Source organism: Pisolithus orientalis (genome assembly GCF_024613125.1).
Source record: "Pisolithus orientalis strain OTSU chromosome Unknown F5J12scaffold_20, whole genome shotgun sequence".
Taxonomy (NCBI): Eukaryota; Fungi; Basidiomycota; class Agaricomycetes; order Boletales; family Pisolithaceae; genus Pisolithus; species Pisolithus orientalis.
The window spans coordinates 320,638-454,097 of record NW_026260801.1 but is presented as its reverse complement, the minus strand read 5'-3'; the positions used below and the strand labels follow the sequence as shown (position 1 = coordinate 454,097).

At 46.4% G+C, this 133,460-nt stretch overlaps 18 protein-coding genes across 18 annotated transcripts; 8 read left to right on the top strand and 10 right to left on the bottom strand.

The window, feature by feature from the left end:
- Positions 1 to 13,509: 13,509 nt before the first annotated feature.
- Positions 13,510 to 13,734, bottom strand: F5J12DRAFT_722857 (uncharacterized protein; the record flags this gene model as incomplete). The annotated part of the gene is made up of 1 exon (XM_051741405.1): positions 13,510 to 13,734. A coding segment is annotated over one exon (225 nt), but the record flags the coding sequence as incomplete, so codon positions are not given.
- A 1,961-nt stretch (positions 13,735 to 15,695) lies between these two features.
- F5J12DRAFT_722873 (uncharacterized protein) lies at positions 15,696 to 16,186 on the bottom strand (the record flags this gene model as incomplete). Its single annotated transcript, XM_051741406.1, has 2 exons — positions 15,696 to 15,870; positions 15,894 to 16,186. Coding segments are annotated over 2 exons (468 nt in total), but the record flags the coding sequence as incomplete, so codon positions are not given.
- A 19,914-nt stretch (positions 16,187 to 36,100) lies between these two features.
- F5J12DRAFT_840168 (uncharacterized protein) lies at positions 36,101 to 39,634 on the bottom strand. Its single transcript, XM_051746098.1, has 10 exons — positions 39,559 to 39,634; positions 39,289 to 39,494; positions 38,870 to 39,211; positions 38,510 to 38,815; positions 38,236 to 38,444; positions 37,880 to 38,181; positions 37,481 to 37,829; positions 37,064 to 37,426; positions 36,339 to 37,012; positions 36,101 to 36,285 (listed from the first exon to the last, which is right to left on the bottom strand). The coding sequence occupies exons 3-10, from the start codon at positions 39,171 to 39,173 to the stop codon at positions 36,255 to 36,257; spliced, it is 2,538 nt and encodes an 845-aa protein (XP_051598752.1). The 5' UTR covers positions 39,174 to 39,211; positions 39,289 to 39,494; positions 39,559 to 39,634; the 3' UTR covers positions 36,101 to 36,254.
- Positions 39,635 to 41,259: 1,625 nt separating this feature from the next.
- On the bottom strand, positions 41,260 to 42,330 carry F5J12DRAFT_894036 (Rtf2 RING-finger-domain-containing protein; the record flags this gene model as incomplete). The annotated part of the gene is made up of 4 exons (XM_051747707.1): positions 41,260 to 41,268; positions 41,320 to 41,961; positions 42,022 to 42,156; positions 42,208 to 42,330. 4 exons carry the CDS (start codon positions 42,328 to 42,330, stop codon positions 41,260 to 41,262), a joined length of 909 nt encoding a protein of 302 aa, XP_051598751.1.
- Positions 42,331 to 42,746: 416 nt separating this feature from the next.
- On the top strand, positions 42,747 to 44,731 carry F5J12DRAFT_894035 (phosphatidylserine decarboxylase-domain-containing protein; the record flags this gene model as incomplete). Its single annotated transcript, XM_051747706.1, has 6 exons — positions 42,747 to 43,008; positions 43,061 to 43,236; positions 43,292 to 43,525; positions 43,590 to 44,172; positions 44,225 to 44,385; positions 44,441 to 44,731. 6 exons carry the CDS (start codon positions 42,747 to 42,749, stop codon positions 44,729 to 44,731), a joined length of 1,707 nt encoding a protein of 568 aa, XP_051598750.1.
- Positions 44,732 to 46,183: 1,452 nt separating this feature from the next.
- F5J12DRAFT_722896 (glycoside hydrolase family 27 protein) lies at positions 46,184 to 48,301 on the top strand (the record flags this gene model as incomplete). The annotated part of the gene is made up of 17 exons (XM_051741408.1): positions 46,184 to 46,246; positions 46,313 to 46,391; positions 46,446 to 46,506; positions 46,566 to 46,578; positions 46,638 to 46,699; positions 46,748 to 46,792; positions 46,845 to 46,900; positions 46,950 to 47,038; positions 47,092 to 47,136; positions 47,191 to 47,206; positions 47,259 to 47,295; positions 47,348 to 47,416; positions 47,524 to 47,611; positions 47,669 to 47,782; positions 47,839 to 47,904; positions 47,978 to 48,064; positions 48,122 to 48,301. Coding segments are annotated over 17 exons (1,170 nt in total), but the record flags the coding sequence as incomplete, so codon positions are not given.
- Positions 48,302 to 49,903: 1,602 nt separating this feature from the next.
- On the bottom strand, positions 49,904 to 50,644 carry F5J12DRAFT_783788 (uncharacterized protein; the record flags this gene model as incomplete). The annotated part of the gene is made up of 4 exons (XM_051742915.1): positions 49,904 to 50,091; positions 50,127 to 50,252; positions 50,288 to 50,458; positions 50,527 to 50,644. The coding sequence occupies 4 exons, from the start codon at positions 50,642 to 50,644 to the stop codon at positions 49,904 to 49,906; spliced, it is 603 nt and encodes a 200-aa protein (XP_051598748.1).
- A 617-nt stretch (positions 50,645 to 51,261) lies between these two features.
- On the top strand, positions 51,262 to 51,414 carry F5J12DRAFT_686720 (uncharacterized protein; the record flags this gene model as incomplete). The annotated part of the gene is made up of 1 exon (XM_051740322.1): positions 51,262 to 51,414. A coding segment is annotated over one exon (153 nt), but the record flags the coding sequence as incomplete, so codon positions are not given.
- Positions 51,415 to 61,331: 9,917 nt separating this feature from the next.
- F5J12DRAFT_783787 (uncharacterized protein) lies at positions 61,332 to 62,407 on the top strand (the record flags this gene model as incomplete). The annotated part of the gene is made up of 5 exons (XM_051742914.1): positions 61,332 to 61,431; positions 61,471 to 61,603; positions 61,688 to 62,003; positions 62,190 to 62,241; positions 62,295 to 62,407. The coding sequence occupies 5 exons, from the start codon at positions 61,332 to 61,334 to the stop codon at positions 62,405 to 62,407; spliced, it is 714 nt and encodes a 237-aa protein (XP_051598746.1).
- Positions 62,408 to 72,601: 10,194 nt separating this feature from the next.
- Positions 72,602 to 73,510, bottom strand: F5J12DRAFT_783785 (uncharacterized protein; the record flags this gene model as incomplete). Its single annotated transcript, XM_051742913.1, has 2 exons — positions 72,602 to 73,292; positions 73,323 to 73,510. 2 exons carry the CDS (start codon positions 73,508 to 73,510, stop codon positions 72,602 to 72,604), a joined length of 879 nt encoding a protein of 292 aa, XP_051598745.1.
- An 11,950-nt stretch (positions 73,511 to 85,460) lies between these two features.
- Positions 85,461 to 85,850, top strand: F5J12DRAFT_722821 (uncharacterized protein; the record flags this gene model as incomplete). Its single annotated transcript, XM_051741400.1, has 1 exon — positions 85,461 to 85,850. One exon carries the CDS (start codon positions 85,461 to 85,463, stop codon positions 85,848 to 85,850), a length of 390 nt encoding a protein of 129 aa, XP_051598744.1.
- Positions 85,851 to 86,927: 1,077 nt separating this feature from the next.
- On the top strand, positions 86,928 to 89,325 carry F5J12DRAFT_921680 (glycoside hydrolase family 27 protein; the record flags this gene model as incomplete). The annotated part of the gene is made up of 19 exons (XM_051749297.1): positions 86,928 to 86,940; positions 87,004 to 87,020; positions 87,082 to 87,144; positions 87,210 to 87,288; positions 87,343 to 87,403; positions 87,463 to 87,475; positions 87,535 to 87,596; positions 87,645 to 87,689; positions 87,742 to 87,797; positions 87,847 to 87,935; positions 87,989 to 88,037; positions 88,158 to 88,194; positions 88,246 to 88,300; positions 88,364 to 88,371; positions 88,422 to 88,509; positions 88,567 to 88,680; positions 88,737 to 88,814; positions 88,876 to 88,962; positions 89,020 to 89,325. The coding sequence occupies 19 exons, from the start codon at positions 86,928 to 86,930 to the stop codon at positions 89,197 to 89,199; spliced, it is 1,194 nt and encodes a 397-aa protein (XP_051598743.1). The 3' UTR covers positions 89,200 to 89,325.
- A 2,951-nt stretch (positions 89,326 to 92,276) lies between these two features.
- On the top strand, positions 92,277 to 92,429 carry F5J12DRAFT_682482 (uncharacterized protein; the record flags this gene model as incomplete). The annotated part of the gene is made up of 1 exon (XM_051740271.1): positions 92,277 to 92,429. A coding segment is annotated over one exon (153 nt), but the record flags the coding sequence as incomplete, so codon positions are not given.
- Positions 92,430 to 95,920: 3,491 nt separating this feature from the next.
- On the bottom strand, positions 95,921 to 98,460 carry F5J12DRAFT_783783 (uncharacterized protein; the record flags this gene model as incomplete). The annotated part of the gene is made up of 8 exons (XM_051742912.1): positions 95,921 to 96,064; positions 96,129 to 96,515; positions 96,587 to 96,605; positions 96,717 to 96,831; positions 96,938 to 97,422; positions 97,534 to 97,827; positions 97,866 to 98,133; positions 98,202 to 98,460. The coding sequence occupies 8 exons, from the start codon at positions 98,458 to 98,460 to the stop codon at positions 95,921 to 95,923; spliced, it is 1,971 nt and encodes a 656-aa protein (XP_051598741.1).
- Positions 98,461 to 98,790: 330 nt separating this feature from the next.
- Positions 98,791 to 101,870, top strand: F5J12DRAFT_783782 (uncharacterized protein; the record flags this gene model as incomplete). The annotated part of the gene is made up of 14 exons (XM_051742911.1): positions 98,791 to 98,823; positions 98,932 to 98,979; positions 99,026 to 99,436; positions 99,558 to 99,667; positions 99,734 to 99,866; positions 99,933 to 100,078; positions 100,125 to 100,213; positions 100,278 to 100,493; positions 100,571 to 100,762; positions 100,815 to 100,930; positions 100,955 to 101,176; positions 101,254 to 101,412; positions 101,452 to 101,523; positions 101,688 to 101,870. 14 exons carry the CDS (start codon positions 98,791 to 98,793, stop codon positions 101,868 to 101,870), a joined length of 2,130 nt encoding a protein of 709 aa, XP_051598740.1.
- Positions 101,871 to 102,060: 190 nt separating this feature from the next.
- Positions 102,061 to 102,565, bottom strand: F5J12DRAFT_783781 (uncharacterized protein; the record flags this gene model as incomplete). Its single annotated transcript, XM_051742910.1, has 2 exons — positions 102,061 to 102,261; positions 102,311 to 102,565. 2 exons carry the CDS (start codon positions 102,563 to 102,565, stop codon positions 102,061 to 102,063), a joined length of 456 nt encoding a protein of 151 aa, XP_051598739.1.
- Positions 102,566 to 123,661: 21,096 nt separating this feature from the next.
- Positions 123,662 to 124,512, bottom strand: F5J12DRAFT_840118 (uncharacterized protein). Its single transcript, XM_051746097.1, has 5 exons — positions 124,420 to 124,512; positions 124,397 to 124,399; positions 123,992 to 124,116; positions 123,818 to 123,939; positions 123,662 to 123,756 (listed from the first exon to the last, which is right to left on the bottom strand). The coding sequence occupies exons 3-5, from the start codon at positions 124,037 to 124,039 to the stop codon at positions 123,687 to 123,689; spliced, it is 240 nt and encodes a 79-aa protein (XP_051598738.1). The 5' UTR covers positions 124,040 to 124,116; positions 124,397 to 124,399; positions 124,420 to 124,512; the 3' UTR covers positions 123,662 to 123,686.
- A 409-nt stretch (positions 124,513 to 124,921) lies between these two features.
- F5J12DRAFT_770462 (uncharacterized protein) lies at positions 124,922 to 125,984 on the bottom strand (the record flags this gene model as incomplete). The annotated part of the gene is made up of 6 exons (XM_051742240.1): positions 125,820 to 125,984; positions 125,734 to 125,766; positions 125,512 to 125,684; positions 125,366 to 125,448; positions 125,106 to 125,309; positions 124,922 to 125,055 (listed from the first exon to the last, which is right to left on the bottom strand). The coding sequence occupies exons 1-6, from the start codon at positions 125,910 to 125,912 to the stop codon at positions 124,922 to 124,924; spliced, it is 720 nt and encodes a 239-aa protein (XP_051598737.1). The 5' UTR covers positions 125,913 to 125,984.
- Between the last annotated feature and the right edge of the window lie 7,476 nt (positions 125,985 to 133,460).

Genomic DNA, 133,460 nt, shown 5'->3' with positions numbered 1-133,460 from the left:
CCGGGCAACACATCAGAGCGGCGAACGTCACGGACGGATCACGATGGGTGAGTCTCGACAGGTACCGGAAGTACCTGGACAACGGGTGATCCGAATCCTCCCTGTAACATCCGCACCCCTAGCACGACCACCGTGACGAGAGCTGCGACCAAGCACGTGACACACGTGACCGCGAATAGTCGAAAAAGGAAGGGGGCGTCAAGAGGGCGTAACATCACCCCCCCTCTAAGGTCCTCAGACCCTTGAGGACGGGCCGGGCTCGGAGTTGACGGGACGCGTGGATAAGGGTCGGCGAGTAGTATAGACGCGGGAGCGCGTCCGAGAGGCGATGGGCGCCGGTGGCGATGGAGTCGGCGGTTCTTCGAGGGCCGGAGTAAAGCGGGAGCCACGTCCGTTGCGACAGGACCAATGTCCCAGGTAACGGCACTGGTAGCACGCATGTTGGTATAAGGGGTGCCCGGGCGGTACAGGGGACTGTCCTCCCAGGTAAAAGCGAAGTTGATCCCCAGGGACGGGGACGAAGGGAGTCGCAGGGAGAGGGTCGGAGGCGTGGACGGCGTTGAAGTAGTTTTTGTGTATTCCGGCCCATGACGCATCCTGTAGTAGAACCTCCCAAGCGGAGTTGTGAGTCCCTGTCCCCAGACGGGCACCTACTTCTTTAAACAACTCCCCAGAGTCGACGAAACCTAACTCGACCGCACGCCACTCCTTCTCCTTCTCCTGATCCGTGATATCTTCTTTTAGAACAGGCTTCTTGACTACAGACTCCTTCGGGATAATCCGATCCAGAACCCGGGAAGCGGGCGGGGCGAGGAAATCGGCGATCTGCTGTTGGCGAAGGTGATGATACGCTCCACCAGTGATGGCTTCGGTCATTTCCGCGGAGGCTTCTTCCAACATGCCGATCATTATTACTTCCGACAGGGGCGCAACCCCTGTCAACTTCCGAGTGCGGATCTTCGACACGAGTCCGTTGATCACGTCTGACGCTCTGTAGATTTCAGACAGCAACCGAAAATATTCAACCTGTTCTGGTGTGCACCCGTCAATGTGGTCCCCGTCGTTGAAGACGTCAAGTGCCCGAACAATGTCCACGTATTCACTTGCTGGGATTGGTAATCTTTGCTTGTCATCCCGGGCAAGGGTGGTGGCTGCGAGCATGTCGAGCGCTGAACGGTCGCTTCGGTTGGTGTAGGTCGTGAAGGCGGAGCGAACGTCGGCAGGTTCGGGAGCATTGGGGCGGACGGGGGCGGCGGTTGAACTATCGGTGTCATCGTTAATTCGCGCCTTCTCCTTTCCCTTGCGGCTGCTGCTCTCTCTGGGGAGGGCTCTCGCCTTTGAGACTGGGACACGCTTGATCGTGACGCCCTCGAGTGGACGCGGCTGACGAGTTCTGGTTCTAGGGGCCTGTACCGAACCGGGCTGGGACACGGGCGAGGAGTACCCCGATACATAAAAGCCGGTTGGGGACGTTGGAGGTGAGGTCGGGGCATATACAGAGATGGGTGGGATGAGACACTCGTCATCGGAGAGGCGAAAGGATTGGTCGGGGATGGGGAGGTCGGTGTAGTCATTTTCAGTGTTTACCGAGCGAGGAGAGTCCATTTATGAGCGAAGATGTCGGGCGAGTTTGTACTGCTCCAAGACGTCTTCTGCGTGCTCTTTTAAGTTTTCTTCGGGTTCCCACGTATTTGACGAATGGGGGAACCCTTTCCATTTCACGAGATATTTCCTTTTTCCTCGTCGTCCTTCGGTTTTGTGATTCAGTACTGACTCGACTTCCCATTCAATTTCATCATCCACCATCTCCGGTAATGGTGCTGCGGGCGCAGCTCCATATGTCTCGTTTTCGACAAACAGGAACAGCCTCGATCCATGGAACACAGGGTGTACCTTCCACGTTGGTGGGAGGTCCAATCGGAAAGCGACAGGTGACACAACATGAGTCACCTTGAAAGGTCCGAGACGTCGGGGCGCAATTTTATCGCACTGGTTTTTGATGCGTAGCTTGCTGGTATCCAAAAGAACCAGATCTCCGACCTTCGGAGGGACGTAGGTTCCTTTGTTTCGCTTCTTCATCAGTTCCTGTGCGTGTTTATGAGCCAGGATAGCGACATCTCTTGCTGCGGCTAGTCGCTCCAATCTTTCCTCTACAGCAGGTACCGGTGTGATCCGAGTTTCAGGGTAGGGGGAGGGATCGTATCCAAGCAATAGCGAGAACGGAGTCATTTGATGGACGGAGTGTATTCGGGAGTTATGTGCAAATTCTGCGGACGGCAACTTGCTGCTCCACGAGTTGGGGAACTCCGAGCAGTACATTCGCAGGTATCCCTCCACTTCCTGGTTGACCCTTTCACTTTCTCCATTGGTTTGGGGATGATACCCAGTAGATAGTTTCGTCTTGACTCCTATCGCTTTGTAGAGTTCCTTTGTAAAGGATGAAGCGAACTGGGGTCCTCGGTCCGAAATGACCGATTCAGGAACTCCAAACCGGGCGTATATAAACCAGTGGAACAGCTTGGCTAGGCCGACGGAGTCAATCGTTTTATGGCACGGTACGAACAGGGCGGCTTTGGACAGCCCCTGATCGACAACCGTGAGAACAGAGTCGAATTGTTCCTCTCCCGATACCGGGAGGTCCGTAATGAAATCCATAGAAATCTGCTGGAACGGTAGAACCGTTCTTGCAGACTCATGCGGGGTAATCGGGGGCCGAGGAGGATGTGTTGCTACCTTGCTTCCTTGACACGTGGGGCATCCTGCGACGTATGCTTTAATTTCCTTTCCCATACCTTCCCACCATACTTCCTTTCTCATCTTTGTGAACATTGCTTTTTGTCCGGGGTGTCCGGCTGACTCGTTATCATGATAAGTCTTCATGCAGTGTCGTCGATGATCCGGCGGAATGTACAAGCGAGTCGTTCCGTAGCGTGGTGTGCCATCCTCTGCGAGGGTAACGTTATCCTTTACTTCGGGTCCTTCTTTTCTTTTTGCGGCGTCTTCCTTTATCCGTTCGTACAAGTCGGTCGAAATAGCGTACACCCCTGGTCCTCCTTTGACTTTTTCCTCAGATGGGCGGGAATAGGGCTTGGAGTTCGTTCGACTTTTCTGTACGCGGGCCGGAAGACGTCCTATCCGGGCTATCCTATTAACTTTTACTTGTTTGTTTATTTTTGTTAACGAAAAAGAGGGTGAAACGAGGCGAATTTGAGTCTCCACCCCCTCCGAAAGCCAAAGGTCCGGCGGAAGGACCGTGGCGACGGGGGCGGGTTCCTCAGCTTCGCTGCGACGAGAGAGAGTGTCGGCGGGAACCTGCAGGCGGCCGGCCTGCCAAGAAAAACGAATCGGGTATGACTGGACAGTTGCTGCCCAACGGGCCTGGCGGGCAGTGAGTTGCTGGGGCTCCCGATAGTATTCAAGGTTTTTGTGGTCGGTGAAGACCACAGTCGGTTCGACAGGTGACAGCAAATAGGGGCGGAAGGCCTTGAGCGCACGAATGACTGCTAACATTTCCAAGTCATAAACTTGGTACCGCTGTTCTGCTCCTACCAGGGACTGTGAGAGGTAAGAACACGGGTGCCACTCGCCATCACTTCCTTTCTGTGCCAGGACGGCTCCCGTACCGAGCTTGGAGGCGTCCGTAAACAAAGCGAAGGGCTTTGCGAAATCGGGGATAGTGAGGACCGGGGCGGAGCATAACAAACTTTTGAGCTTGGTGAAGGCTGCATCACGCTCCTGAGTCCACGTATAGGGAACCCCTTTCTTCGTAAGATCGTGCAGGGGTCTGGTGACACTTGAAAAGGAAGGAATGAATTTTCGGTAGAAGTTGCAGAACCCCAAGAACCGACGAAGTCCGGTGAGGTTATCCGGGGCTTCCCAAGTGCTGATGGCGTCAGTCTTCGTGGGGGAAGTCTCCATTCTTCCTTTTCCAATGATCATCCCCAAGAACTCGATTTCTTCGGCTTCGAAAACGCATTTGCTGATTTTCAACCGAAGTCCTTCTCTCTGGCAAATGATCAAGAACTCCCGTATCCGAGTCCGGAGTTCTTCTTTTGTTTTCGCGTGGATAGCGACGTCGTCCATGTAGCCGACCTGCTTTCCACGTTGCGATTCGAAGGTGCGGTCCATATACCGCTGGAAGGAGGGAGGGGAATTGCACTGTCCGAAGAACATTACAGTTGGTTCGAACAAACCACGAGGGGTAATGAAGGCCCCTTTCCACTCATCTCCTTCTCTTACTCGAAGGTTGGTAAAACCCCAACGGATGTCGAACTTGGCGTAGTACTTTGATTCTACCAATTCGTCAAAAAGTGACTGAGCGTTGGGTAACGGGTGCACGTCTTGGATTGTAAAGGAATTGAGATAGCGGTAGTCTTGGATTAGCCGCTTTTTCCCATCTTTTTTTGCGACAAAGAAAACCGGTGCGGCCTGAGGAGATGTAGACGGCCTAATCTTCTTGCACTTGAGGTTTTCTTCAAGGAATTCGTCTAACACCTTTAGTTCATCAGGAGACATGGGATATACCGCTGCTTTCTTTGGTTTAAAACCGTCCTCGAGGCGGATCTCATGGTCCAACCCCGGTCGATGGTGTGGGAGCGGGATATCTTCTTCTGAGAATACTTGGGCGAATTCCTGATATTCTTCCGGAAGAAGAACTTTTTCCTTTTTGTCGATTAAAGCGGCTTCCAGTTCCGTAGACAGAGTGGTTTTGTTGACACTACTTGTCCGCGGGTTCTCACGAACGGAACCGTCTTTGTTAAACTTGACGACGCAGCCTTCATACCATCGAAGCTGACTCCTAATATGAATGTCAGTTTCCCTGGTTGGTACGTACCCGTCATCCCAACATGTGATCACGTTTTCTACCCAATCGACTCGCGGTTTGTATTCCCGGAGGAAGGGCATCCCCAAAAGGATGTGTTCCTTCCCGACCAGCGGGCCTACGTAACATTTGATTCGTATTAGGCGATCCTTGATGACGACCCGTATCGAGACTTTTCTTGTTACCCATTCTTCGTCCTTCCCGGTGAAGGAAGTAGTCTTGAACCGGGTCTTCACTCGATAGGTCGGTATCTTCAGTTTTTGTACGAGTCGCTCCGAGATGAGCGACACTTCTGCACCCGAGTCGATGCAAGCCATTACTCCTGCGTCAAAATCCGGCAACCATACCCTTCGTAGAGGAGATCCAACACGCATTCGGGATTCATCATCTATGGTAGTAGTACAAATAGCGGATAAGACAGAAGCGGGACCTACTGTAGGAGTATCGGTGGTCCCATTTAAAAATCCTTCGGGTCGAGTCCGTGTGCCTTTATTTCCTCGCCGCTTGCTCAGCGATCTCCCGTATAGGCCTCCTTCTTTCCGTCGTTTGAAAGAACGATCCTTATACCTGGGAGTGGCTTAGACTTCCCTGCTTGGCAATCACGCTTGTAGTGGCCCTTCTTTCCACATTCGAAGCATGTGATGTCATCGTTTGATCGGCGTACGTTTCGCCTTCTTTTGTCAACGTCCATCGCATCGGGATCTCGGCTATTTCCCTGGAAATGAATATACTTCCGTTCATACTTGGACTCCTTTCCTTCGAGAATGTGCCTGGTGGCGATAGCCGTTCTCGCTTCTCCCGCGCACTGGATCCACTCGATAACCGTGGAAGGGGCGCGTCCAGAATTGAGAACCCAATCTCGATATTCCTTATTGAGTCCTTTGCCGAAGAAAATCCCGGCTTCACGTGATTCTTCTTTCAACTGGGCCTTGTTAACAAGTCCGGTGAACTCCGCTATATAGGCTTCGAGTTCTCGTTTGCCTTGCGTGATGTCGGAGAGACGAAGTATAGCGAGCGCGGTTTGGTCACCAGACTCGAACGTAGCTTTGAGTCGTTCGACGAACCTCTGGAAAGTGTCGGTGTACCAGATAGTCCCATCGAGAAGCTTGTTTTCGTTCTGGTAATTTTCGGCGAAAGTGACCGCAGCTCCCTTCGTCATATATGTCAGGGCAAACGAAATCTTGAGGGATTCCGTAGTATAGACATGTCTGTTCAGGTTAAGATAACCTTCGACCTGAGTTACCCAGGTCTGCAGCCCGTTGTGGCTGCCGTCATATTCACCGGGTCGCCCGACATTAAACTCCCTACCTCCATTGGGTGGGCGGACATCATACGAGTTATCTCCGTCTCCTTCTGGGGCTTTTCCCTTACTGGACCCACCAACGGGGACCTCTGGGGGAATCACCTTTCCGAAGTTCCGGGCATACCAGGCTCGTAGAGCCGAGTCCGTAGGCATTCCTGTTGGGAAGGGATCACTCGACTGTCCTTGACCAGCTATCTTGCGCCAGTCCTCGGCCAAAGAGTGCATCTGTCTTTCTAACCTTTCCCTCAGCTCCTCTTCGGAGTATACCTTTGGTGGCATCTCAGGGGCCGAGTCTCCGTGACCGATTGTCATGGACATTTCCGTAACGCGTGCTTCTTGTTCTTCTCTGAGGACTGATCCGAAAGAAGTCTCGGACTTCTGATCGTCTTCTTCTTCTGAACTAAGCGCGACTTCCGATTCCCTAAAACGGGACAGATAAGACAACCTAGGATTACTTGCTGTGGCTGACGGCCCAAGTCTTCCTAGAGGGATTGGTGGTAGAGGCAGGTTCCTACCAAGTCCTTGAGGTAAACGTGGAGGGACTGGTGGTCTCGACTTCTGTGGGTTTGACACTTTGACGAATAGTGACAACGAAAACTGAGGGAGGGTTTACTTCCCGAGGGAAACCTGTCAGTGATATTGGATTGAGCGCGAGTGTCTTTACACGTAGGGAAACACGAGCGCGAGGTGCGGGGGACTCTAGGGAGGCGATCTATTAAAGCCTAGTGGCTGCCTGTAGAGCGGTGGATTTGATTCAAGGTAGCGGGGTGCTTCTCAATTTTGTTACTGATTGGTTAGATCAAGTTGAGAGCGAAAGACAAGTCGTTTTTTTTACGCGTGGGGAGACCGACGAGTCTTGTACGGATTGTAGTTGGTTTGTTGAAGTTCAGTAACCAGGGACGAGTAGACTTTTTGCGAAGAGGTCGACGAGTCCCGAAAGCTGCGTTGAGTTTTTCGATTTTGTTATGCCCGAGCGCGGTGACTTCTTCAAATGGAATAGGCACAAAGCGCGCGAGGTGGGAGACACGGGCCGAACTTGTCGTAACCCCTATGGCTGAGTTATCGCGAGAATCCGACAGAGGTTCCTTCTGCTGGCGAGTCCCTAAGGTTGTTCGCGCGGAGAGAGAACAAGGATTGAAGCGAAGTAATTAGCTCAGTTGCAGACTATCGAAAAACTGAGGATACAGAGTAAAGTACGTGGGTTTAAATACCCCTAAGTACGAGTACCCTATCAGTCGTGACAGACGCGTCGCGACGTGTATCCGCAGTAGTAAACGAACTAATCGCTGAAATAGATACGAGTCATCCGGAGTCAAAGATGGGGGTAGACAAGGAAACGAAGGCTATACCGGCTGCGCGATCAACGCGCAGCAAGGAGCCAGACTCCGGAACTATAGTACAACACGTGAGTAATAAAAACGAGTCATTAACGAGTCAAGGGGAAATGGGAACACTACATCCAGGCAACACATCAGAGCGGCGAACGTCACGGACGGATCACGATGGGTGAGTCTCGACAGGTACCGGAAGTACCTGGACAACGGGTGATCCGAATCCTCCCTGTAACATCCGCACCCCTAGCACGACCACCGTGACGAGAGCTGCGACCAAGCACGTGACACACGTGACCGCGAATAGTCGAAAAAGGAAGGGGGCGTCAAGAGGGCGTAACAAGATTAAGCAGGATGCATGTGAAGGCTTCCTAGCCAGTGTTGGAATTTATCACTTTTACCTTAGTTGTGGTTCACCAAGCACAGCATTACATAATCCAAAAGCGGACACTTAGCAGTTTATTTTTTTTTTACTGCACCTCAGCTTCAACCAACTTGAAGTCTGAGGTGGGACTCCTTCCATTCATTATATTGGAACACTTACTTACCTACCTACAGTATATTCCTCTATAGGTAGTTAATTGTTTAGCTTCAACCAACTTGAAGTCTGAGTATATTCCTCTCTATAGTCTTGACAATCCTGCAGCTCATCATCCTCCAAAAGCCAGCATGGATAATTCTGCACACAGCAACATGCAGTTAGATGCAAAGGAAGAAATTGGCAGTTCTCTGAAGCTGTCTTCATTGGTTTTGGATAAGATGGCAACCACCGGGAGTGAGGAGTGAGTGGGATTTATGAAAAAGTCTCAGCAACTGTAAATGATGGCTGTGTAAAACAAGGAACACAGCAGGATACCATAGGAGTCATCAGCAAGTCACAGAATGTGGCAATTATTTTGTTGCATAGACTGGTATATACTGGGATTTGGCTGGATTGAGCAGCAAGGCTAGAAAATGGGGGGGATAGCTGATATCCACCAGCACTGGCCAGGGCAAGTGGTACTATGGATACTGGACAAGCAGCATACCATGTAATTTTGGTATACTGCATATGATACCACCACTATAGGATCATAACCTATACTTGATACAATCACAGAAGGGTGGCTAGTAATATTGTATGTATTTCTTAGAATTGGGTCACTGGGGAGTGTTCCAATTAATACAGGAGGCCCTGGGCATTATATAATAGCCAATACATTACAATACAATTTGCTGTTTTTGGTCTACATGGCAAAGAGAGCCTGTGGCACCAATGGAACATGCATCCAATGCCTCTAGGGACTCCAAGCCAGTTATGGATATTGTCATGCATATAGAATGCAAGTGAGCAATGGTTGCCACTGACTTCATTCATGCCATGCTGCAGAAGCTGGCCAGAAAAGGCTACAACAGTACCAGGATGGTAGTCAAGTTGGAGACTGAGGGAGGGAATGTCAAGAATGCATTCAGAATAATTACCAACACTAACAAGCATATCATACCAGTCAGCATTGGATTGTGGGTCCCAATGGAGAGGTGCTGACTGGTTTGCAATAATGGAAATATTGGTGTACACTGTTGGCCATTGTTGAAGGGCTGCCAACATTTTGGGATCATTCATTGCCAACCACTGAGTCAGATGCCACATGGCCTGGTTACCAGCATTGTACAAAGGAGGGTGCATGATTGAAACTGTGCCAGGAAAGAATTGCAAATGGTGTTTGGACCACATGCACCCATTCCTGAGTGGTTGGAGTCAAAAGGTCAGCAGATACAGCAGGCATGTGTGCTAGTGTCTAGAACAATATCCATAACTGTGAGGAGGTAAAGAACAAGGAAGGACCTCACAGCATGACCAAGTTGATGCTGGGCTGGGGAAAGCTCTAAGCAGCCCACTGGCAATTGATCATAAGCTGCAAAGTAATCAGGTGAGGTGCACCAGGAGCCATGGGATATACTATTTGTCAATATATTAGAAAGTGGTGGAATGGCTCCAACCATCTGGTCCTTGGTAGGGTTGTGAAGTGAGGACAGCAGGGTTTGTCACAACTCTTACCTGCATTGCTTGCAATATGGCACTGGGGAGATACCACAAAGCAATTGTATCCCCTTCACCCAGAATAATGGTGGGAGTATCCAAAAACCCACTCAGACATGGTGGGTGAACAGAAAGGATGTGGGACTCCTGGTCCATGTTGAAACTGGTCTCTCAAGGTGATAGGCTTTCCAACAGCTGGATTAACTCAATGCCACATGGAACTGCTGTAAATGTTAATGGGATGTAGGTACACTGCTACTGAAATGGCTCACTGGGATTATGATATGCCTGGGCCAGAGTTGCCAACATTTGATTGATTGCAATGCATGTCTGGACATCAAGTTCAAGGGGATGAGGTAGTGGGGCAGAGGTGCAAGAATGAGTCTCATGGAGAAAGTGGTGGTGCATGTACACTGCAAGCTGATCTGAAAGTAGATAGTCAGCAGGCAATGGGCTGGGAGTGGACATTTCTAATGGAATGAGATTGAGGAAACCAATACCACCAAGTGGCAACAAATGGGACAATGGTCAGAGAAGTGCAGAACAATGGCAGCACAGATCATACTGGTGGTGGTGATTGGGAGGCCAGTGTGAGTCAAAGTGTAGTTCAGTGGTGAAAACTGACCAAAACCAACACAAAAGACAAAAAGAGTGAGTGGTGGTGTGCCTATGTGGTACCTAGATGGTAGAACCTTTGATTTGGGTGGGTTTTTGTGAGCTACAACACTCAAAGATGAGTGCTGAGGGTTGGGGGTGCTCCTGACAAAGAGGGAGCAAGAATGCAATAGAAAGCAATAGGGTAGACTGCTGTCAGCCTACAGAAGGATGGATGGTGACTTAATTCAATGTCCTAAGCTGCACTGAGCTCAGGGAGGGCTTGGAGTGAAGTATATTGATGATAGACAAGGATAAGTGAAGTAGACAATAGTTAGACCCTTAATAAAGTCTCAACTATTGAAGCTGCTGAATGAATTACTGAGTGATGATAAAATGAAAGCAAGAGGGGCTCTCTGATGTCTTCTTCTTTTTTTTGCTATCTAAGTACAGTGATTTATATGCAGTACAGGGGTGTTGCCTATGGAAAACACAGTTCAAACACTTGGTAAGTGATTGGTAACTGATGAGTAAGGAATGTAAGTGATGGGCAATCATCTTGGAAAGCATTGGTAAGGATAAGTAAGCCAAAAGGTGAAGAATCAGTAAGCAAAGTCAAAAGATTGGTAAGTATTGGCAATAGGTGAGTCAAAGACAGTCAGAATGTCAAAGTATGAGTCAAGTAATGTCAGGAACTGGGAAAGTGCACTGGAATCACATTAGGGGGAGGCTGTGCATGTCACATCTTGAAGAGATTGCTTCTAGGCCAAGGTGGGATGACAGAGAGGCAGTGCTGATCTGATGCCAATATAGTACATCCAAAAGTGGACAGGGTGAGTCAGATGTCAACAGGGGTTGAGCTTTGGGGGTCTGTGGGGTGACAGGAGCATAGAGGATCACAACTTTCCCCCCAAACCATCCTCTCAGTGAAGCAAATAAAAACTTCATGAATGAGGCTCTGTTGGAAGAGAGGATGAAGGGGGAGTGTCTTCTGCTGTATCTTGCAACAAGGAGGCAAGATGTGCATCATACTTGTCATGGGTGTGATCAGGGAGAGTGGAGAACAGTAGATTATACTGTAGCTGTCACAATCTTGGAAGAATGACAGATGAGACTGGCATGAAGACATTGCAGGGAGCAGGGAGGAAGGATCCATATGTTTCTTGGACTGGAGAGACTGAAATGACCACATAAGACCTTTCCAAGTGAATGACAGACCTGAGGCAACCAAAGAATGTCCTCCTAGAGGTCATACTGACAAAAAGAACACATGCTGTCCAAGCTGGATGGGCTGAGAGGGTGTAGACAAGGGTGGGATGTACCAGGATGCTTCAGGACAGAAGCTGGTAGGAACTCCTGGTAGATATATGTAGCCATGGTCCCTGGCAAAGGGGAACAAGTGAAATGATTGATGTGGAGGTGGCCATATCAGAAGAATTAGTGAAATGAGCATCTTTTGGAGGGAGTGCTGTAGAAACATGTGCAGTGTGCAAATCCTTTCCAATTTTGGAAGGTAGGATCGCATGGCTGAGCACTACAAGTGAGTGTGGGAATGGTCTCAGTATCTGCAGAAACAGCAGAGATATGTTCAAAAACTGGAATGCCATACATGGGTGCTTAAGAATTTTAACCTGGCACTTAACCTTGCTCCCTTTCTTTTTCTTTGGCACTGATGACTCATTCTTGTGCAAGGGATGACTGCTGACATTTCTAGGCTGTCCTTCTTCACATGAGGGCTATGGTCTTCATCTCCATTCATCAGCTGTATCCATGTCCACCTCACCAAACACCTTTAGTGTGTGACACTGGGTGCAATCAGTGAGCCAATCCATCAGCAATTGGCAATAGGTGATCTGGCAACATTGGGCTCAATGCAGCATAGCTGGTGTGGGCAGCTATCATATCACTGGCTAATCTGGCAACAACAGGCTCAATTGGGCATAGCAACAGTCAGCAGCTATAATATCACTGGCCAATTGGCATCATAGGGAATGGCCCAGCTAGATCACAAATGAGAATGTTGTTGTATTGTGGGTTTAGGAATACAGTATGGAAGACTGTCACCATGTTCACTCATTCTGAATGGAGGTCTTAACAATTCCTGGCACCACTGGAAACATGTAGGTCTTGATTAATGACTGGCCTATGTTACTGGAGGCAGCAATGGATGGACACCTGTGGGAAAGGGTGGTAGATCTGCCATGCCATGTTTCCACCCCAGACCCCTACTAGAGGTGGTCATAGGATTGGCATTGGGCTGTGTATAATAGACTGCTACTGATGGTACTGATCCCATGCCATTACTGGTGCAAACAAAACCAATGACAGAGTGTGCATATGGTCTACAAATGGAGTATGCTCATTCCCACACCTTAGACACTGACTCCACCCATGCAACCTCTAATGCAAGTTTTGATCTGGTTATGGCTTCCAAGATGTCATCCTCTCCTGTGACTGCAAGATTAGCTTGGAAAGATATGAGAGCTCCTGATCGATATCCTTCAAGCCTTTGGTGCACATGGCATGCAGTGCAGCTTATTCTGCAGTGGGTGATGGGTGGGAATTGATCAAAAGTGGTAGGGAAATGCCACCATTCTGACTCAACAGGTCAGTGGCAAGCCAACAAAGTATTGCCACCATGTACAGCTACCCCTGTAAAGAATTCTGCCACTTTGGCAATTACTTCACAGAGTGGTCTCCTCTCATATCCCAATTCCACTCAGCCACAGTCCACTTGCCACCAGTCATGGGCCATTGCAGTTATGAGTTTAATGTAGCACTCCTTAATCCTTGTAACCTGGGGATTCAAAGTTTTGATGAATGCTATGATGTCATGGGGACTCTGTTCACAATCATTCAGATAGGTCAACAGCTGGTTGGCTGTAAGTGGCATGATCATGGTGATGGGATGGTGAGATGCTGCACACATCAGATGCTCCATTGTACCCTATACCAATTTCAATGATTGCACCACTACAGGGACAATGGCTTACCACTTCTGCCAGCAAATATTGATACCAAGTAGGCTGCTGGTATTTAGACCAATCTGGCATTTGCATTGCTGCTACAAGGTGATGAAATTGCTTACCCATGTATTGCATGGTCATGGAGAGCTCAGCCATGGTAAAATTTGATGACATGATGTACCAGCATGAGGCATGGGTGTAGACACTGTATATAAGCAGTAGCCAACTTTCCCATGGCATTGGGTCAAGGCATGCCACTGATGTTGTGGCTATGAATACCTGCCCAGCAGGTGACTTGGGTCAAGGATTGTGCAGATCAATAACATTGGCATCCATGTAGCATGATCTGCCAGTTCTTATACAGTGCCCCATTTCAGACATGCAATACTGGTGTTATGTCAGGGTGATATTTGGCAGATCTCAACCATTATGTGGGTGTTGATGAGTACTGGTCTCTACATTGAAATGGGCAATTACAGAAGACATGCTAATCTGCCATACATTTGGCATTTCCTTGCAGCATAACATGCCTGCCCAGCCTTCTCCTCTGCCAATGCTGCAGTCTTTTGGCCAGTCCAAAATTTTACCTTGCTTTCAAAAAAGTTTCTAGTCCACTCCTGCTCACATTTCAATAACTGGACCTCTTCCTGCAACCTATCATGCAGGGCTCTCATCCTGAGCCAATTCACCCTATAAACTAGAGAAAATGATTAGTACATCTCAGATGCTGCTGCAATGTGGCTGCTCCTCTCACATTCCAACATCCAATCATCAGTGGCAGTGTCTCTTGGTACATCCAAGCTCCAGATCCAAGGGAGCATATCATCTCTGTGACCTCTGGCATTTTGGTCTGATACTGCTGTGCTGATGGCAAGGTTGGAATCATTCAACTCTTTGTATCACTCAAGGATATTGGGCCTGGCACCTAACCTGCCAATCTGGATGTGGCACCAGTGGTATACAGTGGCATATTGTTTCATGGCTGCATCAGCATTGGCCACCCTTCCCCAGGCACATGTGGTCATTCAGTAATTACTTCCATGGAAAATATCTGTTTGAAAGATGACTGCCTTCTCTGCAAGCACAAGCTGCAGTTCATGAAGACAATCATTGGCCTGTCCTTGCCTCAGTTGCAGCTCCATTCCTGTCACATATCCCAGGCCAGCTTGGTCAAAATGATCCATGCCAACATTGGATGGCAGTGGTAATTGAATATTTCCCACCTTCCATGGCTGAGATGAATGGAACAGCTTGGCATCATCAAATCTGTCTCCAAACAGTCTTTCAGCAGTGTCTAAAATGCTGTGGATATGTGACTGAAGCCAATCTTGGCAATATGTGATGGTAAGAATTTGAGCTTCTGTTGTGTGGCTGGTGATGTGCCAGGATGCCACTGAAAGTTGGATTTGTGCTTCTTCTATCTTCAATGCCTTGGCAATCCAGGTTGCCATACCCTCCAACTGTCCTGGCTGGGGGATGGAGAGCAAATCTATCTCAATGGCCTTTGCAGAGGGAGCTTCATTACAGCTCAGTACAAATTCTGTGCAGGATAATGTCAAATACCTACCTTTTTGGAGCTGGACCTCTTATATATCCATGGCCTGGGGCCTTGACAATCTGTTTTGTAATGTCACTTCCACCTCTTCTGCCCATGATTGGCTGATTGCTGGTGGCACATTACCATTCAAATCAGCAAACCTCCTGGCAGCCATGGAATAAGACTCCTCAGCAACCTTGAGTTTCTGCTTCAATGCCAATACTATAGCCTGTTAGCAATGCAAAAGTGTCTGCTACAAGGGGAATAGACATATGCATTCTGACCATTTTAAGGAAATTACTATCATTCATTTGAAAGTCAAGTACCTCCTGCTGATGGGGAGTAGCCATGCCTCTAGCAGATGGGGAAATGATATTCAGGGAGGACCACAAGGTTTCCATGATCTCCCCATCCACTCAGCCAGCACCAACAATGAAATTTGGCACATAGCATGAAAAGCATTCTGTGCAGTGGCCATGAACATGCCACAACCAATGCCAAGGTAGATCTGGATGCCATCAGGCAACAATATATAGGGGTTAGCTTGTACCTGTCATGCTAGCCCTTTGCTATACTGGCAGTTAATATCATAGAAATGTATCACCTGCTGGCTGTGGACTGTTCCATGCCACACAGCATGAGCAAGTGCATAGTCCATGTTAACCTGCCCCAATGTGGATGTCAATATTGGCTTAGGATGTTAGAAGGCATTCATACTGTTTTCCCTTTTGGAAGTTGACCATGGAATGCAGCACAAAGCAGCCATGCTGCATGCAGGCATATCCCCCTATTCCAGTCGATGTGAGCTGTTGCCAGTTGGCATTTGCATGATTAACCACACAATGATTGCTACAATCAGAGATCTTGTATTGTGATCAGTCCATTGGGTAATACTTTCCTAGACATCACTGACCTCAACCACATTTTTAGTGCCACTCAAATATTCCTTGTATGGCTGAGAGGCTACCATATAGCCCTTCCCATCCATCAACCATGCTTCACTGCCACTGTCCTTTGGATGCATGTGCTCTGCCTTGAAATTCCCATCCATGACCAAGCTTCTTGACAGAGTCCAACTGGATTAAACAGTATATAAATTGCTATCTGCATTGATGTGATCACTCACTGTGAATAATCCATGCCTTCTTCAGGAATGTTGATGCTGGGTTGGGGACATGCCAGAGAGAATAACACTAATCCTCCTGGGCCAGCATCTTCTGCACCCTTGTGGGATCCCTGCCATTTCAGTAGTTTCAGGAGCTGCCACATCCTAGCAACTCTCAGCAGTTCCCTGTACCTATCCTATCACCCAGCTAAGACTTGCTTTGAGGCAAGACAACTTGACAAACAGGACCCACCAGAACCAGATGAGGAAAGGCATTTGAGGTGATCCACTGCAGTTTTCTGTAGAAGTTCATAGCTGAAGTGCTGCATTCCACATTGTCCCAAATGAAGTCATCAAGTACTTGGAAGGTAAAGGCATTTCTTGGGGCCTTTGTGGTAGCAGGAAACATTCCAGTGTGCATCAGCTGTATGGGTGAATCCTCTGCCCCAGGGCATCTACAATACCTCACATTGCAGTAGTGGATACCATTTCTGTGGACAACAATTAGACAGCTTCAGTCCCTTGGTGCCTTCAGGTTTGGAGGACATCTATCTTGATGCATATCCTCCCAATCATCTTCCTCCTCAGTTGTGACTTCTTCATCTGACCACCCACCAGCCAGGCATTGCTTGCCACCATGTCCAACATGGAGTACAAAGCTGGCCTGAATGGTGAATATAGGAATGACCCTCATGATCAAGATGCTTACCAGCTGCAGTGTTATGCTTGACCGAAGTCAAGACATAGGGAGAGCTCAAATGCAGACTATTGGTTTCTACTGAGCAACAGCTGCAGTAACCTTTGTAAATGACAAAGGATTTAATCAATGCCAGTAAGAGTGGTCTGGGTTAGGGACACTGAGGGTGAAGTTCTGAGAGAATGCTGCATATGATTGAGCAGCTCAAGTCTGGGTTTCCAGGACTTGAGCTGACAGACTAAATACTACACAAGAGACAGACCATGAGGCATCTGCATGTAATGAGATAACTACACCATCGGTTGAGCAATGGTGATACATGTCCCAAGCATGCAATGAGCAAGTAATGCTAGTGGTGGGAATAGTGAGCTGTTGGATCAGAGAGAAGATGACTCAAAAGGAAAGATAGTCCATCAGATCAAACATGAAGTAAATGTAAAGCAAATGAGGAAAACAGGGGTGAAATGTAACATTACCCCCTTTCTAAGCATTGAAGTCCCTGACTTCAACTACTCTCCATAAGGTTCTCCAGTCATGTTGCTAATGGTGGAGTCATCAAAATCAAAGTTGTTGTCATATAGGTCATCATCCTCACTTCCAATGTGGGTTTGATCATCCACTACCCCAGGAGTAACAATTCTTTCTTGTAGCAGACAGTGAGGGTGTAAGGAAGGACATTGTGCCTGGGTATGGCCAGGACAAGTTGTGTGACAGAGCAGACATTCATAGAGTCTGCAGTTGATGCAGACATGCCCTAGACAGTGACAGACATAACACACCTGGCAATAGCATGGATCAGAAGGGGTAAGGGGATGATCAGCATTAGTGAGTGCATTTAGCACAGGTGATGGGGGTAACTGTGCAAGGGTCTTGACAATATTTAAGGTATAGTCAAGTTCTGCTCTGGAGACACCAAAGGCAGTCTCAGGATCAACTTCAGAGGGAGAGTCATGGGACTCACAAGGTTGTGGATTAGGGCCTGACAAGCAGCAGGCATGAGGTCTACCTGCTCTTCTAAGGGAGCAAGATGAGTGGGAAGATGACAATGACAATGCTGGAGGAGAGGATGACATGGAAGAAACTGGAGGGGAGGTTGCAGTTGAGGGTCTTCTAGACCCAGGAGGGGGAGGAGTGACCAACATAGGGTACTGACATATGTTGTAGATGAGGTCTGCCCCACCAAGAACATCAAAGAGTCGAAGGAGAAAAGGAACCTGTTTGTATGCTATTTCATTTAAGATGGTGTGTGCAGGGGACAAGAGAGGATTCTGTTGATTGACATATCAGGATAACTCTTCAAGCTGAAGGGCTTGGATAGTAGCATGGTACACCAGGTTGAGAGGAGAGTTCTCATCAACCTCATGATAGACAGTGCCAATGGCGGCAGGATCAGCAATGAAGAGTCAGTAAGAAGCAATCATTTGATCACTAGCAGGTTGTTGTTGGTGGCAGGCAAAGGGGGTGTGACAACGAGAGGGTTCATGGGGGTAGGTGTAATGATGAGGAGGCATGTCAGTGAGGATCCTTCTGACAGTGTGAGTGGAGCAATGAGAGGGTTGTTTCTGAGGGGAAAAGTCTTTAGGGAAGCACTTTGTATACATGGAGAGTATATCATCTGCATGTTCTAGGTGTGTTTCTTTTTGCCATGAGTTTTTGGATGAAGGATACCCTTTCCACTTAATTAAAAAGGTGTGTCTGTGGCTGGACCTTTTATGACTGACTATTGCCTCAACTTCATACTCTTCTTCCTCATTGACCAGGTCAGGTGGTGGAGCTGGGAAGTTCAGTCTGTGGACATCATTTTCATGATAGGGTGACAAGAGGGAGGTGTGAAAGACATTATGAATCTTCCACCATGCAGGAATTGCAAGGCAGTAGGTGACTGGGGATAGGACCTCAGAGATGATGAAAGGTCCTTCTTGTTTTGGGGGTGATTTTTCTATTTTCATAAGAACATTTCAAATTCCATGCCTTGAGCCAAACCTTGTCTCCTTTTTGGAAAGGGGAGAAGGGTCAAGACAAGTGGTCTTTCATAGTTTTTCTGGCCAGGTCATGTGCTGCAAGGGCTTCTTCTCTAGCCTTTTGGAGTTCTTCAAGTCTGGATTTGGTGGTGGGAAGGTGGGTTTCTGCAATAAGAGATGGAAGGGGTTTCAGTTCATACCCATACATGAGGTAGAACAGTGATTGATGGGTGATGAAGTGAGGTTGGTGATTATGTGCAAACTCTGCCATAGGAAGGTTGTCCACCCATGAGGTGGGATCATTCTGGCAGAAGATTCAGAGATATGTTTCAACCTCCTGATTTACATGTTCCATCTCTCTGTCAGTCTGAGGGTGATATGCCATGGAGAGGGCAAGGGAGTATCCCAGGAGGGAAGCAAGGTCTTTAGCAAATGTGGAGGCAAACTGGGGGCCTCTATTGGATATGATTTTGTCATACAGCCCAAAATGGGAGTAGACTTTCTTGAAAAAGAGTGTTGCAATGTCAGCAGCAGAGGCAGTTTTTCTTGTAGGTGTTAAAATTACCCCCTTTGTAAGCCCATGGTCTACCACAACCAAAAGAGAGTCAAACCATTTGGAAAGGGGGAAATTGGTGACCAGATCACAAGAGATCTGTTGGAAGGGGTGGGTGGAGGTTGAGGGGATGGGTGTAAGGGGGGGTGCCATTGGGTGGGTGTTTACCTTGTTCTGCTGGCAAGTAGCACAGCTGTTGACATACCTTTGGACAAATGAGGCCAGTCCAGGCCACCAGAACTCAGAGGAGACAAGCTGTCAGGTTTTTAAGACACTGGGGTGTCAAGCAGAGGGGTGATCATGGTGGTTGGACATGATAGTTCAGTGCAGAGCAGAGTCATCTGGGATGTAAACCTGGTCTTTGTAAAGCAACTGTCATGATTGTGTGTTCATCCTAAGTCCTCACTCACTCTGCACCCCTTTCCACTGGTCATTCACTCACTCCACACCAACTCTGCATGCCCCCTGATGTTTACAAGTCATCTCTGCTCCAACTGCTGTCAGACTTGTACTGCTCTCCTACCAGACTGAACAGACTGTTCTCTGAGGGGTCATGTGACTACCTTTGGACTCCTCCCTGACAGCTCGCAGTCAGGTACCCCACAGCATGCACACCGCATGGTCCAGCACCTGGACTGTTTCCTTTTCTGGATGTTCTATGTTACCTGTTTGTATGTCCTCCGTCTACCCTTCATTCATTGTCTAGGAAGTTTTACATGAAAATTTCTGGGTCTCCATATGTCAGTTCCAATTCTGGTTACTGTACCTCCATAGTAGTATAAAAGCATGTATCATACTCTGCCATTCCTCAGTACAAATATCAACTTAGTTCCTACTCCCTCTGTCTCTGTCTTCTGCCTGTCGGAGTTACCTCCAACTGTCCATCTGTACTCCCTCTCTGAAATACGAGGGCTGAGATCATGCAAGGGGGTAGTGCATGAGCTAAACCCAATGCCCTCACTTTGCTCTGCCCTTACCTTTGGCAGACTTCATTCTTGCCAACACTCTGCCAGTTGGAGTCCTGCTCTTTCTGTCGGACTTGCTTCCAAACCTCTCCCCAGATCTTGTCCAGCATTGGAGTTGGTCAGAGTAGGCCTGGACTTGACAGTATATTTGTACTCACACTTGTATGATCTCATTTTCTGTCTTCCAAAAAACTTACACCATTATGAGAACTCAAGCTCAATCCCAGAGAGAGGTTGCTGAGAACCTTGCTGTTGCACTAGCTAATCCACATCGACTCCCTTCCATTGTTGAACAGTTCCAATCATTCTCTGCTCAATGCTGCTCTTGCACTGAAGGTGAAAGCGCTTTGCAAGCTGGTCACTCCAACCTCCATCCAACCACTTTCCATACTCCATCTCCTTGTAACTGAGATGATGGACCCAACCCTGATGACCCTGATGGTGATCCTGACAGTGGGGGCAGTGGTGACAGGGATATCCCTGAAGACCTGGCTGAGCCACCAGAGGATCCCCTCATAGCTCTTGCTAGGGCTGTCCATGCACTTGCATGGTCTGGTTTGTGCACTGGGGACTCCACTCTGAAAACCAAAGTCCATGAGCCTGACACTTTCGATGGCTCCAACCCTAAGAAACTCTGCGAGTTCCTCATACAATGTGAGCTGAACTTCCAAGACTGCCCCCATGCATTCCACTCTGACAGAGTGAAGGTTACCTTTGCTCAGTCTTATCTTAAGGGTGTGGCTCTGGCTTGGTTCAAGCCAGACCTACTAGACCCTGACAATTATGACTGCCTGCTCTGGATGGATGACTATCATGAGTTCTTACAAGAGCTCACAACTGATTTTGGTCTACATGATGCCATAGCAGATGCCATCCAACAACTTGAAAACCTCACTATGAAAGACAGTTCTTGAATTACCAAATATGTTGTAGAGTTCAATCACTGGGCTTCACAGGTCAAAGATTATGGTGTTGGTGCACTCTGCCACCACTTTTATAGCAGACTTCCAGACTGCATCAAGGATGAGATCACTCACATAGGAAAACCTTCTACCCTCACACAACTCCACAAACTTGCTCAGACCATTGATGTGCACCACTGGGAGCATAAAGCAGGGACCTTGCACACCACCAAGCCCACCACCAACAAGTCGCAGTCTTCTAGCTCCAACAACAAGTCTAAATCATTGTCCTCTGCTTCTGCTCTGAAGTCCAATGCCAAAGGCAAGGGCAAACAGAAGGATCTGCCCAGGTCTGACCTGTCCAAGTCCAATATTGCCCACCTTCTGGGCAAGGATGGCAAACTCACCTCTGCTGAATGGCAGTGCAGGATGAAAAACAACCTCTGCCTCTTCTGTGGCAAGGCTGGTCACTCTGCCAAGGACTGTCCCAAGTCTACCTCTTGTGCAGCTACAGCTGGAACTCTGCCTCCTCCACCTGTGGAGAAGGCAGAGCCAAAAAATTAGTCTGCTCCTCCAGGGAGCTTGCACAGCCTGGAGGAAGCATTGGTCCTGTTATGCTTCCATCAGGGGTCTTTCCTTTTTTGACTTCTTTCGGTCACGTGCATCACGTGCCTTGTTGTGTCCTTAATAACTGTCGCCATCCTAGGGGCTCAAATGCTCCAGGGAACATTCAGATCTCCCACTGTCAAGGTATTTCCAATACCTGTTGAGACTATGTTGCCACTGTGATCTGGTATTCCACCACCCTCTCTGATGGATGACTTGTTTCTTTCGTGTTCCAGTGACTCGTTTTTGACTCATCCATATTGCTCATATGTTGTACTATAGTTCCAGTGTCTGGCTCCTCGCTGTGCATTGATTGCACAGCCAGTATAGCCTTTGTTGCCTCCCTACCTCCATCTTTGACACCATATGACTCTTATTTATTTCACTGATCAGTTTGTTGATTACTGTGGATACACATCGTGACTGCTACAGTACTTGTACTTAGGGGTATATAAGATCTATGTACTTCATCCTGTATCTGCAGTTTTTCGATAGCTTGCAACTGAGCTTCATCCCTTTGCTTTAATCCTTGTCTTCTCTCCATGTGAACAACCTTAGGGACTCGCCAGTAGACAAGACCTCTGTCGGATCATTGCAATAACTCAGCCATAGGGGTTACGACAAGTTCGGCCCATAGTCTCCCCCTCACGTGCTTTGTGCCTATTCCATTTGAAGAAGTCACTGCACTCAGGCATAACAAAATCGAAAAACTCAATGCAGCCTTTGGGACTTGTTGACCTCTTTGCAAAAGTCTACTCATCCCTGGTTACTGAACTTCAACAAACCACTACCATTCAATAAAGGCTTGTCGGTCTCCCTATGCATAAAGACTAACTTGCCTTTGCTTCCTTGCTCCTCAACTTGCATAAACCACAATAACAAAATTGAGAAGCACCCCTCTACCCTAAATCAAGTCCACTGCTCTACAGGCAGCCACTAGGCTTTAATAGATTGCCTCCCTAGAGTCAGTGCTCATGTCTCCCTATGTGTAAAGCCACTCATGCAAAAACCCCCTTATGCTGACAGGTTTCTTTCGAGAAATAAATCCTCCCTCAGCCTTTGTTATCACTTCTCGTTAAAGTGTCTAACTCTCAGAAATTGAGACTGCCAATTCCTCCTAGACCAAATCCTCACAGGCTTGGAAGAAATCCTCCTTTACTGCCTATCCCCTTAGGAAGACTAGGCCCCTCGGTTACTGCCACAAATCCTCGGTTATCTTATCTATCCTGTTTTAGGGATTTGGAAGTTGCACTTAGTTCAGAAGAAGATGATCAGAAGTCTGAGACTTCTTTCGGATCAGTCCTCAAGGAAGAACAAGAAGCATGCAAATCACCCATTATGTCCATGACACTTGGTCACAGAGAGTCAGCTCCAGAGATGCCACCTAGGACTGTCATGGAGGAGGAGCTGAAACAGAGGTTGGAAGATCAATGGCTTGCTATGGCAGAAGAGCTTTGCAAGGCAATGCATGCCCAGAGTAGTGACCCTTTTCCAACAGGAATGCCTATGGGCTTGGCATTACATGAATGGTATGCCAGGAACTTCGGAAAGGTAATTCCCCCAGAGGGCCCCCTTGGAGGGTCCAGTAAGGGTAAGGCCCCCGCTGACCTGGATGATGCATACGATTGCTGCCCACCCAATGGAGGAAGGGAGTTTAATGTCAGGCATCCTGGAGAATATGATGGAAGCCACAATGGGCTTCAGACCTGGGTTACACAGGTCAAAGGGTACTTGAACCTAAACAAGCATGTATACAACATGGAATTGCTCAAGATCTCGTTCACACTCACATACATGACCAAAGGCACAGCAGTTTCATTCACTGAAAACTATCAAAATGAAAATAAGCTTCTTGACAGCACAATCTACTACATGGACACATTCCAGAGGTTCGTGGAATGTCTCAAAGCTACTTTCAAGTCAGGTGACCAGACCACTCTTGCAATCTTATGTCTTTCAGACATCTCTCAAGGCAAACGAGAACTAGAGGCATATATCACCAAGTTTATGGGGCTTGTAAATAAGGCTCAACTTAAAGAAGAGTCATGCAAAGCAGGGATCTTCTTTGGAAAAGGATTGAACAAGGAGTATTGCGATTGGGTTCTCAACTCCAGACACACCCCTTCCATGGTCATAGAGTGGATACAGTGTGTGGGAGGAGCTCAAACTGCAATCACTATGAAGCACATCCTAGAAGGGAAGGAATCTTGGTATGAATGCAAATTCATTCATTACCGTGGAGGTTCCCGAGATCCTGATGCAATGGACATCGACAAATGCAAACAGAACATTAGATGTTCTGGTTCAGAAATCAAATGCTGCAATTGTGGAGCAGAAGGTCACTACAAGCATGACTGTAAATCCAAAGCCAAAGCACTTCCCCAGATCTGCATAGTCCTCTCTGAGGATGGCACAAAAACTGCCTATATCGGAAATTGTGAGGCGACTGCAGAAGAACAGAAGATGTTTGGAGTGGATTTTTAAAGAGGACTGATGATCTTCCTGCTACAGTCAGTCCTGTTTCTATATTGTCTGCTAAATGTACTTCTATAGATGATGAATCCACGATGTGTATCTGTTTGTCATTGGGAAGAATCATTTTACCAGACTTCAACACAGGAGTAATGGTGTGTATTGACTCTGGAGCCAAAGTTTCGCTAATTTCGGAAAGAATTGTCCAGAAAATTGGGATACCAATGTATCAAGTCAAGAACAAATTCAAGACAACTTCTTTCACTGGAAAGGATGTCAAATGGGTCATGCGAAAAGTAACTATCTGGATAATCATCAAAAACCGGGTAATTCAAATCAAATGCTACATCGGTCTGCTGGTCGGAAAGGAACACATCCTCCTCAGAATGCCCTTCCTCAAGGAATTCAAACCATGTATGAATTGGGAAACAGGGTGGATTACATGTTGGGATGATGGGTACGTTCCTACCAGAGAAACTGATGCTTACATCAAGGAAATAGCACCTACTTACAAAGGCACTATGCTCGGGAAAACCAAGGCAGCCCCAGAGGTCAACCAAACTCTGGTGGAGGTCAATAAAACTACTCTTTCTACAGATTGGAAGCTGCCCTAGCAGCAGGAAAAGAGGAAGTCAAGCTCCCCAAAATGTACAAGGAATTCACTAGGGTATTCGCAGAAGATGATATCCCATTGCCCACTCATTGACCCAGATTGGATCACAAAATCTGGCTTCGTGATGACTTCAAACCCAAGAAAGCAACAGTGTACCCCATGTCTCCTGATGAACTGAAGGTACTAGATGAATTCCTTGACAAAAACTTGAAGTGCAAAAAGATTCGACCATTGACATCACCACAAGTGGCACCAGTGTTCTTTGTAGCCAAGAAGGATGGAAAGAAACGGTTAATTCAAGATTACTGTTATCTTAACTCATTTACAGTGCCAGACACACACCCATTGCCTAACACCCAAGCATTGTTTGATGAACTGGTTGAATCTAAATACTATGCTAAGTTTGATATTTGCTGGGGCTTCACTAACCTCCATGTAAAAGAAGGTGACAAATGGAAAGGGGCATTCATTACCCCTTGGGGGTTATTCGAACCAACGGTAATGTTCTTTGGGCAGTGTAATTCACCGCCCTCCTTCCAGTGGTATATGGACAAAACTTTCGAGTCACAAAGAGGAAAGCAGGTGGGGTACATGGATGATGTAGTGATCCATGGAAAGACCAGAGAAGAACTTTGGAGCCACAAATGTGAGTTTCTGAAGATCTGTGAAAAGGAAGAACTACACCTCAAGATAAGCAAGTGCGTCTTTGAGGCTGAAGAAGTCAAATTCCTCGGAATGATTATAGGAAAAGGGCATATGGAGACTTTGCCGACAAAGACTGATGCCATTAGTACTTGGGAAGCCCCAGACAACCTTATGGGACTTCGTTGATTCCTCGGATTCTGTAATTTCTATCACAAGTTCATTCCTTCCTTTTCAAGTGTCACACACCCCCTCCATGACCTCATGAAGAAAGGGGTGTCCTACCAGTGGACACCAGAATGTGATGCTGCGTTCCAGCAGTTAAAGTCTTTGTTATGCTCCTCCCCAGTCCTCACCATACCCAACATTTCGAAGCTGTTTGCCCTGTTTACAGATGCTTCGAAGCTCGGAACTGGTGCAGTCCTTGCCCAGAAAGGAGCTGACAACGAGTGGCATCCATGCTTGTACCTCTCTCAATCGCTGGTCAGGGCTGAACAGCGCTACCAGGTCTATGATCTGGAGATGCTTGCCATTATTCACACTCTTAAGGCCTTCCGCCCTTACCTCTTATCCCCCATCAAACTGACTGTGATCTTCACTGATCACAAGAACTTAGAGTATTACCACGAGCCTCAACAACTCACCCCTTGGCAGGCCCATTGGGCCGCTACTATCCAGTCTTACCCTGTCTGGTTCTCCTGGCAGGCTGGCCACCTACAAGTCCTGGCCAACACTCTCTCCCAGCAGGGAACACTCAAGGAGCCCACCCCAGTGGCCATGGTCCTTCCCCCAGACCTTTGGCTTTCAGAGGGGGTGGGTCCCCAAATTCGTCTTGTTTCTCCTTCATTTTCCATTACAAAACTACAAAAACAGCTAAAGGTTAATCGTTTATGTCGCATAGGACGTCTTCCAGCATGGTTAGTGCGTTCTAAGTCCAACTCCAAGCTGTATTCCTGCCCATCTGAGGATAAGTCAAAGGGGAATCAGCTACCTGATGCTTGCCCATCTGAGGAACCAGCCAAAGGAGCCAGAGGAGTATATGTGATATTTGTGGACCTGTACAAGCGTGTCAAGAATGACACGTCAAAGGACTTGACAGGTCCAGAACCAAAGGATAATATAACCATTTCCAAAGACAGAACAAAGTGATTCAGAACAACATGACTCTACATTCCCCCCGATCACTGATGACACTGCCTGTGGTCTTATCACAATCATGAGTCTGCAGGACATCCCGGTCAAAAAGTGATGTTTGCTAAAATGCGAAAGGAAGTCTGGTGGGAAGGATTAGGAAAGGACATCAAAGCCTACATCACTGGATGCCTGGTGTGCCAAACCACCAAGGTCATAACACATCTGCCAATGCCACCAGTTGTCCTGCACAAAGCACCAAAGGTTGCATTTCCGTTTCAGCAAATCTCTATGGACCTCATTACCGATCTCCCTGTATCGGGAGAACAAAAATATGACTCAATTCTCATGATTGTTGATCAGGGGCTGACAAAAGCCATCCTGTTCATTCCATGCCACAAGACAATAGACTCCATTGGGATCGCCCGACTGTTCCATCAGTTCATTTATTCCCATTTTGGGATCCTGGAATCAGTAATCTCAGATCGCAGACCCCAGTTCACCTCGTCCTTTACTAAGGAGCTCTACAAAGCGATAGGGGTCAAAACAAAACTCTCTACTGGGTACCACCCGCAAACCAACAGAGAGAGTGAAAGGGTAAATCAAGAAGTAGAGGGATACTTACAGTTGTATTGTGCAGAGTCACCAAACTCATGGGCCTCGAAACTCCTGTCTGCTGAGTTCGCACATAACTCCTGAATTCACTCTGTACATCAAATGACTCCCTTTTTGCTCCTCCTTGGTTACGATCCCTCGCCCTATCCAGAGGTTCGCCTTACCACTGTACCCTCGGTCGACAAAAGGTTAGAAAGGTTGGCATCAAACTGAGATGTTGCAATTCTTGCACACAAGAAAGCACAAGACCTGATGCGTTTATGCTCGAAAGGGTCTTATGTTGTGCCCAAGGTAGGAGATCAAGTTCTCCTGGATACCAGGCATCTTCGCATCAAGAACCAATGTGACAAGATTGCGCCTCGACACCTTGGGCCTTTCAAAGTGACTCAGGTTGTTTCACCTGTAGCCTTCCGATTGGAGTTACCACCAACGTGGAAGGTACATCCTGTGTTCCACACCTCTTGGATCTTCCCTTTTGTCAAAAATGAAACTTATGGAGCTGTGCCCACAGCACCCTTACTGGAGTTGGTAGATGATGACATTGAATGGGAGGTCGAATCAATCATAAATCACAAGGTTGATGGTCACAGGGGTAAGCAATGGTATCTGGTCAAGTGGAAAGGGTTCCCCCATTCATCCAATACATGGGAACCCAAAGAACATATAAAAGATCATGCTTCGGAAGCTCTTGACCAGTACAAGCTTGCTCGCCATCTCAAAAACTAAATGGACTCCCCTCACTCCATCAATACCGAAAATGACTACACTGACCTCCCCCTTGCCTCAGAATCCTTTTGCAACCCCATTTATGATGGGCTTGTTTCCCCCATCACTATCTATGCCCCAACCTTGCCTCCAACATCCCCCACCAGCTTTCATATCTCTGGATACTCATCACCACTGTCACAGCCCTGTTTGCTATCGCCCCCTGTCTCCAGAACTTGTGGACCACGTCTACTCCAGGGGCTCTCGGTCAGGTGCATCTTGGCCCCCAAGGCCAGAGTCTCCCTCAGTGGAGACAGTAACCAACCAGGAGAGGGTAAGGCACACACTGACAATGACCCCAATAGTGGACCCACTGAGAAAGGTCCTGCTGATGCTCCCCAATCTTCCAACCTACGCTCTGCCTTTTGTACCTACCCCAGGCACCCTGAACTTGCTGCTCTCAACCTCCTTGCAAGCACAGCCATTACCAGGGATGACCAGCTGTGACTACCAATCGCAGCAGGTGACTACCTGGACATTGTTCAGGCGCTTGACATCTTCAATGATGGGGACCACATTGATGGGTGCACACCAGAACAGGTTGAATATTTTAGGTTGTTGTCTCAAATCTACTGAGTGACAGACTTAATTAATGCAGCTGTCTCAAAAATACAAAAGAGAAGGCTTGGCATGCCATGAGCTAGGGTTTGTTGACTCCAGGGAACTGTTTAAAGAGGTTGGTGCTTGTCTGGGAACTGTGACTCATAACTCCACTTGGGAGGTTTTGCTGCAGGATGCTTCCTGGGCCAGAATGCATAAACAATACCACAACGCTATCTATGCCACTGACCCTCTCCCTGCATCTCCCTTTGTCCCCGTCCCTTCAGATCAACTTCGCTTCTACCTCGGAGGACAGACTGCTGTACCAGACGGACACCCCCTTTGTCCTCACACCTGCTACCAGTGTCATTACTTGGGACATTGGTCATGTCATAACAGATGTGGCTCCTGCTATACTCTGGCCCTCAAGGAACTGTTGTCTCCATCACCTTCGTCACCCATCGCCACTTGCATGCATTCCCACATGTATACTACTCACCGACCCCTTTCCACCTGTCCCACCAATGCAACTTCCAGTCCATCCTCAAGGGTCTGAGGACCTTAGAGGGGGGGTGATGTTACGTTTCTGTCAGGGGTCTTTCCTTTTTCAACTTCTTTCAGTCACATGCGTCATGTGCCTTGTCACATCCTTAATAACTGTTGCCATCCTAGGGGCTCAAATGCTCCAGGGAACATTCAGATCTCCTGCTGTCAAGGTATTTCCAATACCTGTTGAGACTACGTTGCCACTGTGATCTGGTATTCCACCACCCTCTCTGATGGATGACTTGTTTCTTTCATGTTCTGGTGACTTGTTTTTGACTCATCCATATTGCTCATATGTTGTACTATAGTTCCAGTGTCTGGCTCCTTGCTGTGCATTGATTGCACAGCCAGTATAGCCTTTGTTGCCTCCCTACCCCCATCTTTGACACCATATGACTCTTATTTATTTCACTGATCAGTTCATTGATTACTGCGGATACATGTTGTGACTGCTATGGTACTCGTACTTAGGGGTATATAAGCCTATGTACTTCATCCTGTATCTGCAGTTTTTCGATAGCTTGCAACTGAGCTTCATCCCTTTGCTTTAATCCTTGTCTTCTCTCTGTGTGAACAACTTTAGGGACTCACCAGTAGACAAGACCTCTGTCAGATCATTGCAATAACTCAGCCATAGGGGTTACGACAAGTTCGGCCCATAGTCTCCCCCTCATGTGCTTCGTGCCTATTCCATTTGAAGAAGTCACCGCACTCGGGCATAACAGGTCCCAACTGTGCACAACTGGACATCTGACTCAACACATCTGCTCTCTCTAGTCCCAATTCTCTACTTCCATCTGTAACTCTTCTTGATTACTCTGTTGATGCTGTTTCTGCATTGATCAACTCTGGTTCTTCTCATTGTTTTGCAGACCTGTCCATAATCAAAAAATATGCTATTCCTGTTTCCTCCATTTCTCTGCCAGTTCCACTCTGCTTGTTTGATGGTAGTACAAATGCTGTCATTTCCAAAGAAGTAGATCTTTCCCTCCACTTTCCTTCCAGTGATGTCAACTCCATTTTGTTTTATGTTACTCCATTGGATTCTTCATGTTCACTGGTATTAGGACACAACTGGCTCACCCACTTCAATCCATCAATTGACTGGGTACTGGGCAGTATATTGTTCAAACCATCATTACAGGGAATGCCAACACCCCAGGTGCCTTTGTCTCCTTCTGCTGTGACCTCCACTCTGGATCCAACACCCCCCACTCAGTCCACAGTTCCATCTGCACCTCCAACAGACTCACTGCACTCCACTCTGCTCATCTCACTCATTAATGCTGCTGCATATGTCAGAGCCTGTGCACTCCCTGGCTCTAGACAGTTTTGCTTACAGCTCTCTGCTGATGATGTGAAGCTTCATCCATCCTCTGCTTCTTCTCTGCCTCCTGACCTCTCCTCAGTCCCTCCTGAGTATCATGAGTTTGCTGACATCTTTAGTAAAGACAAGGCTACTGAACTTCCACCACACTGCTGGTTTGATCTCAAGATTGACCTCAAGGAAGGAGCTCCTCCACCCATTGGCACAATCTACTCTCTGTCTCCACCAGAGCTTGAAGCTCTCTGCACCTTCATTGATGAGCACCTTGGCTACAGTTTCATCAAGCAGTCCACCTCTGCTCACAGTGCCCCTGTCCTCTTCATAAAGAAAAAGGATGGTTCACTCTGCCTCTGTGTGGACTATCAAGGACTCAATAAAATCACAAAAAAAGATCACTATCCACTGCTGCTCATCTCTGACCTACTTGACTCCCCAAGCCATGCTAAAGTCTACACCAAGATCAACCTCCACCATGCCTATCATCTGGTCCACATCACAGATGGAGATGAATGGAAAATGGCTTTCCACACTCATTATGGTTCTTACAAGTGGTAGGTAATGCCATTCAGTCTGACTAATGTGCCTGTGGCTTTCCAGTGATTTGTCAATAGCATCTTTGCAGACATGCTTGATGTCTGCATTGTGGTATACCTTGATGACATCCTAATTTATTTGCAGGATGTGGAGTTGCACTGTGAACATGTAAAAGAGGTACTCCACTGCCTTTGAAAGCATGGTCTTTATGCCAAGCTGGAGAAGTGTGAGTTTCACTCTGACTCCATTGAGTACCTTGGTTATGTTCTTTCTCCCTCTGGTCTCACCATGTCTGCTGAGAAGGTTCAGGTGGTCTGCAACTGGCCTGAGCTTTGGAAGGTGCAAGACATCCAGTCTTTCCTTGGCTTTGCAAACTTCTACAGATGATTCATTAATAACTACTCTGACATCATCATTCCACTCACTCACCTCACATGAAAGGGTGCTCCTTGGAACTTTTCCAAGGAGTGTCACTCTGCCTTCCTCCACCTGAAGGATGCCTTCAGCTCCACTCCTGTCCTCACACACTGGGTTCCTGACATGCTGCTTACAGTTGAAACTGATGCCTCTGACTATGCCATTGCTGGCATTTTGTCGATCACCTGCTCTGACAGTGAACTCTGCCCAGTCACTTTCTACTCCTGCACCATGACCATGCCAGAACTCAACTATGATACCCATGACAAGGAGCTGTTGGCTATCTTCAAGGCCTTCCACCATTGGCGGCATTACCTAGAAGGTTCCACCTTACCTGTTGATGTGGTGATGGACCACAAAAACCTTGAATATTTCTCCACCTCTAAGGTCCTCACTCATCAACAGGTTCACTGGTCAGAGTACCTTTCACAGTTTAACCTTTCCATCTGCTTCTGACCTGGCTGCCTGGGAGCCAAACCCAACACACTTACACAATGATGGGATGTCTACCCAAAAGGGGGGATAGGGGCTACATGCAGGTAAATCCTCACAATCTCTGCCCTATGTTTACACAGGAGCAACTTGTGTCATCCCTCCATACCACTACCCTCATGGCACCCATGCTCTGCACCGCCATGGTCTTTGATGTTGAGTGCTTGCATTCCAACATCATCTCCACCCTACCATCTGACCCTGTCTCTGCCAGCCATCTTCCAACTCTGACTAAGCCTTGGTGGTCCCTGGACTCCAATGGCCTACTCCACCTTGACAGTTGCATCTTTGTCCCTGACATTGATGACCTCTGCCTTCGAGTGCTTCGGTTCAAGCATGACCATCCTCTAGCAGGCCATTTTGGGCAAAACCACACCCTAGAACTCATCTGCAGGGACTACATGTGGCCTAACCTCTGCTCTGATGTGAAAGAATATGTCAGGTCCTGCACTGCCTGTGGACAGAGAAAAACTCCATGTCACTGCCCTTATGGTCTACTGAAGCAACTCCCCATCCCAGAGAGACCTTGGAACTCCATCTCCATGGACTTCATCAAACACCTCCCCAACTCTGATGGCTACTCCACCATACTCATGGTAGTGGACCACCTCTCAAAGCAAGTGGTGTTCATCCCCACCCACAACTCCATCACCTCCACCGAACTCACTAAACTCTTCCTTACCCATGTCTTCTCCAAGCACAGAGTGCCAGCTAATGTCACCTCCAACAGAGGTCCCAAGTTTGTCTCACACTTCTTCTGCTCTCTAGGAAAGGCCCTTGATATGCATCTTCACTTCACTTCAGGTTACCACCCAGAAGGTGATGGCCAGACCAAGCAAACAAACCAGACCCTCAAGCAGTACCTTCGTGTCTACTGCAACTACCAACAAGACAACTGGGCTGAGCTGTTACCTCTAGCAGAGTTTGCTTACAACAATGCACCAAGTGCAACAACTGAAGTTTCTCCCTTCTTCACTAACAAAGGATACCACCCAAACCTGTCTGTGGTTCCTGACCAAGACTTCACCTCTCCAAGGGCTCATGACTATGTCATTGAGCTCTCTGCCCTTCATGACTTCCTCCACTCTAAAATGTCCACTGCTCAGCAGTGCTACTAGGGTCTAGCAGATGCTAGATGCATACCTCTGCCTGAGTTTAAGGTTGGAGAACAAGCCTACATCAAAGCCAAGTACTTCTGCTCCACTCGTCCTTCAGAAAAACTCTCTGAAAAGTACTTAGGTCTGTTCACTATCTTGGCTAGGCTAGGCATGCACTCTGTCACCCTTAAGCTCCCTGATTCTATGTGCTCAGTACATCTGGTCTTCCATGTCTCACAACTGGAAGCTGCAGTGGCTAACCCTTTCCCAAACCAACAACAACCTCTGCCTCCACCAGTGGATGTTGATGGTGACCTTGAGTATGAAGTATCAGAGATACTTGACTCTAAGGTGGACCACCATTGCCACCACTGTCAACTCTTGTACCTAGTCCACTGGGCTGGTTATGAGAACACCAATGAAGAAACCTCTTGGTTGCTTGCAACTGAGCTAGATCATACTTCTGATATAGTCTCTGCTTTCCACAAGCAATATCCACACAAACCTGGCCTGTATCAACCTCTGCCATAGTACTCCACCCATACAACCTTCCTCTGCAGGCCAACTCTGCCCCTTACCAAACTACCTGAAGTACTTTAGAGTTTTCTCCACTTGTCCATTTCACTTCTCAGAATCACAAACAAGGTCACAAGTCTATTTAGTAGTAGTACAAAATATACAAACAAAAAACAAAAGACAAAAAAAAAAAAAAAGAAATCTACTCTACTCTTCCATTGCTTGCTCTCTGCCACCCTCCTGTCCTTCTCCACCTTCCAGCTCTCTTCTGACTTCTTCCTCTTCCTCATTATCCCCCTCCACACCCTTGTCTGCTTCCTTGTCCCTGTCCTCCAGCACCTCCAACTGAGGCCTCTTCCATCCTCCTCCTGCATGCTCAAACTCAGCCATCTTGGCCTCACACATGTCCTCCCTCCTCCTCATCTCCACCTGTTCTGCCCACTCATGGTACAGCCCCCACTCATTGGCTGTCCACTCCACAGCCTCCGCCATCCACTCCACTGCTCTTGCCATCCTCTCAAAGGCTGTCACAGCCTTCTCATGTGCCTCTGTGTACCTCTCTGCAGCCTGCAGCAGCTGCTCCTGCTCCCACTCTGCCCACCAGGAAGAAGCCCCCACTCCTGAGGGTCCCTCATGCAGTGTCCCTGGCTCCTCCTCATCTACACTGCCTACCTCCCACTCATCATCCACTTCCTCCATCTCTGTTGCTCTCTCCTTCCCCTTCCCTTGCAACCTCTTCTTCTTCTCCCCTCAGGAACTTCCTGTCCCTGCTCTCTTCCACAAGGGCCCTGCCACCACATCCTCTGTCCAACTACACACCTTTTTCTTGTTTTGGCAGGGCACACAGGCCCTGGTCTTGCCTTGTCCCAGCTTGCACTGCCCTGCTGTCAGACTCACTACACAGTGAGTACAGGGGGGCCACCTGGTCGCAGTGACCACCACAGAGGTCCCAGGGACCCTCTGGGCAGTGTTGATGTCGTACACCATGCTGCATAGTCTAAGAAAGGTAAAGCTACAAGTCAGCTCCACCTGACTCATAGTACCCCACCACTCACCTTTGTGCAGCCTTGTCCCATCTGGCCTGGGCCCTCTCCTCAGAGGCCCTCTGCCTCTGCCTTTCTACCTCCTCCTCTGCTGCCTTCTTCCTTCAGGCCTCCTCCTCCTCCTCCACTCTCTTCCTCCACTCCACCTCCAACCTCTCCTCCTCTGCCTTCCACCCTTTGGCCTCCTTGCACTTGGCCTTGTGCTCTGCCTTGCACTCTCTCTCTCTCCACTTGGTCTCCTCTCATCAGTGCACCTTCTCCACAGACTTCTCCTGCTCAGTGTCAGTGGAGTTGTTGGTAAGGACAACCAGTTCATCATCTGCAACTTGGGAGTACTCTGCAGTCCAACCTGCTCCTACTCCACTCTAAGAGGAAGTAAGGGGTGTTGTGTGACTTTGACACCAAGTACTAGATACTTAGATTGATATAAAGTCAAAAAACTGACCACATGAGTCATCATTTTGAAATGGCTGCCATTTGATCAAACCTTACCCAAAGCCCTTGACCCCTGCACCAGTAGAGAGCCAAGGGTAAGGGCTTTGTTTCATACACTTATACAGTGGCTCAAAAATGTGTCCCAATGTTGGGTGATTTTGGAAAGATTTGAGATGTATGAGAGAGCCAATAGGAACTAGTTGAAACTCCTGCAGGATAACTTCTGAAGGATTTTGTGCTTCAACCTTGCCTGATTATGTAATGTGCATAATCTTGAGCCATAAAAATGGCTTGGATCCCACTCAGCTAACTCTGCTAGAGCAAATATCCATCTTCTTTTCTCAATCTGGCCTTTCTGCTCATTAAATCCCCTCTACAACTGGTCTGGTGAGCTCTACTGTGGTCATGGTCATCAAAGAGTTCCAGCTAGATAAGGAAAACCTCAAAGTAGGACATCCTTACTAGCTTTCTTCTACTGGCAGAAGGAGAATAGTCTCCAGTGTGACCTCTGGAAGCATTGAAAATCACCCAACATTGGGACACTTTTGAGCCACTGTAGGTTAGGGCCCAGGTTAGGGGGTATGGGGGATTATTGACTTTAGTGAAAAATGTCCAAATATATGGTTGTTTTTTTGAGCCACACTGTACTACATACATATTGCTGTGTCTCCCATGTTGTCAGAATTCCCTAGATGCATCCAGCATGGCAAATGCTATCTGCTCCTGTGCTAGACCCTGCCAGCTGGTATTGAATACCAAGTGCTCTTTATTCTGGACAAGTACATACATATGTCTAGAGGGATTTGTGATAAGCTGCACACAAAGCTACAGCAGCCCAACATTGTGTATTCTGGATATGCACATACATCTGGAGGGATCTGGGGTGAGCTGCACAGTAAACTACAAGTTGATGTGAATCTAAACAAGGGTGTCCAGATTGGACCACCCTGGTGACTCTGTGGTCTTGGGTTGCTCTGTCCAGCACTGTACAGAACAAAGTAGTTTGCTGATGCTCTTAGCTCTCAGGCTATCCTCCTTAACTCACCACTTTCCTATATCATCTTTCAAGTACTTTCAACAATACAATAAGGTTTGTGTTCAACCTTAAGAGTCCTTTCCCTATCTGCACAACAGGCCCCTGATACTCATCACTCACTTTGCCTGTGATTCATGTCCCCCCTAACTGTAGCTGATGTCATAGGCTGGACAGCACTGGACAGCAGCACCCAGGTTTGCTGATGAAGCACAGGATCCAGGCTTGTCTAGATAGAGCTTAACAACTAGAGGAAGTTATAAGCCCTCCTCACTTCAAGGCAGAGTGTCTAACATGGCCAGTGGGAATGGCAGACTGGTGGGGGGCCAAAGTCCTTGCTACCAGGGCATTCACTCACTTGTGGGGAAAGGCAGGCCACAGGGGGCCCCTAATTAGATTGTTAAAACCATGTTAGAATAGTGCAACATAGGGTAAATCTACCCTCAAGAACTTATGTAAATTTGAATTTTTTTTTTTTCAAAAAAAAGCACAGGATCCAGAAGAATCTTCAGTGTGATCACCTTAAGGGCCTTTGTATTTGGCAGTAGCTGTAAATGTACATTGACATATCTATACAGGTACAAAACAACAATGATATCCATATATACAGGTATAACAACTGGATAGGTATACACAACGTTGAGGCCAGCACAGTACAATTGATAAAAATGCAATCAAGCACACACTGCCAAATGTGGAGGGGATCTATGCAAGGATTGCTACAGGCTTCATTTGCGATTAAATAATGTTGGACTCACTGAAGAACATGCGTCTCTGCACCGAGAGCTCCCTTCCTGGAAGCCATCCACTCCTGGACCTTGCTCATCGCTGGGCGACGCTCAGGGTTTTCGCTCTTTAGTTCGGCAGCCACGTCGAGGAGGAAATCGCGGTCAGGAGAGGGTTTACAGATTGAACACAAGACCTCCAAAGTTCGTCCACAGCTCCACAGGTCGGCCTGGATTGGCTTGTACGCGTCGCCCCGTTCGACTTCTGGTGCGATGTACCCTGTGGTGCCAGCTATGCCACGGAACTTCTGTTTTTCACTCTGCAAGCGGATAGATGAGCTAAAATCGATGATGGAGAGATAACCACCCTCGAGAGGAATGATGATATTATCTGGTTTGAGATCCATGTGTGCAACGAGTTGTGCGTGCATGAATGCAACCCCCTCAACGAGTTGGCTGGCGGCGGACCAGAGGTGCTCATCAGGCCTGTCAAGAGACGTGAGGTGGCCACCAGCGACAGGCATAGAGATCATAGTCCCGTCCTGCACTGGCCAGAACTCGGCCCCAGAGATGGTGTGGTTCATGGGAGATTGAATACCGCCAAGGAATTGCAGAATTCGAACCTCCTGATGCCGTGCGGTTTCGACGAACTTCAGGTAGCCAACGCGGCCATCAGTCTTGCTTCTGACCACAGCAAGGTTCTCGTGCTGCAGTAGGTCAATCAGAGGCATGAAATACGAAGAAGCGAATGAACCAACCCCGAAGACGCGATAGTCAACCATGCATTTCATATTCAGCAGGTGTTCTTGAACATCATCCGCACCGAAAACGCCGAGCCCGTCCTCGTCCTCATCCACATCCACATGTTCCTCCTCACCTGCGTGATGTTCCGGGATGGCATCCATGCGACTGGCTCGTAGCTGCGCCACTGGATGATTCTTCGAGTGGAGTGAAAGGACCCCTTTGGCTGCATCTACAAGCTGTTTAAGGGTTCGTGCCCTGTTGTTGTCCAGGTCCTCAGCCAAATTGTTCAGCTCTCCTACAAGATTATACATTTCGCGGACGAATTCAATCGCCCCAGACTTGATGGTAAGATTAAAGTGGTTGCAATGGATAGAAACCTGCGTTCGTTCAGTATAATTACATCCATCACAAGGTGGCAGCGAAAGACCCACCGCATTCCCTTGACGATACGCCTCAGCATGCTCGGCGTTGTCTTGACCAGTCTGCATGACGATGTATCGTGAAGCGACCAAGTCTTTGTTGAGGTATACGGCAACTACGAAAAACTTGCGCTTAGCTGTCTCCTTCAAGAGTATCTTTCCTGCTCGCGCAGCGGCTATTGCTTGGAGTAACATTCGAAAACGGTCATCCTCTTGCTTCAACGAAATAACTTCCGAGACAAAGAACGGGTTGAGATGACGTGCAGATGTAGCCATGAGATCGCTCTTTGGCTTGTACTTGCGCAAGGCATCAGCGGCATCCCTGTTCCCAATAAAGATCGGGAAACCCCAGGGCATCTCTCTAAATTCCAGTGGATTAGTGAATGAAGTCGCCGTCAGCCGAGCACTTACGTCTCATACTTTATATCGGTGCCACCATCGGAGAAGAAGGGAGGCTGTATGAAGTACGCGGCGAAGTTGCCTGCCTTGATGGAAGAAGACCTCTGCGCACAGATTTTGCTTGCGTCTTCCCGAAAGCAACGTAGAATGTGATAAAAAGTTGCAAATTCTCGCTCGTTGCGAACCATCAACCCCCGAGCTTCGTCTGAAAAGGTCTTGAATATCCTGCCGAAAAGGTCACCGCCTTCGGGGTACTCTAGAGCTATTTCAAAATCCTTATTTTGCTGCTCGTTATTTGTCCGCAAGGCCTGCAGCTGCCGAACCCACCTTAGCCACTACAGATTGGCGAGAGAAGGATGATGACCTACATTATATATCCGATCAGAACCCAGCAACTGTTGGATCTCCACGATTTCCGGAAGATCAGCTCTCTCACTCTCTGTGTACCTTCCACCTCGTAAGTTATTGTGCACATCGTCCATCGTCCATTTGAGTGGCGTTGTTACAATTATTTTCAAACTCGAAAAGATCCTCGTGTGATTTCGTTCCAGTGCCGCGATGGCCTGACTGGACTCCTCTGGTAGGCAAGCGAAAAACGCGTCAGAGGTAGGGCAAACCACTGCATACACGGAACAACTGTACCAGCTTCGAGCAAGAGGGCCAGACACACATGGTCCCGGGTAACTGTTGATTCGCCAAAAGACAACTCGACTGTATCGCTGTCCTTGATGGGTTCCAAGTTTTCCAGATAATCTGCTCCCTCTGCCTCCAACACCGGGGGATTCAATCGATAAACAGTGAGCTTTGAAATGCGAATGTCTCGAAACAGGTCCTTGTGTTGTCGATCTCGAAGGTCCGATAAAAATATCTTGATTTTATCCTGCGCCAGAGCAGACACGGGCAAGATTTGGTTTTTGAAGTAGACTTGAAACTCCATTCTTGCAGTTGCTGCATATGAAGATAATGTGAGTCTCTAGCCATCGCGCAAAACTGAACGCGCACGATATGTGACAATGACAACCCATTCCCCATCGCTAATTTCGAGGAAAACATCGGACAACTTTTGTGTGGCATCCAAATGCTTTTTCCCTTTGAATCTCCACTTTCCAAGTTCATCCGCACGATTGGCACCCGATGGGACGAGGAGGGGGAAGAGGCTGATATTCTTCGCATCTACATCCTTGAAGGTGACCGAATTACTGTCCTTCAAGACTTCTTTAAGGTCTCCCACATCCGCCGATCTAGGAATCTTGATCTTGAACACTTCTTCTTCACCGCGAATCCAGCAGAGCAGTACGAGGTCCATGGTGTGGCGGGAACCTTGCGAGTCTCTGGCTATGACATCTTGCGAGGGAGTAAGATAACGTGAGTCTCTCAGGAATGAATAACCAGGAAAAGCCCGGATCGCGGCTGCTACGTACCCACTATGATATGGATGTGGCGTTTTGGTGGTGGTGCCGTGAACACCTCTGATATCTCATCCGAAGGGTCCAAGAGTTCCCCGTGCTCCGAGAGGGTGACAACATTGAGAGTCTCTTTATAGGGTCTTCGCAAGGGATTCTTGAGCTTGAACAGTCGGAGAGCTGAAGCTGGCACTTCAAGCTTCTCGGATTCCTTTATAAGATCTCTGAGCGTATAGACGGTTTCAGTCCGTGAAATCGTGATAATGAAGGTGGCAGTGACGGGAGTACCTCGTATCCAGCAGCAGAGGCTGAAATCGTCGGACATGGTCGATGGAAGTAGAGAACAAGACAGGACGCCACGGTGACCAAAATGATGCTTATGTAATACATTCAACGGAACAGCAGGCAACGGCCCGGTGGCATCTGTCGTGAAATTTGAATTAAGCCCAGAATTTGCCGCTGACGAAAAATTGCAGTGATGATGTATGCTCTCATGTTCACGTTCAGAGAACTTCATTGTCTGCTGCGTTGATACCGTCCTGAGCCAGCCATCTGGTCTGGAACAATGGTATTGCTTACGGGTAACCATTCCAGTCGCACCTGGTTTGTCATCTCGACTTGATCTTGACTGCTAGACACTACTAGCCTCGCACACAGACTAGTATGCATCTGCTGAAGACTGAATAGCGTTGTGTTTTGCAAGTGATTCTAATGTAGTAATGACGCACAGGACTTTTCTGGAGTCACGAACTTAGTATATGAATCAGTACGGAGTCCTCACCTAGGCTCGGGCCCCGTACCTCCGCAACGTTCGATGTGTTTGTAGGGGCCTGCTTGTTTCTGCCTTTTCGGATGTCTGTAATCTATCACTAATGCCCCCCTGCACAATTTTATGGCTTTGCATTTACGCACCTTGCACAACTGTTCCACGCGAGTACGTGAGCTCTTGTCATACCCCGTAGATGACTCATATAAGTACCAAAAACCCTCCGGGTGCCTCTGAGCTCAACCAGCCCAAAGAAGTGCATGTGCAAACATTTAAGACGCTTCGACGGGAAGACTGAAGATGGGTATTCAATAGGCCAGTCGTACCAGTTGGTTGCAAATTTCGGCAAGCTGTGTAATGCGAGAGTCGCTGTCGGATCGTTATGTGCGCTTTAGTCTCCATCGCACTGGACTAAAGACTCGACAGAAAACAATCACTCCCTCTTGACTATGAGCGAGCTTCGTCCTCGTACGGGACCCAAGGGCCATGATATAAATGTACTTCGGCTACTGCGGAAGCCCATCACAGGTACTCGTCTCCCAAGCCGTCTTTGGTTGAGTACCTGAGAAGCCAAAAAAAAACATCGCCGGCTGGTTTTTCGTGTGAATCCACGTCGGGGAGGACAACAGCACTCTTGTAGGCGCAGACAAACTCCTAGACTCGAAATATAAATCTCGAGGCTGTTCTTCAAGACCGCCAGGGCCAACAAGCAACGTGAGTCTTGACACATCGTCATCGTGTTTCTGTTGGAATTTTCTTCTCGCTCGTGCCTGCTTTTGCTTCGTCCATCCTTCGGGGCACCATCTCGATACACACAGTGCGTGGGAACAGTGCGCAAGCAACCTTTCCATACTTCGTACCGGAGAAAGTATCCATTTTCCTAAGCTTCTAATGACCATGTTCACCTATCAAGAGTTGGAAGCGGATTTCACCTGTCACTGTCAAACAAACAATGTGTCCCTTTGACAGAACAGCACAAGGTTTTGACAAGTTCCATTTTTCGGAGTAGGCCAAGAAAAATGTGCATGCATCATCCCTGGAGCGCGGGAATCTCAGTGGACATCTGTGAGACTCTAACCTTTTGCAATGGTGTACCAGAAACGCAGCCTTCAGAAGAAAGGATAGCAAGAGAGTATAAATTATGTAAACATGGTACATACAGGAGTGGGAGTAGAGGGAGAAGCCAACCAACAATGTCCGGCAAAAGGTATGGAATCTTAGTGTTATGCGTACTGCGATGAACATTAGATCGGTGACGCTGAGGAAACCAGGTAAGGACTTACTCTCGTGAACGTGCCCATCGTAGTGAATGTCTGCTTGGGTTGATTGAATTTGGAACGATAAAGCGACTTTACTGCATCGCTCATACCGGCTTTCCGCTTGGCCTCCTCTGCGAGGAGGGAGCTAGCAAGTGCCTTGGATCCAGCAGCGACGGCAGGGTTGATGACAGGTGCTGGTGAGGGCGAGTGACTATTCGTAGACTCTTTCTTTTTCTTGGCGACGGCCGACTTGTCTGCAACAGCACCATCGGCATTGGCCTTGCGCTTCTTAGATTTCGGCTTTACAGGTTCCCGAGAACGCCGGAGATCCATCATGGTCTGCATGCGCTCTTCCTCTTCTTTGGAAGGATTGACAGTGATAACGTCTGTGGACCTTGAGAACTTGGTAGCGCACTGTGGACAGACATCGAGTTGCTCATTGCCAACCCCAGAGCCCTCGTCGTTCGATGGAGATTTCGAAGTTGGAGTCGATCCAATGACCGTCCGAAGACCGGATTGGGAGAACACGCACCCACAGGTGTGGATGTATACAAAAGGGTAGGCACCATTCATCTCTTTCAGATTAAGTGGGCAGACAAATTTAGCGACATCAGAACCTGGGGAGGGTGGAGGAGATCTCGGAGTTAGTTTCAACGTTTTCACATCCTGTCATCATTTCATTAGCACACGAGCAGTGGAGCGCGTAGAGCACACTAGACTGCGCACCTTTAGCGAGCGGATATGTCCGCATATCTCTTCTCCGTCTCCATAGGCCGACTTGTCCAGTAGGTACTCGATAAGGGCGTCTTTGTTATAGAGTTTCCCAAGAGCACAAGAGACGACTGGCTCCTGGAGAGCACGCTGTATAGGGTTCTGTCAGCATACTGGAGCGATAGAAGACCGAAAACGAACCTTTGAGAGGGCGCAGAAGAACCAAAGCGCGCGAACCTGATTCGCCTTGTCGGCTTGTTCGGCTTTTGGCTTGTTCTTCACAAGGTCGCGCCTGTCAGGGATGCTGCCTCCATCATTACCCATGGTGGTGTGTCCAGACAAAGAAACGTCGCCTCGCGGATTCGCAGATTGTGGAGGCAGCTGACTAATGCGATTTCCAAAAAAGGGTATTTCCAGTACATTCAACACAGCAAATTGTCCGTGGGTCCCATATATAACTTACAGGATTAGGGACGGCTTGACAAGGGAATGGTTGATTAGGTTTACAGGAGATAAGCAACGCCCGGTCGACTGGCCAGGTCGTGTGATCACGAAATGGCGTGCTGCTTTGTTTGTCCTTGTTGTTTCTGGAAGGCTATTGCCTTGTTTGGCCGGCTATTAATCGGCCGAGCCAGTGACCTCAGCAGGGCTCCCGTCTGGACCGTAACTGTATTTCAGCTGCGCGGAATCTTGCTGTACGGTTTCAGTCGCTACGAATTTTCATGTCAACGTCTTCCTAAATGTTCTACAAGGCCATTGTCAAAGGGAAGAGGCCCTTGCAGGCTGCCTCGCACGTCATCCAGTCTACAACTAGTGCCGCAGCCAATACTTCTTCCGCAATCTTCTCCAGGGTATTCGTAAAACGCAGGATCAGTCTATCTGGCACAGTACGGTCCATCAAGGGCAGCGCATTCCGAAGGTCACTTGTTACTTCCACCAGAAATGCGATCCCCCCCGAGTCGTCACAACAGGTCCCCGGCACATCCGCTGCTCCCATCTACAGTACGTCATTGCGGCGCTGGCACTTTTCGTTCTAACACTCAACTTTCTTCAGAACAATTTGTATCAGCATGGACTCGGACACCCACAAAGTGGTACCCCTTGCCTTTGGCGGTCGGTGCTCTTCTGCTCGTCATGATCCAGTACCGCAAGAAAGTGGCACGTGCAGAGAGAGAGGTCGACGTCGACGAAGATGGCCACGAGGTTATTAGACTTAGAGGCCCGTGGCAGGTTCGCAGCTCAATTTACTAAATACCTCTGCCCGTCCTCATCAGATGTTGCTTAGGTTCACGTATTGGGTGCACTACCGCTCCGCAATATGTCGCGAGTATGGGGTTACCTGAATTCTTTCGAACTACCCATTTGGATTCGCCCTTACGGTTTTCGATTATACGCTTACATGTTCGGTTGTAACTTGGATGAGATTGAGCCCGACGACCTCACCCAGTACGCCAGTCTAGGAGACTTTTTCTATCGCAAGCTCAAACCTGGCGCTCGTCCGGTGGATAACTCAGTGCTAGTAAGTGTACCACCGTCCTACACTCGTATCACCCTTGAAAGGCCATTATTAACCTCATCACTAGGTTAGTCCCGCGGATGGAACGGTTCTCCATCTCGGCGAGATAGATGGTCTGCGCGTGGAACAGGTGAAGGGAATGACATATTCCCTTGATGCACTTCTTGGCGTAGAAAAATCCAGTCCCGGTAGTCCCATTTCTCCAACGTCGACAGTCGTCGAATTTCCCCGCCGTGACATGTCCGTCGTAGACGAGCGCGAATTCGCCAACGTCAATGGAATAGATTACAGCCTGGATGAGCTTTTGGGTTCTTCATCTGCAAAATCCTCCGGCTCGACGACTCCAACTCTGAACGATTCCAGTGCAGATTCCGACAACGAGACAATCACCCCCCGAAAACATGGTACTCAGATTGATGCATCTGTTACGCAAGAAGGCACTCTGCAGGAGACCCTTGCGCACGATGCTTCTGTCGCACGTGAATTGGGTGTGCGTCCGTTCCTCATGGAACGCAAGCGTAGCGCGTCCGGCACTGCCGTCAAACCAGGCAATGCTCTCTACTTCACGGTGATCTACCTCGCTCCCGGTGACTACCATCGTTTCCACAGTCCAACAGCTTGGGTCGTAGAAAAGCGCAGGCACTTTGTTGGTATGTGCACAGCATCCATCATGACAGTTCTGCGATGAACAACAGTTGTCAGGTGAACTGTTCTCCGTCTCGCCGTACATGGCCAAGCGGCTGCAGAACCTCTTTGTACTCAATGAGAGGGTTACATTACTCGGTAGATGGCGATATGGATTTTTCAGCATGATACCCGTCGGTGCAACTAATGTTGGCAGCATCAAGATTAATTTCGATACCGTGCGGAGGATTTTCGTTTTCAGTCAAAATTGGCTTTGTTCATCACTTCTTGCAGGCATTGCGTACGAATGTCCGTGGCCGACCACCGCCACCAGGCACATACAACGAAGCCGTGTATTCGGCGGCATCCCTACTGCTGAACGGTCAGCCTCTGACCGCTGCCCAAGAAATGGGAGGCTTCTGTCTCGGCAGTACGATCGTTCTCGTGTTCGAGGCACCCAAGACGTTCGAGTTCGCCGTCAAGCCTGGGCAGAAAGTCAAAGTCGGGAACCGGCTGGGCGATGTCCCAGGAGCAGTTACCACGGTTGGGAAGGAAACGATACCATTGAAAGAGAAGACAGAGTGAGCAGCTCTGCTTGCGCGACGATAATGACGCGTCGCAATGACTGGTGAAATTTTGCTCCACTTCGTATATATAGGCTCTCATCGCGCACATTGTCGCATTCGTACCCGCATGCATGCAATACCAATATTATCAATCTCGAACGTTACGTATTCCGCTATCACCCAGTCGGATGGATGCTGGGCATGGGTGTTGTTTTATATATCCAGTATAAAGATGCGATAAAGCGATGAAGTTGATGGTCGTTATCAGTTGCGAGAACCGTTGTCCAGGGCCGCGCTTCCCAAGTACAAACGCCAGTGCCGTGCGAGATGGGCAGTCACCTCCCGGATTAGCTAGTTGTATTCGGCCCCGCACTCTGAAGGCACCTTCCCCGAAGTGGCGTGGAATGAAATTAAACCGTTTGCGCGCCAATGGACTTGTCCTATCATCCCTGTACGGCGGCCACTCTAGCAAGACTATCTAGGACTCCGATGGGCTGGTCGTGTTGACCGTAATAACTCTGTGAGCCAGACCGTCGCATTGCTACCTCCTCTATCTTCATACTGGTCATGAGATAGGCTCAGTGAGTTTGTTACGTGATGATAGGTTGTTGCAGAGACACGGAAGAATCCGTAAATTGGCTTGTCGGTATATTTGCCGATTAGGAGCAGTCCGTTCTGGGGTCTGGTTGTCGTAATTGGGGTGCAAGCAAGCCCCTGTAAGTTCCCCGCGTGGCCACGGTTAGTAATTTATCCACTCCACTCGACTGCATACATAGCCCAATTGTTCCCAGAAAAATGATGGGACACGCATGATCAGTACAACCCTCGGGTCTTGGCGGCGGAGCAATAGTAAGGAGACGTAGAAGCGCGGCATCCGGGCATTGATTTCCCTTGGCAAGTCTGCCCATTATAAGTCTAGTTATTACTCGGTAGAGCCTCCTTTCATCCCGCTCTTACTTGGGTAGCAAAGCTCTATGACCGCCAAGCACCGTCGAGCGCCGTCTACGCCGCCACCTCCTCTGCTATCTGGTGAGTGTATATTGCCCATAAGGGGTTGCATATCCAATCCCTAGCGACGAAATGGCGTCGAAGGTGACGAAGACTAGACATGAACGGATCACTAACTTCTCTGTCTCTTGCAGATGTAGGCATTCCAAAACGAATGAAGCCAACTGGCACTTTTGTCTTCGTGCTCGCCTTGGCGTTGTCTCCAGCTGTTTTCATTGGAGCCCATGCAAGTGAGGGAGTCGCAAAGCTTCCTGGTGAGCACCACGTGCTAGCAGTCATGAAATGTACCTCTGACGCCTCGTATCAGTGATGGGTTTTAACAGTTCGTTGGCCCGTTTCCGCGTACACAACTAGAACTGACACAAACTCATCTCGGATCGTAAAGCTTGGAACGCATACCAGGTGGATCTCCTGCACGCGATTCGTCTCGTCGCACTGTCTGACAAGCAGTTCCCTATATTAGTGCAACATTAGCGAGGACATCGTTATCCAAAATGCCAATCTTATGATATCCCTGGGCTTAGCGGTGCGTGGCGTAACCGTCGCAGATGTACTTTCGGGCACGCATCGATTCATTTCGTGTCTCCCCCAGGATGCAGGATACAACTACGTTAACATTGACGATTGCTACGCTGCGAAACAGCGCAACTCTGACGGCGATATCGTTGCGAGTAAGCTGTGGTAGTTGGAAATTGGGCTATATATAGAATGACTCACTTCTTCAGATCAAACCAAATTCCCATCTGGCATGAAAACACTGACGGACAACATTCATGCTTTGGGATTGTGAGTTTCCAAATCATTCCTAGTTCAGATCCCATTCTCAGACCTAAACTGTTTCATAGGAACGCTGGAATCGTGGGTTGCACAGCCCAGCAACACTAAAAGCGACTTTATTAACCCCTGTCATTATCAAGTACAGTGACGCTGGCTGGTTTACTTGTCAACTCTATCCTGGCTCGTACCAAAACGAGGCAAGGTGCGCTCGATCGCGCTCTAATGATCCTTTGCGCTGAACCGCGACCAGAGATGCGAAATTGTTTCAGGATGAATGGGGCTTTGACTACTTGAAGTACGATACTACGAATTTTGCATGCTTAAGCACTCATACTTACCATTTGTAGGTACGACAACTGTGCCGTTCCATTTGACAACATCACGAGGGAGAATATCATGGGTCGTACGTGTACTTCGACGTTGCTGCCGCTCAATTCCTCAGCCTGTCCTAGGATATGCGCGCATGGCAAATGCTATATCCGACTTATCCCAGTCTACGGGGAAACTGCCTCTCATTTTGTCCCTGTGCGAATGGGGAAGCGTATGTGTGAGACATTTTGTGTTGGAAGCCAACGTTCATGCCCTCGTGTACAGGAGCAGGTATGGCTGTGGGGGAAGAGATACGGTCAGAGTTGGCGGGTATGTTTTCGTATACTAGCGGAGTGGGACTGGTCCTGACGACGAAATGCCCAGACTACCGGCGATATTTGTGCGTTCAATGAATCTCTACTTGCGCGTGTGCGTGTATTGAGCGTTTGCAGCGCCTTTCTGGGAATCTGTCGCTAGCATCATTAATCAGTAGGGGGCCTCGCCACAATGTGGTCTTGGGTTTGTTAACGGGATTTTGTAGAAATTCTTTCTATTCTTGGGCAAGCAATTTCTACGGACATAACGACATGGATATGGTAAGCAGCGGCATGTCTCTTGTTTGTCTGTTTGATGAAGCTCACAAATTGACATTCCTATAGCTCGAAATGTAAGTAGAAAGCTGTGATGCTATCGCAAGCTAACTTCGTTGCTCTTCAGTGGAAATGGAAATTTGACATACGAAGAATCCAAAACTCACTTCACCGCCTGGGCTCTGATGAAATCTCCGCTATTAATTGGTACCGATGTATGGATTACATATCTCGGAACTGCATGTTCCGTTAATTGATTTCGACGAGAACAGCTAGAAACAGCCAGTAATCAGACGATAGAGATTCTCACGAACCGTGAAATCATAGCCATTAACCAAGATCCAGTCGTCGGCACTGGTGTTACTCCCTTCAGATGGGGCATTAATGTAACTATGGCGTTTTGTCCGATAGAGTTACTCACTCACTTGTCGAAATCTTCTAGCCGGACTACATTAGCAACAGTACACATCCTGCGCAGTATTGGAGTGGAGAGAGTCAGAACGGGACGGTGTTTATGTTGGCAAGTATCTCTTTTCACTCTGAGAAACAACCTCCCATCTCATCATGTGAACCGACCACAGATCAATACATTGGACGAGCCAGCGACGATGTTTTTCAATCTGACCGAGTCTCCGTGGATTCGAGCAGGTATTCAGTATTCTGTTAGGGTAAGCCGGATTTCTTGAATGAAGCTTTTCCCCGTACCAAACAATATACCCTTGTAGGATCTTTGGGCTCATTCCAACAATGGCACTGCTGTAAGGAACTTCACAGCATATAATGTCCCCCCACATGGCGTTGTCGCGTTACTGCTTCAGGATGCTGGGGATGAACCTGAGGGGCTGTGGCCACCCTGTGCGGTCACAGAGTGGTGTATAAGCCAGTCTGGCATAAGGATCGACTAGTGAACAGTGGGTGGAGCATCTGTCATATTGCCATTGGGCTGTATCTGGTGTTAGAAGAGTAAATTGCTATGTACTATTGAAGTGAAGTGCAGCTGTATTTGATGATGAAGGTTGCATGATGGAGTGAAAACCCAGATTAATGGTGGGCTGTGTGCACATACACTTCACATTCATCAACAAACCAGCCCTCCTGTAAGGTTGGTTGGGATTATCTCAAGCTCCCTTGCATGAAGTGTACTGTATAGTATTTGCACTGTAAGACATAGAGATAAAAAAGATGTAAATTGACAAAAGTCTAATTTACACTTTTTTGATCTTATTCCTGGATGCTGTCAGGCCAGGTCTGTAAACTCTTTGTTGCCAATGATCATTCAGGGCTTAAGGAGCATTAACTCTGGTCACATGTTTGAGGGGGGGACCCCATGTAGTCCATTTAGTCACAACACATGGGCAGCCTGTGTGCCAAAACACCAACACTTATATAGACCCCAAGATGGGCCTGCCTAAATAGATTAGCCAGTACACATGGACAGGCCCAAGGGACTAAAGTGAGAGCAACATATGTACAGGCCTGTAAGTGGATTACCACAACATATGGGAGGGCCCATGGTGGGTAAGGATGTTGAAACATTTAGACAGGCCTGTGACCAATTAAGAATACTGAGCTGCTGTAAGACATGGATGGGCCCATCCTGGTAGGTTACACCCCTGTCACAACATCAAGGTGGACCCACCTATCAGAACATGGAGAGGGTCACAACATAAGGATGGGCCCAGGAGGAATATCATTTATGGTGTTGCAACATATAAACAGGCCCATTCATAATAAGCCATACCCCTGTCACAACATAAAGATGGGCCCATCAGTAATGTTGTTTCAAAATGTCACAACATATGGATGGGCCTGTCAATAGTAAAATGTACCACTGTTGAAACATAAAGATGGGCCTGTCACTAATATCATTTAATAGAGTCACAACATAACACTGGGCCCTTCAGTAGTATTATTTATATTGTTGCAACATATGGATGGGCCCATCCACAGTAAGATGTATCTCTGACAAGACATAAAGACAGGCCTGTCAGTAATCTCATGTATAGCATCACAACATATAGAAGGGCCCTTCAGTAGTATTATTTATATTGTCAGAGCATATGGGTGGGCCTGGCTGCAGTAAGATGTACCCTGTCAAAACATAAAGATGGGCCTGTCACTAGTATCATTGAATAGAGTCACAACATATGGACAGGCCCTTCAGTAATATTATTTATATTGTCACAACATATGGACAGGCCCATCCACAGCAAGATGTACCTCTGATGAAACATAAAGACAGGCCTGTCAGTAATCTCATGTATAGCATCACAATATATGGATGGGCCCTTCAGTAGTATTATTTATATTGTCACAGCATATGGGCAGGCCTGGCCCCAGTAAGATGTACCCTGTCAAAACATAAAGATGGGCCCATCACTAATGGATGTGGTATCCCTGGCACCCACTGAACAGTGGCTTTCCATGGACACCATGCTGGCATGAATTGGAGATGATTTGAGTGACCCAGATCTCACAAGCTGCACTCTGGATGTATTTGGCATTAATCAGACTATTTCCAGAAATCCACCCATCCATATTGAGCAGATGTGGCATCCCCAGCACCCACTCAACAGTGGCTTTCCATGGACACCATTCTGGCATGAATTGGAGCTGATTTGAGTGACCCAGACCTCACAAGCTGTACCTGGGATGTATGTCCCATTAATCAGACTATTGCCAGCCTTCTGCCCATCTGTATTGAGTGGATGCAGTATCCTCAGCACCCACTCAACAGTGGCTTTACATGGACACCATTCTGGCATGGATTGGAGCTGATTTGAGTGACCCAGACCTCACAAGCTGCACCCAGGATGTATATCCCATTAATCAGACTATTGCTAGCCTTCTGCCTATCTGTATTGAGTGCATGTGGTATCCTTGGCACCCACTCAACAGTGGCTTTCCATGGACACAATTCTGGCATGAATCTGAGCTAATCTGAGTGACCAAGACCCCACAAGCTGCAGCCTGGATGTATGTGGCATTAACCAGACTATTGCCAGCCATCCACCCATCCATATTGAGTGGATGCAGTATCCCTGGCACCTGCTCAACAGTGACTGTCCAATGACATCATTCAGGCATGAATTGGAGCTGATTTGAGTGAGCCAGATCCTGCAAGGTGCACCCTGGATGTATGTGCCATTCATCCAACTGTTGTGAGCCATCCACCAATCTGTATTGAGCAGATGTGGTATCCCTGGCACCCCCTCAACAGTGGCATTCTGCAGACACCATTCCCACATGATTTGGAGGTGCTTTCAGTGATCCAGATGCAGCAGGCTGCTGCCTGACTGTGTGCTGCATGAATCAAGCTATTGCTGGCCATCCACCTATCTGTTTTGTGTGGATGTCATATCCTCAGCACCCACTCAACAGCAGTTTTCCATGCACACCATTCCATCATGAATTGGAGGTGAAGTGATGCATCAATATACTAGTAGTGTAGATTTGAGATCTGCCCACCCCCCTCCTGCCCTTTGGAGTTTCTCCCCACAAATCCCCACAGTTTATTTTCATCACTCCTCTGAATTTTATGTAATTACATAAGCATAAAAAAGCGCAGCCACCACTCTGGCCACCCAACCAAAACCTGATGGCAGTATGCATGCCCTTGTCACAGAATTTATTTTATAACATTCTTCCCAGCTGACCAAAACACAGTCAACAATATCATTATGGCAGAGTACAACCAACTCATGAAAGATATCCCCAAAGATGACACTGCAGCAAGAAAGGAGAAGTTGAAGGCCATTTATGAGTGGAGCAAGAGTTCCTCAGTGGTGCCCACTAGCAAATCAGTCAAGTCCATTGCAGTCAGAGTCCACAATGCAAAGATGCAGTTCTCTGCATTGGTGAGCTTCTTCCTCCTGGTCTGGAAATCATTCCTGCTGTGGGGAAGTTTCATTTGGCTGCCCACAAACTCTCTTGCTTCCCAAGATATAGCCTCAACTTTGTCAAGGGTGCTGGCCACCTGGATGGTGAGATTTTGGAGACATTGTGCGCTCCATTCAATAAGATCTCTCCAACTGCAAGGTCTATGACTCAAGCCCACAGACAAGAGGTGTTGATGACCATATGAGAGATTCTAACTGGACAAAAATTGTGGGCATAGGTGAGAGAGAGAGCTTCTCTTCCACAAGCAGAAAATTTACCCTGTCAATCTCAGTCCCATCCTTGCTGAAAAAATACAAGACTTCAAACAAGTGTTTTGAGGAAATGAATCAAGCATACAAGGAGAAACATGTCCTCATTTGGCATGTGCCTGACATCCAACATTCCCACACACTGCCCTCATTGTCCCCAGCCTCCCCTTTCTTTCTGGGCTCTGTCCCTTTGCTGTAGGCATTGTATATGATAGTTGGATGTACTATAAGTCCATTAGACCATAAATCAATGCTTTTCTGCCCATCCTAATGGGCCTAAATAATTACAATGTCTGATTGGGGGAAAACCAGAAAAAGCAATCACTTTTTTGATATATTGGTCATATCTATCTATTTATTGTGTCCCCTTGAAGGGGCCATGTGTTCCTAAAACATATCACAAGTTGATAGGCTGGGATGGCATGCTTCAAGTGTAGTGGCACAATTGCCCCCTCCCTGTGTTACACCCTGAAGATACTTCTCTGGGCTTTTTGACACTGGTAATGTAGTCTGACTTGGCATAGTGGTCATAAGAAGTGCATTTGCATGTAATTTGATCATCCATGAAGTGTCTGAAAGGCTCAGAAAAACTGGAAACTATGTTAGGGGCTTGAACAAAAAAGTGTTTGCATTTTTGATATATTTGACATGGGCACTTGAAAAAGGCACTAGCTTTGAGGATGGTTCTGTACCTACAACATATCAACAGCTCATTATGTGGGGCAGACACCTTGAGGTGTTGTGCCATGATCTCTTCCTGCTGGTATTTAGGGGTTTCATCATGTTCTAGGCTGCTTACTGCTATTCTGACTATCTAGGCAGCACTGTAATACTGATTGGCAGTCACCACAACATTCCCAAGCTCATCCCTTCAGGGGAGAGCACTGGGGATGTGAAACAATCCCCCAGAGAGCATGGGAAAAGGTGCAAAAAATTGTGGAGACTTTCAAAACATATCAAAAAGATGAAATTGCACACCCCCCACAATGTGTGGTATCCAATGGATAGTAGTACTGAGTTTCCCTTGGTGATGGGATATACATACATGTAACATATGGTATTCATCACTCATTAAAACCCAAAAATGCGAAAATTGATTCACTAGGACCTGTCATTCAATGGATACATTTGACTACTCAAGGTGTAGGAGACTAACACCCAGTCTGAAGTTCTGAGTTGTGTTACACTCAAGTGGGTCTAATATAGTCCAAGGAGGTCCTAACATATGAACAAAATCTCAGTACTACCATCCATTGGATACCACACATTGTGGGGGGTGTGCAATTTCATCTTTTTGATATGTTTTGAAAGTCTCCACAATTTTTTGCACCTTTTCCCATGCTCTCTGGGGGATTGTTTCACATCCCCAGTGCTCTCCCCTGAAGGGATGAGCTTGGGAATGTTGTGGTGACTGCCAATCAGTATTACAGTGCTGCCTAGATAGTCAGAATAGCAGTAAGCAGCCTAGAACATGATGAAACCCCTAAATACCAGCAGGAAGAGATCATGGCACAACACCTCAAGGTGTCTGCCCCACATAATGAGCTGTTGATATGTTGTAGGTACAGAACCATCCTCAAAGCTAGTGCCTTTTTCAAGTGCCCATGTCAAATATATCAAAAATGCAAACACTTTTTTGTTCAAGCCCCTAACATAGTTTCCAGTTTTTCTGAGCCTTTCAGACACTTCATGGATGATCAAATTACATGCAAATGCACTTCTTATGACCACTATGCCCTTCACCTCCAATTCATGATGGAATGGTGTGCATGGAAAACTGCTGTTGAGTGGGTGCTGAGGATATGACATCCACACAAAACAGATAGGTGGATGGCCAGCAATAGCTTGATTCATGCAGCACACAGTCAGGCAGCAGCCTGCTGCATCTGGATCACTGAAATCACCTCCAATTCATGCAGGAATGGTGTCTGCAGAAAGCTGCTGCTGAGGGGGTGCCAGGGATACCACATCTGCTTAATAAAGATTGGTGGATGGCTCACAACAGTTGGATGAATGGCACATGTTGAAGTGTTGTCCCCTTTACCTGACTTTTGCTTACATTGTACAAGCTTACATAATAAATCTTCGCACTTAGGATGTTTGTTTTTCCTTCAGGTGTACCTCAGACTTCTTCTAACTAAAGCCTGAGGTAACTGTTCTGCTTTATTAATAACTAGCTACCTTACTGACTTACTGCTGTAGTCTCCTTCCTAGGTTAGCTGTGAATATAGACTTCTTCTAACTGAAGCCTGAGTCTCCTTCCTAGGTCCCTTGTCTTGGCCTACCTTCAAGAGGTTATGAGCCCTGAGCAGTTCTAACCTTACAGTAGCAAACTCAAACCAAGTGGTACCACAGTATACAATAAGACATGTCATTCAGACCTTCAGTGTCAACATCTTGGGCTCTAGGCCCATCCACAAGTTCAAACACATCAGCCTCTACTTCTACAAGAGTCTTGCAAGGCTCAAGTCAACTCTATGACATAGCTCCCCTTGCAGATGATGGTTTGAACTATCAAATGTGGAAATTCCAAATGCAAAAAGTCTTAACAGTTTGAGGCCTCTGGACCATTGTTGCTGGTACAGACACGGAGGTAAAACCTCCAGACCAGAAAACTCATCCTGATGAGTATGAGGAATGGCTCCTCAAGGACCAGGAAGCATGTGCACAAATCACACTCACGCTCAAGGATGAACCCCTTAGCAGAGTGCTGTATGTGAAAACTGCAGCTGAGACATGGAAGAAACTTGGTGAGAGATATGAAGGAAAAGGCAAGCAGACTATTGCCTGCCTCATCAGCAAGTTGTTCCAAGGAACACTTGCAGATGACAAACTGATGGAGACACAGCTGAATGCAATGCATCAAAAGGCCCATATTCTTGCCTTGCTTGGACAACCACTTGAGGACTCACTTGTAGCCATTGTGATGGTCATCTTGCTCCCACCATCATACTCTACCCTCCACACAATCCTAATGTCATCAAATGACAAGATAACTCCTGAGATGGTTATTTCCCAAGTCCTTGTTGAAGAAAAGTCACAACAAACTTTGAAATCACATTCTGCTCTTGCTGCAAAGATGAACACAGGCAAGAAGTCAAAAATGGCAGACAAGAAGAAGAAACAGAAGAAGTGTGCCTATGCACCATGTGGCAAGATGGGACACACAGAGGACAAATGCTACAAGAAGAAAGTGGATGAAGCAGCTAAAGCTCCATCCCAAAGTACCTTGCATGGGGATAAGGACAAGTCAAAGGAGAGGTCAGAACTGACAGCAAAGATTGTGGCTGTGGCAGAAGAAGAGGAAGGCCCTCTTCGCTTATTCATAGCTCACACACACCCAGAAACCAGTGCATCAGAGTGGGTTGCAGACTCTGGGGCCTCCACACACATGTGCTGCCAGCAGTCATGGTTTATGACATTCAGAAAACTGGTCCCCTCTCAACCAGTGATCATCAGTGATGGCAGAACAATCCAAGCCATAGGCAAGGGGAGAATTGAACTCTCCATGCACCTTGAGGATGGACACACAAGCAAAACCATCCTATGAGACATATACTATGTTCCTGATCTCGACATGAATCTCATGTCAGTCCCCTCTTTGGCCTTGAAAGGACTAAAAGTTGCATTTGGAGAATGGACATGCCAGGTTCATGCAGAAGGCCAGGTTGTAGCTCTCGCCACCAAACACAGATCCCTCTACATACTTGAAGCTAGTGTTATATCAGGGAGCCATGCTGCCTATATCATCAATACCCTGGATGCACTCAATGCAAATGAGCCACACATGGCTCTCACCTCTAGGATGACAATACCCAAAGCTACTCTAATTACATGGCACCACCATCTTGGACATGCCAATGTCAAACATGTCCTGAATTTGCTGGACAAGGACATGGTGTCCAGAATGGATGTCATATGGACCAGGGAGATCAGCACATGCACATGCAAGGCCTGTCTTGAAGGCAAACAACACAGGCACCCTATTTTGTTGAAGTCAGACATGGAAAAGCCATGCATACTACATCAGACTTACACAGATGTGTGTGGATGCATGGAAACAACAATGCAGACAGGCCACAAGTACTTTGTGACCTTCATTGATGGCCATTCACATCATCTAGTGGTGAAATTGGCTAAATCAAAGGATGAAGTCTTTGCACTCACAAAGCAGTACTTCAAGAGAGCAGAAGCAGAGACAGGTTGTTGGCCAAACTATCTTCAGAGCAATGGTGGTGGTGAATATGGCTCAAGGAATTTGAAGCCCACCTGAAGTCCAAAGGGATACACCATAAGGAGACAAATGTGTATACACCACAGGAAAATGGAGTAGCAGAGCACATGAATTGCACCATTGTAGAATCCATGTGTGCTATGCTAAGCAATGCTGGCCTACCCAACAAGTACTGGGGAGATGCAATCCTCCATGTGGCACACATAATAAATCACCTGCCTACAAGGGCAATCAAGCAAGATCTTACACCCTACAAAGCATACACAGGAAATAAACCAGTAATTTCTCATCTACAGGTTTTTGGATGCACAGCACATACCCACATACCTGAGGAAAAGCAGCAGAAGCTGGGAGTTAAGTCCCTTGAATGTTGGTTCCTAGGCTACTCAGAGAACAAGAAGGCATACACCTGTGTACACAAGACTTCAGGTTGGATCATGGAGATGCATGATGTCATTTTCAATGAGGGAGATGGGGCAGACAAGTCCTGAGTCCAGATTGACATTGTCATCAAGGAAACGAAGCCTGTAGTGCCTGCTATCAGTGATCAGAATGCTTGAGGGCACAAGTACCAACCTACAGAGGAAAATAGCAGCTCTGACAGCTCAGATGCAGCCTCAGAAGGAGGAAATAACCTAGTACATGACTGGGGGGACCTAGATGACACTATGGCTACTAATGGCAATGAGGTGATCACAAATGATCAGGACATTTCAACACCTGAGCCCAGAGCTCAAGTCCAGAATGAAAAAGGTGTTAGTGGGTCAAACCATGGGAATGACAAGGACAAATGCACCTTGGAACGAAGGTGCCAGGTGATGCCTATGCCTGGTCGATGCCCTGGGTCACCACAAACACCTCCAGGACCATATCCAGTCCCAATACAACCTCCAGGTGTTAGATGATCATCTAGAGTTCAAAAAATGCCTGTAAAAGATGATGATCAACATTACTTTGTCAATGCCTATGAATGATGGACACTACCTGTGGTGGAGGACTCTGTGGGAAGGGACAAGGGTGGTGAGAGTGGTGAGAGAGTGCCAGAGAGTGTGGAAATGGTGAGTGAAGGCAGTGATAGGCCTCATGGTGAACAGCAACACCACAATGCTTACCAAGTAAATATATCATGTGATCACAAACTAGCAACCTTCACAGAGGCAATGTGTTGTCCTGACACTGATTGCTGGTATGCAGCCATGGCCAATGAACTCACAATGTTTAAAAATATAGGATTATATGAGGAGGTCCCTTGGCCACCTGATCAAAAGATCATTGACTTGAAATGGGTCTACAAAATAAAATGTGGACCAACAGGTGAAATTGATAAATACAAGGTGTGACTTGTCACAAAAGGATTCATGCAGGTGCATGGTATTGACTACATGGAGATGTTTGTGCCCATAACCAAGTTCTCTATGATAAGAATTCTACTTGCCCTTGCCACTAAGTACAATCTCAAAGTTCATCAGATGGACATGAAGTCTGCCTTTTTGAATGGCAAACTCAAGGAAGAAATTTATCTTTGCCCCCCTCCAGGCTTTCAAGACTCTTGTGACATCATCTGGCACCTTTATCATGCACTCTATGGACTCAAACAAGCTCCAAAATCCTGGTATATGAGACTTCAAGAAGTTTTTGAGTCACTTGGATTCACATGCAGTGACACAGACCATAGTCTATTCTTCAAGGTTGAAGATGGTGCCTTAATCATTGTAGCTGCATACATTGATGATAAATTAATCCTGTCAAAGAGCTGCAAAGCCATCAAATGTCTAAAAACCCAACTGTCAGCTGAGTATGACCTCTTGGACTTGGGAGAAGCTCATTGGATACTTGGGATGGAGATTATATGAGATTGTGACAAGGGAATGATAGAACTCTCCCAATGTCATTATATAGAGTCGATTCTCAAGTGCATAGGCATGCAGGATGGCTGGACAGTGTCTACACCCATCAAGCAAAACCTAAAACTTGAAAAACTTGATGCCCCTGCATGTGACCTTCAGTCATATCAATCAGCACTTGGCACACTGATGTATGCCATGTTGGCAACATGACCTGACCTCACTTTTGCTGTAGGTGTACTCAGCAGGCATGCTGCTACCCCTGGACACCAACATTGGTCTGTGCTGAAGTGGGTCTACTGGTACCTACATAAAACTTCGAGTGCACATCTACAGTACACAAGGGACCCTAGTGGCTCCCTTGTTGGTTATGCTGATGCAGACTGGGCTGCAGATGTTAATGACCATTGCTCAGTCTCAGGCTATATCTTTATCCTGTCTGGTGGAGCTGTAAGCTGGTCTTCAAAGAAACAGACCTCTGTAGCTCTGTGGAGCACAGAAGCTGAGTACATGGCTGTTTTGGCAGCTGGAAAGGAACTTCTGTGGGTTTGCACCTTACTCTGTGAACTAGATGCAGTCAAGATCATGCAACCAACCCCCCTCCTAGTTGACAATCAATCTGTGATAGCACTGACAGCTAATGCCATGTTTCATGATCACACCAAGCACATATCAATCCATCATCATTTTATTCATGAAAAGGTGGAGAGTGGAGACTTGGCAGTCCAGTATGTGTCCACAAACAAGCAGGTGGCTGATGTCCTCACCAAGGGGCTATCATGCAAGAAGCATGAGCACTTCTCTTCTGGTATGGGTATTATTTTCTAAGTCTTGTTACACTGAGGGCGTGTGTTGAAGTGTTGTCCCCTTTACCTGACTTTTGCTTACATTGTACAAGCTTACATAATAAATCTTCGCACTTAGGATGTTTGTTTTTCCTTCAGGTGTACCTCAGACTTCTTCTAACTGAAGCCTGAGTCTCCTTCCTAGGTCCCTCATCTCAGCCTACCTTCAAGAGCACATACATCCAGGGTGCACCTTGCAGGATCTTGCTCACTCAAATCAGCTCCAATTCATGCTGGAATGGTGTGCATGGAAAGTGGCTGTTCAGCAGGTGCCAGGGATACCACATCCACTCAATTCAGATGGGCAGATGGTTGGCAATAGTCTGATCAATACCACATACATCCAGGGTGGAGCTTGCAAGATCTGGGTCACTCAAATCAGCTCCAATTAATGCCAGAATGGTGTCCATGGAAAGCTGCTGTTGAGTGGGTGCCAGGGATACCACATCTGATCAATATGGATGGGCAGATGGCTGGCAATAGTATGATTAATGCCAAATACATCCAGGGTGCAGCTTGTGAGATCTGGGTCACTCAAATCAGCTCTGATTCATGCCAGAATGGTGTCCATGGAAAGCCACTGTTGAGTGGGTGCTGGGGATGCCACATCCACTCAATACAGATGGGCAGATCGCTGGCAATAGTCTGATTAATGCCAAATACATCCAGAGTGCAGCTTGTGAGATCTGGGTCACTCAAATCATCTCTGATTCATGCCAGCATGGTGTCCATGGAAAGCTGCTGTTCAGCAGGTGCTGGGGATATTGCATCTGCTCAATACAGATGGGTGGATGGCTGGAAATAGTCTGATTAATGCCAAATACATCCAGGGTGCAGCTTGCAAGATCTGGGTCACTCAAATCATCTCCAATTCATGCCAGCATGGTGTCCATGGAAAGCCACTGTTCAGTGGGTGCCAGGGATACCACATCCATTAGTGATGGGCCCATCTTTATGTTTTGACAGGGTACATCTTACTGGGGCCAGGCCTGCCCATATGCTGTGACAATATAAATAATACTACTGAAGGGCCCATCCATATATTGTGATGCTATACATGAGATTACTGACAGGCCTGTCTTTATGTTTCATCAGAGGTACATCTTACTGTGGATGGGCCTGTCCATATGTTGTGACAATATAAATAATATTACTGAAGGGCCTGTCCATATGTTGTGACTCTATTCAATGATACTAGTGACAGGCCCATCTTTATGTTTTGACAGGGTACATCTTACTGTGGCCAGGCCGGCCCATATGTTGTGACAATATAAATAATACCACTGAAGGGCCTGTCCATATGTTGTGATGCTATACATGAGATTACTGACAGGCCTGTCTTTATGTTTTGTCAGATGTGCATCTTACTATATGTTGCAACAATATAAATAATACTATTGAAGGGCCTGATGTTATGTTGTGACTCTATTAAATGATATTAGTGACAGGCCTGTCTTTATGTTTCAACAGCAGTACATCTTACTATTGACAGGCCCATCCATATGTTGTGACAGGGATATGGCTTATTATGAATGGGCCTGTTTATATGTTGCAACACCATAAATGATATTCCTCCTGAGCCCATCCTTATGTTGTGACCCTCTCCATGTTATGATAGGCAGGCCTGCCTTGATGTTGTAACAGGGGTGCAACCTACCAGGATGGGCCCATCCATGTCTTACAGCAGCTCAGTATTCTTAATTGGTCACAGGCCTGTCTAAATGTTTCAACATCCTTACCCACCACAGGCCCTCCCATATGTTGTGGTAATCCACTTATGGGCCTGTACATATGTTGCTCTCACTTTAGTCCCTCAGGCCTGTCCATGTGTACTGGCTAATCTATTTAGGCAGGCCTGTCTCAGGGTCTATATAAGTGTTGGTGTTTTGGTGCACAGGCTGCCCATGTGTTGTGATGAAGTGTGACTACACTATGTGAGGGGGGAAAGGGGTGAATTGGTTTTACCAGCCTTTGTAACCATTACATCACAAAACATTGTGCACATGACCTGGGGCACATTGTTGATTGTGCATTATCATGGACAGTGGCATGTGCTGCCTGTATATTGATGTTACTGGTGTTGGCAATGATGCTGTGATTAGTTATGAGTTATCTGGCAAGAGTATACTCTCAAGTGAGTGACTGTGCAGAATGATCTGAGTGAGGGGTCAGTGTACCCCAGAGGTTTGTTGTTGGTATGTTGTACAAGCTCTATTTGGGAGTTTGTCAAACAGTACCCTTTCCTGGTGCTAAAGGATCTACAATTGATTGTGGACCACCACAATGTGGTTTTGCATGACCACCTGCACTGTCAGATGTGTGTGGATGCCCTCTGGAGTCATAAGTGTTCAGATACATGTATGACACTATTATATGTGTTTCAACAGTTGAAACATGCTCAGTGAGGGAAATGTCATGCTCCTGTACTGCAAGCAGCCTCTTCACTGGAGGGTAGTGTTGCTGATGCTAAAGCCATGTGAAGAAGTGTCACACAGGCCCGATGAGAGTGGACAATAACAATGGAAGACCCAGAGCAGTGGATTTATCCCCCCATCAGAACATTGAGTGAGAAACTAAATATTGTCTGGGATTGGCAGAACAATACGTCACTGCAGAAACTTGTGGAGGACATTTGCACTATCTGTACACAAATGTTTCCTCATGGTGAACTTTCTGATATTTTTCCTTCTACAGAAATTCTCTCCATTTTGAGGAACAATTAGTTACCTGCTGATTGTCACCCAAAAACATACAATATAGAAAGGTATTCCAGTGCCATTCTTTGCCCCCATGGGATGCATTGCTTGTCCAATATTGCTGAGGTATGGATGTGTTCTACTTGTCAGAAGGCATCGGTAGCAAGAATGCCATGGAAACCGAAGGATGCCATTGCCAACTTTCAGTATTATGGTCTTGAAGAGTTGCTGCATGACAGTGCATTGGAGCTTATGCTTGTCACTGCATGTTGAGCTACAGTGGTCACTCATCATTATCAAATGAAAGGCTTACAAGGTGGTCAAGTTCCTGAGGAAGCATCTCAGCAGTTTAACAGAGGGAACATTGCTCTTTTGCCCCAGGATCTGTCTGCACTGTCAAATGTGCTTCCACCAACACAGAGCAATCTACAAGGGGCCATGTGCGTAGTGTTTGCTGGTGGTTCATTCCAGCCAAGTGCAGATGTGTTGTGGAAATTTCTGCTGGTACTTGTTAGTAAATCCAGAGTTAGATGTATTATTGAGTGGTTAACTTTGAACAATGAATGGTATATGAAAAAGGGCATTACATTCAGTCCAGAAAATCTGGTGATGTTGGTGAAGGGTAGCAACAATGTAGGGGTACTGCAGGGAATAGAGATTACCCATCTCTGGGATGGGGACAAGACAACTGATGCTGGCACTTGCATGGATTGGTCTACCTTGGCATCAGATCTTGTAACTGAAATGGTCACATACATGGATGGTGATCATTCCGAGTGGCCCTGGCATGCAATGAAGGCTACTGCACTGGCCCATGCACTTAATCACAAAAGCTTTTTGGTTAGTCAAGCCAGTTCAGAGTTAATGAATGAGAACTCACCTGCCTTTTTAACTGCTGTGTTTCCACATCTGGATCCCTGGGGGATTGGTAACTTCAACCATCCAGCCTGCTGACCTGATCAACATATCTCTTTCCAGTGACAACTTTGAAATTTGCTGCAACAAGTGGATTTGCCCTTTGCACAGGATGCAACATTTCCTTTCATATGTTGGAATATCCTGCAAAAGCGAGCAGCAAGTAAGAATTCTGCATTTTGCAAATCATCTGCTCATCATCACAGTCTTGTGAAGGATGTCTGGGAGGTGGAGGCAAGTATAACAATGTTGGCAGAGAAACTGGAGAGGAATCCCAAAGTGAAGGTGGACTCAATCAAGGAGAAGAGGGCTTTACAATTGTTCTGTGAATTGAATGTGATATGTCAGTCACTACCTGGTAGCAATGGATATAAGTTGTGTTGGTGCAATGAAATCTGATCCCTAACAGGTCAACTAGGCACTCCAGCCTTTTTTCTTACCTTAAATCCACATGACCAGTGATCTCATTGCTCACTATGGTGGTATGGATGTTTCTCAATGGCATAAACTAGGTGCATATGAGCATGCAGTTTCTGTTGCATTGCATCCTGTGGCTGCTGCAAAGGCATTTGATGTTGTTATCTGAGGTTTTATGGACATTGTTGTGAAATATAACAATGGGATTGGTCTGTTTGGGAAATGGCATCAGATACTATGCAATGGTAGAGGCTCAGGGATGAGGAATGCTGCATTGCCATATGCTGCTGTTGGTGGAGAATCATCCCAATCCCAAACAGCTGTGACAGATGATGATAGCTGACAAAGGGTTTGAGACTTTGCTTTTTTGGTGGCTAGAGGACCTTATTAAGTGTGAGCTTCCAGGGGATACACCTGATAACATTAATACCTTGGAGTCCAATCCTTCTAAACCCATTTGACAGGAGGATGAGCCTGATCCCCATCTAGAACTGCCACCTCAGATTGCACTGATGGAGGAGAGTGGTTTTAATATTGCATTTAATGACTTCGTTCAACACCTGGCTGTTGAATGTAATTGGCATGACCACACACCTACCTGTTTCAAACACCTTTGTTCTGGAGAGGAACCCAGAGATGAGAATTGTCACATGCAAATCAGTGGGTCCATTTGTGTGCAATCCTATGTTGATCCCAAAACACAGTCTATCCTCCTTTGTTGATGTCATCTGTGTATAAACAATTATAATGAAATTGTATTATTCCTTCTGCAATGCAATATCAAATTTATTGGTTCTGGGGCAGCTGCAAAAGCATTGACTCACTATGTCAGCGATTACATTACCAAAAACAACCTCCAGGTCCACATCGGTCTTCAAGCAATCTGCACAGCTATTGATAGTCACTGAAAATGCTTCATGGATGATGTTGAGTCCTTGTCCTCTGTTTGCAAAAGAAACTTGCTCATGAAGGCTGTCAATGCTATGATGGGTAGACATGAAGTCTCATGTCAACAAGCCATGAGTTATCTAATTGGAGGAGGGGATTATTATACTAGTCATGGGTTCCACACCATGCACTTTCACAAGTTTGAAGATATAGCTATTGCCCATGAGCATCATGTCAATGGTGAATGCACCTGCAGCACCCTGTTGGTTGCTGATTGTCCAGGTAGCATTTATGGTTCCACATGTACCATGCATACAACCCAGGGAATGCTCTCCATAGTGCCAGACACACTGGATTACTTGATGCAACTGACAGCATTTCCCTTCGATGGCATGAGCCTATGGCAGTTTCTGGAGCAAACCATGAAGGTGAGATGCATGCAAAGCAACAATGAAAGACCACATGAGAAACTTACCAAGACCAGGGGTGGTATGACCTCCACTACAGAATGTCCAGCCTATTCTTGTAGATATTGAGCCACCTTCACAGATTGCACCCATCTGCAGTATGATATTCACAAGCTCTGCATTTGTAACATGTTTGTGGTGCCTGTTTTGATTGGCAATTTGATACCATTGCCACAAAAAGCAGATTGCTGGATGGAGGAGTTCAGCCAAGCCATGTTACTGCTTTTCTGGCCATGGTGTTGTAAGGAATCCACATTCCTTGGATGCAAAAGCCCCTATTATTGACCATTCTGTGACTATCATTACATTCCCAGACCTCTTGCATCTGCCATTGCTCACATGCTACCTTCCCACACCCTCACTCCCTCTTGCACAATGCTATACCTGTGGCTGCTGTGCTTCAGTCACTTCCTTTCCTTTGGACTCATCAATGGTCTGAGTGAGTTCACAGAGTTGTGTGAGGGTAGAAGGTTTTCCTATGTGAGCAATCTCATCCTTGATGCAGTCTGGAAGTCTGCTATAAAAGTGGTGGCAGAGTGCACCAACACTGTAATCTTTGACCTGTGAAGCCCAGTGATTGAACTCTACAACATATTTGGTAATTCAAGAACCATCTTTCATAGTGAGGTTTTTGAGTTGTTGGATGACATCTGCTATGGTATCATGCAGACCAAAATTAGTTGTGAGCTCTTGTAAGAACTCATGATAGTTGTCCATCCAGAGCAGGCAGTCATAATTGTCAGGTTTAGTAGGTCTGGCTTGAACCAAGCCAGAGCCATACCCTTAAGATAAGACTGAGTGAAGGTAACCTTTGCTCTGTCAGAGCAGAACACATGGAGGGAGTCTTGGAAGTTCAGCTCACATTGTACAAGGAACTTGCAGAGTTTTGTAGGGTCAGAGCCATTGAAAGTGTCAGGCTCATGGACTTTGGTTTTTGGAGTGGAGTCCCCAGTGCATGAACCAGACCATGCAAGTGCATGGACAGCCCTAGCAAGAGCTATGAGGGGATCCTCTGGTGGCTCAGCCAGGTCTTTGGGGATATCCCTGTCACCACTGCCCCCACTGTCAGGATCACCATCAGGGTCATCAGGGTCAGGTCCATCATCTCAGTTATGAGGAGATGGAGTATGGAAAGTGGTTGGATGGAGGTTGGAGCGACCAGCTTGCAAAGCACTTTCACCTTCAGTGCAAGAGCAGCATTGAGCAGAGAATGATTGGAACTGTTCAACAATGGAAGGGAGTCAATGTGGATTAGCTAGTGCAACAGTGAGGTTCTCAGCAACCTCTCTCTGGGATTGAGCTTGAGGTCTCATAATGGTGTAAGTTTTTTGGAAGACAGAAAATGAGATTGTACAAGTGTGAGTACAAATATACTGTCAAGTCCAGGCCTACTCTGACCAACTCCAATGCTGGATGAGATCTGGGGAGAGGTTTGGAAGCAAGTCTGACAGAAAGAGCAGGACTCCAACTGGCAGAGTGTTGGCAAGAACAAAGTCCACTGAAGGTAAGGGCAGAGCAAAGTGAGGGCATTGGGTTTAGCTCATGCACTACCCCCTTGCATGATCTCAGCCCTCATATTTCAGAGGGGGAGTACAGATGAACAGTTGGAGGTAACTCTGACAGGCAGAGGATGGAGACAGAGGGAGTAGGAACTAAGCTGATATTCGTACTGAGGAATGGCAGAGTATGATACATGCTTTTATACTACTATGGAGGTACAGTAACCAGAATCAGAACTGACATATGGAGACCCAGAAATTTTCAAGTAAAACTTCCTAGACAACAAATGAAGGGTAGATGGAGGACATACAAACAGGTAATGTAGAACATCCTGAAAAGGAAACAGTCCAGGCACTGGACCATGTGGTGCACATGCTGCAGAGTACCTGACTACGAGCTGTCAGGGAGGAGTCCAAAGGTAGTCACATGACCCCTCAGAGAATGGTCCATTCAGTCTGGTAGGAGAGCAGTACAAGTCTGACAGCAGTTGGAGCAGAGACAACTTGTAAACACCAGGGGGCATGCAGAGTTGGTGCAGAGTGAGTGAGGACTTAGGATAAACACATGATCATGACAGTTGCTTTACAAAGACCAGGTTTACATCCCAGATGACTCTGCTCTGCACCAAACTATCATGTCCAACCACCATGATCACCCCTCTGCTAGACACCCCAGTGTCTTAAAAACCTGACAGCTTGTCTCCTCTGAGTTCTGGTGGCCTGGACTGGCCTCATTTGTCCAAAGGTATGTCAACAGCTGTGCTACTTGCCAGCAGAACAAGGTAAACACCCACCCAATGGCACCCCCCCTTACACCCATCCCCTCAATCTCCACCCACCCCTTCCAACAGATCTCTTATGATCTGGTCACCAATTTCCCCCTTTCCAAAGGGTTTGACTCTCTTTTGGTTGTGGTAGACCATGGGCTTACAAAGAGGGTAATTTTAACACCTACAAGAAAAACTGCCTCTGCTGCTGACATTGCAACACTCTTTTTCAAGAAAGTCTACTCCTATTTTGGGCTGTATGACAAAATCATATCCAATAGAGGCCCCCAGTTTGCCTCCACATTTGCTAAAGAACTTGCTTCCCTCCTGGGATACTCCCTTGCCCTCTCCATGGCATATCACCCTCAGACTGACAGAGAGATGGAACATGTAAATCAGGAAGTTGAAACATATCTCTGAATCTTCTGCCAGAATGATCCCACCTCATGGGTGGACAACCTTCCTATGGCAGAGTTTGCACATAATCACCAACCTCACTCCATCACCCATCAATCACTGTTCTACCTCATGTATGGGTATGAACTGAAACCCCTTCCATCTCTTATTGTGGAAACCCACCTTCCCACCACCAAATCCAGACTCAAAGAACTCTGAAAGGCTAGAGAAGAAGCCCTTGCAGCACATGACCTGGCCAGAAAAACTATGAAAGACCACTTGTCTTGACCCTTCTCCCCTTTCCAAAAAGGAGACAAGGTTTGGCTCAAGGCATGGAATTTGAAATGTTCTTATGAAAATAGAAAAATCACCCCCAAAACAAGAAGGACCTTTCATCATCTCTGAGGTCCTATCCCCAGTCACCTACTGCCTTGCAATTCCTGCATGGTGGAAGATTCATAATGTCTTTCACACCTCCCTCTTGTCACCCTATCATGAAAATGATGTCCACAGACTGAACTTCCCAGCTCCACCACCTGACCTGGTCAATGAGGAAGAAGAGTATGAAGTTGAGGCAATAGTCAGTCATAAAAGGTCCAGCCACAGACACACCTTTTTAATTAAGTGGAAAGGGTATCCTTCATCCAAAAACTCATGGCAAAAAGAAACACACCTAGAACATGCAGATGATATACTCTCCATGTATACAAAGTGCTTCCCTAAAGACTTTTCCCCTCAGAAACAACCCTCTCATCGCTCCACTCACACTGTCAGAAGGATCCTCACTGACATGCCTCCTCATCATTACACCTACCCCCACAAACCCTCTCATTGTCACACCCCCTTCACCTGCCACCAACAACAACCTGCTAGTGATCAAATGATCACTTCTTACTGACTCTTCATTGCTGATCCCACCACCATTGGCACTGTCTATCACGAGGTTGATGAGAACTCTCCTCTCAACCTGGTGTACCATGCTACTATCCAAGCCCTTCAGCTTGAAGAGTTATCCTGATATGTCAATCAACAGAATCCTCTCTTGTCCCCTGCACACACCATCTTAAATGAAATAGCATACAAACAGGTTCCTTTGCTCCTTCAACTCTTAGATGTTCTTGGTGGGGCAGACCTCATCTACAACATACGTCAATACCCTATGTTGGTCACTCCTCCCCCTCCTGGGTCTAGAAGACCCTCAACTGCAACCTCCCCTCCAGTTTCTTCCATGTCATCCTCTCCTCCAGCATTGTTGTTGTCATCTTCCCACTCATCTTGCTCCCTTAGAAGAGCAGATAGACCTCATGCCTGCTGCTTGTCAGGCCCCAATCCACAACCTTGTGAGTCCCATGACTCTCCCTCTGAAGTTGATCCTGAGACTGCCTTTGGCATCTCCAGAGCAGAACTCAACTATACCTTAAATATTGTCAAGACCCTTGCACAGTTACCCCCATCACCTGTGCTAAATGCACTTGCTGATGCTGATCATCCCCTTACCCCTTCTGATCCATGCTATTGCCAAGTGTGTTATGTCTGTTGCTGTCTAGGGCATGTCTGCATCAACTGCAGACTCTATGAATGTCTGCTCTGTCACACAACTTGTCCTGGCCATACCCAGGCACAATGTCCTTCCTTATGCCCTCACTGTCTGCTACAAGAAAGAATTGTTACCCCTGGGGTAGTGGATGATTGAACCATCATTGGAAGTGAGGATGATGACCTATATGACAACAACTTTGATTTTGATGACTCCACCATTAGCAACATGACTGGAGAACCTTATGGAGAGTAGTTGAAGTCAGGGACTTCAATGCTTAGAAAGGGGGTAATGTTACATTTCACCCCTGTTTTCCTCATTTGCTTTACATTTACTTCATGTTTGATCTGATGGACTATCTTTCCTTTTGAGTCATCTTCTCTCTGATCCAACAGCTCACTATTCCCACCACTAGCATTACTTGCTCATTGCATGCTTGGGACATGTGTCACCATTGCTCAACCAATGGTGTAGTTACCTCATTACATCCAGATGCCTCATGGTCTGTCTCTTGTGTAGTATTTAGTCTGTCAGCTCAAGTCCTGGAAACCCAGACTTGAGCTGCTCAATCATATGCAGCATTCTCTCAGAACTTTGCCCTCAGTGTCCCTAACCCAGACCACTCTTACTGGCATTGATTAAATCCTTTGTCATTTACAAAGGTCACTGCAGCTGTTGCTCAGTAGAAACCAATAGTCTGCATTTGAGCTCTCCCTATGTCTTGACTTTGGTCGAGCATAACACTGCAGCTGGTAAGCATCTTGACCATGAGGGTCATTCCTATATTCACCATTCAGGCCAGCTTTGTACTCCATGTTGGACATGGTAGCAAGCAATGCCTGGCTGGTGGGTGGTCAGATGAAGAAGTCACAACTGAGGAGGAAGATGATTGTCTTTTACCACTGTCTCTGCTCCTTTAGCACTTGTAGTATACCCTCAGCCTCTGTTCCAGCCTGTCTTGTATATACACACTGTCACATGGCTTTCCCTTACTCATACTCTGTCTTACTTAGGTTCCAGGTTTGCCCAGACTATAAAGCCCTGTACCTAGGTACAGAATGATACCTTTTGGCACTTGGAAGGTCACTACAAGTTTCCTTTTCACTTCATCCACACTGCACACCTCACAGCAACTGTGCATGAATTATGCATACTGCTCACATTGCTCACTTTGCCAGTACTACCCTGCAGAACATGCTGCACACACCATGCAACACTATTGCTACCAGGTGCTGAGTCCCACCTCCTAGTTCCAACAGTCCAGAATCCCTTGGGACAAACAATTCATTCCCTTCATTCTATTGTTGTTACCTAAGCCATCTAGCTTGTATTATACAGCTACTTGGGTTTTTCCTACAACTGGAGCCCACTGCAAGGGATTCTGCTGTTGCTTCCAGAAGGTCACTCAGGTGCACTGCTGAGTGCACTGAACTAGAAAACTTACCCTTCACTTCTGCAACTTGAACCTGTCAGAAGACTCCAACTTATTCTGCCCAGTTTCACCCAAAGTGCAGAATCACATGCAATTATCTGCTGACATCCCATGGGTACTACCCACAATCACTCCTGATATTTCAGTAGATCAGATATCCATCACATCAGATCACCTGGATCTCACTGCCTCTGATTTTCCCAGTGGCTTTATCCACTTGACTCCCTGAAGACATGAAACCCTGCCATCACCTTTAACACCTATGTGAAACCAGGATGACCTCAGAGAATACCAGCAGAAATTCACTAAGATCTCTGCTCTGCTCATTAAAACTAAAAAGCTTGCAGAAACAGAATGGGACTCAATGTTCCTGAATGGCTTCCCAAGGGCCATTGCAGGTTGCATTCATCATTGACTCTCTGTAGTCTGCACCAACCTCCACCCAGATGACCCATACCCACTTGCAGAAGTCATCAAAGCTGCCAGGTTCCTCCTGACAGGATCTGCTCTCCATAGCATGCTACTGACATTGGCTACTGTGGCCTCACCAGCTGCACCTCCCTTGCCAACCTACATGCCACAAGTGCCACCTGCTGGTACTGTTGTCAAACAAGAATACAACTTCCAGATGCAGCAATGCAGACACAGCTGTGGCTTCTGTGCAGACCCCAATCACTGGACGAGGATGTGTGCACTCGTTGAAGTCTATATCTGTGCTGGTAAGATCACAAGGGGTACAGACAACCATCTCTATCTTGCAGATGGAAGCTGAATTCCATGCTTCCCTGAATGTAACTCACTTAGAGAGGCTGTTGACCATGTCATGGCTGACAGAGACCAGGCCAGTGCATGCACTATGACTCCTGCTGCTCTGCACAATACAGCCATGCAAGGCACTGCTAACCTTTTCTGTGTTGCTCACCCCAACATTGACATGCAGTTGGAGATTCTGCCTTCTGCCTTTTTAAACACTGTCCAAGATGTTGATGAACCTGTTGCAGACTTAGCCAACCCTGACTTCCAAACATATGTTGTGCAAGCTTCTACCAAGTGGATAAAGGTAACAAAGGAGCAGTCATTTCCCATGGAAAGAAAGCACACTTCAATGGGGTCAAGATTATATTTCTCAACCTCTAGGGTACTCACATACTGGCAAGCCCATTGGTCTGAGTACCTGTCACAGTTCAATCTCATCATTCATTTCCACCTGGGTAAGCTTGGTGCTAAGCCTGACACTCTCACTAGACAATGGGACATCTACCCCAAAGAGGGGGATAGGGGTTATTCCCAGGCAAACCCCCACAACCTCCAACTGGTGTTCATGCAGGAACAGCTGGTCTCAGCTCTCTGTGCCACATGCTTGGAATACCCCATACTATGTGCCAGCCTTCTAATGGACATAGAACAACTCCACAATGAAATACTCACTGTACTACCATCAGACCCACTATCCCAACACCAACTCACAGACACCTCCAATCCTCATTGGTCAGTCGACAACACTGGTCTGCTATGCCTTGACAACCAGATCTATGTACCAGATGCCAATGACCTTAGGCTCAAGGTCCTTTGGTACAAGCATGATCACCCACTGTCAGGACACTTCGGCCAGAATCAGATGTTGGAACTGATCAGGTGAGAATACACCTGGCCCAGCATTCACACCTTCATCAAAGAATATGTGAGGTCCTGCACTACATGTGTGAGAGTTAAAACACCCAGACACTGACCATATGGCACCCTGAAACAACTGCCAATACCAGAAAAGCCATGGAATTCCATCTCTATGGATTTCATTGAGCACCTACTGGCATCCAGTGGTCACACCACTATCCTGGTGGTTTTGGACCAACTATCCAAGCAGGCTATATTCATACCCACCTACAACACCATCACCTCCCCTGAACTTGCTAGACTCTTCCTACTCCATGGCTTCTTGAAGCACAGTGTTCCAGCACATGTAACCTCCAACTGAGGCTCTGAATTTGTCTTGCACTTCTTCTGGTCCTTGGGTAAAGCACTGGATATGTGCCTACACTTCACTTCCAGATACCACCCAGAAGGAGATGGCCAGACCAAATGAGCAAACCAGACCTTGGAACAGTACCTCTGGGTGTATTGCAACTACCAACAGGACAACTGGACCAAGTTACTTCTGTTGGCCAAGTTTGCCTACAACAATGCCCTGAGTGCTACCACCAGTGTTTCCCCTTTCTTTGCCAACAAGGGCTACCACCCTAACCTCTCAGTCTTCCCTGAAAGGGACTTATCCTTGGCACAGGCTAGGGACTATGCCATGGACCTAGATGAACTACACCAGTTCCTATGGGAAGAGATGGCACTAGCCCAGGCTTGATACCAAGGTCTGGCAGATGCAAAAAGGCTACTGGCACCCAAGATCAACCTCAGCAACCAGGTCTATGTCAAAGCCAAGTACTTCCAGAACACAAGGCCATCACAGAAACTCACAGACAAGAACCTAGGCCCCTACTTGGTAATAGCCCAGCCTGGCACCCACTTGTTCACCCTTCCTCTCCCAGACTCCATGTGTGCAGTACACCCAGTGTTCCATGTGTCACAACTAGAACTGGCACACCCCAATGTCATCCCAAACCAAACACAGCCACCACCACCACCAGTCGAGGTGGATGGTGAACCAGAATATGAGATCACTGAGGTCCTTGACTCAAAGGTAGACCAGCAACAAAAGTGCAAGCTGCAGTACTTGGTGCACTGGGCTGGCTATGAGGGCACCAATGAGGAAAAATCCTGGCTGCCAGCCACTGAGCTGGGCAATGCTGAGGACCTGCTTGCTGCATTTCATGCCACCTACCCCAGTAAACCCAGTCCAGTCACTAGTGAAAACATACCTTTCTCTTCTCTCTCTCTCTCTTGTTTTTCCCTTACTATACCAAGAATGGTTCAATACACTGATACTATGTACATACATTGGCATTCAGTCCTAACTGGCTTTCACTTGGAGTCCCCCTTGAACACCTCCCCATCACTCACCTGGAGCTCCCTTTCCTCCCTGCTCTCTGAATCAGACCACCAGCCCTTCATGTGCATGTCCTCAGGCCAGTGCATGACCCCCTTGTCCAACTCCACCCCCACTCCCTCTCAGTCTGACCAGAGACTCTCAAGCTCCAGGTCCACCACATCCAAGTGCAACTCCTTGCTGCACTTGGATGCCAGGGAGGTCAAGTGAAGGATGAATTTGAACTCACCCAGTAAATCCCCCAGCTGACTGTTGAATTGGCATTGGGTCTCCCTCCCAGCTCGCATCTCCAAGATCTGATGGTCCATAGCCACTGTGATCAGCTCAAACCCTTTGGCAACTGCTGCAACCAAAGGGTCAGTGGGAGTGGCAGCAGCCACACCTACTCCCAAGGGGCTGGCCTCCAACTCACTGGGCACACCAGACCTGGTGCAAGTGACCTTCTTCTTCTCCCTGGCCCTTGGTGATGTCACATCCTCCAGCACTTGCATCTTCCCAGATCTTGCCCCAACCTCCTCAACCTTGGGCTCTACCCCCTCAGGCAGCTCACACCTGACCTTCATCTCAGTGCACCAGTCACATGTCCTCTTCTTGCACTTGCTCTGTTGCATGCAACTAAAGGTGCATGGCACCTGACCCTTTTCACACTGTTCACAGGAACCAGTGCCCTTCTCCTGTGCCTTGCCCTTCAGCTCCCCTGTTTTTGGCTGTGCCTGGGCCTCTCGTTCTTGGCACTTGGCCTCCAGACACCCCTGCTCTTGCCTTTTGGCCTCTAACCACTCCTGTTCCCACTTTTTGGCTTCCACCCACTCCCTCTTGCGCTGCTCTGCCTCTAGTCACTACCTCTTGAGCCTCTCTGCCTCCAGCTGGGCAGCCTCTTCCCTCAACACCTTGCGCCACTTGTGATCAGCCATCTTGGCCCAGATGTCAGCCTCCTTGTCATCACTGGTGATCTGGAGTTTGGGTGTGGTGGCCTTCCAGAAGCTGGATGGGGTGTTGGGTATGTGTGGGGAAGCTTGATGAGTAGACATGATGAAGGAGTCAGGAGAAAACAGTCTTTGCAGTAAATGTGCCTTTTAACCCTAGGGAACATGTGTTCTATTGGCATGGCAACTGCTGACTTCATGTACCTTAGGGTGGGTCTCAAGAGCTTGACCCTAAGGGAGGGATACTGTCATATACTGAGAAACCCACAGTTCAGTCTTATGTTCAGAATGCTGAGTCAATGCTGAATGCTGAAACAAACTCTGTTCCTCACTATACTTTTCTAGTTAGCTTTTGTACTGCCCTTGCTTATGCCAAGGCAGTGTCTGTCTTTGGCTCTCTGACCCCTGCCTTCTCACATGACTTTTAGTTAGTTCTCTGCACCACTATTTAGTCCCTCACTGGTAACCCCAGCCTTTGGGTTGCTGGTCTTCGGTATATATACTTTACATAGATTGTATTTAGCTCCTCAGTCTGAATATCAATCTAGTTCACCCCTCAGCTCCTAGCTTAAGCCCAAGACAACCCTCAGCTTTCACTCCTGACCCCCCTCAGCTCTCTTTGACTTCAACCCAGCTTGTGCAAGGGTCTAGTGCATGAACTAAAACCAAGGGTTGTTGCACCCAGCACTTGGCCTTCAGCCTTTGACCCCCAACCCAGTCGCAAACTTAACAGGATGGTGTCTCCCCTTGCTAGTTGTTCAATGATATGTCAACCTATAGATTTGGTTGGGCATCTTGTTCCAGGCCTTCATACTGTAGGCCTGCTGTTGCTCAAAGGTTTGTTGACACTCTGCAAAAACTTGTGTTCCCTAAAACAATGTAGCTGTAAGTGAAACACTTGAAAGAAAAACATAGAACTTGGGCCTTCAAGCCCATTCAGCATGGTCTCAATGGATCTCATTGTCTACTCTAAGATAACCTAACTATGAGTAAAAAGTTACACAACTAAAATAAAGACTTGGGCCATCACGCTCAGCATCCATGTCTGTCAAATCTCATATCCTCAGTGATTGTTGTTGTAGAATGACCTGTAGTCTTCACAGTTGCTTCGCCATACTTCATTCATGGTTTGTTGTAGCTTCGTTGATACCTTGTAAAAAGTCATACTCCCTAAAACAGCATAGCTGTAAGTAAAATGGCTTAAAGGAAAAACTAAGACTTGGGCCTTGGAGCCCACTTGGTGTGGCCTCTATACTCTTTGCATGTCACACATCTTGCCATGACTTTGAAATTCACTGTTGTGGATTGAACCACATTTGTCACACTTGTCTTTCTGTACTCCTGCACAACCTCAGTTCATAGTTCTTCATAGATTCTTGAATAGCAATAGCTAGGATGTAGGTTGTGTGTCAAGTTCATGATGTCCAGGTTGAGGCCAGACAAGAGACTGAAGTGGGCACAAGGCTGAGGGGTCAGGATCAGGGGGAAGGGGCAGAGATACAGGTGGTAGACTGATTGGACTTAGCAACTGAGATTACAGCACTATTCCCTTGCATGGGTTTCAGTCTGAGTCTGAGGCCAAGAATTACAGATAGAACTTATTTGATTTCAGACTGGGGAGTACAGGCCAAGTATCTAAGAGCTTATATACTAGAAGTAGCTATAGTATGGAGACCAGTAATGCTGGTCTCACAAAGATTGCTAAGATGATTGGTAAGACAAGTATTAGTAAGGTATGACTAAGGTAATGGAGACCAGGACAGGGCAAACTGGGGACCAGACCAGGCAGAATTCAACCAAAGTAACCCACACTGCAAAGCAGTGTGTACCACACTAGACCATCTGGGGATAAGGGATTGGCAAGGCCAAGGCCAGACTGAGTGAATGTGAGGCTGAGTCCAGCTGGAGTCAAGACACAACTATGACATCATGCTTCATCATCTATACCCATTTTCCCTAGGGTAGCAATGCTGTAAGTGAAATGCTCTGAAATCAAAATGAAACCTTGAGCTGTAGTGCTCAGTATCTGCACTTGTTGTGCCTTGTGTCCATTGAACAGCTGTTCCAGTGTCATGCAGTCTTCAGTCTGTGTCAAGTGTCATCATTGCTGCCATTGTCCTTGTCAAACCTCTGCATGATCTTCATTTGTAGTTCATTGTAGATCCTCACATCGCAATCTCCATTTGTTGTAGATACTCACTCAAGCATTTGAGCTTGGTAGCCCCCATTGCACTCCATGTCCATGGGACGGCTATTCCTGTGTCATGTGGCCTTCAGTCTGTGTTGAGCATCATCATTGTCATCATTCTTTGCACTGTGGCCACCTGGATGTTGCTCACATGTCATCATATACAGTCACTTTCCCTAGTATAAAGTAGATGTAAGCAATGTGTTCCAGAATCAAAACAGACCCTTGAGCCATCAAGCCCAACATCTGCACTTGTCACACCTTGTTTTCATCAAACAGCTGTTCTCACATCACATGTCCTTTGGTCTGTGTAAAACACTGTCATCATCATCAGTCACACTTTTGTTGTTGCCATTGCTCTTGTTGAACCTCCACATGATCTTCATTTGTAGTTCATTGTAGACTCTTGAGCTGCAATCATGAGGATGTCAGTTGTACTTCATTGTATATATCTGGCTTCACTAGAATAACAAGGATGTAAGCAAAATGTACTAAAATTGAAGCAAACCATTGAGCCATTTAGCTCAATATTCATACTTGTCACATGTCATCTCCATAGAATGGTCATTCTAGCTTCATGTGGCCATCACTCTGCCTTCAGTGCCATCCTCATCATTTCTTGTATCTTGATCATCTTGATGTTGGTCACTCTTTGATGCATGTGCCAGCGTTCCCCTGTGTAGAATAGCTGTAAGTAAAACATTTTGAAATCAAAACAAACCTGTGAGCTTTTGGGCTCTCATCTGTGCTCTCTGCACCCTGTTTCCATCGAGTGGTGCATCTGATCTCGCTTGGCCATCAATCTGTGCTAAGTCTAGTCATTGTTGTCATCATTGCTATCTTGCTACTCACTTCCATTGTCACTCTCGTTGCTGTTGCTGTCACTTGTAGTCATGGTAGCTTCCATCTGGTACCTTGTTTGCCCCATTCTTCATATCCTGTGATTGTAGCAATCTTGAGTAGTTGGTCTATAACACTAGAGTTGTCAGTATGCAGTGTTACTTGCATGCATGTGGCCTTGATGCACAGAGAAATCACATGACTTTGCTTAGTCAACATCACTGGACTTTCTCTACAAGTCCAAATACCAAGTGCATGCATCAATTCTCTTGACAAACTCTCGAATAAAACATCTATTGTTGGTGCCATACAGGTGCAGAATATTTCAGGTGTGAGGTCATCCACCCTCACTGTATGCTTCAACATTTCAACTTGCAAAACTTCTTCCAGTGGCTTCCTTTGTGTGATGAGCCTTGATGGCTCCTTGATCCCAATCCTTCTTGCAATAAATGAGGCTGTAAAGGTCACTCTTTGAATACTGTTGATCTAGTTTCTGGGACCCAGGATACAAATGCACAATGGCCACCACAAATTTGGGCCAATTCAACTGATCCTCAACAAAATCATACCATGAGTCAGAGACTTCACCACCTGCATACCAGCAAGCCCATTTTGCCCATTCTTGGTCATCAAAGCAAATCTCACACTTGCAAAGACTTGGGACCACTTTGAAATACCAAAAAAGGTCAGATGCTTGTCCTGAGAACCCTGGTGTGTCCCTTGAATGCCTTGATGGCATTCCCTTGAGTTCTCTCAATGCATTCTCATGGCTTCTTCACAGAAAATCAACTATTAATTTGCCTTCAGATTTGTTTCTTGACTCAAGGGATCTTTGACTTAGTCATTTGGTCTTCATTTGCAGCTTGAAAAATAATTCTGAAAATTCTGGAGTTCCTGAGTGTAGACTGTAACTAAAATCAAGATTCTGAGTACTTAGCTTGTCCAACTTAATCCAGCAAAAATTTCATGCAGTGATGGATGGACTAGGTTATATGGTGACCAATCCACACTATGTGGACTATTTGAAGGCCACTCCACATATTGCAGAGGTATGAATTCATTCAACCCATGCAAAACATGATCTGAGCTCAGGCACAGAAATCCACCTGCAACAACCACAGAGCTATCAGTCAGGCAAATGCAGCCTGGGGAAAGCTTCATGTGACCAGAATTGGGGTGACTGCATGTGCATGGCATGGATGCTTTTATCTGCATTGTGTTGTTGACTTCCAAAAAGGAGAAAGGTACGAGGTTGAATCATTGATTTTGACACCTGCTGATGGTGCTGTGGATGGTTGAATGTGGACTACTCTTTGGCAAATGTGTTGGGGTACAATATGGAAGGGATCAAACAAGTGGTTTGCTTCTACAACATTAACTGCTCCTACATGATGAATCTGCAGAAGCATGTGGGTCAAAGTGAGATGATTGATGTCCTGTCATCACTTCAAATTATCCCTGGAATTGGCATATGGCATGTGCATGGGCACAAGAAGGAATGTTATGCACAGTATGCCCCACTGTTCATCAAGGGGGCCAGATGGGTAGATGGAGAAATCATTGAAATGTTGTGGTCCATCCTTAACATGGCATCTGCATCTGCATGCAGGATGACCTCACCACATTGCCAAGAACTGCTGGATTTCCAGATGAATGATTCCAACTTCATGAAGATGATTCAAATTGGTTGGTCTGGGGATCCACTTGCTGCACACTCTCTGACATCCAAGATTAAGTGGATAGCCTATCATGGAAGCTCAAAGTGGCTCAAGCAGCAGCACCATTGGTGAGGCAGGCATGTATAAAGCTAGATGAAGCCTTGACTGCAGAGCAGCAAAGCAGCTGGCAAACACAAGAGATTCATGCACTGCACAATCGTGTCAATGACCCATCTGTCATGGACATCTTCGAAGTTCAATTAAGGGTGGGTATGGCATCTGCCTTTTTGGATAAATGCAAAATACTGACATATCATGAGAAGCACCAACAGTGCATGCCATCAAACTAGTGTTATTGGAGGAACCAAGACCCAGTGGAAGCCTACATGGAGCAGCTAGTTGGCTAGCACACAGTTTATGCTTAGAAGAGGCCATAACCTCACTTCACATGGACAGAAAGGACATTGGGGAACAGGCATCAGAATTGAAAAAATTGGCTATGGCATGCTGTGCTGATTCCACCAGCAAATCAGTACAGCAGACTGCATTTCTTGACACAAATTCAGAGCAGGATTATGCTTCAGATGATGGTTGGCTGGACAATGTGGGGGATGAGTTGCCCACTTCAGATGGAACCCTGGCAGGACTGCAGGACAAATTTCCACTTCCATCTGCTCTTGGCATTGATGCATGTCAAGCTTGAGGGCTTCAAAATCTTGCAGAAATGGAGCTGAAGCTTCACACAGGTCAAGCTAATGATGTGCTACATGGCCTCCATCTTACATTGGCAGACAAGGTGGCTGTCTTTCAGGGGGTGGTGCACACAGCTAAGAGCTATTCTATGAAAACTTGGACCTGGGATATGATCTGTGCTATCAATGTCTCAGTAAAAAAACAGGCCATGATTTATAATTGATGCAGAGATGCTATGGTTGTACTTGGCATGGGTGCAGATATCTTAGGACATTATCAAGAGCTTCATAAAGAAGACCTGGCTGTGCAGACAGTGGCCTTCTCCCAAAATGCACAGGAGCACTGCAGAACCCATCCTCCATGGTTTTGGTCAATCAATGTCCCATGGGACACAGAATCAAAGAGTTGGATGTTTGAATGTATGTTGACCTTACTGTTCAACAGTGCTTTAAGGTTGATGCACTTTCTTCAATTAGTTTATTGCATTCATTGGCTGTGAGTAAAATCTGTCAAAGATTGTTGGGAAGAAGAGGAAGAGCTCATAATATCAGAATTTCAATGGGCTATAAGTTTCTTCAGATTTTGAGCAAAAGAATGGCATAAGATATAGATGGGAAGCAGCACTATTGGAGCTCCTGTGGTGCAGTGTTATGCAGTGAGGCAGAGGATGATGTATTTGAGGTTGGCCAAGCATGCTGAACACAAATGGCAGGCCATGAATGCAACTGATATTCAATTTGTCCTGGAGAAAAATTTGTAGTTAAATGTTAGCTTAATGTGAACCTGCAGTTTCCATCCCCCACCCTTGCATTCCACCCTGTAGCTGATGGGTGGGTCAGTGGGTACTTTGCAGGAGATGTCCAGTGGCAAGCTAGCCCATTCATTCACCTTTCACATGTTTTATTTCCATTGTGGATATGTCTGGTATGACATGAGTATGTATATTGTTTGTCTTGAAAGGCTCATGCATCTGTGGGCTGAGATGAATGGCAACAAACCATTGTTGGGAAACAGAATATTTATTGCTCACTGCAGAGGGTGAATTGGTCACTAGTGACTGGCTGAATGCCCTTGGTTGTATTTCCATCTGCTGAGAAATATTTATCTGCTCATTTGCTAAGCTTCTGCCTATCAAAGTACATTGGCTCCTGCAATAGCAGAATGCAATGTTTTCCCTGAATTGAACCTTGTGAATCTCACAATCTGCTCATTTTCACATGTCCCACCTGTGGGCATACCTTGGATCCTACATTAGCACAATGAGAATATTGCTTTGCATTTGTATCTGATGACCAATTGCTCTCAGCCTTGCATCTTGCACAGTCTGCTCATTTTGAAAGGTTCTGTCTATCAGGATCCATCAAATGCTGTGTTAGCAGGTCAAGACAGTCCATATCAACCATGCATATTGTGCAGGCTGCTCATTTGGAATGGTTCCATCTATCAGGATCCACAGAATGCTGTTTTCGCAGGCTGACATCTTTCTTTGCATCATTATCCTATTATTAGCCATTATCTTGTTTTGTAACTCCCAAGTGAACATTGTAAATAGCATAGCCTGCTCATTCACCATGTGTCTGTCTATTGGGATTCATCAGTGGCTGTATTAGCAGACTATTAATTGCATTTGTGTTGGATGGCAGGTTTCTATCACATATTGCATAGTCCATTCATTTGCAAAGGTTCTGTCTATCAGGTTCCATCAGCTCTGGTTTTAGCAGAATGAGACCATCCTGCTATCTCATTTTTTAAGTTTCAAGTTGACTATTCTATGTCACAAAGCCATGCATTTGCTAAGCTTCTGCCTATTGGGATACATTAGCAGTTGTTTTAGTAGAATGAGATTATCCTTCACAATTCTGTTGGCTGTCTAGCCATTATTGTCTGTTTCTCACTCTTAAATAAAGGTTGGATATATGATGTGGCACAAGTGGTCAATTAAAATGGAAATACAAAATGACATTGTATGTACCATGGAGGAGTAAAATGATAGACAGCCTCATTCACCCTGCTGTCCTATCCACCCTTGTCTCATCTGCCAGAGGCCCTAAGAGATCAATGAGATCATCACCCAATGCTTGTTCATATACCTGAATACACAGAGCCTCCAGCTCACAAGCCATCCTGTCCAGTGTCTGCATGGTTTCATCCTGTTGTATTTGGAAATCATACATTCAATCCTCATAGTATTGGCAGTGGGCCTCAGCATCACAGAGTTGACATTCCAAATCTTCAATTTCACTCTTCAATTGTGTTGGACATTTGCAACACCTTGGCAATTGGGGCACAGACAGGTGATGGTGTGCTGGGAGTTGCAGCAGTTGCAAGTTGGATGGGTGCTGCTGTTGTCAATGGGTGGGTGTCTGCTTTGAATACAAGGGTTAACTGCGATAATTAGCATAAATGTAGAGTGATTAAATGTACCTGCTGCTGTAGATTCCTCTACCTCCTGTGCAACAGATGGGGCAGCCTTGACAATTGAATCCACTCATACAGTGGCTGGGATTGGGCAGGAATCCCTGTGTTTGAATGCAGGAATATGAATCTCTGAATAAAATTTGAGTCAGTGTAAATACATGAAATTGTGAACATACTGAGTGAAGATCCCTTGGGGATCATCTCTCCCTGGTTGGAGGGCCCAACCCCAGTATTGATGGCTTTGGAAGCCATTGAAACATGTCACTTTGGGGGACATTCCTTTGGGCTTTGGGATTCTTGGGCCTCCATCATTGGGGACAGACTTTGAGCTTGCTTTTTTCCTCTGGCTCATGATGGATTCCATTGAGTTGGAGCAGCAATCCTGGCTTTGGCATGGCTACATCGAATCTTGCAACCATCACATAGGAAGCAGGACTTCCCAGGGTTCTTGTAGCATCAGACCTTGCATCTGCAGCACGACTCACAGGAATGGGGGTTGGGGGAAGGCATCCTTCTGGCAGCTATGGCAGTGTGACCATAAAGTCCATCTGACAGTGGACAAGGCTTGCATTTTGATTGGCCTTGAGCAGGAATGTCTTCATCATTGTTGGTTTCTGCTGTTGCCTTCCTAGAGCAGGATCAATGTCTGGATCAATGGGATGTCATTTTTGTGGCAGCTTTGCACTTCTGCCTGCCTTGCACTGGTTCTTCCTTGTCATCCTCCTTCTCTGGCACCTCATCTTCACCCTCATCATCCACCTCCATCCTGTGTGAGCTATCTGCTATCATTTGCTCCACCTCTGCCTTGGTTGCTTTCTGTTTTCCTTTGTCGCTCATAAGCATTTCAGTCTCTTGAGCAGGTGGTGTTGGTGTTGGCACCATGCAGGGCATAGGGAGGCCCAACTGGTGATAGTCATATTGATGCTCAACAATGTCAAGCCACTTGTGGTTGGCAACATTGGTTTTGGAAGGGGATAGGGTGGTCTTCCACTCAGGCCATGGGTGCTTGATCAAGCCAAGGTCTTCATGCCATTTAAGAACATGTCAACACTGATGAGGGTCATTGGAATCTTATCCATCCTGGTGATGAGGTCATGTACAGCATGCTGAATGCATCAGTTAGTGAAAAAATGTGATGATGCTATGATGCACTAGTTCATCATTTATTGCCTTGATGGCACCTCTCCACTTTGCAATCTTGTCCACCTTTCCCAGCTTGCTGCTTTCCACAATATCCTTGAAGTAAATTTGAAGGATGCAGTTGGCTGCAGCATTGAGCTCAGGCAATTTCTTGAAGAGCTTGCGAGATGATGACAATGACATGTTTCTGATGATGAGACAATGGAGTTGTTTGATGGTGAGAGTGGTGATGGTGATTGGAGAGTGGAAGAGTCAGAGGTTCAAGATGGACAATGAGATATGCAGATGTTGCATTTTTTATCCCACCTATGAATGATTCCCATGGCATGACAGCAATACTGGTACAAGTCAATAATCCTGAATGCATATATGAAGCAGAGGCTCAGATAAAAATATGATGCATTGTTCTGGAATAGCATAGCTGTTTGTTTTGTGTGTTTCCTGTCTGCTCCAATGGCAGAGCCTGGCTTGCAGCTACATAGACCAGCACCTGAGATTCCAACTGAATAGGCAAATCATCCAATATGAAACACAATTTATAGTGGGAAATTCAGATACTCTATAGTGTGAGAGGTTCCACTTTCTTCATTTCTTGTCTTCCTGGGCCTGTCTTATATTGTGACAGGGGGATAATCCAATTATGGATAGGCCCATCCATTTGTGGTGAGCTATCTATGATATGATGGATTGGCCCATCTTATGCAGTGCCAAGGGTTTGTAATCCTGTGATGGATGGATTGGCCTGTCTTATGTTGTAACACTGGTTTTTTTTTTCCCTTATCTGCTGCCTGAGAATACCATGGATGGGCCTGTCCTTATGTAGATCCCTTTGATCTCCCTTTCTGCTGCCTGAGAATGCCTTACACAGACTGTCCTTATGTAGATAGCTTGGATCTCCCTTTCTGCTGCCTATGAATACCATACACAGACTTGTCCTTATGTTGTGACAGGGGTGCATCTTGCTAGATGGGCCTGTCCATTGTTGTGTTGATATACATGATACTACTGAAGGGCCTGTCCTTATGTTGTGATGCTACTAGATGATATTGCTGACAGGCCCATCCATATGTTGCAACAATATAAACAATACTACTGAAGGGCCCATCCTTATGTTGTGATGCTATTAAACAACATTACTGATGGGCCCATCTTTATGTTTTGACAGGGTACATCTTACTGGGGCTGGGCCTGCCCATATGTTGTGACAATATAAATAATACCACTGAAGGGCCTGTCCATATGTTGTGATGCTATACATGAGATTACTGACAGGCCCGTCTTTATGTTTTGTCAGAGGTACATCTTACTGTGGACAGGCCCATCCATATGTTGTGACTCTATTAAATGATATTAGTGACAAGCCCATCTTTATGTTTTGACAGGGTACATCTTACTGGGGCTGGGCCTGCCCATATGTTGTGACAACATAAATAATACTACTGAAGGGCCCATCCATATGTTGTGATGCTATGCATGAGATTACTGACAGGCTTGTCTTTATGTTGTGACAATATAAATAATATTACTGAAAGGCCCATCCATATGTTGTGACTCTATTAAATGATATTAGTGACAGGCCCGTCTTTATGTTTTGACGGGGTACATCTTACTGGGGCCAGGCCTGCCCATATGTTGTGACAATATAAATAATACTACTGAAGGGCCCATCCATATGTTGTGATGCTATACATGAGATTACTGATGGGCCTGTCTTTATGTTTTGTCAGAGGTACATCTCACTGTGGATGGGCCCATCCATATGCTGTGATGATATAAATAATATGCTGAAGGGCCCATCCATATGTTGTGATGCTATGCATGAGATTACTGACAGGCTTGTCTTTATGTTGTGACAATATAAATAATATTACTGAAAGGCCCATCCATATGTTGTGACTCTATTAAATGATATTAGTGACAGGCCCGTCTTTATGTTTTGACGGGGTACATCTTACTGGGGCCAGGCCTGCCCATATGTTGTGACAATATAAATAATACTACTGAAGGGCCCATCCATATGTTGTGATGCTATACATGAGATTACTGATGGGCCTGTCTTTATGTTTTGTCAGAGGTACATCTCACTGTGGATGGGCCCATCCATATGCTGTGATGATATAAATAATATGCTGAAGGGCCCATCCATATGTTGTGACTCTATTAAATGATATTAGTGATGGGCCTGTCTTTATGTTTTGACAGGGTACATCTTACTGTCCATATGTTGTGATGCTATACATGCAATTACTGATGGGCCCATCTTTATGTTGTGACAATATAAATAATATTACTGAAGGGCCTGTCCATATGTTGTGACTCTATTAAATGATATTAGTGATGGGCCTGTCTTTATGTTTCAACAGGGTACATCTTACTGGGGCTGGGCCTGCCCATATGTTGTGACAATATAAATAATACTACTGAAGGGCCTGTCCATATGTTGTGATGCTATACATGAGATTACTGACAGGCCTGTCTTTATGTTTCATCAGAGGTACATCTTACTGTGGATGGGCCCATCCATATGTTGCATAATACTACTGATGGGCCTGACCTTATGTTGTGACTCTATTAAATGATACTAGTGACAGGCCCATCTTTACATTTCAACAGTGGTACATCTTACTGTCGACAGGCCCATCTTTATGTTGCAACAGGGGTATGGCTTATTATGAACAGGCCTGTCTAGATGTTGTGACACCATAAATGATATTACTCCCGGGCCCATCCATATGTTGCAACAGGGGTGTAACCTACCAGGATGGGCCCATCCATGTCTTACAGCAACTCAGTATACTTAATTGGTCATGGGCCCATCTAAATGTTTCAACATCCTTACCCACCATGGGCCCTCCCATATGCTGTGGTAATCCACTTACAGGCCTGTACATATGTTGCTCTCACTTTAGTCCCTTGGGCCTGTCCATGTGTACTGGCTGATCTATTTAGGCAGGCCCATCTTGGGGTCTATATAAGTGTTGGTGTTTTGGCACACAAGCTGCCCATGTGTTGTGACTAAATGTGACTACACTATGTGCATTGCAAGTGTGAGTTTGTCCTCTTCTTTCCTAACTGTGTGCAATAATCCTGCTGTGCATCATATTTTATCTAGACTGACATGAGCTACAATGAAATCCCAATCATGTTCCTACCCTTACCACCCCTGTGGAACCCAATGGACACCAACCACTGGTTGGAACTGTCAAAGTGGATTGAACAGTGGCTGGTGGACATCGTGCAAGTGATGAATGTTCCTGAATGGACATGGGGTCATGATGTGTTCTGGCTTGCATATATTGGAGCATATCCAGCCTTCCCATGCAGGAAATGGGAGCCATGGAACCTGATCATCCCACTGGAAGGACAGTTCATCAAAGAGTGGCTTGCAAAGGAAGAGACTGATGATACATTCCCCTGTAATGTTTCAGACATGCTATCATACATCTGGAATGAATTTTGTAGACATGCTGTCCTTTTCTACCCCTTCCCTTTGCTAGTCTCCAACTGATCTATGTGTTCTGTCCTCACTATATATGCATAACTACCTGTTGTAGTTTGTTGTAGTTTGCAATGGATGTGATGTGTTTCTGACCAGAAACATCTGCTCAATTCTTGGAAGTGACCAGCAGGGTAACAGTTGCAGATATTGGTGTCACCACCATGTGCAGTGGGTATCTGACCTACATGAGCTGCATGCCCATAGTATACCCTCAGCCAGTATGGGATCCATGCTGAAATAAGTGTATGGCACATCTGCCATGATCAGTACCAGGCTGTCATACATTCCTTGCCTGGCCTGGCCTTACCATGGATGTTCCGGGTACCTCGCACAACGTATATTACACGTATCCAACATTAGCGATGTGTTTGACAATTTTTGAATTTCTAGAATCCGATAACGTGGGAGATAGTTTCCGGGGCTCATGGGTTCTGCAAATTTGGCAACTAGACGTGTAGAAGCAGTCCGTTCTGGGGTCTGGATGTCGTATTGGGGTGCAAGCAAGCCCCTGTAAGTCCCCCGCGTGGCCACGGTTAGTAATTTATCCCCAATTGTTCCCAGAAAAATGATGGGACACGCATGATCAGTGCAACCCTCGGGTCTTGGCGGCGAAGCAATAGTAAGGAGACGTAGAAGCGCGGCATCCGGGCATTGATTTCCCTTTGCAAGTCCGCCCATTATAAGTCTAGTTATTACTCGGCAGAGCCTTTCTTCATCCCACTCTTACTTGGGTAGCAGAGCTCTATGACCGCCAAGCACCGTCGAGCGCCATCTACACCGCTACCTCCTCTGCTATCTGGTGGGTGTATATCGCCCATAGGGGGTTGCATATCCAATCCTTAGCGGCGAAATGGCGTCGAAGGTGACGAAGACTAGACATGAACAGATCACTAACTTCTCTGTCTCTGCGGGTGTAGGCATTCCAAAACGAATGAAGCCAACTGTCTCTTCTGTCTTCGTGCTCGCCTTCGCGTTGTCCCCAGCTGTTTTAATTGGAGCCCATGCAAGTGAGGGAGTCGCAAAGCTTCCTGGTGAGCACCCCGTGCTAGCAGTCATGAAATGTACCTCTGATGCCTCGTGTCAGTGATGGGTTTTAACAGTTCGTGGGCCCGTTTCCGCGTACACAACTGGAACTGACACAAACTTATCTTGAATCGTAAAGCTTGGAATGCATACCATGTAGATCTCCTGCACACGATCCGTTTCGTCGCACTGTCTAATAACCAGTTCTCTGTATTAGTGCAACATTAGCGAGGACATCGTTATCCAAAATGCTAATCTTATGATATCCCTGGGCTTAGCGGTGCGTGGCGTAATCGTCGCAAATGTACTTTCGGGCACGCATAGATTCATTTTGTGTCTCCCCAGGATGCAGGATACAACTACGTTAACATTGACGATTGCTACGCTGCGAAACAGCGCAACTCTGATGGCGATATCGTTGCGAGTAAGCTGTGGTAGTTGGAAATTGGGCTATATATAGAATGACTCACTTCTTCAGATCAAACCAAATTCCCATCTGGCATGAAAACACTGACGGACAGCATTCATGCTTTGGGATTGTGAGTTCCCAAATTATTCCTAGTTCAGATCCCATTCTCGGACCTAAACTGTTTCATAGGAACGCTGGAATCGTGGGTTGCACAGCCTGGCAACACTAAAAGCGACTTTATTAACCCCCATCATTATCAAGTACAGTGACGCTGGCTGGTTTACTTGTCAACTCTATCCTGGCTCGTACCAAAACGAAGCAAGGTACGCTCGATCGCTCTCTAACGATCGTTTCTGCTGAACCGCGCTCAGAGATGCGAACTTGTTTCAGGATGAATGGGGCTTTGACTACTTGAAGTACGACACTACGAGTTTCGTATGCTTAGGCACTCATACTTTCCATTTGCAGGTACGACAACTGTGCCGTTCCATTTGACAACATCACGAGGGAGAATATCATGGGTCGTGCGTGTACTTCAACATTGTTGCCACTCAATTCCTCAGCCTGTACTAGGATATGCGCGCATGGCAAATGCTATATCCGATTTATCCCAGTCTACGGGGAAACCGCCTCTAATTTTGTCCCTGTGCGAATGGGGAAGGGTATGCGTGAGACATTTTGTGTTGGAAGCCAGCGTTCATGCCCTCGTGTACAGGAGCAGGTATGGTTGTGGGGGAAGAGATACGGTCAGAGTTGGCGGGTATGTTTTCGTATACTAGCGGAGTGGGACTGATCCTGACGACGAAATGCCCAGACTGCCAACGCTATTTGTGTGTTCAATGAATCTCTGTGCTTGCGCGTATGCGTGTATTGAGCGTTTGCAGTGCCTTACTGGGGATCTGTCGCTAGCATCATTAATCAGTAGGGGCCTCGCCACAATGTGGTCTTGGATTTGTTAACGGGATTTTACAGAAATTCTTTCTATTCTTGGGCAAACGATTTCTACGGACATAACGACATGGACATGGTAAGCAGCGGCTTGTCTGTTGTGTGTCTGTGTGATAAAACTCACAAATTGACATTGCTATAGCTCGAAATGTAAGTAAAAAGCTGTGATGCTATCGCAAGCTAACTTCGTTGCTCTTCAGTGGAAATGGGAATTTGACATACGAAGAATCCAAAACTCATTTCACCGCCTGGGCTCTGATGAAATCTCCGCTATTAATTGGCACCGATGTACGGACTACATATCTCGGAACTGCATGTTCCGTTAATTGATTTCGACGAGAACAGCTAGAAACAGCCAGTAATCAGACGATAGAGATTCTCACGAACCGTGAAATCATAGCCATTAACCAAGATCCAGTCGTCGGCACTGGTGTTACTCCCTTCAGATGGGGCATTAATGTAACTATGGCGTTTTGTCCGATAGAGTTACTCACTCACTTGTCGAAATCTTCTAGCCGGACTACATTAGCAACAGTACACATCCTGCGCAGTATTGGAGTGGAGAGAGTCAGAACGGGACGGTGTTTATGTTGGCAAGTATCTCTTTTCACTCTGAGAAACAACCTCCCATCTCATCATGTGAACCGACCACAGATCAATACATTGGACGAGCCAGCGACGATGTTTCTCAATCTGACCGAGTCTCCGTGGATTCGAGCAGGTATTCAGTATTCTGTTAGGGTAAGCCGGATTTCTTGAATGAAGCTTTTCCCCGTACCAAACAATATACCCTTGTAGGATCTTTGGGCTCATTCCAACAATGGCACTGCTGTAAGGAACTTCACAGCATATAATGTCCCCCCACATGGCGTTGTCGCGTTACTGCTTCAGGATGCTGGGGATGAACCTGAGGGGCTGTGGCCACCCTGTGCGGTCACAGAGTGGTGTATAAGCCAGTCTGGCATAAGGATCGACTAGTGAACGGTGGGTGGAGCATCTGTCGTATTGCCATTGGGCTGTATCTGGTGTTAGAAGAGTAAATTGCTATGTACTATTGAAGTGAAGTGCAGCTGTATTTGATGATGAAGGTTGCATGATGGAGTGAAAACCCAGATTAATGGTGGGCTGTGTGCACATACACTTCACATTCATCAACAAACCAGCCGTCCTGTAAGGTTGGTTGGGATTATCTCAAGCTTCCTTGCATGAAGTGTACTGCATGGTATTTGCACTGTAAGACATAGAGATAAAAAAGATGTAAATTGACAAAAGTCTAGTTTACACTTTTTTGGTCTTATTCCTGGATGCTTTCAGGCCAGGTCTGTAAACTCTTTGTTGCCAATGGTCATTCAGGGCTTAAGGAGCATTAACTCTGGTCACATGTTTGAGGGGGGGACCCCATGTAGTCCATTTAGTCACAACACATGGGCAGCCTGTGTGCCAAAACACCAACACGTATATAGACCCCAAGATGGGCCTGACTAAATAAATTAGCCAGTACACATGGACAGGCCCAAGGGACTAAAGTGAGAGCAACATATGTACAGACCTGTAAGTGGATTACCACAACATATGGGAGGGCCCATGGTGGGTAAGGATGTTAAAACATTTAGACAGGCCTGTGACCAATTAAGAATACTGAGCTGCTATAAGACATGGATGGGCCTATCCTGGTAGGTTACACCCCTGTCACAACATCAAGGTGGGCCCACCTATCATAACATGGAGAGGGTCACAACATAAGGATGGGCCCAGGAGGAATATCATTTATGGTGTTGCAACATATAAACAGGCCCATTCATAATAAGCCATACCCCTGTCACAACATATGGATGGGCCTGTCAATAGTAAGATGTACCACTGTTGAAACATAAAGACAGGCCTGTCACTAATATCATGTAATAGAGTCACAACATAATGTCAGGACATTCAGTAGTATTATTTATATTGTTGCAATATATGGACAGGCCCATCCACAGTAAGATGTACCTCTGACAAAATGTAAAGACAGGCCTGTCAGTAATCTCATGTATAGCATCACAACATATGGATGGGCCCTTCAGTAGTATTATTTATATTGTCACAACATATGGGCAGGCCTGGCTGCAGTAAGATGTACCCTGTCAAAACATAAAGATGGGCCTGTCACTAGTATCATTGAATAGACTCACAACATATGGACAAGCCCTTCAGTAATATTATTTATATTGTCACAACATATGGATGGGCCCATCCACAGTAAGATTTACCTCTGATGAAACATAAAGACAGGCCCATCAGTAATCTCATGTATAGCATCACAACATATGGATGGGCCCTTCAGTAGTATTATTTATATTGTCACAGCATATGGGTGGGCCTGGCCCCAGTAAGATGTACCCTGTCAAAACATAAAGATGGGCCTGTCATTAATGGATGTGGTATCCCTGGCACCCACTGAACAGTGGCTTTCCATGGACACCATGCTGGCATGAATCAGAGATGATTTGAGTGACCCAGATCTTGCAAGCTGCACCCTGGATGTATTTGGCATTAATCAGACTATTTCCAGCCATCCACCCATCCATATTGAGTGGATGCAATATCCCCAGCACCTGCTGAACAGTGGCTTTCCATGGGCACCATTCTGGCATGAATTGGAGCTGATGTGAGTGGCCAAGACCTCACAAGCTGTACCTGGGATGTTTGTCCTATTAATCAGACTATTTCCAGCCTTCTGCCCATCTGTATTGAGTGGATGTGGTATCCTCAGCACCCACTCAACAGTGGCTGTCCATGGACACCATTCTGGCATGAATCAGAGCTGATTTGAGTGATTCAGATCTTGCAAGTGCCACCCTGGATGTATGTGGTATTAATCAGACTATTGCCAACCATCCACCCATCTGAATTGAGTGGATGCTGTATCCCCAGCACCTGCTGAACAGTGGCTTTCCATGGACACCATTCCAGCATGAATCAGACATGATTTGAGTGACCCAGATCTCACAAGCTGCACCCTTGGTGTATTTGGCATTAATCAGACTATTGCCAGTGATCTGCCCATCCACATTGAGTGGATGTGGCATCCCTGGCACCCACTCAACAGCAGCTTTCCATGGACATGATTCCAGCATGAATCAGAGCTGATTTGAGTGACCCAGACCTTGCATGCTGCACCTGGGATGTATGTCCCATTAATCAGACTATTGTGAGCCATCTGCCCATCTGTATTGAGCAGATGCAGTATGCTCAGCTCCTGCTGAACAGTGGCTTTCCATTGGCACCATTCCAACATGAATTGGAGCTGATTTGAGTGAGCCAGATCCTGCAAGGTGCACCCTGGATGTATGTGCCATTCATCCAACTGTTGTGAGTCATCCACCAATCTGTATTGAGCAGATGTGGTATCCCTGGCACCCCCTCAACAGTGGCATTCTGCAGACACCATTCCTGCATGAATTGGAGGTGAGTTCAGTGATCCAGATGCAGCAGGCTGCAGCCTGACTGTGTGCTGCATGAATCAAGCTATTGCTGGCCATCCACCTATCTGTTTTGTGTGGATGTCATATCCTCAGCACCCACTCAACAGCAGTTTTCCATGCACACCATTCCATCATGAATTGGAGGTGAAGTGATGCATCAATATACTAGTAGTGTAGATTTGAGATCTGCCCACCCCCCTCCTGCCCTTTGGAGTTTCTCCCCACAAATCCCCACAGTTTATTTTCATCACTCCTCTGAATTTTATGTAATTACATAAGCATAAAAAAGCGCAGCCACTACTCCAGCCACCCAACCAAAACCTGATGGCAGTATGCATGCCCTTGTCACAGAATTTATTTTATAACATTCTTCCCAGCTGACCAAAACACAGTCAACAATATCATTATGGCAGAGTACAACCAACTCATGAAAGATATCCCCAAAGATGACACTGCAGCAAAACAGGAGAAGTTGAAGGTCATTTATGAGTGGAGCAAGAGTTTCTCAGCAGTGCCCACTAACAAATCAGTCAAGTCCATCAGAGTCAGACTCCACAATGCAAAGATGCAGTTCTCTGGATTGGTGAGCTTCTTCCTCCTGGTCTGGAAATCATTTCTGCTGTGGGGAAGTTTCATTTGGCTGCCCACAAACACTCTTGCTTCCTAAGGTATAGTCTCAACTTTGTCAAGGGTGCTGGCCACCTGGATGGTGAGATTTTGGAGACATTGTCAGCTCCATTCAATAAGGCCCTGTTCAGAATGCCAGTTGAAAATTTTTGAAAAACTCTCATGGTGTCATATGACATAGGCTGCAGGAACATGATTAGGTAACCTTGTCCTGTTTGTCACTCCCCTGGGAGTCCTATGCAGTGAGCCACCCAACATGTCTGATTCATCCAGCAATGGATCTAGGCAATCTCTTTGCTCAAGTGGCCCAGTGGATCCTACCATTCTGCAGAATGCTGGTAAAAGACCTACCTGCACACAAAGCTGTCTCTGGAACATGGAGGAGGAGATGCTCTCCTTGAATTCTTACTCGAGTCTTTGCCTCATGCTGGTGATGGAGGGTTCAAGGACACAGTTTTTGAGGCAGCAGCAGCTCATTTGAGAGCCAAGTTTCCAGTGTACAAAGGTGTACCAAAGCATACATTGGCATGCAAAAGCAAGTACCATGGGGATGTGAGTAGCATCTTATTATTATCTTGCTGTCTGATGTCTTTGTAGCTCAAAAGGATGTATGCTCTTGTGAATGATCTCAGGAGTGCATCAGGTTGGACTTGGTCAGACAAGCATGGTTGTTGAATTACAGATGACAATGATCCTTGGTGGCTTGCACAGGTGCAGGTATTGATTGCTCTTATCTACCTGTGATCACACATGCTTACCATAATTGTAGGCTAATAGCAAAGTAGAGAAGTTCAAGAACACTGGGTGGTCTCACCTCCATCTCATGGACCAGCTCTTGCCTGGAACAGAGAAGGGTAAATATGTCATCCATCCTCCAAGGGGAAAATCCAAGAAAAAATTAGATACACCTGCCCCCAGCACCCAGTCAACTTCCAACCAGGTGGCATCAACTTTGCTTTCTCCCTTCATCATTCCTCAAACTCCCAACACACCAGCATCAAGTTCCCCCACCCCCTTCCACACTCCTTGCACCTTCCACAGTCTCCAGTAGCTCCTTGGCACTGACCAGTGTCAGTGTCCAAGTGGACATGGTCTTGCCTGCACAGTGAACAGGCAAAGATGCAGATGGAAGGCCAAGATGCATTGCAGAAAATGGTGCAAAGTCTCAGTGGCCTTGCTATGAGCCCCATGCCCTCTGCACCAGTAAAGACAGCCACTGAAGAAAGTATGGAGACAACAATGCTTATTATTAATGCCCTTGATATGCCTCAGCAGGATCACTTCAAGATACTCAACTACCTTGCCACTCCTGGCAATGCAAACCAAATTATTATCTTCAACAAACTTGAGGAGAACATGTGCATCAGGTGGATCCAGTGGAAGTTGTTACAAGTTCACAAGTCAGGTAATGTTGTTTGAGTAGTTTGTTGCAAAGTCTGTATACAAGGTAGCATGCATCATCTTTTACTGCAGTTTCTTTGGACAATATGATGCAATTTGAATGTGATACAATTGGATGTGACTGATGAAAATACATGAACAATACATGAATGCTGCATAGCACTATCAGTTTATGTGGGTGGAGGTATTCCACAGCAGTGATGCTTGTCCATATGATCTTCCCACATTGACTGAGTGATCTCCTCATGATGCCATTCTGCATGCTGCCTCTCTGCAGTACTCAGCACCTCACCTCCAAGTTCAGGAAGAAGACTGTCATAGTTGTCTTCCTGGAAATCAATGTCTTTGCCAAGGGGGAATATGTCAGGGTTGAACATTACACCAAGGTTATGCAAGGCACAGAGTGCCATTGGAATTCTTGCTTGTATTTCAAGACTGAATTCTGGTGTGAGCTGAAGTATATGCCATTGATGTTTCAGAACTCCAAATATCTGTTTGACTACATTCCAAAGAGCAGCATGGTGGAGGTTAAACAGTTCTTGAGGATTTGATAGTCTAGATGAGTGGAGGGGATGAGTCATCAGCAACTGAAAGCAAAGTAATGATATCAAGCCCTTACTTCAGTCTTGACTGATGCCACTCCTTCAAGTGGTAATGGATACCCTGGTATGGTATGAGTAATGCATTGCAGCTACCAAATCCAGTGTCCACCAGCAGATACTTGCCTAGAGGAATGCAAAAGGTCATTCATATATGCATCATGCCAGAGAGTGGCATCAGCGACTGAGCCATCCCAACCACAGAGTGCATACATAAAGCACAAGTCAAAGTTGCATATGAAGAGGCAGTTTTGAGATAGATACCCCTTGTGGTTCCACCAAGTCACCTGTTCTTCTAGGGGCACATATGCCCAGATATGCATGCCATCAACAGCACTGATGCAGTCATGGAAAAAAAATAAAATGTGGATCATGAGTGATAGTTTCAGATGGGGGGGTCATTGAATTGGGGAATCTGACTTGCAAGGAGTAGAAAGGATTGGATGAAAACTCAATGAGGATGAGTTTGAAGTATCTGAAAATCTGTACAGCTCCATTATTTCAGATCAAGAATAATATGACTCACTTGGCTACAGTTTCCAGTGTATGTTGAAACCTTTCACTGACATGGCAAGAGGAAAGTCCAGTGATGCAGAAGTAGAGAAAGATAGCGAAGTCAGTTCTTCAACAGAGATACCATGGTGGCTTCTAGAAAAACTGCAGTCACATGGAATGGATATGAGGGCTTCAAATTGCTCTTTTTGAATGCTGAGGTTGTTCTTGATGTGCTGTGGATGGCCATCTAGCAGTTTGTAAACCCAGGCTTCACTGGTAAGGATGGAGGTGTGATAAGGGATCAGTGTAGAAGCAGAAAAAATAAAAGCTGGTAGTAGTAGCAGGCATGGGCAATAAGACATGAAAGTAGGGCCAGAAGATGACATTGGCATGCAACCTTGTGTTGAGTGTTGGCATTGGTATCCATAAGGACAGTGTTGCATGGTTAGCACATAGATCAATATGCTCACATAAACATATGTCATGTGAGATCTTCCCACAACCTATGTCACATGACACCATGAGAGAAATTTTCCATATCTTTTTTTTTTCAAAATTTTTCAACTGGCATGCTGAACAGGGCCTAAGATCTCTCCAACTGCAAGGTCTATGACTAAAGCCCACAGAGCCCATGCACCTGGTTAGGCTGTATGAGACAGTCAGTGGAGGCTGACAATTGTCTGTCAGTGATGGGCCAGTGGAGGTTGAGCCCATGTATGGCTTGTGCACATGTGTTACATGAGAGCCATGAACCTATTGTCACCTTGTAGTATGGGAGAGCCCAACTGATGAGTGTCACCATGTAGTACAGCTGAGCCTGAGAGGAAATGTTGTCATGAGGAATGGTGCAGCTGTGGTTTGAATTGTCATTGTCAGTTACAAGCAGGCTGGGGAGTAAGTGTCATCATGGACTATGGGAGAGCCCAATAAATGTGTGTCACCATAGCATACAGCTGAGTCCAAGAGTAGGAGTCATTATGGAGAATGGCTGGGCAGAAGTTAGAATTGTCATCATGGGGTACAAGCCAGCTGTGGGATTAGGGTGTAGCCACTGCAATATGAGTAATCCCAGGTAAGCCCAGAGTTGGGTGTCCCTGGAAGGTATGGATGGGCTCAGCCCCTGAGTTCACCCCTGGCAACACTGTCATGCAAGCCAGCCCAACACCAATGCCATGCTAGCCATCCTGGCAACACTGCCATGTGGGCCAGCCCATCACCAATGCCATGCAGGCCATCCTGGGATGAATGCCATGTGAGCTGGGCCAACACCAATGCAATATGAACAGGGCCAATACAAATGCCATGCAGGCCAGCACAACACCAATGCCATGCTGGCTGTCCTGGCATTGAATTCCACATGGGCAGACCCAATACCAATGCCATTCAAGGTGTCCCAGCACCAATGCAATGTGAGCCAGGCCAACACCAACCCAGGACTAATGCCATGGAAGCCATCCTGGCACCTATGCCATATGTTCTGGCACATCCCCAATGCTGTGAGGCCATCAGTCAAGCTGTCCCAGCACCAATGCCATGAATGCCATCCTGGTGCCAATGCCATGGAGGCCTGCCCAGAAATTATACCATGCCATGCCTGACCTGCCTGACCTCCCAGGAGCAGGTCCACAGTGTATGCATGTACTGGTACCAGTACCATGCTGGAGATGCATGTATTACCACAATGGTGGCTCTGGTAATGACCAGAAGACTAGCCAACTACCCAGTACATTTACACTGTGAATTCAATGCCTTATGGACTCCAGCAAGCAAGAACAATACCATGAGAGTCACCATCATGCTATACAGCAAAAACAATTGAGTTATGCTGGCCAGTCATCATTCAATCATCTAGGTGAACCATGACTCCATTGGCCCTTAGCACTTGTAACAACATGGCCTTGGTACAGACATCACCATACCAGATTGGTTTTCCAGTATCTGAATCATACAGTAACAACTACCAGCAGCAGTAGCTACTTCTTCCTGGAGATCACATTTTGACAATATAGAATATATTGCTGCATCTAACAAAGTACAAGTACAAAGACAAAAAAACACAAATGGATTGTGAAATGACAAGTACATTGATGTTAGTCAACCTCCATCCTACCTTCCAGTCTGGGTGCTGACCTGACTGCTGGTGGTGGTGGAGTAATAGAGATTGCCAGACCTCCAGCAGGTCCATGCACAGGTTCAACATTTGAAGGAGGTACTTCCAAGCCAGCACCTCCCTCAAATGAAGCTTGGGGGGGGGTTCAGTGGACTCCTGTCTTGAGCTGCTTTGGGATGATTGAACCTCTACAACACTGGTTGCAGTGCCAAGTTCCACCATGACTGGCATGTGAGGTACCAGTGTAGGGTTGGAAGTAGTGTGAAATGGGACCAGAGGATGGTTAAGCACATCTAGGGCCAGGAATAGGTGATTACAGAAAGCATCTACCACCTGATGGAGAGCAGCAAGCTCAGTATGGGTTACTTCTATCTCCCACCTCATGTCAGCATTCTCCTGCTTGAGGACAGTAACCTCTTCCTGATACTCATCACAATGGCATGGATCATTGGCACCAGTTGTAGTAATTGGCACTGGAGTGATGGGTGGGTCTGTTGCAATGCTTCTTGCACAAGACCATGACTGGGATAGCCATGATGGAGTAATAATTTCCACTACTCAATAGAAATATTAGTTCAACTGATTAGCAAAAAACATAGCACTGTGAAAAACTTACTGGGGTGGCCAGTCCATGGGCCAGGAGACAAATGATGGCTTGTTACTTTGGATGGACCAGTGGATTGATTTCAGCTTGGTGCCCTTTGATGTTTGGCTTGTCAACTGGTCAATGGAGCTGGCACAGCCAGCATTGAAGTGGTGGGAAGGCTGGCTGTGTCTTCTGGGGATTGTTGCCAGCGAGGCCTTGAATGGGAGGCTTTTTGCTGCATCTTGAACTTGTCTCCCCTCCCCTTGAACAAGCTGCATGAGTATTTGGTACAGTGGCATTTCCAGCATGCCCTGCCAGCTAGCACTGTACAGGGCCAACTCCCATCCCAGCATCTCACACACCACTCAGCTTCCAGCACTACCTCCCAGGACTCAGGAGGGTTGTTGATGTCTTGCCAGTCCTGCACATCCTTGTTGACTGCTGGTTTTGCCTTCTTTGTTGGTCTCCTTGACCAGCTCCAGCCTCTACTGGTCTGATCACTGGCATTGACAGGCTTGGCCACTGGCTGGCCACATCTTGACTGGCTACAGCCCTGTGCCTTCTCCCTGTTCTGATCCTCCTCATTTCCCAGCTTCTGTGTTGCAACTCCAGTGGTCCTAGCCATAGTGTCTGTGGGTGCATCTTCAGATCCCATATCAGTGGTCTACCCAATTGCCATCCTCAGAATTAGTGCTCACCCAGAAGCCAAATCCTTTGAGCCTCATCTGTACCCAACTCTTTCCCCTTCCCCTTATCCACCAGCTGTGCCTGGTGCTTGGCCCTTGACAAAGGCCTGGTAAGCTCCTCCATGACCTTGTAATATGGGTGAGACTTAGGCTGGTGACAAAGGCAATACCATGCATGATCCTTCACCTTGGCCTCTTGTGCTGTCATCATCTGGTTGAAAGGTGGCCACATCTGTGTGGCAAAGGTTGTTGCTGGGTCAACCATGTGCATATTGATAGCAATAAGATGTGGAGGGATCTCAAATGCTGGGGGAAGATGTTCAACAATGAGGCAAGATATGCAACTGGCCAAAGCAATGAATCACCTACTAGGGCAGGATCTTTGAGCATCCAGGCACCCAATTTAGTCCAGGGTAATGATGCTGACCTATATTGCTACATGGATGATGCATCACCACCAAGGACATCAAGAATTCCAAAAAGCCAGGTGTGCATTATCAAACATCCCAGTGTTGGCAATGTGTGCCTTATGGTATTACAGAACAGTTGTCTGGAAGAGTGGCTGCCCTATAAGAGTTGATACCTGTCTGTGCTCCTGGACATGGAGGCCCTGCCTGATGTCATGGCTTGTTTTGTGTGTAAAGCAGAAGGGGCACCATATAGATGCATGGACTGTGCTCATTGCCCATTGTCTTGTAAAACATGTTGCATCAAGCAACACAAACTCAGACCATTCCATCAGGTACAAAAATGGAATGGAAGATTCTTTGAAGACTTCACTCTACAGCTGGTGAGTTCTGGTTTCAACCCATCATCTGTGATGACTGATATTGTAGGTTGGTTTGGTGCTACACTTGGGCCATGCCAGAGTACCATGCCTGGCAGGAGAAGGTTCTTGGGAGGATGCTGCCAGCCATGTAGATGAAGAGTGGGAGGATATTGAGGAGAGTCAACAACTGGCACATCTCAACCCACTGGATGATAGAAACTATCTGACAGTTGTGGACACTGGTGGCATGCACTTTTGCAATGTGCAGTATTGCAACTGCCCTGGGTCTGAGGATTCACATTGTCAGCTTACCATGGCCAGCCTATTCCTGGCTACAACTAAGGCACTAAGGACAGTTTTCACTTTCCAGGTGCTGGACAACTTCATCAGGCACAATGTTGAATGTGGAACCTCTGCCATGAACTATTATAGCAAACTTCAGAGAGTCACCTCAAGCACATTTCCTCACCTAGTGCCAGTGAGTGTGATCACCCCTGGCCTACCATATGCCACATTGCTCATGCCAGTCAAAGAATAGGTATAGGGAATTGCTCAGGGTGTCGAGATTGTGGAGGCTCCTAAAGCTGTTGAAATGGCAGGGATTCCATCAACAGTCATCTGATCCCCAGGCTGGTGAACTTGTCCTCTTCTGCCCTGCCTGTCCCCAGCCAGGGATCAATGTACTGGACCAGGATATCAATCTCTCTGAGTCCATATTCTATTCATTATTGCAAAGGCATTGTTAGCCTGACTTGTGTAGCTGGTGGTTTGCTAGGACCTTTGTGATGGACAGCAACTTCAAGGCCAAGCATATGCTGCCCAAGAATGCTGCCAAAGAGGTCTGGCTCATGGATGGAAATGGCTGCATGGTCACATCAGCTCCATACAAGGAATATTTGACCAGGACTGTAAATTGAATAGAAGTTGGTGCACCATGATCTCTCCAAAGGCACCAGATTGATTGCATTGTGCAGAAATCTGACTGCAATAACCACCAGGCTGTTAATCAAGCAAATGCACAAAGGAATAAGTTGGAATTGACCAGGATTGGTGGATGTGCCTGTGCAAGGCATGGCTGTTTTGTACCTCATGCAATGGTCAACTTTCAGAAGGGAGAGCAGTATGCACCAATTCATAGTCCCTGGTCATGACTAACAATATAGCAGGCAGGTCAATATGGATTATGCTCTGGTCCATGCCATGCACCATGGATTGGACCCCTGGCAACTGGTCATAACCTTTTATGACATCAATTGTCAGTATAGCAAGAACTTGGCCTGCTGGCTTGAGGAAAATAGATATCTCTCTCTGCCTTCCAGATTACAGATTCAGCCCAGCATTGGACTATGGCATGTCCATGGCCATCAGACAGAGTGCTTCACCAGATATGCTTGCAAACTTTATTCCAGGTGCCAGCTGGGTGGATGGTGAAATCATGGAGACCCTCTGGTCTTCTCTCAACATAATCTCAACACCAGCCTGGGGAATGGTGACAGCACATCATCAGGAGTTGCTGGACTTCCAAATGAATGATAGTAACTTCCTCAAAATGATATGGATGCATATGTCATCACAGTACCTGGTTGACCATTGCTTGATTGCTTGCACATAGCATTGGCATTGAAATGGAAGTTCAAGGTTGCCAAGCAGTCATTAGCAACAATCCAAGATAAATTCAATGAGTTGGATAGCAAGGTACCAGATGGCTTGCATCAGTTATGGGTGGAACAAGAACTTGTGGCACAGTCATGCTGGCAGAATACTCCACAGGCCATGGAAATATATGAAGTCTGGCTGGAGAAGGGTAAGGGGGCCAACTGTATCATCTGTCCCATAACTTACATACATCATGGTAGCACCCACCATGAAAGCCATTGAGATTGACCTAATCCATAACAACTGTTCATTCAGCAGCTCACATGGTTCAGCTACTTGGATTGCACAGGCATTAAAGGTTGAGCAGGCTCAAATAGTGCTTGCTATGGATACATGACAGATGGACACCAAGGCAACAGAGGCAGACCAGTTGTCAATTTCATGCCAGCAAGACTGGTTGCAATCACAGATTGATGCACTAGTACATGGAGCAGCCCAGTTCATCAGAAATGACTGGCAAGTTAACCCCAGGCAAAGGCCCAGAAGTATAGCCCCATTCAATGGGGACAGTAATGACAAAACTCATGATCCATTCCTCCCTGATCGTCCTGGTCACCAGGAGGTCAGTGATGTTCCACTGCCATCATAATCAGAGTACCATATTTCCATGACATTGGCCTCAGCAGTCTTGTGGAACAGGAAATACATATGAGACAGGGCCAGGCAAATGATGCATTGCATGAATTGCATCTGGCCCTCATGGACAAGGCTGTGATATTTCATACAGATGTCCAGAAAGGAGGGAACTACAAAATGACAACCTGGGCATGGGGGCAGATATCCAATGCAGAGGCAATGGTTCAGTGGCATGCCACCATCTATCACCAGTGCTGAAAGCAACTCATTGCACTGGGGGCTGGGGAGGACATTCTTGGCAAATACCAAGAATTGAATAGGGCAGACCTGACTGTGAGTGCCACAATTGCAGACCCAAATGCAGGAGGTCATTGCAACAACACTCTGGCCTGGTTTTGGACCATGGACCTTCCCTGGGATTCTGCCATGAATGACAGGATGTCAGAATGTAGGCAGATCAATTGGGCTTGTGTGAAATACTGACTGAATTATCACAGTTTATCAAGTCAACTGGCTGCATACAAAAGCACTATGGGATTCGCTGGGAAGAAGAGCTAGAGTTACTCACTGGAGACTGGGTGGACACAGAAATTCTTCTTACACAAGGAGAAATTCTGGAGTGGCTGGCATATGGAGGCATTGGCAGTGGGCAACACCAGCTTTGCATGCTATATGGCTAGGCAGTCCCAGATGTATCAGGATTTAGCCAGAACACTAGGATGTACTTCAAGATATGAATTGGAAGAGTAATGTGCATATATCTCTAGATAGTATGAAACCAGGGAAATTACATATCAAAATTCTAATGAGATGTGTAATGAGGACAGCACCCTACTTATTGGTGGCTCCTGGCTGGGTAACTGAATTGACTCAGAAGTCCTCAAGCTGGTCCTGTACTTGTCCAAGCCTGTCAAAAAGGGTGAGCTGTTCACTGCAGAATTCCATCACACCATGGAGCTGGCAAATCTCCTCCTGATGGATCATCTCATCACAGCTTTCAATCAACCAGCTGATGCTGTCTGATGGCATCTGGTCCATGTCACACAGCAGTGGGAGACTGTCTTTTCCTTCCTATGGCAGATGGATTCAATGGAATGATTGAAAAATGACCACCACACACCTCAACCCCAACAAAGAATTCCTTGGCCTCCTGCAAAACTTCCACCAATGACTGACAATCATACCCATCCAGATGGGTAGGGTCCCTTGTCCACCAGGTATGTGGCATAGGACCAGTGTGGATCATACATCTCACCTCTCCTCTTTTGACCTGCAGCACATTCAACTCCATGATGTGTGCCAGCAGGGCAGTCTCTCCCATATTTTGTATGGCTGTCCACCAAAGCAGTTCATTGGCAACATATGGGACCTTCATGATTGTCCCATATGAGTTGCAGGTAGCCAGGGCCTGCTTCAATATATGCTGTGGAGAAGTCCATGACACAGTGAACCAGCATCCATTTTGACAAACTCACTGTTTCCACTTGAACCTGCCAATACTAGTAATCTGGCAGTTGATCACTTGGGCTGTTGGCCTGCTGCAAAGCATATGTGAACTGTCTAAATCAGACACTGATGTATTGGATTATCATGGAGAGGTAGGATAGATTAGCAGTCCTGACATCCATGGTGATTTGGAGTAGAGTTGGATTGGGTGCAAATGTTATTACATAGCAATGTGGCTGACACATGTGATGACCACAAGACAAGAGATCATCAATAATCACATCCCAGGAGGCCAGAATAGCAAGTGGCCTATCCCAGCACAGCAGTTATTGTTATCATGAGCCAAGTGGCTGGATATCAATCTGAACAAGACTGATGTTGATACTGTAGTGTATCTATGCATTACCAGCACTGCCAGACCAGTACTGGGAAAGGCAGCATTGCATTTTCTAAATGGCTGTGGAATAGGCAATTAGTTGGAAAGGCCCCAGGCTATCATCCAATGCTTGTGGACAGTATATAATGAAAGGTCAACATGCTGAAATATGACCAGCATGGTAGGAAGTGTAGCTAGTGCCAGACCTGTAGTAGAACATTGTATCCATGCATTACTAGCACTGCTGGACCTGTACTAGAAAAGGCTGCATTGTGTTTTCTCAATGGCTGTGGAGTATGAAATTAGGTTGGAAGGCCCCAGTCCATCATCTAATGCTTTGGCATGGTGTATAAAGGAACATGAACACCATGAAATGGAACCAGTGTGGTAGGAAGTGTAGCTAGCACTGGAGCCATAGCAGAACTTGCCATCTATTGCCTCTATCTTGGTACCTGTACCATGCTGGAATAATATGTGGAAGCTGGAGGTACTATGCCACCATGGTGGCACCTGTTTTTGAAGGCCAGAATGGTCATTTACCAATGCCATGTAACCATGGCAGCTTCACTATGGTCCAGAAAACACTGGCATACATAGCCATGGTTCCATACTACACACTACAGCTACCAGATAACCCATCATCAACACCATGCTTGCTATATCATCTTCCATTCTTAATGGCAATAAATCACAGCACCACCTGGGATATTACACACTATATGTGCCAGGAGTTCTCCAGTCAAACCTTCCTGGGACCAAATGCCCCCAAACCAGATCCTCCACTCTACATTCCAACACACAGCATTGTCACTATGAATCAGATAGTGGCCAGCATGCATGCAGCATACAATAATAGAAGTAAGCTGATGTCCCAGCTGAATGTAAAGTCAAATGTAAATTGTATTGCAGAGCAAAGCAGCATCAATCTGATCCAGCTTTCTGAGCACCTTTCAGCTATGGAATTGGGGGCTGATGAAACCCAGGAGGCAGGCCACCTGGCAGTGCATCCATCAAGTCTCTCTGGCTTTGTGGATGAACCTATGGTAATCCTTGGTACTGGTGATACCATTGCATTGTGGTACCTTCCCAGTGCCATCACCAATGATTTGCAAGTCAGTTTGAACATTTCCTTTACACTCTATATTATTCAGGCATCCCTGCAGACACACATGCTTGCCACTCTGGACCCCCTTCACCACACAATGTCCAAGAGTATGACAAGTGGCTCCTGGCAGAAAAATGCTGAATATTTCAATCACACTTCATGGTCACCAGGGTGCCAGGAGTTTTCCCTGGCCAGGCACCAACAGGGGCATATGGTATGGTTATATTACCTCAGGGGTATGTCTCTCAAGTGGCATCCAGACCATGAACTTTTCCCCATCAGTTTCCACTGACCTACAGATGGATGCCAGTTGTGAATGGTCCCAGCAGTCTTACCTCCCAGCTGCCATCCTCTCCAGTGCACTTTCAATTATGCACCCAGGCCTGTATGATGCTGGAAGGCAAGCCATGCAGTTGTTGGACACATGGTTGAGTCAGCATAACCAAGATATGCAGGATGCCTTGCAGCACTGGCTGTTGGTTTTTACTAATGTCTCCATAATCTTTAACCAGACCACACCCTTTCACCAGGACCCACACTCATGGTCCAATTGGTATGACATGCTGGCCATGGTTGGTGATTATGAAGATTGTGTATTGGATATCCCCATGCTTGGCCTTCAGTTCCTTTACAACCCTGGCACTGTAGTTGCATTTTCCAGCAGGCTTCTTCGACATGGGGTTAGTTCTGTGGGTGGGAACTGATGCCTTGCCTACTACATGAGGGACAACATACACAATTGGATAGGGATACCCTGTGAGGATTGGATGAGAGTTCAGAATGTCCAGACTTGGTTGATGCCTGCAGGTCTGGTGGGACATTCCATATAAGCTACACTTATCCAATAGGGGGTCCATGTAAAGGTAGTTCTATAGATATTATATGCCATCCTGAGCCAAGTTATTTTCCATATACCTCTCCCAAATATTGACTATGGCTGGCCTGTAATTGGCAGAACACTTCAACTTGAGCCAAATCCAGTCAGATGGCACACTGGGAGATTGGCTTGTTTGTTGTGCATGAGACTGTGGCATATGTGCCAGACCACATGGATTGGTGATCATAATACATGGGCTGATTCAAGACAAATGGGACACCATATCATGGGCCTCCCATACACCATGAAACACTGGAGTATTTGTCCAGCTTGTCCTACAGGATCATAATATCTGGGCCCACCCCAAGGACATGGTACAATGGACTATAAGCCCTCCATAGTACATGGGCACTCCTATTTGGGCTGAGGCTAATGTGCACAGCACACTGAAATATGCTCCTGCCATTCCAAATGGAACACTGCAGGTCCAGCTGAGCCTTATCACATGGGCCACTGATATATAAGCCCCATAGACAATAGCTTCCCAGCTGAGCCAATATATATGGGACACTATTTGTATGGCTCATCCATTTGCCAGGGGATGCCAAAAGACTAGCCCATCATCTACACTGGTAACATTAAGCAGCCTTCACTGGGCATCCATGCCAACTACCATAGGCTGGGCATCTGTCCCAGTCCCCTAGCATAAGGCCAGTATGTGCCCCAGGTTATGGTCATCAACTGGGAATTTGGCCTGGCTGACTGGACTTGGCCAGAACATATACCAGCCCAATAGAATCCCACTGGAGTGCCTTCTGAACCACTGTAAATAGCCCAGAGGGTGTCATCCATCCTGGCCAAACAGAGTTGGTTCAGAATTGATGCCAAACAACTGCCACCAGCCCTGGACCTGTGCCAGCCCACTATATTGTGGCCAGTAGGTGTCCCAGGTCATGGTCATCAACTGGGAATTTAACCTGGCTGACTGGATTTGGCCAGAACAAATACTGGCCCAATACCATCCCACTGGAATGCCTTCTGAACCACTGTAAATAGCCTGGAGTTTGTGATCCATCCCAGCCAACTGGAGTTAGTTAGGAATTGATGCCAACCAACTGTCACCAGCCTTGGCCCCCTGCCAGTCCCCTAGATTCAGCCCAGTAGATATCCTGGCTCACTGGCAATAACATGGGATCTGACCCAGCTAACTGGAAATGTCAGGAAGTCATACCAGCCCAATAGAATCCCACTAGTGTGCTTTCCAAACCACTGGAAATATCCTGGAGGCTGTGATCCATCCAGCTCACCTGGAATTAGATGAGCATCCTGTGCCCACAAACCACCACCAGCTTATCCTCTATTCTGGCATATTTGCACTATACTGGTATGGGTCCTGGCTTACTAATACTGGCATGAAAGCTGGCTAGCCATATATTCCAACTACCCACCATAATCCAGGCACCCATCATGGCCCACCTGCATAAGGCCAGTATGTGTCCCAGAATACTAGAAGTGGCCATAACTCATACCAGCCCAATGGATGTACATTGGTATGCCTTCCAACCCACCAGAAATAGTGTGGTGGCTGTCATCCATACTGGCCAACTGGAATTAGCTCAGCATCCATGCCAACTGACCATCACTACCTTAGCATCTGTGCTGGCCCACTAGCATAGGACTGGTATGTTTGCTGGCTTATTGGCATTATCCTGGCATTTGTCCCAGCTTACTGGAATTAGCTTGGCATTCATACCAACCCAATAGAATTACAGTGGAATGCCTTCTGACCCACTGGCAATTGCTGACACATGCTGGGCTCATGCCAGTGAGCCCAGACCAGGTTAGTACCAGACCTTTCCCAACTTGCCAGAATCCATGCCAGGAATTCTCCAGGCAAGATGTATATAGTAGTAACCCCTCAGCCACACTGTGCAGTATGGTGACATCCAATGATCATGCTATGCTGTGTGACATGATGACAACTCAGAGGTGGGCTCAACTTTAGCCAGTCTGTGCAACATGGCCAATTGTCAACCTTGTTTGGTTGTATGATACAGTACAAAGTAGGTACATTATGTGGCCCACTGACAAGAAGGTGTATGATGACCATATGAGAGATTCTAACTGGAAAAAAATTGTGGGCATAGGTGAGAGAGAGAGCTTCTCTTCCACAAGCAGAAAATTTACCCTGTCAATCTCAGTTCCATCCTTGCTGAAAAAATACAAGACTTCAAACAAGTGTTTTGAGGAAATGAATCAAGTGTTGTGAGTCAAAGTGTGGTTCAGTGATGAAAACCAACCAAAACCAACACAAAAGACAAAAAGAGCAAGTGGTGGTGTGCCTATGTGGTACCTAGATGGTAGAACCTTTGACCTGGGTTGGTTTTTGCAAGCTACAACACTCAAGGACAGGTGCTGAGGGTTGGGGGTGCTCCTGATGAAGAGGGAGCAAGAATGCAATAGAAAGCAATAGGGTAGACTGCTGTCAGCCTACAGAAGGATGGATGGCAACCTAATTTGATGTTCTAAGCTGCACTGAGCTCAGGGAGGGCCTGGAGTGAAGTATATTGATGATAGACAAGGATAAGCAAAGTAGACGATAATTAGACCCTTAATAAAGTCTCAACTATCAAAGCTGCTGAATGAATTACTGAGTGATGATAAAATGTGAGCAAGAGGGGCTCTCTGACATCTTTTTTTTTTTGCTATCTAAGTACAGTGATTTATATACAGTACAGGGGTGTTTCCCTTGGAAAACAAGGTGCAAACACTTGGTAAGTGATTGGTAACTGATGAGTAAGGAATGTAAGCAATGGGTAATCATCTTGGAAAGCATTGGTAAGGATTAGCAAGCCAAAAGGCAAAGAATCAGTAAGCAAAGTCAAAGATTGGTAAGTATTGGCAATAGGTGAGTCAGAGACAGTCAGAACATCAAAGTATGAGTCAAGTAATGTCAGGAACTGGGAAAGGCACACTGGAATCACATTAGGGGGAGGCTGTGCATGTCACATCTCAAAGAGATCACTTCTAGGCTAAGGTGGGATGACAGAGAGGCAGCACTGATCTGATGCTGACACAGTACATCCAAAAGTGGACAGGGTGAGTCAGATGTCAACAGGGGTCAAGCTTTGGGGGTCTGTGGGGTGACAGGAGCATAGGGGATCACAACTTTCCCCCCCAAACCATCTTCTCAGTGAAGCAAATAAAAACTTCATGAACAAGGCTCTGTTGGAAGAGAGGATGAAGGGGGAGTGTCTTCTGCCATATCTTGAAACAAGGAGGCAAGATGTGCATCATACTCATCATGGATGCAATCAGGGAGAGTGGAGAACAGTAGATTATACTGTAGCTGTCACAATCTTGGAAGAATGATGGACAAGACTGGTATGAAGACATTGCAGGGAGCAGGGAGGAAGGATCCATATGCTTCTTGGACCAGAGAGACTGAAACAACCACACAAGACCTTTCCAAGTGAATGACAGACCTGAGGTGACCAAAGAACATCTTCCTAGGGGTCATACTGACAAAAAGAACATGCTGCCCAAGCTGGACAGGCTGAGAGGGCACAGACAAGGGTGGGATGTACCAGGATGCTTCAGGATGGAAGCTGGTAGGAACTCCTGGTAGATATATGTAGCCATGGTCCCTAGCAAAGGGGACAAGTGAAATGACTGATGTGGAGGTGGCCATATCAGAAGAATTTAGTGAAATGAGCATCTTTTGGAGGGAGTGCTGTAGAAACATGTGTAGTGCACAAATCCTTTCCAATTTTGGAAGGTAAGATTGCATGGCCAAGCATTACAAGTGAGTGTGGGAATGGTCTCAGTATCTGCAGAAATGGCAGAGATATGTCGAAAACTGGACTGCCATACATGGGTGCTTAAGAATTTTAACCAGTGCTTAACTCACTCCCTTTCTTTTTCTTTGGCACTGATGACTCATTCTTGTTCATGGGATGACTGCCAACATTTCTGGCTGTCCTTCTTCACATGAGGGCTATGGTCTTCACCTCCATTCATCAGCTGTATCCATTTCCACCTCACCAAATGCCTTTGGTGTGTGACAGCATACAAGGAGAAACATGCCCTCATTTGGCATGTGCCTGATATCCAACATTCCCACACACTGCCCTCATTGTCCCCAGCCTCTCCTTTCTTTCTGGGCTCTGTCCCTTTGCTGTAGGCATTGTATATGATAGTTAGATGTACTATAAGTCCATTAGACCATAAATGAATGCTTTTCTGCCCATCCTAATGGGCCTAAATAATTATGATGTCTGATTGGGGGAAAACCAGAAAAAGCAATTGCTTTTGTGATATATTGGTCATATCTATCTATTTATTGTGTCCCCTTGAAGGGGCCATGTGTCCCTACAACATATCACAAGTTGATAGGCTGGGATGGCATGCTTCAAGTGTAGTGGCACAATTGCCTCCTCCCTGTGTTACACCCTGAAGATACTTCTCTGGGCATTTTGGCACTGGTCATGTAGTCTGACTTTGCATAGTGGTCACAACAAGTGCATTTGCATGTAATTTGATCATCCATGAAGTGTCTGAAAGGCTCAGAAAAACTGGAAACTATCTTAGGGGCTTGAACAAAAAAGTGTTCGCATTTTTGATATATTTGACATGGGCACTTGAAAAAGGCACTAGCTTTGAGGATGGTTCTGTACCTACAACATATCAACAGCTCATTATGTGGGGCAGACACCTTAAGGTGTTGTGCCATGATCTCTTCCTGCTGGTATTTAGGGGTTTCATCATGTTCTAGGCTGCTTACTGCTATTCTGAGTATCTAGGCAGCATTGTAATGCTGATTGGCAGTCACCACAACATTCCCAAGCTCATCCCTTCAGGGCAGAGCACTGGGGAACTGAAACAATCCTCCAGAGAGCACAGGAAAAGGTGCAAAAAATTGCAGAGACTTTCAAAACATATCAAAAAGATGAAATTGCACACCACACAATGTGTGGTATCCAATGGATGGTAGTACTGAGATTTTGTTCATATGTTAGGACTTCCTTGGACTATATCAGACCCACTTGAGTGTAACACAACTCAGAACTTCAGACTGGGTGTTAGTCTCCTACACCTTGAGTAGTCAAATGTATCCATTGAATGACAGGTCCTAGTGTATCAATTTTCGCATTTTTGGGTTTTAATGAGTGATGAATATAATATGTTACATGTATGTATATCCCATCACCAAGGGAAACTCAGTACTACTATCCATTGGATACCACACATTGTGTGGTGTGCAATTTCATCTTTTTGATATGTTTTGAAAGTCTCTGCAATTTTTTGCACCTTTTCCTGTGCTCTCTGGAGGATTGTTTCAGTTCCCCAGTGCTCTGCCCTGAAGGGATGAGCTTGGGAATGTTGTGGTGACTGCCAATCAGCATTACAAGTGCTGCCTAGATACTCAGAATAGCAGTAAGCAGCCTAGAACATGATGAAACCCCTAAATACCAGCAGGAAGAGATCATGGCACAACACCTTAAGGTGTCTGCCCCACATAATGAGCTGTTGATATGTTGTAGGTACAGAACCATCCTCAAAGCTAGTGCCTTTTTCAAGTGCCCATGTCAAATATATCAAAAATGCGAACACTTTTTTGTTTCAAGCCCCTAAGATAGTTTCCAGTTTTTCTGAGCCTTTCAGACACTTCATGGATGATCAAATTACATGCAAATGCACTTCTTATGACCACTATGCCCTTCACCTCCAATTCATGATGGAATGGTGTGCATGGAAAACTGCTGTTGAGTGGGTGCTGAGGATATGACATCCACACAAAACAGATAGGTGGATGGCCAGCAATAGCTTGATTCATGCAGCACACAGTCAGGTGGCAACCTGCTGCATCTGGATCACTGAAATCACCTCCAATTCATGCAGGAATGGTGTCTACAGAAAGCTGCTGCTGAGGGGGTGCCAGGGATACCACATCTGCTCAATAAAGATTGGTGGATGGCTCACAACAGTTGGCTGAATGGCACATGTTGAAGTGTTGTCCCCTTTACCTGACTTTTGCTTACATTGTACAAGCTTACATAATAAATGTTTGCACTTAGGATGTTTGTTTTTCCTTCAGGTATACCTCAGACTTCTTCTAACTGAAGCCTGAGGTAACTGTTCTGCTTTATTAATTAATAGCTACCTTACTGACTTACTGCTGTAGTCTCTTTCCTAGGTTAGCTGTGAATATAGACTTCTTCTAACTGAAGCCTGAGTCTCCTTCCTAGGTCCCTTATCTCAGCCTACCTTCAAGAGGGTATGAGCCATGAGCAGCTCTAACCTTACAGTAGCAAACTCAAACCAAGTGGTACCACAGTATACAAAAAGAGATGTCATCTGGACCTTCAGTGTCAATGTCTTGGGCTCTAGGCCCATCCACAAGTTTGAATACATCAGCCTCTACTTCTATGAGGGTCTCACAAGGTTCAAGTTGACTCTATGACATAGCTCCCCTTGCAGATGATGGTTCAAACTATCAAATGTGGAAATTCCAAATGTGAAAAGCCTTAACAGTTCATGGCCTCTGGACCATTGTTGCTGGTACAGACATGGAGGTAAAACCTCCAGACCAGAAAACTCATCCTGAGGAATGGCTCCTCAAGGACCAGGAAGGATGTGTGCAAGTCACACTCACACTCAAGGATGAACCCCTTAGTGGAGTGCTGTATGTGAAAACTGCTGCTGAGACATGGAAGAAACTCAGTGAGAGATATGAAGGAAAAGGCAAGCAGACTATTGCCTGCCTCATCAGCAAGTTGTTCTGAGCAACACTTGCAGATGACCAACCAATGGAGATGCAGCTGAATGCAATGCATCAGAAGGCCCATATTCTCGCCTTGCTTGGACAACCACTTGAGGACTCACTTGTAGCCATTGTGATGGTCATCTTGCTCCCACCATCATACTCTACCCTCCACACAATCCTAATGTCATTGAATGACAAGATAACTCCTGAGATGGTTATTTCCCAAGTCCTTGTTGAAGAAAAGTCACAACAAACTTTGAAATCACATTCTGCTCTTGCTGCAAAGATGAACACAGGCAAGAAGTCAAAAATGGCAGACAAGAAGAAGAAAGAGAAGAAGTGTGCCTATGCACCATGTGGCAAGACAGGGACACACAGAGGACAAATGCTACAAGAAGAAAGTGGATGAAGCAGCTAAAGCTCCATCCCAAAGTACCTTGCATGGGGATAAGGACAAGTCAAAGGAGAAGTCAGAACTGACAGCAAAGATTGCAGCAGTGGCAGAAGAAGAGGAAGGCCCTCTTCACTTATTTGTAGCTCATGCACACCCAGAAACTAGTGCATCAGAGTGGGTTGTAGACTCTGGGGCATCTGCACACATATGCTGCCAGCAGTCATGGTTTATGACATTCAGAAAACTGGTCCTCTCTCAACCAGTGATCATTGGTGACAGCAGAACAATCCAAGCCATAGGCAAGGGGAGAATCAAACTCTCCATGCACCTTGAGGATGGATGCACAAGCAAAACCATCCTACAAGATGTATACAATGTTCCTGATCTTGACACAAATCTTGTGTCAGTCCCCTCTTTGGCCTTGAAAGGACTAGAAGTTACCTTTGGAGAATGGACATGCCAGGTTCATGCAGAAGGCCAGGTTGTAGCTCTTGCCACCAAACACAGATCCCCCTACATACTCAAAGCTAGTGTCATATCAGGGAGCCATGCTGCCTATATCATCAATACCCTGGATGCACTTGATGCAAATGAGCTGCACATGTCTCTCACCTCTCAGATGACAATATCCAAAGCTACTCTAATTACAGTGGCACTGCCATCTTGGACATGCCAATGTCAAACATGTCCTAAATTTGCTGGACAAGGACATGGTGTCTGGAATGGATGTCATAGGGACCAGGGAGATCAGCATGTGCACATGCAAGGCCTGTCTCAAAGGCAAACAATGCAGGACCCTATTTTGTTGAAGTCAGACATGGAAAATCCACACATACTACATCAGACTTACACAGATGTGTGTGGACCCATGGAAACAACAGTGCAGACAGGCCACAAGTACTTTGTGACCTTCATCGATGGCCATTCACATCATCTAGTGGTGAAATTGGCTAAATAAAAGGATGAAGTCTTTGCACTCACGATGCAGTATTTTGAGAGAGCAGAAGCAGAGACAGGTTGTCAGCCAAACTATCTTTGGAGTGATGGTGGTAGCAAATATGGCTCAAAGGAATTTGAAGCCTACCTGAAGTCGAAATGGATACACCATGAGAAGATGAATGTGTATACACCACAGGAAAATGGAGTAGCAGAGCACATGAATCACACCATTGTAGAATCTGTGTGTGCTATGCTAAGTGACACTGGCCTATCCCAACAAGTACTGGGGAGATGCAATCCTCCATGTGGTACACATAATAAATCACCTGCCTACAAGGGCACTCAAGCAAGATCTTACACCCTATGAAGCATACACAGGAAATAAACCAGTAATTTCTCATCTACAGGTGTTTGGATGCACAGCACATACCCACATACCTGAGGAAAAGCAGCAGAAGCTGGGAGTTAAGTCCCTCAAATGTTGGTTCCTAGGCTACTCAGAGAACAAGAAGGTGCACACCTGTGCACACAAGACTTCAGGTCAGATTGTGGAGATGTGCAATGTCATTTCTGATGAGGGAGATGGGACAGACAAGTCCTGAGTCCAGATTGATGTTGTTGTCAAGGAAATGAAGCCTGTAGTGCCTGATATCAGTGATCAGAATGCTCAAGGGCACAAGTACCAACCTACAGAGGAAAATAGCAGCTCTGACAGCTCAGATGCAGCCTTGGAAGGAGGAAATAACCTTAGTACATGACTGGGGAGACCTAGATGACACTATGGCTACTAATGGCGATGAGGTGATCACAAACAATCAGGATGTTTCAAGGCCTGAGCCCAGAGCTCAAGTCCAGAATGAAAAAGGTGTTAGTAGGTTGAACCATGGGAATGACAAGGACAAATGCACCTTGGAACAAAGGTGCCAGGCAACTGCCTATGCCTGGTCGACACCCTGGGTCACCACAAACACCTCTAGGACCATATCCAGTCCCAATACCACCTCCAGGTGTCAGAAGATCATCTAGAATTCGAAAAACACCTGTAAATGATGATAATCAATGTTACCTTGTCAACACCTATGAACAACAGACACTACCTGTGGTGGGGGACTCTGTGGGAAGGGACAAAGGTGGTGAGAGTGGCAAGAGAGTGCCAGAGAGTGTGGAAACAGCGAGTGAAGGCAGTGATAGGCCTCATGGCGAACAGCAACACCACAAGGCTTACCAAGCAAACATGTCATGTGATCACAAACCAGCAACCTTTGCAGAGGCAATGCATCGTCCTGATGCTAATTGCTGGAATGCAGCCATAGCCAATGAACTCACAACATTTAAAAATATAGGATTATATGAGGAGGTCCCTCAGCCACCTGATCGAAAGATCATTGACTCAAAATGGGTCTACAAAATAAAATGAGGACCAACAGGTGAAATTGATAAATACAAGGTGTGACCTGTTGCAAAAGGATTCATGCAGGTGCATGGTATTGACTACATGGAGATGTTTGTGCCCATAGCCAAGTTCTCTATGATAAGAATTCTACTTGCCCTCACCACTAAGTACAATCTTGAAGTTCATCAGATGGACATGAAGTCTGCCTTTTTGAATGGCAAACTTGAGGAAGAAATTTATCTTTGCCCCCCCTCCAGGCTTTTGAGACTCTTGTGACATTGTCTGGCACCTTTATCATGCACTCTATGGACTCAAACAAGCTCCAAAATCCTGGTATATGAGACTTCAAGAAGTTTTTGAGTCACTTGGATTCACATGCAGTGACACAGACCATAGCCTATTCTTCAAGGTCGAAGATGGTGCCTTAATCATCATAGCTGTGTACATTGATGATAAATTAATCCTGTCAAAGAGCCACAAAGCCATTGAATGTCTAAAAACCCAACTTTCAGCCAAGTATGACCTCTTGGACTTGGGAGAAGCTCATTGGATACTTGGGATGGAGATTATACAAGATTGCAACAAGGGAATGATAGAACTCTCTCAACATTGTTATATAGAGTTGATTCTCAAGTGCATAGGCATGCAGGATGGCCAGACAATGTCTACACCCATTGAGCAAAACCTAAAACTTGAAAAACTTGATGCCCCTGCATGTGACCTTCAGTCATATCAATCAGCACTCAGTGCACAGATGTATGCCATGTTGGCAACATGACCTGACCTTGCTTTTGCTGTAGGTGCACTCAGCAGGCATGCCACTACCCCTGGAGGCCAACATTGGTCTGTGTTAAAGTGGGTCTACTGGTACCTACACAAAACTTCGAGTGTGTGTCTACAGTACACAAGGGACCCTAGTGGCTCCCTTGTTGGTTATGCTGATGCAGACTGGGCTGCAGATGTTAATGACCATCGCTCGGTCTCAGGCTATGTCTTTATCCTGTCTGGTGGAGCTGTAAGCTGGTCTTCAAAGAAACAGACCTCTGTAGCTCTGTCAATGCACAGAAGCTAAGTACATGGCTGTTTCAGCAGCTGGAAAGGAACTTCTGTGGGTCACACCTTACTCTGTGAACTAGATGCAATTCAAGATCATGCAAGCAACCCCCTTCCTAGTCAACAATCAATCTGTGATAGCACTGACAGCTAATGCCATGTTTCATCATTGCACCAAGCACATATCAATCCATCATCATTTTATTCACAAAAAGGTGGAGAGTGGAGACTTGGCAGTGCAGTATGTGTCTACAAACGAAGCAGGTGGCTGATGTCCTCACCAAGGGGCTATCACATGAGAAGCATGAGCACTTCTCTTCTGGTATGGGTATGATTTTCTAAGTCTTGTTATGCTGAGGGGGTGTGTTGAAGTGCTGTCCCCTTTACCTGACTTTTGCTTACATTGTACAAGCTTACATAATAAATCTTCACACTTAGGATGTTTGTTTTTCCTTCAGGTGTACCTCAGACTTCTTCTAACTGAAGCCTGAGTCTCCTTCCTAGGTCCCTCATCTTGGCCTACCTTCAAGAGCACATACATCCAGGGTGCACCTTGCAGGATCTTGCTCACTCAAATCAGCTCCAATTCATGCTGGAATGGTGTGCATGGAAAGCGGCTGTTCAGCAGGTGCCTGGGGATACCACATCCACTCAATTCAGATGGGCAGATGGTTGGCAATAGTCTGATTAATACCACATACATCCAGGGTGGAGCTTGCAAGATCTGGGTCACTCAAATCAGCTCTGATTCATGCCAGAATGGTGTCCATGGACAGCCTGCTGTTGAGTGGCTGCAGGATACCACATCCTGACTCAATACATGATGGGCAGATGGCTGGCAATAGTCTGATTAATAGGACAATACATCCAGGGTACAGCTTGTGAGATCTGGGTCCACTCAAATCAGCTCCTGATTCATGCCACAATGGTGTCCATGGAAAGCCACTGTTGAGTGGGTGCTGAGGATGCCACATCTGCTCAATACCGATGCATGGATCACTGGCAATAGTCTGATTAATGCCAAATACATCCAGAGTGCAGCTTGTGAGATTCTGGGTCACTCAAATCATCTCCAATTCATGCCAGCATGGTTTCCATGGAAAGCTGCTGTTTGGCAGGTGCTGGGGATACCACATCCACTCAATACAGATGGGTGGATGGCTGGAAATAGTCTGATTAATGCCAAATACATCCAGGGTGCAGCTTGCAAGATCTGGGTCACTCAAATCATCTCTGATTCATGCCAGCATAGGTGTCCATGGAAAGCTTCTGTTCAGTGGGTGCCAGGGATACCACATCCATTAGTGACAGGCCCATCTTTATGTTTTGACAGGGTACATCTTACTGGGGCTGGGCCTGCCCATATGCTGTGACAATATAAATAATACTACTGAAGGGCCCATCCATATGTTGTGACATTTTGAAACAACATTACTGATGGGCCCATCTAAATGTTTCAACATCCTTACCCACCACAGGCCCTCTCATATGTTATGGTAATCCACTTATGGGCCTGTACATATGTTGCTCTCACTTTAGTCCCTTGGGCCTGTCCATGTGTACTGGCTAATCTATTTAGGCAGGCCTGTCTCAGGGTCTATAAAAGGTGTTGGTGTGTTGGTGCACAGGCTGCCCATGTGTTGTGACTAAGTGTGACTACACTATGTGAGGGGGGAAGGGGGTGAATTGGTTTTACCAGTCTTTTGTAACCATTACATCACAAAACATCATGCACATGACCTGGGGCACATTGTTGATTGTGCATTATCATGGACAGTGGCATGTGCTGCTTGTATATTGATGTTGCTGGTGTTGGCAATGATGCTGTGATTATTTATGAGTTTATCTGGCAAGAGTATACTCTTGAGTGAGTGACTGTGCAGAATGATCTTAGTGAGGGGTCAGTATACCCCAGAAGTTCATTGTTGGTATGTTGTACAAGCTCTATTTGGGAGTTTGTCAAACAGTACCCTTTCCTGGCACTAAAGGATCTACAATTGATTGCAGACCACTACAATGTGGTTTTGCATGACCACCTGCACTGTCAGATGTGTGTGGATGGCCTCTGGAGTCAAAAGTGTTCAGATATATGTATGAAAATATTATATGTGTTTCAACAGTTGAAACATGCTTAGTGAGGGAAATGTCATGCTCCTGTACTGCAAGCAGCCTCTTCACTGCAGAGTAGTGTTGCTGATGCTAAAGCCATGCAAAGAAGTGTCACACAGGCCCAATGAGAGTGGACAATAACAATGGAAGACCAAGAGCAGCAGATTTATCCCCCCAGCAGAACATTGAGTAAGAAACTAAATATTGTCTGGAATTGGCAGAACCATATGTCACTGCAGAAACTTGTGGAGGACATTTGTGCTATCTGTGATTGTGTCTCCCACCCTTTCATCCCCCCAGCAAAGTTAACCAAAGCTTCATGAATGGGGATCTGATGGAGGAGGAGGAGAAGGGGGGATGTCTTCTGCTGGATCTTGCAGTAAGAAGGCAAGATGCATGTCATACTCATCATGGATGCAATCAGGGAGGCTGGAGAACAGTAGATTATGCTGCAGCTGTTGCAATGTGGGGAGAATGATGGACAAGATTGGAATAAAGACAGTGCAGGGAGCAGGGAGGAATGATCCATATGCTTCATCAAGAGGGGAGACTGAAATGACCACAGTAAGACCTTTCTAACTGAGTGACAGACCTGAGGCAACCAAAGAATGTCCTTCTGGAAGTCATACTGACAAGGAGAACATGCTGACCAAGCTGCATGGGATGGGACAGGGCTGACAACAATGGAATGAACCAGGGGGCTTCAGGATGGAAGCTGGTGGGAACACCTGGCAGATATATGTATATGTAGTCACTGTCTCTGGCAAATGAGACAAGCAAGATGATCAACAAAGAGGCAGCCATTTCTGATGGACTTAGTGAAATGAGCATCTGACAGATGGAGTGCTGTAAAAATGTGTAGGGTGTGAGGATCCTCTCCAAATTTGGAAGGCAGAATCATGTGGCTGAGCACTTTAAGTGAGTGTGAGAACAAAGTCAATATCTTTGGAAATGATGGAGATACAACAAAAACTGGAATGCTGTACACAGGCACTAAAATCTTTTAATGTGTGCTTAACTCACTTCCTCCTTTCTCTTAAGCACTGACAACTTGTTCTTGTGTGAAGGATGACTACTCTCATCCAGCAGTCTTTCTATGCATGAGGCCTTTAGTCTTCATCTGCATGGCATGGGTATTGTGCACAACTAATTGATGAGTTAAGCAGAGTCAGCTGTAACCATGTCCACAACACCTTTGGTGTGTGACACCAATGGGGGGCAAGAGCACTTTGATCCACCTTCAGACATGGCAATGGACTTGGCTTTCCTTTTTCTGTGGCTGATGCTGGTGATGGCTGATGGTGATGATGACCTGGCTGACACATGTGACAAAAAGCTTGATGGTACAAAGGGGGGGATGAAATTTGGATCTATGGACTGCATATCCTTGCAATGGTGTGCATTGAGAGTGTGCATCATGTCAAGGAGGGAGGGGGAGGGAGGGGGAGTAGGAATAGTTGAAGTGGCAGGGGCTGTGGTAGAGGCAGGAGTATCAAAGGCAAAGGTCATGGCCATAGAAGGTGTGGTAGTGGTGTGTGGCCAGTAGACAAACCAACCTCAGCTGTGAGGGGAGAAGAAGCTCTATGCTCATGAAATGGGGGAGCCCAGAATTGTGAAACAGCTTTGTGTCTTTGTGCACCTGACTAGATGTTAGTGGATGATCTGACAAGGAAGAAAAAAAAACATTACCTTTACATATTGATCCCAAAGATTGGCATTGTCCAGTGGGATCATGAGATCATCACACCATGCTTTTCATCATAAGCAAAGCCAGAGGCCACAAATTTAAGATCAGTGATGGCATAGTAGGATTTTTTAAGCTGGATAATTCTTGGCCATGTGGGCTGCTGTGGCATTCCATGTAACCTTCTTAAAATTTCCATTGCCAGCCTGTGAAAGATGAGAGGCCAGGAAATCAAGTAATGCACCTTCCTCCTCTGTTGTCCATACCACAGCATTCTTGCAGGTCCTGGGGGAGGCAGGGAATTCCATGGGTCTAGAGGGTTTATTGTAAGGCCATGCATGTGCAATGAGCAGGTTGATCCTGCAGATGAGCCAGACATTTGTCAATCACAGTAACTAAAGTGACAATAGTTGGTTGTGTACCTCAGGTGGATGCACATGATAGTTCACATCATGTGACCCTCTTAACTGAAGCCAAAGTCAAAAACTTGGACTTCACATTCACAGGGTGAATGGTACCTAAGCCTTTCCACCCCCACCTCACACCTGCTTTTTCACTCCTCCATCCCCACTGCCTAGCCAAAGACATACTCACCTTACAGTGTCCCACACACCTCCCACCTCATTCAAGAGCACTCTCCCCCCTTGCACAGACCACAGTAGACAGGATAACCAATGTAATCAGAGCTTCATGGACAGATTCCACCAAGGAGCTATATGGTACATGCCTTCTAGTATTTCATGTCTTTCACAACCTGAGCAATATCCTGGACAAGGGCAGATGCCCAACTTCCTCCAACACACTCACTGCTTTCCTGGCTAGCTTGGTGCTCACTCTGGCTCAAACTTCAAACCTGGCTAATTATGCAGCTGGAACCAGAGCTTGGCACACCATCCATGGTTGCAGCTGGAACATAAACAAAGCTGAGTACAAAGCAATACTGGAAGGTGCCACAAGACTTACACCAAAAATGCTCAACCGCTGTAGGGAATAGGTACTCCCTACTAAGCAGGTTTGGTCATTGTATCTTTTCTATTGCATTTTTCCTTTGGTTTACATTAGTGATAGTTAACCTTCACTTTGTGGCACATTCTTGGTAGCTTTAGTCAGCAAATTTTGGGCACTAGTGTAGAGTCTACAGTACACAATAACATGGAAGTGAAATCAGACTGCAAATGAAACACAGCAACAGGCCCTCATGAAGGTACTCCTAGATGACCCCCAGACACCATTATCCACTCTTTTCACCATGCCATTCATTTTGTCCAACTCCAATCCCTTCCTTCCACCCTTTTCACCATTTCCAAGCAGAGCTCCTCTGGGTTGAACTGGACCCATTTCTATCTACCATTAGGAGTCTCCTGCACTCCCAGAGTTTGCTCTTTAGCTAACCTACAATGCCCTTGGTGAGCTCCACTCATGGTAGATAATTCAGCAGTCTTCCACAGCCTATTCAACCACAAAGACCCATGTGATGCAGTCACTTTTGTGTGCTTAGTAATCTCCTTTTACTGCATAGCCAGACTCAGAGAGTTCATGGGGCTTTGAGCCTGACAAACATATCACCTGAGCAGGATACAGACTCATGCAAAACCACAATGGCCTCCCCATCCTAATATTCCACCTCCCCACCATGAAATGTGACCCCAAAGGAGAAACAGTCCAGTGCATGCCACACCAAGCCTCAACAATGACAGACCCCCTACACACTCTAGAAAACCACCTCTGTCTGAACCCAGCTGATGAACATGATCATTTGTTCACCCAGCATCACCTGACCACAGGTATTTTTCCCCTCTCAAAAACTGAGGTAATGAAGATCACAGCAATCTCCAAAGCTCACAAAGAGATCCCCTTGCTGAAAGGGCATATCCTGTGCATTGGAGGAACCCTATTCTACCTACTGAATGGAGTTCCTTTCGATGTGGTCAAGACAATGGGAAGGTGGACTGGAGATTCCTTCATGCTCTACCTTTGCCACCATGCCTTAATACCAGTGCCTTTTCTCCAATCAGACCCAGTAATACTAGACAAATTCAAACACTACACACTCCTACCAGTATGCTAAACAGTGAGTAGCATAGCTCCTTCCCTTTTTGGGCCTCAAGCTTTGCTGGATGTGTTGCTAACTCCTACCTTTTGAATACCACAGCTCAGCTCAAGGACATCTTCAGGCCATAGCCTAGGGCCAGACAAACCTTCAGTTTGTCACCCAAGTCCTTTCCCTTTTGTCTTTCATTTCCACATGAGCATTTCAGTATGATACTTTACACTACCCATTTGACCATTGAGCAGTAATGCATAGATGGTGATTCTCAGTAGTGGAGGCACATAGAATACTGAGAATATAGTCTAGGTGTGGGAAGCAAGGTGGTGCCACCTTTCTTGCTCCTGCCACTCACCTCACTTCCCAAGAAAAGCTGGTCCACTCACTCTCTGCCTTTGTTTTGCACCCACCCACCACTCTCTCTCACAGCCCATGCAAAGCAGCCTGTGTCCAGTCTGTTTGCCTGATGCTTTGAGCTTGACAGATGCCCTGTCAAAGCTGACCTGTTCAGCACCCAGCCCTCCCACACAGCTCAGCTTGAAGACATCCTCAGGTCATAGCCAAGGGCTGGAAAAACCTTCGGTTTTTTGCCCAAGTCCTTTCCCTTTAGTCTTTCATTTCTGTGCAGGCATCTCAGTACAATACTTTACACTACCCATTTGACCATCAAGCAGTAACATGTAGATGCTCATATTGTGAGCCCTTCTGGACATTGACTATGAACAGTCACAGATTTGTTGCACTTTTGCCTTTATCCTTTTGAGGAAAGGGGCAATCAGGAGCCATATGGCCCTCCTCATTGCAATTGAAGCAGGTGATCCCTCCTAGGAACTTCTGGGGTTGTTTCCCCCTACCATACAAGTGATCCTGTTCTCATTGACAAGATTGCTGGTCTGCACTATCCTTCCTCAGGAATCTGTTGCTCATCATTGGAAGATTTGTCTTTCTTCAATAAATGGTATTGTCTTCTTTTATGTACTTAAAGTTTTCATTAGTGAAGAGTCTTGATCACTCCTCTTGCTGTGTGGGTGTGAACCACTTCATCCCTGGGAGGCTTCCCACCAAAGCCTGCATGGCTCATTCTCATGTGCATGCTTATGGCCTCCTGCACCATTTCCATGCAACATTCCTCTTCAAGGATCTCCTTGACTGTTGAGTGCTCAGCTGATATTCTGCAAACTTCAAAGATACTTGATACTCTTAACTATTGGGTGTGCTAGTCCCAGCAAGAATTTCCTCCTGAACAAGTAGTCATCTTGGGGTTTCAGCATTCAGTGCACACAATGCTTTATGTATACAAGGCTTCAGAAAATATTGTGAATAAGCTTTATCTCTATGTCTTACAACAGTGTGAATAGCATATGGTACCTACACTAGACATGTTGCAGTGGAGATTGAATATTGAACATACCATACAAATTGATGATAAGCAATAGTCCCATACCCCAACATGCTACTCATATTTGTGAGCATACATAGACTTCATTGGCCTTCTGGCTTTATCCACAGTTTGTTTGCTGAAAACATCTCAGAATAATAACTCCATGAATAGTGAATATCCCCTTTTAAGAGTATGCACATGGATGTTTTATGATTCAAAAGTTAATACCACTGGACAAACTTGTGAGAAATGTGACATTCTGGTGGCAGTTTGGATGTATATGGGACTGGAGAAAATGATGTATAAATTGCTATATTCCAGCAATCTTTATGGGATTATACAAAGGAAGCATGAATTCCCAAGCACTGACATGCAAGAAATCAGGTCTCAAATTTGAAGGTTGCACAGAAGCATATGAGAAGACATGAATGTACACAATAACAAGCAGGTTCCAAATTTCACATGATTCTCCACAGCAATAGGGAATTTCACAAAAAGACACTGGTAGGCATTGCGATGCTGCAAATCAAATCTTCATATTGGTTAGTAGATGGAAATGAAGGGACTCACCAAGAATAGTGAAGTACATAAGAGCTAAACTTCACTTTTGTTCATTCCAGGAATTTCTTTGCTGTGGACAATTCAAATAGGACTTCCATCAGTTGTGGTAAAGAATATGTCTTATGCATCTGGTTTGCCTGTGCTATACCCACAAGTATGGGGCATAAATCATCCACCCTTTCACCATGCTGCTGGAAGGCTTCTTCAATGCATGCATTAACAATTTCTTGTACACCTGATTTCTGATACTTTTGGACAATCACTGTCAGATCCTGCTGCAAATCCTTTGCTATATGACCCCTATCCTTGACCTGCAACTGGAAAAATAAGTATTCAAAGACAATTACACAACCCTGTAAACATAAGGTTCAGATTAAAGCAGCATCAAGGAGAGAATTTACCAATGCCATGTTCTGCAAGTTCCTTCAGTGGATGCTGTTGTGATGTGGACAATGTAGGGATGGAGATAGAAGTGCAGCAATGTTTGATGGGTTCCTATGACCAACCCATTCAATACATCATAGGCAGTTGGCAAAAAAAAAGAATCAAAGCATACCACCTGACAACATACCAAGGGAAAAATGTGACTGATGTTGAATTAGGAAAAAGAGTGATGAACCAACTGGAAAACATATGGGCAATGGATAAGTGCAGGATATTGAACAGAAACCATACATTCTGGAAATAGGTTAACCTTGGTCAGGATTTCAGAGAGATTATGACAACTAACATGCTGAGAGAGATACAGGAGGGGAAATAAGAGAAAGGCAGAGTACATGGGAAGACCTGCACCTACATCCTAATACAATGCCTCAGCAATATTGCAAAGATACATGCAGTGATCAAGCTCACCATCTATTTGATGAGAGGAGCTTGTGAAAAGCATGCTAGATAGGCAATGTCAACAACACTCACTCTCTATGGACCCCAGTCCAACAGGGTGGGGGTGAACATGTCAGCATGCATCCACTGCCATCTGTCATCACTCCACTCACTTCCTATGAACCCCAGGCCAACAGGGTGGGAGTGAAGTTGTCAGCATGCATCCATCACCATCTGCAATGAGTCCACTCACATACTATGAACCTCAGTCCAACAGGGTGGCAGTGAATATGTCAGCATACACCCACCACCATCTGCCATGAGTCCACTCACTTCCTATGAACCCCAGTCCAACAGGGTGGGAGTGAACATGTCAGCATGCATCCACCACCATCTGCAATCACTCCACTCACATACTATGAACCCCAGTCCAACAGGGTGGGAGTGAACATGTCAGCATGCATCCACCACCACCTGCCATCACTCCACTCACTCCCTATGAACCCCAGTCCAACAGGGTGGGAGTGAACATGTCAGCATGCATCCACCACCATCTGCCATCACTCCACTCACTTGCTGTAAACCCCAGTTCAACACAACAACAACAATCACCTTCAGCATCAGTTATACTTGCACTTGCAGAATTTCACACACCATCTATAACCTAATCAGCCTCTTATCCACCCAAAACACTGGTTGCTTACAAATGGGAACCATATTGCAAGCACATGTGCTAAGTTGTCCAGTCCAATCTGATCAGCCACATTGTTCATGCTCCTCTTCAATGTCCTTTCTGTAGTCAGCACCCTGTAGGAGTTGATTTTTACCACTCACTTCATTATGGCAAATTCCATGTGGAGTCCCAATTTGACTGCTGTGATGATATCAGCAGTCCTTGCAGCCCTCCCTCTGTCAAAGCATTTGCTGTGCATTTCAATAGCCCTTCACAATCTGCACTCTCCTGTTCCATGCCTGAAGAGACACATGTTGATCCACAGTTATTTTATTCATGGCTTACTTACCAGTGAGCATCAGGTAGTTTTGAGGTGGAAACTTCAGTTCATTCAGCCACCCTTTGATCTTTTCCAAACAGCCCTTTTGCAGCTGTTTTTCTACCTCTGGTGCTTCTTTCATTGCATCATCTACAGTTAACCCCCTTCTCATAAGCTCCTGAACTGCATCAAGATTTAAGGTGTCTGCCTTTGTTAGTAACACAATCACAGGAACTGTGCAAATCCTCATTCTTTGCACTAAGTGTGATGTGATATTTGTGTTCACATACCATGTCCTGTGTCACACTCATTAAAGAATTTCCTCTCAGCAGCCATGACCATCCTATGGCTCTCATTCAAAGGAATGCAATACCTGAATCAAATACAAAGACCAGGTCAGTGCACTTACAGGCATGCTTGTCAGACACATCCCTACCAAATTGCATGTATTCTCCTCTCCAGTTTAATGGCCTTAGCTTGATCTGAGACAAATTTCTTCATCTCATCAAACTCTGCCTCACTCCCCGCCTCGAATCCACATGAGTCATGGAACACAAAGCGCGGGTTACTTTTAAACACTAGTTCATCCTCAATGTTATGGTAGCCACGCTACATAAGTTTGACGTGAGTACCATGCAATTTCACGTGGTAGCCTTACCCCCAGTGAACCTCGCACTGCCCCAGTATCAACCTGGCAAAATGACATGTTGATAAGTACAAAGTACATAACACACCCACACGTACCTTCTGTCCTTTTCCGTCGAAGATCTCAGGCTGATCCGTAGTGTTACAGGCCCGTTGTAAAATAGTTGTTTTACCCGCATTTGCTCTGCCCATGATAAGAATGCGAAAACGAGGGATGCGATCAATCTGCTTTTTGGCCTCGGCAGGATCTAAGCGATAGTCTGAAGCCCGTGTAGGGACGACTGCATCCGGGGCAACTGAAGGAGAGGCTTCAGTGGGGAGTAATATACCAGCATTGTGATTCAGGGGTTGAGAAGGGATGTGATCAATCTGCTTTTTGGCCTCGGTAGGATCTAAGCGATCGTCTGAAGCCCGTGTAGAGACGACTGCATGAGAAGTAACATGAAGGAACGGCTTCAGTTGGAATCGGAACTAGTAACACACCAGCATTGCCACTCGGGGTTTGAGAAGGGAGGCGATCAATCTGCTTTTTGGCCTCGGTAGGAACTGAGCGATCATCTGAAGCCCGTGTTGGGACGACTGTCTCCGGGACAACTGATGAAGTGGCTTCAGTGGGGAGTGACACACCAACACTGCCACTCAGAGGTTGAGAACGCCGCAACGAACGCCACCAGGAACGAAGAGCGCACGGCGCCATGGCGATGTGAAGAAGAGCAAACAAGTCTTAGGATGTCTTGAGCAGTAAGCGTGCTACGACTGTAGGGGATGATGGTGGTGAAGTACGCAGGGCAAGGGCCTGCGGATTCGAGTGGCGTTGAATCAACGTGCCTGTCTGTAGTGCACAGCCTGACACGTGTGTTAACTACGAACATCAAGCTCCTGTTGGACCATCCCTTTTCTTCTCGTCGTCTGCCGCGTCCCGGTGATGTATCGCGAGAGAAAGACTCGACCATCGATCCTCTTTTGCTCTCTCAATTGCTCATAGCAATGCCGGGGGGCTCATCCGATACTCTCCGCGGTACCAAGCCAGCTTGATAGGTGCACCGGTTGTGCCCTTGGTGAAACGTACTACCGATCTTCTCAACAGTTTTGTGTTTCCATGCTCGCCCCGTCCTTCACACCAGACACTGTAACACATTGGGGTTTCCCCAGCTCCTCTCTCAAGGATCTGGTTTCCAAAAACTTCCACAATACTCGGCTGTGCAGTTGGGAGATCCACAAGTAACATATCTCTGCGCTAACCCACCCGAGTATTAGCACCCGGCATATAAACGATCATTGACCTGACCAAGACGCCCGCACAATGACGGGGCCAAGATCTTACCCACGCATTGATGTGCTATGACTACATCCACTGGTGGTGTCGACAATGACCATCGCTGAGCATGCCAAGTCTATTGTCACCTCTCCATAGTACACGATCCAAGCCCCGCATCACCAGTGAGTGCTACGTTCTGGCTACCACCTTGTCCCCCCCTACTTCCATCCAGTTCAGATCCTGTCCTTCGCGCTGTGGGTGACTCCGATAGCCATGGAAGTGGCAGGCACTCGTATAAAATTTACATGGCAATCTAATGGGACATCTATCAATCTTCATGCCATAGTCATTCATATGCGACCACGTAGTTTTCCAGCTAAACATCAAAATAAAAACTTTTAGAGCATGTGCCTCGGTGCTCCTTCCATTGATGGACGGTCTTGTTACTCTCTGAGAGGTGAAGACAGTTCTACGGCCACATATACATACCACATAACCCCTTCCTCACCTATCGTTGCTTCTCATACTCCGTCTAGGTCTAGGGCGACTTCATGAGTTTCACCGCTGGAATCAAGTGCAGAGGCCGTCAGAGCATCCCGATTGTACTCGCCTAGCATTTCACATAATGAGAATAGCCTAGATTCGAGTTGTTGTCGTTATCTGGTGTCAAGATACACAACAGGTCGTTTATAGAGTCGCTGTATGCTAAGAGGATGTGTTCTACATGCTTTGCGAGGATTCAGCTTTTTGTGTTTCAACGGCAATCGCGGAGTGTTGTGTTGTGTGCACATGCGGGACGGTTTTGAGAGTGAGTACGGCGAGAAGTCCGCTAAGAGCACGTCTCTCGGCAATGCCGAGCGGCTGAGATGGTAAAATACAAGACGGAAGTGTTCCTGCAACGAGTTTACTCTACTTACACCGAGGGAAGTAAACGCACTGAAAACAAGTGCCGCATGTACTGTATAATAGTCCCAAAAGCACCGCATATCAGTTCCATGCGATGAAAATCAGTGCCAAATTGTGGCACTGATATTTCATTTTTGCTACTAATAACCAGTGCCATGCATCAGTGTCATTGATGTGTTTTTTCAGTGTCAAAATGGTACTGATTTCCAGTCATGTTAGGCACTTATTTTCTGGAAATTTCCATTGAAGAAGGCACTGATTTTCACTCACAATGGCACTGATTTTCAGTCAAGAGCACACTTATCATCAGTCACAAAAGTACTGTTTCACTTGCAAAATTAACATTGATTAGACAGCACATCGACATTAAGTTAGCTAAAAGGAAATGAGAGTGGATTGACAAGGCGCAGCCTAGTTATGAATGTTCTGTCATGGTTGGCCTCACCGAGTCTTTGATTGAGTAGTGCATTCACCTTAGCGTGTTCCTGTACATTCGACCACACATGAATCATGAGTGCAGAAAGGATGGTGAGGGGGGTATGACAACTGAATTGCCTTATACTCACTGATGTGACAAGTCTGGCAGTTTGACCTATGCTTGCATTTGGGGCGTGCTGCTGGACCTGTGTAAGTGGTGATATCTATATCAGTATAACACATTGGAAGCATTGAAGGTAGTACACATGCAGTGGCCACTGGCAGCACTGTTGATTGGGACTTGCTGCTTGGCATGACCATTGTGGTCTGTAAGGTTAGTAGTGTCAGTAAGGCACAATGTTAGTGGGATAAAGTGTGTAGTGAATGTTAACCTTCGCCTGCTCTGAATGTAACTTGTTGGCAGCTTGATTGGAATCATTGTCTGTCACAAGTAATTTAACTCTGAGGCAAGGTCGTGGCTAAGGTGAATGGTGTCAGTCAAGGCACAGCCTACACAGGATGATGGAGTAGGAGATGCCTTCTGCATTTGCCCTTGGAGTTCCAGCAGAGCCTGAGCAGCATCCTGGGTATCACTTGTTGCTTCACATGTCAGGAGCTCCAGTCACTTTAGTCAAAAGGTGACAATGTTTCTATGAAATATCTCCTCCAACTCTGTATTGTCATCATTTGTGGGGTGGATGAGGGAACCCGCATCGCTACTTGAAACCATGATCTTGTGTGCCTTGACAACTGTTGTGGGACTGTAATCATCTGCAATCAGCAAGGTCGCTATGTAGGGCACCATAAAGTATGTCGTGAACTGTGTGAGCGGTAGAGGCTGTATTGCTGCAGTCAACTCTGCTGATGCTGGGAACAGGGCAATGAGGGTGTGCTTGATGATTGCAGCTCCCTTGTCACTGTCACACACCAAAGGTGTTTGGTGAGGTGGACATGGATGTAGCTGATGAATGGAGGTGAAGACCATAGCCCTCATGCGAAGAAGGACAGCCAGCAATGTCGGCAGTCATCCCTTGCACAAGAACAGGTTGTCAATGCCAAAGAAAAAGGAGGAGGCAAGTTAAGTGCCAATAAAATCCTTAAGTGCCCATGTACGGCATTCTGGTTTTCGATGTATCTCCACCAATTCTGCAGACACCGAAACCATTCCCACACTTGCTTGTAGTGCTCAGCCATGCGATCCTACCTTCCAGGATTGGAAAGGATTTGCGCACTCCACATGTTTCTACAGCACTCCCTCCAAAAGATGCTCATTTTGCTAATTCTTCTGATATGGCTGCCTCCACATCAGTCATTTCGCTTGTCCCCTTTGCTAGGGACCATGGCTACATATATCTACCAGGAGTTCCTACCAGCTTCTGTCCTGAAGTGTCCTGGTACATCCCACCCTCATCTGCCCCCTCTCAGCCCATCCAGCTTGGACAGCATGTTCTTTTTGTCAGTATGACCTCCAGGAGGACATTCTTTGGTTACCTCAGGTCTGTCATTTGCTTGGAAAGGTCTTATGTGGTCGTTTCAGTCTCTCTGGTCCAAGAAGCATATGGATCCTTCCTCCCTGCTCCCTGCAATGTCTTCATACCAGTCTTGTCCATCATTCTTCCAAGATTGTGACAGCCACAGTATAATCTACTGTTCTCCACTCTCCCTGATTGCATCCATGATGAGTATGATGCACATCTTGCCTCCTTGTTTCAAGATATGGCAGAAGACACTCCCCCTTCATCCTCTCTTCCAACAGAGCCTTGTTCATGAAGTTTTTATTTGCTTCACTGAGAAGATGGTTTGGGGGGGAAAGTTGTGATCCCCTATGCTCCTGTCACCCCACAGACCCCCAAAGCTTGACCCCTGTTGACATCTGACTCACCCTGCCTCTCTGTCATCCCACCTTGGCCTAGAAGTGATCTCTTTGAGATGTGACATGCACAGCCTCCCCCTAATGCGATTCCAGTGCACTTTCCCAGTTCCTGACATTACTTGACTCATACTTTGATGTTCTGACTGTCTCTGGCTCACCTATTGCCAATACTTACCAATCTATCTTTTGACTTTGCTTACTGATTCTTTGCCTTTTGGCTTGCTAATCCTTACCAATGCTTTCCGAGATGATTACCCATCGCTTACATTCCTTACTCATCAGTTACCAATCACTTACCAAGTGTTTGCACCTTGTTTTCCATAGGCAATGCCCCTGTACTGTATATAAATCACTGTACTTAGATAGCAAAAAAAAAAAAAAGAAGACATCAGAGAGCCCCTCTTGCTCACAATTTATCATCTCTCAGTAAATCATTCATCAGCTTCAATAGTTGAGACTTTATTAAGGGTCTAGCTATCATCTACTTCACTTATCATCATCTATCATCCATATACTTTGCTCCAAGCCCTCCCTGAGCTCAGTACAGCTTAGGACATCGAATTAAGTCACCATCCATCCTTCTGTAGGCTGACAGCAGTCTACCCTATCGCTTTCTATCACATTCTTGCTCCCTCTTTGTCAGGAGCACCCCCAACCCTCAGCACTCATCTTTGAGTGTTGTAGCTTGCAAAAACCCTCCCAAAGAACAGGTTCTACCATCTAGGTACCACATAGGCACACCACCACTCGCTTTCATTGTCTTTTGTGTTGGTTTTGGTTGGTTTTCACCACTGAACCTCACTTTGACTCACATCGCCATAACTGCTCAGTGTTTACATCAGTTTCTGTACAGTTGAAGAAGTGAGTTGCATGTTAGGGATGTACTATCCAGCATGCAAGTGGTCCAGAATCGCCAACCCAGAACACAGTGCTGAGTTCTGCATGCAAGCCAGCTTTTCCAACGTCCACCCATCTTCAACCAAGTCAGCCTCAAAACACTTCCAGACATGCTGCTGCTTGCAGAGGCTCCTGTTACAAAGAATTGGATCTAGCTGGTCTCGCCACTTGACAATATGCCCTGGAATCTGCTTGAAGTTAATTGTGCTAACGGGCCAACCTTTTTTCACTGCAATCTTGAGTTGTTCATATTTCCTATGCTCCCTTTTGATCATGGTGCAGATCTGAGCTCCTAACTGGACTGTCTCGAAGTTACGCCCATGCTGTTTTTGGGTCATGGAAACATATCTTTGTAATGCTGCAAAAAGATCTTGAGACATTCTGGATGGGACCTTGTCCTTGCAATATATGCCCAGACATCATTGTGGGAAGTTGTCTTGCGTGATCACAGATGACTGTGTTTCTGCATTGTCCTCCTTGTCAGTCAAGTCCTGCATGAACTACATGAGAACACTGGCTGGCATACATGATAAGTACATCTACAACTCACTTGTAGTCCAAGGGACACATCGTCCCTTTTCTTCTTCTGTGACCCATCCTGTGTGAGTATGAGAGCACAAAAACAGAATGTGAAGTTTTGAAGGCACACATACATGACATTCAGAGGCCGCTGGCACCTCTGCTTAATCAGCTTGCTCCTGTACTGATGCGAGTGGTCTTGGAGCGCATGACCCATTGCTGATAGATTCCTGAAAGAGTGTGAATGCACAGAGTGAATGACTTTCTGGACCATACCTGTCATTCCATTCCCAGCATGCCATTTGCTGCTTGTAGTATGCATGATTGCTGGTTGTCAATTGATTCATCCACCAGCTTGTTTCTCTTTCTCTAAACCGTGTGGTGCATTGTGAACATCAGCTCATGACTACAGCTCAATATACTCGCTCACATGCTTCTGAGTACCACCCAGGCATTGGTGACCCTTATCACCCTTACCTACCTTTCTCTGTGTACCCAGAGCGTGTTTGCTGTGCCTGTTACTGGCACCAGCATCATCTGCATACATTTCCTTGGACTCAGACTGGGAGTTGTCTCTCTTTCTCTAAGCAACACGTAGTTAGTTCGTGATAGTAGAATGCACATTTGCCTACCTTTTTCTGTGTATCTGAAGTATGTTTGATGTGCCTGTTATCGCCAGCATCGCCTGTGTCCATTTCCTCGGACTCAGACTCAGAATCAGACTTGGACTTGGACTTGGACCTCTTTCTCTAAGTGACACAAAGTGAGTTCATGATAGTAAAACATGCATGCCTACCTTTTTATGTGTACCCGAAGTACATTTGATGTGCCTGTTATCGCTGGCATCGTCTGTGTCCACTTCCTTGGACTCAGACTCAGACTTGTCCCTTTTTCTCTGAATGACACAGAGTGAGTTCATGATAGTAGAACACACATGCCTACCTTTTTCTGTGTACCTGAAGTATGTTTAATGTGCCTGTTAGCACCAGCATCATCTGCGCCCACTTCCTCCTCATCTTCGTCATTAGACTCTTCTCTCTTCCTCTAAATGTACCAGAGAATCAACTCGAGATCAAAATATAGATAAAAGTAACTGCTAACCCTTGCTTCAGCATTCTGTTTTTGCCTTCGTTCAGATGTTGACTGGTTTTTCAATACCTGGGCAATTAAAGCATGTGCACCCCAGCCTCCCTCACACTGCATGAGGATTTCTGATTCTGCTTGGGCCTAACGATGTGAATCTTGGTTATTAGTGGCTATATGCACTTAGAATGTGCTCCCTTACCCTCTGAATGACTTTCTCAACAAGGAGCTTGTCGCTTTGGTGAGAAAGTGAATGACTTGTATCCAGGTAGCAGTAGACCAATTTCTGTACAACATCCTATTGAGTAGCATACAGGTAATAAGAATACAATAGTAGGGATGAAAGACGTACTGAAAGGTGATTGTACATGTCCTTCTCTGTGAGTCCCAAGGCATCTATTAGCTTGTAGCTGCTGCCTTGACCTGCTCGGCCCTTGGGCTTGTTAATCAATCTTAACTGTTGGTTAGTATGTTTATCTTGCTGTTTTTTCCACCTCCTCTCCTCTTTTGCACAGTTCTTTCCTGCAGGAAGAGATATGAGATCTAAATGGTACCTGTCAGTATCGATGAACTCACATTTGTGCACTTCCAAATCCCCATGGAGTTCCAATAATGACTCTCCTAATTTATCGATCCTTGACTGCTTCTTGTGCTTCAGCTTCATCATCAAGGCTGGAGGCTTGATGGCAGAGATGATACAGTGCATAGGATAATGGATGTAAGCAACGACCTTGGAGTGGCTGTGCTCAGGTCAGGTGATCACAGCTCGGTACATGTCACTAAGTCA

Excerpts from the sequence above, each read along its gene's own strand:
- F5J12DRAFT_840168 (XM_051746098.1), bottom strand. The coding sequence starts at position 39,173 with ATGGACCTCGTACTGCTCTGCTGGATTCGCGGTGAAGAAGAAGTGTTC. Across the intron at positions 38,445-38,509 it reads GGCCCTCTTGCTCGAAGCTG|AGGAGTCCAGTCAGGCCATC; the intron begins GTACAGTTGTTC and ends CTTGCCTACCAG. Across the intron at positions 37,427-37,480 it reads CGTATCGTCAAGGGAATGCG|GTTTCTATCCATTGCAACCA; the intron begins GTGGGTCTTTCG and ends GAACGAACGCAG.
- F5J12DRAFT_840118 (XM_051746097.1), bottom strand. The coding sequence starts at position 124,039 with ATGTACTCTGCCTTTCTCTTATTTCCCCTCCTGTATCTCTCTCAGCAT. Across the intron at positions 123,940-123,991 it reads TCCTGTATCTCTCTCAGCAT|AATGTATGGTTTCTGTTCAA; the intron begins GTTAGTTGTCAT and ends ACCTATTTCCAG. Across the intron at positions 123,757-123,817 it reads CCTTGGTATGTTGTCAGGTG|GAACCCATCAAACATTGCTG; the intron begins GTATGCTTTGAT and ends GGTTGGTCATAG.